Source organism: Patagioenas fasciata, chromosome 4, assembly GCF_037038585.1.
Source record: "Patagioenas fasciata isolate bPatFas1 chromosome 4, bPatFas1.hap1, whole genome shotgun sequence".
Classification (NCBI taxonomy): Eukaryota; Metazoa; Chordata; class Aves; order Columbiformes; family Columbidae; genus Patagioenas; species Patagioenas fasciata.
The window spans coordinates 33300203-33444381 of record NC_092523.1 but is presented as its reverse complement, the minus strand read 5'-3'; positions in this window follow the sequence as shown (position 1 = coordinate 33444381).

Sequence of the window (144179 nt, the reverse complement as noted above, 5' to 3'; positions counted from 1 at the left end):
GAAAGGCAACTACCAGGTATATGAATAACTGAGTTTAAGATACCAGGAAGCTTTAAGCATGTAGCGATGCAATCTGTTCGGAGCAAAAGAGAGAGCTCTTATGATACGTAGATAATCTCTAGGGAGTACTTGAGAAGATAATGATTATTTACACACAGTTACTAATAACAGAAGAAAGACCAGGTCAAGGGGGAAACATAATAAACCTTTTTCATAGGTGATGAGAAAGTTGAACCTTCATGGTGTTTTCTTCATGATTGATACTAATATTAAAGGGAAAGAAAATCCTTGCAAGGGACTAAGGGCTTAAACTTTTTGTATTAGACAGACACTTTTTGGAATAAATGCAGCCTGCACAGTGAGGGACAGCTGTAAGATGCAAATTGGAACTGGTGCTTAAACTTAGGATAGGGAACTGAGAAAAGCCTACTTCAAACTACTCATAACACAATTTTGAAGCCATTCTGGATGTCTTTACATAAATAGAGGCTAGGTTAGCAATAAAATGCCAGCAAAAGACAGCAAAGAACAACCAAACCAGAATGACATTTGAGAAGGACAAGTAAAATAAGGAGCACAATCAAGACCAAAAGAGTCTATGACCCTCTACAAATGAGAAGGGAAAGAAAAAGCTGGATAAACTGAATGACAATATCAATATAACTAGCATTCCATAAGATTGGTAGATTAAAAAGAATATGTGGGACACTGTGATGCCACTGGATTTAACATATCTATGTGAAGGGCCAGCAAAGATACGATGTTGAATCAGTTGATTACATTGTGATTTTTTCAATGACTGCAGAAGTGAAAGCTGTTAGTCCATTGCCTGTGTCTGTTACTTGTAGAATAAGATATCCAGTGTAATAATTTCCATTTCATGACAACATTGAACATTGATCATTAAACCGGGCAGAGTAGGTCCTCAGTGAGTAGAAAGGAATCTGGTGCCATGAAAATCAATGAAAAAGGTACTATATTTAGGCTGCACTCTAGGGTCTATGATCAAAATGAACTGGAACAATTTAGAACAAATGAATTTATTAGGTCATGATGGTCAGCTGCCAGTTTGCATCTAGAACTAATATGCTGATGCATAAACCTTAAATAACAGTACAGGAAACAAAAAAAATCTTATGTAAGTATTTCAAAACAATGCATTCTTAAAAGGATAGTAATTAAAATATGTGCCTGAGGGAATCTGGCATTTCTGCATTGTAAAAAAATCCATTATATATATAGTTTTATTCTGACCTGGCATAAAAATAAAACAATTCCTACTAACGAATTATTTGGAGAAAAAAGAAACAAACAACTTTTAAGTAACCAGATATTACATTTTTAATGTAAATGAAAATTTTATCACTGCTCTGTATATTTTACTTATATTATTAATATCTGCAATAAATTTTGAAACAGGATTTCAATAGAAATAGAACAATACCATTTTATGTTGTTTGTACCATCTGATTTTATACAGTTTTGATTTTCTTAACAAAAATATGTCAAAATTGACAGTCTACTACAAAGATGTAATTATGAGAACACGCAGCGTTCTATCTGGAATAAAAATAGTCTCTAATAAACCATAATCATGTATCTGCTTGTGATTTACTGTGAATAGGTGGAAACTTTCGAAATGTGTCATTGTGATTTTATACTTGATTTCCTTAACTGCTTTTTATTAGGTAGAAACCTGCTGTATTTTGGGAAAATAATCTTGACTGAAGAGTAAAAGTGAAGATACTACAAAATAAATCTGAGATCAAATTTAGTGTTTCCCCTGTCTTTGCCTAAAGAATTGAGAATGATCACTTGGAAAACTCATCTTGCTCTTTCTGACTCACACACACACACACACATACACACAGTGTAGACAAAGCAACTTTCTTGTTTTACAGCTGGTGAAGACAAACAACAGGACCAATACTTAGATGACCAAATAAGACAAATACTCAAAATTCAGTGAATACATATTTGACTTGCCTAAATGTTCAGAGTTAATCTGCTACTGATTTGTTTCAAGTGAACAGTAAATGTAACAATGAAACATTAGGTTATTTTTTCTTGTTATTTTATTGTTCATGCTGCAAAACCATTATGAACACATTGTGAAAACCTTAAAATGAAGACCAGCTTCACCATATTGGTCAAAGAGAGAAAGGTATTTCACTGAGGTTTACACAGAATAGTGCAATAACACATATGTATTCTTTGCCAGTTGGATTAGTAGTTGTACCAATGGATTTTTAAGGCTCTGCCTGCACTAGCAAGTGGAGTGACATGATGGGAGCTAGCCTGAGGATGGGAAAATCTGCTGCAGAGAACCTGTCATCTAGTTGCCTGTGTTTTGGTGGGTTTTGGACTGGCTGTCTCCTGGTCACAAGGACTGAACACCCACTTGCAGTTTGAACTCATTGTGCACACTCGTGGGGAGAACCTGTCAGGTCAGCTTTATCTGTTCCAGCACTCCTAGACTACTTCACAATGCACAGAAAAATGCCCTATGTGGAGGAAATTAAGGAACTTCACTTCAAAAGCACAGGCCTGATCCAGATTAAAATGTTAATGCTGTTCCTTCTGGGAGTGACAAGATTGCAGTGAGATTGTATGTTACTGAATGATCATGAAACCTTCCAACTGCTATCTTCCATCAAATCATCCTTTAGCTCAACTTTTGCTTTGAATTCTTTGTTAATATGCTTTGTTTGCACTAAGGTAATTTCAAGAAGTCCCCCAAAAAATTCATCCTTATAATTTTCTGACTGCCTAGCAGAAAAAATTATCACTGCTCTGAACTGCTAAAAATTATCAGTGATGTGGGTTGCAGACCATCTTGTTTAGTTTGCTTTATGCTTTCCTTATACAAAGGAGGTATGTGGGGTTTTTCATTTTGTTTTGGTTTTGCTTGGTTTGGTTTAGTTTGAGAGGAGTTTCTTATGCATTCTTACGCAACTTATGCTTCTTAAAATCACCTTTTCAGTTTGCAACAGGTCTTTCAAAAAAATGATTTCTTCAGTTTCTTAAAGGGACATTTATTTGTCCTGCGGATCAAAGTCAAATTATTTGAACAATGAAAAAGCTTAAAAAGTGTAATTTCCCTACTTTGGGTTTTGTTTTCCAAGAATGGTAACAAGCTAAAACCTGAAGAGGACTATCCAAATCTTGTAGTATATCTTCACTAGCTTTTGATCTCATATTGCCTAGAATTTAGGACTTTTATTGGCTATTCCAGTTAAGGTGTTTTATTTATAAACAACAACAAAAAAAATTATCATGCTAGGCACAGGTTCAAGGAAATCTCTCATCTGAATATTTTTTTAACAGTTTCACCATTTATGAAAAGACCACTATGACAAGACTGTAGTGTCTCCTTGTTCTTTGAGTTACAAGTATACTGATATTTAGGCTTCACCTAGTTCCACCCATTCTGAGCACTAAAGATCATGTTGGCATTCAGTGGCATCTTAAGAGCAACTTTGAATCTTATTTAATGCACTTCTCCTTTCTTTTTTCTGTATATATATGTGACTTCTATTCTCTCTTCCCAACATGATTCCAGCCCAGAGTTTCAGTTTCTTAGCAGATCTGCATTTCATTTTGTGTGGTGTTGGGACGATAAATGAGTCAGCATTCCAATTCAATGTGGATCATGCCAAGTCATTTATTACAGAAACAAGCCTCCTTATATATGTAACTATTCTCTGATCGTGTGTCCACGCTCCAAGCATGCATTCACTAATTGGATATCATCTATGTTCATGAGCTGTCCACGTGCTGGAGTCTCACTGCTGATAGGTCCGTTGATTTACATCATGTTGAGGCCCTGTGATTGTAGGACTGCCTCATTCCCACAACAGGTCCTGTTTTCAGCTTTCTAAGTTGGCCTTGAAATTTCTTTGGGCCTGGCTAGTTCAATAACAAATCTCTCTCTAACAGAAACCCATCAACAGTGTAGGGTACCCTGAAGTGATACATTAAATGACAGTTGCTGGTTAAATCTCCCAGGTTTGACAGCTTTACTTGCCTCATCACAATAATTTTGTTTGTATGCTATTTCATCTGTGTGTGTGTCCATGTCTGCATAAGCTAATTACAAGGCAAAGCTAATTAGAAGGCTGAGCTTTAGAAGAGCCATTAACATTTGTCCATGCTACTTTTTTTTTTTTTTGATTTATCATCTACTCTCAGGATTACCCATTTCAAGGGAAGAGAGCCAGAAGATTGCCTCTCCTTAGCTCCCTTCCACTGCACTGTTCTATTTCCTAACATCAGCTAATTTCCAGCTGAGTGCTTTTTCACAGTGACTATACAAGATTTATGACTCATCTTCTATAGTTTACTTCTATATTAATTGTATTTATTTCTTGTGGTGTTCCACTTCATCTTCTGATTTTTTTGTCCTTTCTGTTTTCCAAAAGTATGTGAAACCCTCTCTGATCCTGCATTTGAACTCCCTGTCTGGGACTCTGCACTTGGCTACCAGCATTTTATTAGAGCATGGTGATAAACCAGGTGTCATGCTCTCATTTTGTGTTCCTGGGGCTGAGCCACCTGCTTGGATTGCTGTCTCACGAGGAACTCCACAGTAAAATTACCTTTGCTTGTATTGTCTGTGACTTTGCCAACAATTCATGCCTAAGGTGTTTAGTGTGTCTGTAGAAAAATGATAACTGAATATCTAGGGATGAAAGGTAGAGTTATAAGCTGTTAAAATACAGCTTAGTAATATATACAGCTAAACTTTTGAAGAGTGCTATGCAGGGAAACTTTACTGTGCAAAGCTGAAACTTAACACATTCTGATCAATTAAAACCCAGAAACGTCTTACTTTCAGGTTAGAAAAAATATTTTCTTTCAATAATTTCAAAAAATCCATTGAATTACCTGTGTTTCTATAATTGAAGTTCAAAAATAGAGGAAACCAAAGCCAATATTATTACTTAGAAATTGTTGACAGGAATTATCCTGGCCATTTCAAAACCTTAAATAACATTCCTTACTGATAGCTACATTCCTCAAGGTCAGCCATTCCTTGCAAAATTTTCTGGTTTGGTTTATTTACTTTTGTTCAGATGAAAGAACCCTGTAAAACTTTCCGGACCAGCTCCATAGTGCAATTGGCTTGCTTTAATTTATTTTTAGTGTTATATTTAATACCAAAGTTTATAGTATTTCTTCAATGATATGGCTTCCCATACTCCTCTTTTTTTTTTTTTTTCTGTATTTTGTGAACAGTCCAATACACTGAAAAGTGAATATATTCTTTCTGATACAATGTTTCTAAAGTATGTGGTATTTACCATACAAATCCTTTAGAAATACTTGTGCAAAGAGTGAAGTCAATGATCCAAAAGCTCAATGAAATCAATGGGAGACTTTCCATTAAATTCAGTGCGCTTTGATCCAGGCTGTTTGTAATTATAGGCTGACATTTTGAAAGCCACCTAAGGGAGCTGGAAGCTTAAAGCTGATTAAAATTAACTGGACATCTAGCTTTACTAGGGTCTTTTGGAACTCACTACTACAGTTTATATAAATGAGTGATCTGTTTATGAATCTCAGTTAGTTTCATTAGCACTCCAAAGAATCTATAAGCATGTATCTTATCTTCTATATCAAAGAAATGTGCTTTAGATTGCATTACTTGATAATGGCCATTTTGCTGCAGAAAAAGATTATCCAATTTAAAAAGAGAGATCTATATATTAAAAATAGTCATAAAATTAACAGAAACTTTTTTACACAATGGCCTGTTTACCAGTTTAATGTTGTTTGTCTCAGGGTTTTTTTTTAATTATTCTTAAGGGGATTAGAAATATTCAAAGTCTTTGGAAGGCAGAGGTACAAAATTTTAAAACTATTTGGGAATAAAAGGACAACATTGTCATTTGTAGGGGTTCAGAATAATGAGATGTATCAAAATAAATAAAACAGATGTTTATATAAAATATTTATGTGTATGTGATATGCAGTTGAATAGTGAACTTGATTTTATTTAACTTAGTCATGAATCCTAACATTATTTTGCAAGATGATTTATTACAGATTAGTATTGTATAATGACAGTATTGCCATTAAATCATTACTCAGTCAACAGAATTGTATACAGAACCAACAAGAAAACATGAAGTGGTCAAACACAGATCAATTAGTTAAACTGATCTCATGTATAAATGAAAATGAAAGAGAAACAATTTAAAAATTATATTTGGGGTAAATATAAGGAGATTGAATAAATAGGTGGTCAGCTGGCTCCTGGAATGGTGAAGTTTCTTTAAGTGAAATCGTGTTCCTGTTTCATACAAACATCAGTCTCCTACTTCCCTCCTAGCAGGAGGCTCTGCATTCTGCCAGATGAACGGTGATAAAATCAGATTCTAAGAGGAAGAGTAGCTACTGCATTTCTTTATTAGCATCATGTTACATTTCTTACAGGTCACTTACTGTTTTCTGCTTTTGAGGCAGCTGTTGACCTGGTTGAAGAAAGGGTGTAATTATTTATTTACAAATTCAAATATATAAAAAAGAAAAGGAAGCTATTTCTTAAAGTACAAAAACCCCAAAGCAAGGCAAAAAATGTTGTACAATAAAAACAACAGTACAAAGAGGAGAAAACACCTCTTTAAACTGAATTGGACTGAAGTGCAGTTGCTAATGTCTTTTCTAAGCTATTTTATGACATCTGCCATCAAACAATACACCTCCACTACTGTGTAGTTAGTTGTCTATATTGTATTGATAACCTTGTACTTGAGACCATTTCTTCTTCAGGACTCATGAAGCTTCTCAGAATCATGCCATTAGCAAATTTCATCAATATTTTCTCATTTTTAAGCCAAGATCACAGCTGAAAAAACAAGTATCAACCTTGGGATTTATCATGCACTTCACTGTAGCTCCTTTGTGTCACAATGTTGCCGCTGATCCTTCAGTTTCTTATTTATCCATTTCTCAGTTCTTATCCTAATCTTCTATAGCTTAACTAATAATCTTCTATTAAGTGTCAAATGTTTTCCTGACTTCCAAGTAGGTTAAATCTATGTTAGACCTATTTCACTTGTCTAGAAAAGCAATTATCTCCTCAATAAAGGAAATCAGGTTAGTCTGGCACAATCTGTCTTTGTCAAACCCAGGTTGCATTTTATCACATTTTCTCTATACCTCTGTGCTTTCATTCTTTCCTGTTGTAAACCATAGCTCAGACCAGTCTGACAGAGTCACAGTTGTAAGGATCACTCTTTTTTACTTTCTGGAACAGGTGTAACATCTATTAATTTTTCTGTTGTGTGGCATTTCCTGAAACTTAATGAGTTTTGTGCCTCTGCTAGAGGAGGTGCAATAATGTGCCAGTACTCTCATGATTCTGGAATAATGACAATCCCTCTCAGTTTTTATACATAAAGCACTTAATGTTTTTTTCTCCATATCAAATAGTAATTTGTATCTCATATCTTCCCGGTGACCTCACTGAAAATTTACTTGAGCATAAGGCCACAGGCGGACTTTGCTTGATCTTTATCCAAACTTCACTGTACACTGTTTTCAGTTCATTCCAGTTCTCTTTTATTTATAGAGGTATAAAAATGTTTAATTTTGTATTTATTTTTTTAATCTAGCTCACTTTGACTTTTGAAAATTCTTCCTTATCCTAAAAGTAATGAACTTTAAATCATAATTTTCTAATCAGCTTCATTTTCAATTCATTTAGGCTTTTTTTTTTTCCATTTTTTTTTGTTATTCCCAGTTGGTTGGTTTTTGTTGTTGTTGTTTTTGTTTGTTGTTGTTTGCTTGTTTGTGTTTTGTGGGGTTTTGTTTGTTTCTTTGTTTGGGTTTTTTTTGGTACTTTCACTCCTCTAATTTAGTTCACATGGTTTCTGCACCTATGTATTTTAATTTGATTTGTTTTGCTTCTTAAAAATTAATGTTCTTCAGATAGTGAACTGTGAATGGAAAACAGGGTCTCTCATTCTGCTTGATTACACTAAATAGAAAATTATTTTATTGAAGTCTTAACTTCGAATCAAAAGCTTTAAAGACTAGTTTGTGGTTTTCCTTCTATTGAATTTAAAGTTAATTATCACATGTTAAATCCTTCCAAGATTATTTTCTACAGGTAGTTTTTATGCAATGTGCTTGCTACTTATTAAGGTCGAACAAACATAATCTGCAATAACTAAGTATGGTTCTATAAGGCAAATATAAATTTGTTGGTTACTGAGGCCAAGACCATTGAAACATTAATTTATTTTTAGCAGTTGTTCTCCAATACGTATCTGAGAAGTCACTCCTAGTGACAGAGTTTCCAGCAGTATTTCCAGATGTCTTTCTGTATGCAAATATGAGCTCACAATTCTGTAGTGGACCCCATTCACCGTTTTCCCCTTTCCCCTCTGATATGTGTAATTTTTTTTCTACCTTTTTAAAATATCAAAGTGACAATTCATCTATGTGATTCCTGTTTACATCTTTAAATTTATCACATTCTAAAAGGGCAGCATTACTCTCACAGTCACACTCTTTCTTTTTTGACAGTTTATGTCCCTCTTGTGTTTTCTTCTTCTCTGTATACTCAATATCATTTTTGCTATGCAGCTTGACACTCTGCATCAGTATGGTAAGTTTCCTCATGTTGTCTGAATTTCTTATGCCAGAACTTAAACATTTCACTTCTTTATAGAGATAACCAATAGCTTAGTTGCAGAAGATTTAATTTTAACTTTAAACTATTTGACAACTGCTTTCATTTCTAGTGATCACAATTAAATAATTGGTAACTTTGGGTGGCTTTTTTTTAGAGGTGGATAATATTTTTCTCTTCTTATTTTTCTTTACTCACCCGTGTCCCTTCATCTGTTGTTTGCATTCTCATTTACCTTAACATTTTTTTTTCACTTGTAGTTTTATTAAAACTCTACTTTATTAAACCAAATGATGGGTGTTAAAATTAGTTACTCTGAGATTCCAGTCTTATGATCCTGTTATCACCTGTGTTGACCGTAACTGAGGATATATCTATATCAACAGAAAAAACAATCCACCAAGAAAATATTTTTCAAATGACAAACTTCCATTCTAGCAGCAGCTTTCAAAGTTATCCGTTATTTTTTTTATTCCTGTAGATCACTCAAGATCACACAGTTCAGTATTTTCTCTGTCCTGGAGTTATCATGTTCTGTCTGTTCCAGAGGAACTGTAGTAATGCCATTATGTGACCTCGAAGTCTTAAGCATTGGGGACTTTCAGATTTACAGATCCTTGCAATTTCATGTCACCATCAAACTCAATCTCCTTCCCTCTCCAGTGGTCAAATTTGCATGGGGAAAAATATGCCCATATGGGCTATAAGACCTCTGGCAGTCTAGCCAGAAGAGAAAAGGAAGAAGGAAGATCAGGACTTCACAGATACCATTGTACATACTGTACCTATAAAATACACCATGAAGTTCTTGCTGAAGATGTGGACAAGACGTGAAATGTCTATGCTTCAAACTGATGCTATTCTTTGTAGAGAACAAAAACTTCTTTGGACTGTGGACAGATGTGCCAAATCACCCCTAGCTCCCCACTTTCTGTCTTTGATCTTGTCTCTTTAAAGCAAATAACCAAATATGTGAACACTCAGTCATATTTAAAAATTCAAAATAAAGCACCTCAGACATTTTCCTTGCTAGGAAGAAGATGAAAGAAGAAAACTAGATATATCGTAGCCACTGTACTTGATGCTCCTTGTGGCAATCATACTATGTAAAACCTACAGACTATAAAATTGACTTCTGAGTTCTTTACAGTTATAAATTATGTTACTCTAACAACCTGTCTGGGCCCAGCATAAACAGGAAAAGGACTGATGAACTGAGAGCATCCTTTGAAGTCAACCAAGGCACATTTTTTACAAAAAGTGGTATTGTGTGACTCCTGCTACATTCAAATATTTTCTGTTACCTTCACCTGCCACTGAGGCCACAGTCTCAGGTAGGGCAATGGGAAACTGGAAAAGACATAACTTGTGGCCACCTGCAAAATGCTAGCAGAGATTTACTCTGTTCTCCAAGGTAGCACTGAATTATTCATTAACATGTTATTTCCCCCACGCCCTACTATCTTTGCTTCCACCACTGTACATATCCCAATTTCTGCTGCCCCATAGGGTTTGCACAAATAAGATTGCTCAATCAATCTTTACTCAAGTATTACCAAATTTGGATTTATAGCATGACTAATTGCAGTATACCACCGGAAAAGTTTCACACACATTTATTGTTAATACTTACATCTATGGATGGAAAAACTGAATCATTTTACAGACTACCGATAACTTGAGCTAATATAGTAAAGGATCTGTTCGGAGTGCTGGAATCCTTTCCAATTTCAAGGACACAGTACATTTTTATTGTCACAGATTCTTCTGTCAATTCCTCAAAGACTTTACTTGCTGATCTTATTGTATCCCAAATGCTTGAGTTCTTATCTAAGCCTCATTTTCTCCATCATATCAATTACAATCTTTATTCCTTAAATTCCTCTGACACATTCTCCAACACAAATCCCACCTTTTCTCCCCTTTTTACCTTATAAAGTCCAAGTCTCCCAGTGCCTGATCCCTTTGATACATTTTCTCACTGCACCTATTCCCTGCAGCTCCATGCTTTGCCCCTACATGGCTGAAATAGCTGTTGTTGCTACCGGGCTCAACAGACTCTGCTTACTTTCTCTTATTGTACCCCTGGCTTTAAAATATCAGAGTTGGATATACAAGAAAAATGTTACATAGCCACTCCTCCACTCCTTTCTTGGCTAATATTCTGTGCTTAAGACATATGAAATCTCTACTGAGCCTGAATATTTTTTCTCCAGATCCTTATAATTTACAATGGCAACAAAAGCCAAATTTCAATTTTCATCCCACATTGTTATCCTCAGCTGCCAAATATCACTCTACAGCTTCAAATTACATTAACTTTTTAAATAACTTTTCCCCTTATCATCCTCTTCCCTCCTGCTCCTTTTTGATTTATTATCATGAGTGAAACATACTTCTTGCCTCATTCTCAGAAATGACTGGACTGTTTTGGCAAAAAAGTCATTCTAACACATTTTAACCACCTTTGAGCGGACACTGAGGAACATTTCAGTCCAAATGTCTACCAACTGGCAAATCAAAAAGTACTAAAATCAGCATTTTAAAATGGAAAGAGTCAGGAAACATTAACAAGCATAGCTACTGGCTCATTTCTTGCCTTGACTAGCTTATTCAGCATTAGCCAAGTAGCACAAAGTCCCTGGCTGAAGCAGCCAGCTCCATGGAGGCTTTAGCTTTCACAGGTGACATGCCACTGGCACAGCTGTCACCTCTGTGATTTGCAGTTTTGACTGCCTCTCATGTTACTTGTGGAATTCTGAAGAGGCTCATGCATCATATTCACACTTCAAGTTGGTTTGCAGTGAGGTAACATCAAACCAAGCCCCAACCAATAGGTCTACAATCAGAACCTTTGTAGAAATAATTTCTTTACACCTTTTTTAATTAGATCTCTATCTGGGTCGCAAAATACAATCTGTTTTTAACTTAGATATACACATAATAACACTCAGTACCTCTGTTAGTCAGATGTCCTCTTTGTATTTAAAACTTAAATCTTTCTCTTCACGAAATTTCTTTTGAAAGATAGGGAAAATGGCTTGTTTGTCTTTAAGAAAATATAATAAATCAGCAGATGATGTCACTAATGAACAAATGATGTCACTTAACACATCCATAGTAATTTTCTCTGTTAAAACAGATCTAGGATAATCTTTTGGTAAAGATTTGGTAGATAGCTTAGAAAACTGGCCGCAATCCTAACTGCTAGATATTTTCAGTTGAACTAATCAAATAGGTGAACTGTGTGAAAAATGTTGCTGGGACTAAGTGGACTTGAAACATGGTAAAGCCAAGGGTTTGTACAGTAAGAAGAATTTAAATAGGCATCAGAGCTGTAAACAAAACAAAACCTCCACATCTGTAAAAAAAACCCCACAAACATGAAACACCACACAGGGGTATACAGATATGTTTATCTTCTCACTAATGAGTTCAATGTTTAATACATAGCAAATAAAATTTGTTGTCAAAGGGTTTAGAAGTGAGATTAGGGAGTGCAAAGAATTACAGTCCCCTTAGTCCATGGATCCTAAAATACTGCTCATAGCAAGTATTATAGCACAGTATGAATATAGAAGACATAAGGATTTCCCCCTCTGGAAAAAGCTATTTTAATTCCCTGTGGTGTGCCACTCTATCATTTCTGTTTGATCTGTTTAGAACATCTTCCATTTTACTCTTGGAATACAACAAAAGTAACAGCTCTAAAGTACCTTTGGGGGTGGAAATCTAGATGGAAAAAGGAATAAATAGTTTTTCCCCTTACGTGACATTTTGTCTCATCCAAAATCATTACAGCTAAAAGAATTAAAAGACACTGTGAATTTATATTGCTTTTTAGAATTGGTATAATATATGCAGTAAAAGTTTTGCTAGCTGCACATTTTATAAAAGTTATATTCAATTGATTAAAATTGCATATGAGTGTATAACTTTAATTTCGTATTCTCATCGTGAATCTGCAAAAGAGTGTAGAAGAAAAAGGATTAATGAGAAGTTATATTACTTGAATATTGCACTAATTTAATCACATGTTATGAATGCATTGGTCCAGATATAGATGTGGTGTTTCCCTTCCTTGCTGGGGCACGATGGTGGTGGTCTGAGACAGGAGAAATGCAACAATGTCCAGTCCCTTCTTTCAGAATAAGTTGATTCTTAACAACAGAAACAAGGCACATTGCAAATAAGGGAACTGTGACTCACCGACTGTTCTGCATTGCAAAGAATAACAGGAGCTTTCCCACTCTCTTGTGTTTACCCTAAGCATGTAAATTCATGTCTTAGCTTGTATCCCTTGCTCATGCCAAGTTCCCATTTAAGTCAGTGGGAATGTTGAATATGTAAGGAACAGCTTACATCTTTCACTTCATCAAGCTTCCTGATTAAATGTTCCAAACCTCCCTTTCCCCTGTTCACAGATCTGAATAACAAAATTTCCCCAGTTCTCTTAAATTTCTTGTGATACGGAATTGCTACACTTTATATCACCTACACAGCAAATCTTCCTTTTCCCTGATCCCATCTGCCAGTTGAATGTTTTAACCAATATAGAACAGTCAGGGCAGTGCAGGGCTGTCAGTTCTCAGGGTTTTCCTGCTGCGTTATGCCACTTTTACCATTTTTCTTGGCCAACATAATGGATTTTTCATCTGTTCTTATTTAAATATGAGATGTTTTCACATCAATAGCATTTTTTTTCACATCCTCACTTCAGCAGAAAGGTAAAATATAGTAGACAAACTATCTCCTCCTCTTTTCCTTAAATAGTAAATTACTACCGCAAGGAAGTGTTTCATGTTATCTTAAATTAGACCAGAATAGGATTAAAACATGTTATCCTTTCTTTAAACAGTGACTCAAAGAGCAATTCAGAAAGCAGTGGCAGTGATAATAGTAGTGGTGGAAACTGCACTTAGCAACAGCTCACAAAGAATTCTAGTTAATTTCTGGAAGGAAATTATGAACTAAAATTACATTATCTTCATTAAGAACAAACAAACACTGGGAAGTGAAACAATTGCTTTGTTATTCACATGCCTTTTGGCAATTCCAGTCATGGGACACAATAGCCCTCATGAAACATTTTGTCTGAAGGCTGAAGATGACTCTTCTTTGTAGGTTTTAGAGATTATATAGTTGGTACCATGATATGATAATGTCTTTGATGTGCAGGTATAAAAAGGTATTCTGCACCTACTATTTTATGGAGTAACAAAGGAATCTGAGCAAGTGGCAGATTGAAGTATAATAAGTAGGCTAAAGTTCCAGAAGCACCTCCTCTACCACCTCTACAAGACTTCAGACCTTCGAATGTCTATTGCAACACTGCGTCCCTTGTATCTCCACCCAGAAAAGTGTTTCTGCATGATGAATGCTTGCTGCCTATCCTTCACTGGGTAGCAGCAAGGGGCAGAATGCTTCTGCCAAGCATTGTCTCAACTTTCCTACAGCTGCTCCATTTGCCCTGGGCAAAATCTTCCTTCCAGTTGGTGGAGAGGTGAGGCTTTGGACAGGGAAATAAGAAGAGGAAAGAGGTAGTTCCACCATGGTTGTGCATGACTTGTACTGTCTTAAAAGTAAATGGAATCATTTTGTGTGGAGTTGCTTGATGTGGGATGGATAGTTCACAGACAACTTAGATGTGCTTGTAAATGTGTTCATTTGTAGTTGAGAGGAGTTGAAAATTAAATGGGCTGCTAGTTTTGGCACAATGACAGAATATAAGTATTTGTAAAGCAATCTCATCACCAACAAGGCCTGAGAAGCAACTTTGCTCTATAATATTGAGGAAGCTTGATACAATGAAGAACTTGCTCAGACATCTTTTTTTTTTTTTTTTTTTTCATTCAAGGCATGTTTTGTATATGACACATCGTAAACAGTATGAGAACTGGAGCAATAATGGAAAGTAGTTCATGAAGACCAGGGGTTTACAGCCCGGGGAACTTGAACCAGATTACACATCAGACAAGCTACACAGTCACATGGGAAGAGTTTAATGTTTTGAACTCAAAATATTTGCTTATGCCTTTCTCTTCTAGATGCACATATTTTATATTGGTTGTACTGCAAAAATATATGCATGACTGAACTCAAACATTACACAGCCTTAGTTATTTTTTCAATAGAGTGAATTCTGCTGGTAGATGGTCTGTTCAGACTCATCTGCATTGCGTGTATTTGATTTGTTCTGGCCACCAGCAGATTTTTTTTGTAGTAATTTATAAGCGTCTCTAACAAAGTATTAGTAGTTTGTAAGTCCACGGTATCTGGACCTTGCTTCCTTTAGTATGTCCTTGCTTTCTCTGTTGTCTCTGAGAAGGTGATTGATTTGACCCCATGGCTGAATGCCACTGGAGGCTGCTTGTTTTGTTATAAATCCATGCTGGTGTCAGATACTGAGACTAACTGGCAGCTTTGCTTATTAATAGTGTACTTTTAAAGAAAAAACCCAAAGATATTTGGAATACTGAACAGGAATCTTCCTATCTTTGTATTCCATTTGACTTTTTTCAGTATACTTATAAATATATGAATGATATTACAGGGACTATTAGACTGCTGAAGTGAAGAGTCTTGATTTTCAGATTAGCAAATCTCAGTGTTGCACTATCTCTGGCATTTCACTGTAGAAGGGTGAAATGTGAAGTATTTGTCAACCATATCAAACAATCTGCAGGTGTGCAAGGCTTCCTGGAGCCCTTCTTTACAGCTGAAGCTGCTTGTCATGACAAGAAGTGAGTGTGGATAAAGAGAAACCTTGCTTCTGCACAATGGAGATGGAAATACATTACATAAGATGAAAATCAGATATGTTCTCACATGGAAAGAAAGACTCAAAATTACTCAGATCTTGACCAGAGTCAGTCAAAACTTTTGCTAGTCTCCTTTTTGAAGGTTTGTTTCTACTATAGCAAATCTTAGCATTTAAAATAGATTTTTTTTGGAAGTGTGCAACCAGATATGAAAAACAAAACAAAATACGGATTCTTTCATTCCTAAATCTCAGAGTATATCGCAAAGCAACTATGCAGAATATTATGTGAATAACTGGTAATACTTTCTTTTTAATATATCAGCTTGTTCTAGACTAGGAAAAGCTGAATTTTGTTAAAAGACCGATGTTTACTTAAAATTAAAGGAAAGAGGGAATGCCAGATACAACATTAATAAAGTCTAGGGAGAAATGGGAAAAAAAGAATAAGAAAAAAATCATGCTTAATTGATTGTTCATTTGTAATGCATGAAATGTATTCAGAGACAGTAATGAAATTTTCACTATCTCTGACAGACAGCACTAGCAGAAGAATTAATAAAATTACATACAGCTTCAGCAAAGTGCTAATAGTTATTCAGCAAAGTACTAATAGTTATAGCTCAGTATTTTGGTTGCCTAGTGACCTGATTGATTTTCAAAGTAAGAAATAAGAACACAAGCCCTGTATTGTGTGTTATGCTGTAGTGAAATGTGTACATAAAGTATTATCTTAGCTGCCTGGTATGTGCAGTTTAGCCAAATTCTTCATTAATTACCCTTGTAGTGAACAGGAAACCAACATCATTATTATAACAACTAGAGAGATTGTAGGATTTTTTCCACTAGGTCTTACAGTGATGAATACTGTCTACAGTGTTGTTTATAATGCTTAGACTGCCTGCATGATTCCAATGTAAGAATAGCATGTTAAACAGTTAAAAATGCAGACATTACAAAATTAAAAATAAATACGGTTAGTGTATTGCCAAATTATTAAATATTTATATATAAGTACTGAAAAGTGTTTCCACTTCTATAGTTAATCACAATATTTTTTCAAAGTTAGTATAATTTTGAATGAGGATTTAGAGAATTTTTAAGAGGCTTCCCTTAGAAATACATATAATAAACCAAAAGGTTAGCATTTGCTAGAGTGAATGAATTAAAGAAATAAAGATCCATAAAGTGAGTTTAACACTGACTCTCTAATCATCTCTGTTATCAAGGCTATGCAAATCTTAGTAATGAAATCAGAATCTGATTATTTTGCTGGGACTTGTGATCCTTCTGACTTTTCCTGGCTTTCCTTCAGTTATGATCTAGGATGAAAACGATATGGGCCTTTCAACACCACCTCCCAGCCCTCCTCGTTTTCCTTTCCTCCAGAGCCCTTCCTCCCTCCTCCAAGCCCTTTATCACACAGAAAAACAAACAAACAAACAAACATAAACAAAAACAAAACAAACAAACAAACATAAACAAAAACAAAACAAACAAAACAAAACAAAAAAACAAACCACAAACCAGTGGGAAGTGTTTTCTCATGGAGGTGTTGATGAGGTCATTAAGCCTGTTCCACTGGGCATTTTTTGGTCCTCATTAAGGACCATGCCATTGACATTCCCACCATGTCTGGTAGGGCTCAGACTGTGCTTAGGCCTTGCCCTCAGCACTCAAGTTGCAGCCCAATTTAACTCACAGATATCTACATTCTGCCCTCAGATTCCAGCACTTTTCTTACCTGAGCAGGTTTTAATCTGCACCATTCACCCATTCCTAGGAAAACAGAAGATCTATTAGGTGATTACAAGTCTGTGGAAGATAGAAATGTCAGCCAGAAAAAGACCAGCTGTTTTGTTGTCAGCTGTGTTTGTGCACAGCAATTATGTAAGCATAACTTAATTTCCTAATCCATTTTTTGTAATTCTGAATTCAGAAAAGTGCATTATTGTTAAAGTTCTCCTTCAGTCCAGTGCATAACTCTGTAAGAACTTGTAGGAACAGTTAAATCCATATTTAAATGATTTATCAGTTTTAAAAATGGATGACAGATGTAGAAATAAGAGATATGTTTATTGTGATTAATTCTTGTGTTGGAACTAAGGTAGCTTTCATCAGCTACTTTGTACTATTTTATTACACCATTGATGTGAAATTTGATTTTTTTATCTTGACATAAAATACAGCTTGAAATATGTTTTCCATACTACCTATCTATAAATTCCATCAGACTGGTTTTATTTTGATTGTGGTAGGACCCTGTTGGATTTGCAATTAATATAAAATCATTGACTGATTTCTTACTTTATTTCTATTTCCTCTAGCAATTCAGAGCAATGATGGATGGTCACTTCAGGAACTCTGTGTTCTGAACTATAAACAATGTTTTCCAATGACTCAGAGATTAACGTTTATTTTACAGTGTTTTATTTGGAACACTAGATTCTTATTATATTTTCCCTGAATAACTGAAACAACAAACAGAGTGGACTATTTCATGTTCATATTGAATAGGCAAAATCATCTCTTGTGTTCAAGATTATGTCCTTGATTTTTCATGGTGGTCTTAGACAAAAGAGAGATTAGTTTCCAGAACATATAATACATGTATTCAGAACACATATTCAGAACATTCAGAACGTGTATTCAAAAATATGAGCAAATAAGAAAATCCAAGAGAGTTTACCTACAGAACCTCAGAGAAATTTATATGTGTAGGGTTGACTCGAGTTACCTTTCGGTCAGACTGTAAGCTCTTATTAGCTGTATCTTGGCTCAGCTAGTTTAACACAATATGTTGTTTGCATACTAGTCCAATGTTTTGAACATAAAACTGTAGTTGACAGGCCACTTCTATAACATGTATCCTCTGGCTGAGATTCAGCTTTTGTGCCTCTGTTTCCTCTGACACAAAATGGAGATAGCGACTATTTATAAAACTTAGGGAGGTGTGTTAAGAAAAGTTTGTGTATTACTACCACTACTACTTAGGAGTATCAGCATCACTAATAATAGTAACAACAGGAGTCTATCAAAAGCTCCTTAAACTCATCATGCTTTGAAGTAGGCGTCCAAAGAGATGCAGATAGTCTTATATTTAGAAACAGCAAACTCATTTAAAATAAAGACTTATGGTCTGCCCCATGGTGAGTAAGGTCTAATATCATCGTATTAGACCACTGTCTTTGTTGAGCAAAGATATCACATCTCACAGGCTTTCAACTCACTTTCACAAAATCTTCCCTGGTAAGCTCTACTGCTCTGGTATTGACAAAGAAGAGGGCCCATCTCCACTGTGTAATGAATTCCTGTTTCACCCACATGACATCCCTACCCATTTTGAGTTACTTGTATTTTCATAAGTTTTCAATTTCACTGCCAAATGCTGTGTGACTTTCACTATTTTCTAAGTAGAGAAGACCTCAAGTTTCTCAGCAGTAAGCAAATTTGAATTCCATTATCCCAGGAGTCAAGACAAAATGAGGTGTCCATGGAATAGCAAAAACTAATTTTGTGAAACTAAGTGATCTGAGATGGAGAATGGAGCTGAGAGGGAGTGTGTCTCTAGACAGACATAGAGAAGTCAGGTAGTTTAGGGATATGGGGAGGGGGACTGGGAGAAGTCAATGAGACCTTGAAGTTTGATGAAGGGGGAAAGAAGTGTTGGGGTTTTGAACAGTGAAACAGGGACTGGGAGAGGTCTGTATTTTGAGGGAATAAAGGTACAATAACCTCCTTATATCCCCCTTGCTAAGCTGGTGTGAATAACTAGATGCAAGGTCCCTTTCCTGAATCGACATGCCTTCCCAACACTATGCAGACAATTACCCCGCTTTCTCTTATCCTTGAACCTGAATTTCCACCTTACAGACAGAGAAGCTTGTTGTCGAACTGGACATCAGGTGGGGAATCAGACCGTGACTCTGCTATGATTGGGGAAGATGAGGGCAATAACGGTGATTGCTGCTGCTAAGGGAAAGCAAAATTTCCTAGTCTGTATCTCCTTGTATCACAAAACTAAGTAGGTGGGGATGCATGATGCTTCCCTCATGTTCTGTTGTGTTAAGTAGACATCTATTTTTGCTAAGTCTAGAGGCAGCACCATTGCCAGGTGCTGAAGTTGCAGCTTTGTTCCTGACAATTTAGGAAGGTTGAAAAGCTTGCACAAGGAATCACAAATACAGTCAAGGACTGCAGCAATTACCATCTTCTAAATGTTTCCCCTATCTCACTGAACAGCTTGAGATTTTTAAGAGTTTATTCATTTTACAGTAAAGGGAAAAGGTCAGTCTGGTGGGTCCCCGTTGTTGTAATTTAAATCACTAAGTTTTCCCTCAGTAATTCAAAATAGAGATTAAGGATTGCAGGAAAAAATCTTAGAAACTGTAGCATTCTGTAGGAATGACAACAAAATTGTATATAACTGATTTTTAACTATAGTTTAATCTTAACCTATTTCATTGTAATGGTACTAAAATCTAGATAAAGATATCTTTGTTGATATTGTATTTCTGCACAAATACACTTATCTGTAATTTTTATTTAGGGGCTTCTGTGCCTTAGGTGCACCCTATCTTCAAGAATGCAAAGTTAGACCCATGAAAATTAAGGCTAGAGAAAAAACTTTGAACCAGTCTGATTTTACATTTCCTAGCATTTGATTAAAGTCGCAGAGGTACTTGATGAGCAACAGCTGATTCATGTCAGTAATTTCCATGAAGCCTAATTTCTCCATTGTTGGTGTTTTGCTTTCTTTGTCTCTGGTAAACTACCAATTCTTTTTTTTTTTTTTTCCTCCTGTGATTCACATATCCAAGCCACTTTTTCTCAACATCAGGGGAGGCAAATATATTCTGGAACAGCATGATGTTCCCTTGTTCTTTGGGATTCTGCTTTTTGTTTGCATGAGGAACCCCAATCAAGTGTTAGGTGGTGTTCCTCTATAGGTGGTTGGTATGAATAAATCACAGTAAATATCTCCCGTGTAAAGCAAGAAGTTGTTCCCTGACCTTACTGTATGAAGATAATATACCATCTTATACTAACATCGTAATACGTAGAAAATAGTTTTGCTTTCTTTTAATGTGTCAGGTAGGAGACTTGCCTCACCACTCCAGATACTGTAGTTACATTTTCCGCCAGCGCTTTCTTCCCTTTTAGGAAGAAAGGATAATTAATTTTCCTGACATTTTAGTGACTGCTTAATCTCTAAGGTAACTGGTGAATAGTCTGGAATTATTTATGTTTCTAGAAAGAACAACAACAGCATAGAAAGTTTTCTTTCTTGCTGTTCTTCATTGTTTGCATAACATGTACTACCCCAGGTAGACAAGCATGTTTTCTAATTCAAGGTCCCTGGGAAACAACCAAGGAATTATCCATGAAGGAAAAGATTCACTGAATTTCAAGTCATGTTCTGAATTCATAAAACCTTTTCCTAAATCTGTGACATTTGGAAAACATTGAACATTAAAGAGCTTTTGTTCCCAGACCTTTTGAAACTTTTATGCTCAGGTGACATCCCCCAAAATCATAGTGTTTTAAGATATTTTTTCATTGCTTAAAAAAAAGACTTGTGTTTGAATTAGTCAACCAGATCAGACTATCAAAATAAAAATTCCTGTCTTTAAAAAAAGATTTCTGAAAATTTGTTGATTCAGTCTCATAAATTCCACCTTATGATTTTCCATAAGGTTAGACTCTGATTTGTAGAATGATTCCTAAATTTGTCCACTGAAATCAATTTATACAGCTAAAACTGAAATAAAAACCTACTTCAGGGCCAAGTGTGTAAAATATGTTTGTTTTAAAAGGACTTGTTTCTTGTTTTTAGCTTCAAGATGAACTATGTTAGTCTCAATCCCACAAGATGCTATCATATGTTAACAACAGTAATGTCACTGAAATCTGTGGTGTATTTACAAATAAAGACTATAGTTATATATATAGGAGTGTAAGTATTTTGTTGGTTTGTTGTTTGTTGTTGTTGTTTTCAGTGTTGTACAATTGGGTATTTAGTACCATCAGTCTTATATTGACATTTGAAAGGGAAAGTCAGGTTGATACAAATTTCTGAATCTGTCTAGTCACCACTGCTACTGCTGAGCCATGTTTGCTACCTATTAGCCTCAGATGCTATTTTCGTTTTCCTCATTCAGAGAAGCTTGCACACTTTTTCCCCATTGAGAACAAGATGTGTGAAAACCCACAGGAAATTTACATTATATGCATGCCAGTTTCTTAATGAAAGGGAACTTGCCGTTCTGCCCCTTAAGCATTCATATTTTCTCTTGTGTATCAAAGCTGTTTTGTGCCTTAGGGGTAAAAGTCACAGCTTCTGTACCGTAAAATCAAGTTGCATTCTTCAGAGAGAGTGAGTGTTGGAGAGTTTTAGTTCTGCCCTGAAACAGTTTTCTTGTAACCGGGAAGCAAAAGTTGTGAAGCAAAAGTTGTGTTCTCATGATTGTCTTTACTTACTGTTTGTTTAGCTTATGTGGTTGTTTCCTGCCAATATTTACCATGGAAATATATTCGCCCCAGGTAACATACCTGCATCCATAATTTCTTCACATTTCTCAGAGCCCCTATTGAACGTCATAAATCTGTTTCCTTTAGAAAAAAAAAAAAAAGAAATCTAGTCAATAAAATTCCTTCTACTTGCTTCAGGACAGGATACATTGACAAAAGGCTAGTGGTTTTGTTTTATAATAGTGTTTAAAGAGAATAATATTCTAACTCAACTTTAAAACACTGCTAACTTTGAATTAATCTATCTGGACTAAATTTCACTAAACAGTGATAAATGATAAGAGGAGTAAGATGTGGGCAGAATGAGATGAAAGCGAGAAAAAGGAGACTTACTTTTTTGTGCTATAAGTGTTTTTTTTTTTTTTTTAATCAATTTACTACTCATGGTGAAAGGTACATCTTAGCCTTGACTCTGGACTTGATAATGAAATATAGTACAAAATCTCCTGCTTGAATACGAATGTGTCAAAACCAAATTAAATTAAACAATTTATTTTTCTCAAATAAAGTAATTTTATCTAGGAAAATAGTATTACAAATAATACCAGTTCCTGTCCTTATATCTCTTCATAAAACTAATTTGGTAAAAGTCTAGCTGTTTTTTTACTATTAAAAACAAGTTCTGAGAGGAACCTAGCTCTCTTATGTACTGTAGAAATCTATGTGCAGTAAATGTCCTGTATAGAGAAAGCATTTGCAGAGAAAAGCTATTTCTTCTATGACATTACAAAATATTATTATGAATTGTGTAAACAATATTTACATTAGAAAAATCACAGTGCCTTTAATAGTGACTAGCCATCTAAAAATAGCATTTGTAAGTAGAACCGTGATAGACATTCTGGAAGTGCTAATGGTGGCAAAAAGATAAATTGATGCCTTGCAACACATATGCACTTTCAGGATAAGGCAGACTGATTCCTTGATTTCATTCCAGAAAGTGATTTATTGAATAAAGGGAGAAATAGTGCCACTGTGCTAAACTAAGTTTTAATACCTGAATGAACATAAACTTTTGATAGCTGTAGCTGGTGATCTATGGCTGAAACAACATGCAACCTGCGTGCAAGAGAAATTTAGTAACATGAAATATTAATGATGATTTTAAGATGACTACACCTTTTCAAACAATGCTCAATTTACAGCTGTGATGTCAAACCCTTTCTATTTCCCACACAATTGTCTGCTTCTAAATTAAAATAAATATACTTTATTTAAAATGCATGAAACTCGAGGATAACAGTCTGCAAATTTACTCCAGATGCATACTAACTGCTAAAATAAACATTTCAGAATACAGTTTTACATAACGCACTTATCTGTTTCTTTTGGCTGTCCCCATAAACTCACTACATTCTAAGCATAAACAGATTGTTAAGTACATTTAAGGATTTTAGAATGAACACCATAGCTGTTGTTATCATTAAAATAAAGTGCTGGTATTGGAGTCAGGCCACATGGAAGTGTTTACCCAGTGCTGAACTAGAATTTCAATTTTTTCCTTCTCTTAGGCACTGGAGTATGGATGGCCCTGATACATCATCTTGAAACCCATAATTTTAAGATAAAGCCCTAGATGCATGGGCAACCATCTAAACATGCAACAGTCTGTTTCTACATAATGAGAAAACACTATAATGTCAAAGTGCTGTGATTTGAATTATCTGGTTTTCTGGTTTATTTTACTTGTGGCTTTACTTATAGTTTTCTGGTTTATTTTACTTGCTAGCTCCAGTGCAGGGTCACATGCATACTCCTGCCTTGTCAGTATTATTCTGTTTCCTGTATGCAAAACATCATGTACTTTCTTTGAATGTTCCAAATCACAATACTGAGACAACCTCTGAACCCTTTGATGGCACAAAGAGAATAGAAAGAGAGACGAGACAGTGCAAAGAACAAGAAATGGGAGATAGTGTGAGTTGATAGTTAGCATTGATAATATTTTTCCTTCAAAAATGAAGCAGAAATTATTTCTAAAGCTGTCATGCTAATTGATTCTTGATTATTCTACTTAAGGAATCTTAGTCAAATATTCTCAACAAATGATGTAAAGAAACACACAAGAGAATGACATAATACACTTTAAAAGATCATTTACTAGACTGAAAAATTTCACACACATAAATGTGAACATATGAAGTTCTGGGCAAATTATTTCCCTATTCCTTGATTATTTTAGTTTTCAGATAATGCAGAGTAACAAGTAGAAAAGTATTAGTACAGATGCAAACAATCACCATTTGTTTCCATACTCTGCTCTGTATTCTATGCCAGCCTTGGCATTACAGTCAGATACAACTGATCTTTAAGCCTAGTTTGCATAGTCACTCTTTTGCCCTGCCTCTGTTTTAATCTGGGAAATAAATGGATTTTTGATTGGTGGTGCTTTATCCTGTTTATTTCACTTTGTAAAAAGAGTACTTTGCAAATCGCAGATTTCTCAGGTCAGGTGAATCTTATTTTCAAGGGCCCTGTTGATGTACATGTATTCTATACATTATAATTATATTTATTATCTACAATAGAAAATAGAATGCTATTTACAAGAAAGACAAAACTGCAGATCATCATTCAATATCACCAGCCCTGCAAGAAAAGATGTTGTCTTTGCTGTGTCAGGGCTTGGGACTCACCTACATAGTATTCATCAGGGTGAAAAAAAATCTGACCATGTTTCAATACTTCATCATCATTATACAATGTATTTCGTGCTTCTGCTGTGCTGGGTCCACCAGAGTTAATTCTTTGATGGATGTTTTTTACTTTTCTACTTCTTACTTTTGCTTAAGGTCAAAATCTTTTTTTTTTTTTTTCTTTTTCAGAATAGATCAGAAAATTACATAAAACAACAAAATCGGTAGAGGAGCAGATACAACACTGTAGCTTTTCTACCAAAAAAAAAAAAAAAAAAAAAAGGAGAGAGAGAGAAATCAAAAAATCAAAACAAAGAAATACCACTAATAATGGACACAACGTAGCTGAAAGATTCAGGAGAAACCAGCAGGGGGTGTTAATTCTAGGAAAGTGTTGCAAGACACAGGAAGATGTTCTTTGTCAGAAACTAAATGAAAATGAAACCATGAATAAATACGAAAATTGGATTTATTTTCCTGCTTGCTTTGTCACACCAAATATGACAGCAAAACACGATAGAACTGCAATTTAAAGGTTAATTTCCTTAAGAGAGCCTCTGGACATATCATAACATCCAGAGATCTATTTCAGTTACTGAAAAATAGGCTTTGAAGTGGATGAATACAGATAGTATATTTGTTCTTTTTAAAACACGAGTGAAAAATTTCTCTCCATTGTCATTTTGATGAAAGTACAGCCCTCTCTGTCTGTTAAAATGTTTCCTGTTGGTATGCTACAGACTTGCTAAATGCTTCATCTAAAAATTGCGGAGTAAATAAAGAGATTTACCTGGGTATACAGCAAAGAATTAAAGAACTTCCTTGTGAATCTTAGCTGGCCTATAAATCTTAGAAAGTGATTAATCTTGACATTTTAAGAGAAGTACCAAAAAAGGAAGAAGACTGAGAGTAATAGCAAAGGCAGAACTGCTGACACTAACACAGAAAAAAAGAAACAAATGGGTAATCTTTGCATGTCTTGGGCATTTGGAAAATTTCTGAGAGCAGTACAAAAATTGTTACATGTATAGTAGTTTTCTATCCCATTCTTTAGTGTAACCAACTGCAGTGGGAACTATAATAGAATCAAGGGACATTTCCTGTACTTTCTGGTCAAAGTTAGGATGAATTACTAATATTTTTTTTAATTGAAATGTATCTTCTCATATCTTCTTCAAATGGAAAAACTTTAAAATCCCTGTTTAGGCAATCTTTAGACTGTATTACTTTTTAAGCTGAAGAATCTATTCTCCCATTCACAACAATAATCCTTATTTGCTCGTAAAGAATGAAATTGGAATAGTTAGAGTCAGTAAACACTTCAGAATATTACGTTTGTATCTAAAGTAAATGGTGTAAATAGTTTTAGTGGTTGGTAAATGGTAAATGATGGTATTTTTTAAATTTTCATAGTAAAAATCATTTTACACAGATTGAACTTTAGATTGCAGAAATTCTGCATGATAGCCACCTCTATCTTTGTGTGTTGTTCGAAATTACATAGGCTGTCAGAGGAAAGCAAATAAATACTTGTCACCATCTTCCACAGTTCTTGAAATCTGATTAAATGTAAAAGGGCTGGTGGTTCTTTTTAAGGTAATTTGTTAAGAGCAGAAAAGGGTCTCAAAATACTATTGGTAATCTTCAATGATTTCTAATAACATCCTGGTGAAATGGATGTATAAATTCCTTTCGGACAAGTATGCATAATTCTCAGACCTTTTAGTTCTTTACTAATATCACCAATGAGTATGTAAATTTCTCTCAATGTCAAATGCTACATTTTTCTGCAATGTGGACACCAGTCACAAGGAGCTCAGCTGAGACTAACAACTTATTTAAGCATAGATCACCGAACAGCTATCAAATGCTCAAAAATCCCGGTGACTACTGAGTGCAGAAGATTCAGAGCAGTGAGTTAGATTTGAAAGACTTCATAAACCATTTCATTCCACTAAGCCATCCAGTCTCCTCCTACACTCTTTTTCATTATATTTGACATTTTTTAGATTTAATCTTGGTTCCAGACTAGTAGCTTGTAGCTGTGGGCTGAGGGGATGTGACTTTTCTGAGCTGCAGAACATATTAAAAGGGAAAAGTATGAAAGGTATGTGGAAAATGCAGGCCATACTGAGTTTAACAGAGTTAGTTGCTAAGCGCAGACACTTTCAGGAAAGAGTTCAGTTTCTTATGTTTCTCCTGATAACCAAACCAACTTAGTGGCGAGGGAACTGCTTCTTCAATAATCATGATTCCTTTGTGAAACAGTACATGACCTTGGTTCCATGGAAGAGACAGAACTGTAACTGAGTTCTAGTCAAAATTGTGGAATTTTCTCCTATGTAGGGAAAGAGTGACTAGAGCTCTCATTTGCAGAATGGGCATAATTATTTCATCTGAGCTCTCTCTCATTCTTGTTCTGTACACATGCAAACTCTCAGTCTCAAGTGTACATGTACATGTACAAAATAAAAACAAGGATTGTAGAAATATATAAATAGGTAGTTAGTATGTATTGTATTTGTGTGTATATAAATATTCCAGGTATACTCATAATTGCGTATATTCCATGCTATATAACTGCGGATACAGATATTTTATAAGTATAGGAAAATATAGGATATATGTGTACATGTTGAACTTTTTGAATGACTGCAAGAACACGAATATTTGCAGATGGTTTTACATTACTCAAGTATGCCTGAATAATTCAAATTTACCCCATATTGCAGAATAGGCTCTAAAATACAACTACTCACGTATTGTGATTAAGATACTGAATTTTAGCTAACTACACTGAATTCGATTGGGATGAATGAAAACCACATTTGATCTATCATTGTCTGCCTGTTGTGGAAAATAATTGAATTTAAAATATTTTCTCTATATTACAATATACAACTACTTTCTGCCCTTAATAACAAAAACCTAACAAAAGAAAACAAGTAATACTGCCTTCAGCCTTGGCTGGTGACTGCATGATGGTTAAAGGTGCTAAACAGAGATAAAATGTCTACATTTGTACAAAAATACATCTGAACATATATACTTTTCAGCGCTGTGGGATCTTGCAGTGTGTCTTTTGTAAAGAGAAGAATATTTTAAAAAGTGTCTTGGTTAAGTTTTTCACCTGGTGACAACAGTGTAGCGTGTCATATTTCTATGTCAGAAAATAAGCATATAGGCATATGGACAAGGGCAGTCCATAACTCAGGTATACATAAACTCTGTTTTACCTTCTGTTTTTTCACAGGGACAGTTCCAGGGCTGTACTTAACCAAAAGCAGAATAAATTGCCCCCTTTGGGCTACCTTCCTGCAGATCTCATGTCTGACTTCACTAATGTGATTGTTAGTGTTAAACATCCCAACGCATTCCTCACCTTTCGGTGTGGGAAAGAGGGAGAAAATGCACTTAACCTGGACCTGGTCTCTCTGTGCTCATGGCCTTGAACTGTTAGAAAGCCACACAAACCATAGAACTGTCACTGCTTGGTACTAATCTTTAACCTGCCCAAACGTCGCGGCAGCCAATAGGTGGAAGGTTCTTTAATTCTCTACTTACGAGCAAATGCTGAAAGTAAAAATAAGATAAAATAAAATAAAATAAAATAAAATAAAATAAAATAAAATAAAATAAAATAAAATAAAATAAAATAAAATATAATATAATAGTGCCTGGTGTTTGTTTTGAAAATGTGGTATATTGTAACATTTTGTAGAGCTGACATTTCACCGTAGCTCAGATGGAGAATGTGAATGTTAAGATATGTCTATTTTCCGTGGATCACCAGGCCTATTTAAAAACAAAATCAATAAACTTGTCTGCAACAGAAATATTTTGTGTTAGATTTCTTTCCTGCATTCCTCTGGCACTGTTAGGAAAGGCAGAGTGTGTACCTAGTACTATGACCTAGCACACAAGCAATGCAATCTCAGATTTCCTCTAGGAAAAAATCTTTCAAAATCTGACTTCAAATTAGAAGAAAAATTCCTCACCATGACCACCAAATAAAATGGATATTACAGAATAAAATATTTTAATTCTCCATACCGCAATTAAAATGTTTCTGGATTATATTCCTAAAATTTCTAAAGTTCTCGGCTCCCCCTTGTTTCACTTAAATTTTATTTTGGAACCAGGAGGAAAAAAACACAGAAGAAAAGTATGAGTTAATACTTTAGAAAGATAAAAACTTAGAGAAAAAGTGTAAAAAAATCCCAATAATTAATCAAGCACTGCCTCAGTTGGTTAGTAAATTGTATGCAATGTCAATTTATAAATTGAGAAAGCTGCTGAGCTGTTCCAGCACTTGCAGCTTTTGCTTTCCATTTCACCCACTCCAAAATCAATCAACACTAAATATATTCCAGGATAATCAAAACAGTACTGTGTAAAGTTCACAATTTATTTTTTATTAGATTTTATGATTTAATTTAAGATTCATCTAATCTCTAAGCTTTGAATTTCACTGGTTACCTATTAGTAATGTGTATACAAATACAAACCGAGAGAATGATTTAGGAGCTGTTATTATAATTGGTCAAGGAAAAGAATTTTTTTATGCCAGTATCTGGGCAGTCTCTCTGCATGTAATATTTTCTTTACACAAATCTGAAACATAATTGGCTCTGTCAGTATACCTCATCATATATTGATGGATGATTAAGTCTTGTATTTTGAATAGTGAAAAGGTGATAAAAGACATGGTTTGTGTTCAAAACTATGATAATACATGCATTTTAACATGTATCCTACATGACGGTCAGCTTTATTTTAGAAATACATACTTTCTTACTCTAAAATGTATCTTATTGTGAGGCTTGGGGTGATTCACGTTGACTTTATAATTACTTAAAATAAATTATTTTGCTAGTCTTCAAATGTAATATACCTATAACACCAAAAATGGCTTAAGTCCTTCTGGTGAATAAACCATAGCAGTACCCCTGCTCCTTCTACTTCGTCTGGCTTTGTGTAAAGTCAAGATGGAACAATAATTGTTCAATTTTTTCAGCTTGGTGGGATATTATTGCTGATGACAAACAGACAAAATCTCAGGCCTGTATGAGAACACATTGTCCTTATTGTCCAGATGAATGTAAGTACCTTTCAATGGGACATGGGAAAGAGCATCACAGACATACTGAAAAAAAAACAAATGAAAATAAAACCCTTTAAAAGTATGGAAGAGCATCTTATTTTGATCAGAAAGCATTGCTAAGTATTTAGCATGAAAATAAGATTATGCCTATTTGTGAGGTGTGACTATTCCACAAAGGAGGGACAATAACAAGGGCCATTTCCTCTAACGTGAAATGCACAGCAGCTCCCTCTCAGGGGCTGTAACTGGAAGCAATAACATAGCATATTGGAAACAATGGATGTTACACAGTGAGACCACGAACACCTCTGTTTTCACCCATGCCAATGGGTGAATGCACCTTCCCTTCAGACAGCTCAGCATATGCCCGTGCTGAAACTTTTCTGGCCAAAGAAGAAAGGCTGAGTTTGCCTCCTTACTGCTGGGTTAGCTCATGGTCCACCTGGCCCAAAAGTCTGTGTGTTCAATTTATTTCTTTCTGAGGAACTAAACAGCTTACCAAAAACATAGTAACTGTTTCTATAAAGGTAGTTGATGCTGAGTAAAATTCAGGCCCCTTTGACACCAGTGGGAAAACTTCCACTGACATCAGCACAGCTAAAGTTCAGCAAATTTTACTGAATTAGGGTACAACAGCAGGAAGCAGAAGTGTTTTACTTTTTCCTCTGAGTATTTAATGGGTTGTAAACTTCAGTAGTTGCACAACTCCCATTAGTGTCAATAGGAGAAATGTGGCTAAAATTGAGTCAGTTCTTTCAGAGTGTTAAATGACAGTGAACTTAAATGTGCATAAACCAGAAAGTTTTATTTCGTTGAAAAACATACCTGTGGTACTTTGTTCCCTCAAGGTCTACACTAGAATTTAGATAAAAGTTTACTAGGTACTGTGGGAAAATGTATTTTGTGAAAATGGAGTTTGTAACACCAGGGCCAGTTTTACTACAAATCAGCACTAACATTGCTGTTCATAAATAACACTGCAAATAATTTTGTAAAATTCAGGAAAAAAAAAATGTATTTAGTACTAAAGCTTTTGAATGGAATTGTAAATGCATAGTGTTTATAGATACAAGAGTATAGACTGAGTGGGTAGGTGGAATATTGCAAAAAATACTTCAGAAAGTAGATGTCTGAAGTAGCATTTGATCTTCAGGGCAAGGACTCTAGCAGATCCTAGAAAATGAAAGTACAAAACCGTCTGGTTTCTCAGCAGCATACCAAAGAGAGTCTTCTCATAGCTAGTCAAATGGATTATTTACCTGAAAATTTTAGTCCTAAACTGATTTCTTTAGTAAAACAGTGAAAAGTAAGGGCATGAAAGGGAATCTGGCATGTGTACTAGCTTGTCAGGTTGTAATGGTTATTTGGTGATTCTAACCCACAGACATAATAATGTTTCTAAGAAAGAATCAGTGAATCATTGAGATTTTTGTTCTACAGACATTGTTTATTAGTTTATGACTCCATGAACCATCAGGTAGGTGAATACTAAGGCAAGTGGTAAAAATATATTCTGAAGATATATATATGTTAACCATGGAATCTGTTCAGATTATCCTGAATATCTTACCTTTTTAATAATTTCATTCATGTGACACTTGCAAATATGAACGGTGAACAGTTTTAAACAACAAGCTCCCCTTTATCCCATTAATCTCAGTGGTATCTGAGCTTAAAATTCCAAAGATAAAATTTCAGTATCAATGCTGATTATTAAAATTATGATCATTTTAACAGGCAGAATGAAGTAGAGTGCAAAAATATAGAGACATGGGAAATTAAAGCAGCAGGAGTAAAAACATGCAGAATGCAGAATATAGCCAGAAGAATAGTGGAGAAAATGAAAAAAAATATATATATATATAGCCTGCTCAGATTTGGCAGAGACATGTTGGTTTAACAACATTTCATTCTAGTGAAAAAAGAAGAGTCGCTCAGTACTCCTGCCCTGCTTATGTTCTTTTAAAGAAGCTGATTACTTCATATCTAGAATAACACCCAAACATGAAAGACGAATCAGGATTCCTCAGTTGTTCCGTGTCATTTACGTCACACACACACAAAAATGTAGTTCCATTAAACTGATCATCCTTTTTGTTTCACAAATGAAAATCAAGACTGTATAGAAGGTTAACGTATTTTGTTGAAATATTGCTAAAGTAACAATGATTAAATTGCTATACATAATACTATAAAATATAATAATATAGTAAATATAGTAAAGAAAAATATTTTTAAAAAAATATTTCTTGTCAGGACAGGTAATGATCTCTCTTTCTTCTTTCAGAGAATCTTTTTTACATTCACACTGAAATTGAATGCTTGAATTTCCATGATGCTGTGAAAGTGCTGAGATGCACTGAGGAATATTACATAAGGCACCATTTGTTGTAAGATGTTAGATCAGTTGAGAGCTGGTCCCTTGGAATATGTGCGGCAGGGAGTTGAAGAGATATTTTGTAAACCAGAATTTGTTGAGCCAGAGCCCAGTATATGCCTGTCCTTAGTCCTATAACAGAACCATAGACACAAAGAAGACTGACTGAAGACTCTAGTTTCCAATCGTGTCCGGGTATTTGATTTAGATTTGCAAAGGAGTCTGGGTCTCCTAAGTATCACTGGTAAATTTTGGTTCTGATTGTCATCCAAATGGTATGCATGAGCTATGAGATTGACTTGGGAAATATATATACCATGGATTTTTTTTTCATGTCTAGTCAAACTTTTCCCTGTTGCAACAGGTGACTGTTGCCTCTTATACCCTGGACCTAGCGCTCAGAGAGGTTGAGTCACACACCTCCTCGGAAATATTCAATACCAAATAGGCCCAGACTCTGAGGAACCAAGTCGATCTTTACAATTAGTCCTTGACGAGCAAGGTGTTAGACCAGATGACGCCCAGGGGTCCCTTCCAGCCTATTTTCTTCTATGATTCAAGTTTCTGAAGATTTTAATAAGAAAAGTCTATTGATATCCTTGTTCTTCTGTCTGACTCTTTTTTACTTTGTCCCTCATGAAAGTTACTTTCAAGTAAGACACTACCTTTTTGCTGCGACTTCTCCTTCAGAATAAAAAATTACTTTCTCCAAGACTATGTCATTAATCTACACACTGTAAAAGACTGGCTCAGTGAATGAATTACAACTGAACTGTGGCATTCTCCACTCCAGTTCCTGTCCAATTTTGTCACAATGTAAAATTTTGTATTATGGATACAGGTACTGTAATTTGCTTCATTTTGCAAGACAAAATTTGGATTAAAAAATCATAAATAATGAAAAGGAAATAAGAAAATATTCATTTTAATCGATCATAAGATCAATAAATTATTCCCATTATAAAAGAAAAAAAAAGTCTAGTTCTGTGCACGTGTAAACGTAAATGTTAGAAACCTGGATATTCTCCATTACACGTTGGCTTTTTTCTCAGAGACCAGCAGAAGCTCCCTTGTTAGACAACAGTGTTAAAATGAAATATCCTGCCTGGAGTTGAGAAGGCATGATGTGTTTGTTTGAAAGGAAAGGAGGGTGTCATTTGGTGAAACTACAGGAAGCTTCAGAGTAGCAACAGGGTTTCTTTATTTTTCAGTGCCTCCAATTGACTTCATGCACATTATAAAGAAGACATTGAGATTAATTAAATTCAAGATACAGTTACATATTCCAATACTTCACATTTTTGTTTAGGACTCAAAGAAAAGAGAATTTTATGATGGTAAGCATATATAACCCATTCATTGCTGGAGGTAATGTTTTGCTATTTGAACTGCATTTGTTACAGAAACTCAAAACTATGCTTCTGTGATTACATCAAAGCTCTTAATGTATATACAACCTGACTGTGCTTATAAAGTTTCAGTTATAGTCAGTTATAGTTTTACATATGGTACAAGAAAAGTTGTGAATAAAAAAACTTACAAATTTAAGATGATATCAAATAGTTTCAATATAATTCTACTGCTTAAAGATAGAAAACCTTTTTATGTGAATTATTTTTCTAATTATGATTTGAAATTCATACTTTTTATTAAAATGCATTTTTAAGGTAGAAATCAACTTTTATCCTCAAATCTCATTAACATCAATTATATCTATCTCCATATCTATCTCATTAAGCTGTTATTTCATTTTAATTTTTTTGCCAGTTATGTGACTGGATATTGAAGTTTCAAAATGAATGTCCAGTGAACCTCAGTGATCTGTGAATCACAGAATATTTTTCTTTGCTCCTACTTTTAGGTAGGAAAACGAGCATAGTGTCCAACTTTAATAGTAACATGTAATTGCAGTGAGAGGCTATACATTATACATATACAATAACTGAAAGAACATGTTTCAGGGGTGGAACAGTGGGCAGGGAGTTATAGACTCATCTGCATTTACATTTTTCTTGCAGTAGCACTATTACTCAGTACAATGTCCTGACTGATAAATATTCATGTATGCATATAAGTTCTTCTGCTGTTCTGTTTGCTTGTTTGCATTCAGCAGCACAAATTGGACTAACTAGTCATGGGTTTCCCTAAAACTCTTCTATTTGAAACCCTCATAGTGAACTTCTGAGAGTTTTGATTTTTTTCCCTATAAATCTTTTAGGTAAGTAAGTTTTCTTATTCACGCATACAAATACTATATCTACAAGTGTGCAACTTTTGTACCTTTTGCAACCTGGTGTCCTAAGAGAGGGACAGAACCTTCATAAAGAACCAGACCCTGTGAATTTACAAAAGCCAACCTGTTGCCTAGTCAGTCACTTGAGAAACAGGGAGCTTGGGGAAAGGGTTTCTGTTCACTGCAGAGTCTAACTCTATTCTCTCTCTCAGGCTGAGTCATTCACCTTTCGCAAGTTCTTCCAAAAGCACTAAAGAATCTGTGAACAGAAACCAGAGACAAGCAGAACCTGTGGACACTATTCTTATTATAATGTAAAGAACAGGCATAGGACAGGTTAAAGATGTCTCCCTTCTGCTCTCAGGTTTTTGAAGTGAATGCTAAGCAGATACTCTGAGAATAAGTAGAGGAATATGTCTTCAACCAAGTCCTATCCTTCAGATAGTATCCAATGGCAACTTTATCTTAATTTGATACGGTTTAATTTCCAAAATAGCCAGAGTCTACATGGTAGCTGCAGACACTGCAAAATACCACTGCAGCAGTGCTGCAAAGAAAATTTTATACAAATTTAACTCTTCCTGTGTTTATGCTACAATTTATTCATCAAATATAGGGACTATAGCTCTTTTCCATTCTCAAAGGTTTGGAGTTTTGACTATGTAACTTGTATTTCAAAGACATCCTTCACCTGTTTTTTGCTTTTTTTCGACATATTTCAGATCCACAGAGTATTAAAAAGTTCTTCTTATTTGTTAGTGGATTACACCAGTGTTCTACCTCCTCTACAGGAGTTGTTCACACTGTGTGGTCAAAAGAGTGTCTCTTCCATATCATGAGTTGTACCAGTTGCATCCCTGAGCATGTGTCAGGCCCTTTTCTGCCTAAAACGACATGGTAAGCTTCAAGAAATTCTGAAGTTGACTTCCTACAAGGAGTCAGAATTACTCTAGGAACTCTAGACAGACTTTTTGGGAAAACTATATGAAGAATAAACTCAGTCAATAAAATACCATTATATAAACTTGAAAAACGGGATAGATTTCATAATCTCATCTACAAAACACAGCAAGGTTTATGTTATTTTGACTGGAGAATTTCTGATTTGTTATCTTCAGCAGAGATAAATCTTAAATCCAGAGACCATATCTAGCTTTTCTAAATACTAGCAAGCATATGTAACAAAGGCAATACTCAACCTTGTTTAGAGCTTTAAACTATAGTTGCTCAAAACCATAAATCTAGAGGAACTTGCTGCTTCAGTTATACTCAACAAGAAGAGGTTCTGCCTTTCCTTGTCTTGCAGAGACAGTTAAATGCTTGGATCTTCTTACTTGCCTCAAGGCAGCTAATGTGGTTTTGCAATAGGAGTTGAGAGGCAAGACAGGGAAATTACATTTGCTCGTATTTCTCATTTCCACTTTGATAATTCTATGTTTCTCCAACTCAAGACCAGAGCTCTGAAAAAATGATCATCCTTCTTCATTCCTCAAATAAGGATATTCTTTAACCCTCTGACTGGCAGGCTGAAACAAACTTCAATCAGAATCCTGGGCATTCAATATTTATTTTCACTCTTTCTTCAGTATGTGCAGGCAAGAGGTGGATAAAACTAATAACAATGTTTGCTTTTTTTTTGCAGAAGGTAGATGAATTATTGCTAGTTCATAATGTATTCTTTAAAGAGTTTAAATAACAAACAGAAAAAAAATTAGAAATTATTTGAAAATTATTATGGAATTATTTACATGCTCATTTCACATAATCTTCATCATAAAAATGAGCTGTCAATTACAATTGAAATGTGTATTGTTTTATATCTGAAACTTCCTGGTTTTTGCTATTTTTGTTTGAACTACCTTAATTTCAAAATTGCCTTAGTCTGATTTATTAAGACGCAAGAGTACAAAGATCGAAATCACTACTTCCTTTTTATCACGAGTCCTCAAAAGTGTCAGCATTTAAAATTGATGCAAAGCAGCTGCATCCATTATCAGATTAACTGATAAACGGAAACTGAATTTTAAACAACTTCCATTGTTTGGTGAGTAACAAAATGATCTTTCCAGTTAGTTCTACTGTGAGTTCCATTCTGAAGGTGGCTATTGATATATTAGAGTGGCCTTGGAGTACATGAACTCAATTATTTTTTGATCAAATTAAGCTAGAAGGTGTGTTTGTAGTGTCTAACTGATGCACTCCAATTGCAAATGGACATTAAATCTATGAAACACCATCAGGATTCATCTGAAGTTAAGGGGGGAAAAAAGGATCAGATGGGTACTTTTCTAAACCACAACCTCACCACCATCTGAACTGTTCACTAAGGCAGATGTAGACAAATAACTCAATAACAGACCTTTTTATTTTCTTTTACAGTCGAGTAGCAAGTAAAGTATTCCCACTGCCAGTCATTTCATATGAGAGCATTAGAGCCCACACTTAAACTGATTGTGGCATAGTGATGTGCAGGAACCACAAGCTGAAATGAATATTTGCTCTTAAACAGGAGTATCATTTCACTTCTCCATTGGGAGTACAGTGCCATAAGTAGCTACCATGGAAGTACTTGATGAAGTTTTTTAATGCCTGAACCAAACCAGTGACTAAATTTTTAATGATCACTGTGGTTTTCCACTGAATACAGGCACAGATAAGTTGCTTCCTTTTACAGAAAGTTGAGCTCAATTAATAGGCTGGAAAAGATATAACCTTCTTCTCTCACTGTTAGCAGTTTCCAGTTTTAGACTTGACAACTTAGGAACTGAGACTGAAGAAAAAAAGAATGAGATTGTTAAGATTTGATAGTATATTCTGCCTTCAGGTTAGAGACAACCACCACGATTTTGAGATGTGACCACTACTAAAGTATTTGACTGGACATAAAAGATCTTTTTGAACCAATTCTAGGATTCTGTTCATATCATAAAAGATGATGCTTCTACCAGTTTTATAAATAGGCTTCATGTCACCATCTGCATGTGCTCAAATTTAGAAACAATGGCAGACAATTCTGTAATTTATTCTATTTTCTTGCTTGAAAATGGCTCTTCAGAATAAGACTCAGAGATTCCACTAATGATTAGCTGTAATAAAACCTACCTAAAAGTAGCTAGCCACACAAGCCAAACTCTTAGAATGTTTCATAACTTGTAATGAATATTTATCAAAGCACTGATTTTTTCCTGGGTTTTGGTTCCTCTTGCACCTGCCAGTTTTCATTTGATAATGACCATTATCAACTCTTTCACAATTCAAGGAGGAGCTCTGGATTGCAATTTTAACTTCGCAATTCAAAAGTATTTTGTTTTCATTAATGCTTTCTGTTCTTATTAGGAGAATTATCCTGAGGACTGATGAATTTTCTATCATTTTCTGTCCTTGTTACAATTCTTGCTCTGTGAATAAGATATTAAACTTTTCATGTACAATATATTATGCACTTGCTGTACTGCATTAACCTTTCAGATCTTCTATATTTTAGTAGGCTGGCAATTTTATTCCTTTTTTTAAGTTTTGTCAGGGCAGAGGAATGAAAAAGTAGCAAAGACAAGCAGTCCAATTCCAAAAAACTGACAAAGCCAATGTAAAACACTTCTACCATGCACAAATCTAGAAGAATATGAGCCTAAATTTTAATGAAAATATTATCAGGAAGACAGAAATATTATGATATTGGAGTGAAATAAATTTTTATAAACCACTTTTTTAGTCCTGCTTAAAAGGACAATCTCACACCTTGTGATGGTTTCCTAGACTTAACTGATGCCTTTGGTTCTCATTAGTAACAAAAATGTCTCCTTCTTTGGATCAGTTCCTTTTACATAAGCCCTTTTACTTAGTGCTACTATCTCTAAAATATACTTTTAATTATAATAACTTTAAGTGTAATAAATGGATTTATAATGCTGGTTTTAAAGCCATAAAGTTCGTCTGAATTACAAGTTTAGCTTGATCTTGATCTTCAAAAAGATCATCAAAATATTTATCTTTGTGCCTAAAGACCTCTAGTTAATTTAAAAGTAAAGTCCAGTTAAGCACGAGCACGCTGAGAGCACAATTCTCAGGAATATTTTGCTGAAACTCCACAAGATGCCATGAAATAATAAAAAGTGGTCAAGATTAGGCCTGATCAGGAATATTCCTTGAGCACCATTTAACTGCGCAAAAGTCAGGTAGGTATATTACTTCTGTAGTCACAACTCCCACCAGAAGGAAATTAAAAAAGCTGCAAATAATATTACTTTTGTCTCTTCCTCTCATCCTGACATCAGGCTTGAAACAGAAAGTTTGCAGAAACACTTTCAAATAATTTAAACATATGGTCTGGAATGCTAAAGTCTCTATATTTGACTTTTTTCCTTTAAATAATTTATTTATTTCACCTCTTTACATTTCAAGATGAAGTGAATAACTAAGTGAAGAAAAAGAGTGAATTGTTGAGTTTTAGACTATCACCTGCTGTCTGGATGCTCTTATTAACAAGCAAATGATAAGATGTAAAGTTTTGACACCAATTTGTGATGTTTGACTCAATATTTTGAAATGAATTGCTAAAAGTCATGTGCGTAGCAGAGTAGTTTTTATTACTAGATGATCTAATATTAGATAGTCCTTTGATCCCAAGCAAGTCTGAAAAAAAAAAAAAATTAAAAAGCCTCACTGTGACCCAACTTACTTTTAAGATATTATCTAATAAGAAAAAATACTTGAAAACAGACCCCTGCTCCCACATTTTAATATTTTCTCTCTTTAAACCAAAAACCATGACATATAGCTGAAAAACTAGCTGGAATATTTTTAATAGGATGTTTACAATGGCACAGAACATTGTAATTCAATAACATTAATTATTAAATTATTGATTCCTACTAATAAATTATTAGACAAACATAAACCCAGATTTCCTTATATTTCTTCAAATTTATAAAATCTATACACCAAACTAGCATTTTAATTTTTAAAAAAATCAAAGAAAAATTAGATACTACATTCTCATTTAACCAGTATTTTTAACCTGGAAAAGAAGTTTTTATTTCATTTTTCATTTTAATTGTTATCATTTAATATAGCTTTATTTCAGGATAACATTGCACAAGTGAGGACAAAAGGGTTTTTGACAATCTACATTTATAGTCCTTCTAACAATACAGCAGCTGATCCCTTTCCATGCAGATTAATTAACCAAGTCTTAAGAAATCCTAGTCTATATTTCTCCAAGCTAGTCTCAGGATTAAGTTAATAAGAGGAAGGAGAATGGATGAAGCAATTGCCAAATTTGACAAACACAGCTTGCAATCTGTGTTGTCTAGCTGTGATACTGTCATCTTAGAAATGTGCAGAAAGTCTAACAAAATAGTATCCAAAGCAATCAAATGGAAAGACAATTGTTTTTAATTCTGGGATCTGTGTAAATACCAGTCATGGAGTTTACATTCTTACAGTTTTTAACAATTTTCTCCTAAATTGAAATTTAATTAATAAGACATCTGGTTTACTAATAAAAGGCAACATCTTACAATAAGAGTTCTGTAATTTGTTTTGAATTATCCCTGTCACAGAAGGAGGATATGTGATGCGTCTTTAAATATTAGCTTGAAACTATGGTGGGACTGCTAGATTTTTTTCATCTTTTGAAAAGCTGACAGAAACTTTATTTATTAGTAACATTTATAAGTCAGATTTCTTTTGAGATAGGTACCTGAATTTACTGCTGTATTCCTGTCTTCCCCAAACTTGAATCCTCCTGATGATTCTGTCTGTCTCAAAGAATTAACATTTAGAAAGCTGAAAGTCTTAGCTTTCCTGGATCAAACAGCAAGCTTGTAGAATCATTTTGATCATACAGTGCACTAGCTGTTTAAAAGAAAACATACCAAAACCCTCCTTGAACTAGGTGTTTGGATGTATAACCTAATGTTCTGTCTAGGTTCAGTCATTTAAGATTTGTTACTATCACATTTTAATTATTCTATACATCAGTGCCTTTCATAAGATATTTGTTGAACGATCAAATATCCTGGGGCAATGGAACAAGACAGGTTTAAAAAAAAAATAATAATCAGGCATTATTTTTATGGTTAACCTACTTACAGAGCATGCAATTATAGTTTTGATCAAGATACAGGAATTCCAATATATATTAATAATCTAATATTCAATGTCATTCTAGAAAGTCTTCCAATAAAACCCTATCCATTTCACTACTTTTTATTTATTTATTTATTTATTTATTTATTTATTTATTTATTTATTTATTTATTTAATGGAGGCTCTCATAGATCTCCAGCCTGTCTATTGAATTTCTCTGTGGAATGGCCTTGCAATGAAGAACCCAATAAACTGTACAAAATATACTGTGAACTGGAAAAACCTATAGAAGGGTATTTAACAGCAGCAGAATGTACACTTAGCTAAAAGAGAAAAAAGAAATCTAATTTTCTCTCTATAGTGTATTTAAGGCAGATCAGCTGGTGTCTCTCTTATGTGCCTGTACCACAGAGTTTAACACACTATCAAGACGGTCATTCTGGATTAGCAGAATCCATTTGAAGAAAGCAGTTAGAATCACTGAATAATGGTACTATTTTAGTTAAGTTACTACCTATTAAAAAGGAGGGGAGGAAATCCTGTAGCCTCCATGTCTGTCTGATCTTGGCAATGTGATTTGCCATAATTCTCTCAGTTAGTGGGAACTGTCACACTTACTTTACATTTTTGGCTTTCACAATTATAGCCCAATTTTACAAGGGAAAATGAGTTTCCCTAAGGTAAGTATTCTCTTGTTACATGAGAGGTGAGATCCAGACACTGTGAATTCCTGGCAGAGACCAATGTTTTCCTCTGTTTTGTTCATTTGGTGGAAGCTTTTTCAATATTATTTTATATTTTGGACCAGAAAATATATAAATAAGTTTTAGAGGAGGAAATGTTTTTCCTTCCAATCAGAATTGTATTGTTCTACTAAACCTAAGATCCAGTCCCACAGGTACGTGCACCCTGTGTTTTATGATACAGTTCATAAATGTTTCAAGAGTAATTGGAAACTGACTATAATTTAGACAAAGCCTCATGTCTTAAAGTAAGTTGAGTTAGCTTAATTAGTCATTTCTCTAGACTTAAACATTGATTAACAACTTCAGTCTTTGGACATTTTTCTGTGAGTTACTTAAAGGCACTATAGTTCTTTGCTTTCTGTTTATTCAGTTTGCGTGTAAAGAGTATGCATTTATTTCACAACAATTCTGTCTATTTAGTCTTAAGTGTCTCGAACTGCTTGGAGAAATACCACCACAATATGTTTTACTTCAAAAAGTACTTAATTTCTTGTTCATGTTTGTTATTTTTTCATCCATGTTCTGTCTTTTGCTCCAGTTCCCTCAATAGCTTCATCTACCTTTTCATTTATTTCAATGTACAGTCTGCTGAGCATAAACACAGAAATAATTGTTTACATAAAAAGTGTGATTTTATATTGAATTAGTTAAGTGAAATATGTATCTGAATCCTGTATTGGTTTAAATTGGCATTATACGGATTAAGTTTAGCAAAAAGTTTACATGTTGACCTAAGTAGTGCATATACTTCAGACCCAAAGAATCTCTCTGTGTGAGGTACAATAATAAATAGGTGATTAAAGTTATGCTTTTGCTACCTTTATATGAAAGTCAAAGTCCTATTCTCACTTTCACTTAGGTTTTTTTTTTCCTTTTTAATTCTTTTATTCCTTTTTTATAGTTTATTTTTTGCTAGATTTCCCCACTTTCTGTGACTTTCTTATCTTCCTGGCAGTATTTTGTGCCTTGTTACTTCCTAAGCTTTCCTTATACTTATTCACCCATATCTACTTCAGTCTAACCTTCCCTTTCTGTTCTTCATTCACTTCCATCCATATTCCTACCTTCTGTCCCCTGATTCTATTCACCTCTACCCCCTAGCTGTTTTCAAGCTAACTGGCCATCGTTTAAACTTTAGTGGAACATCTACTGTGATGGTACATGGGGCAGAAAGAGCACACTTTGAAAAATGCCCCAGCGCCAAACACCACAGGGTAGAGTTTATAGGTCAGCCTGTTACCTTTGAACATCTTAGGTCTGAAAAAATCAAACCTGAGTTTGAATGATAGTGAATATCAATAAAAGCAGAACATAAAGTTTTAATCATTTCTATTGAATTGCATTAGATTTTAATCAGTTAAGGCTATTACATTACCTTTAGATCATAAAACACTAATGTTTCTTTAAATACAGGTGTGGAAGTACAATGTGTTTAATGGAGAGTAAGATTTTTTAAGTTAGTAAAAAGCTTTAGAGAGACCAGCACAGAGTTATGCCAACTCAAGGGGAGTTCAGTCTGCCGTATTTACAAGGTAAGTTTGAAAACCATCCTAAAACCTGAATAAAAATAGGCATGTGAAGCTATTTTTAAAATTACACACACTCTTCTTTTCAGTGTTAGTGAGGCTATTGAACTAGAAGAACAGTGATGGTTTCCCACATCAAAGTAATATCCAAGAAAAATTTTAAATAAGACTGAGGATCCTAAAAGGTAAGCTTAAAATAACATGTTAGGATTAATGTTTATAAATACGTAAAAAGTGAGGGTCAGGAGGATAGAGCCAGGCTCTTCTTGGTGACAAACAGTGATAAGACAAGGGGCATTGGGTGCAAACTGGAACACAGGAGGTTCCACTTAAATATGAGAAGAAACTTCTTCACAGTGAGGGTGACAGAACACTGGAACAGGCTGCCAAGGAAAGTTGTGGAGTCTCCTTCTCTGGAGACATTCAAAACACACCTGGACACATTCCTGTGTAGCCTCATCTAGGTGTTTCTGCTCCGGCAGGGGGATTGGACTAGATGATCTTTCAATGTCCCTTCCAATCCCTAATATTCTGTGATTCTGTGTGATTCTGTGATTAATATTGCTAGGTGATCACTAAGTCTATTTAGAGCATTCTGGTACATGAACACAGAAGAAGGCAGAGCTATGTCTGTGTTTTTGGGCAGTAAGCAGGAGTTCTGATACTCACCTGTTGCTTAAAGAATTCTAGCATATTTTGGTGATTCTCGCATACAGCTGGACAACAAGGAAAACAACAGTGGCAAAACTAATTAAGGGCAAATAATGAAGTAAGTGATTTCCTCTCTTAAAGCTTCTGGTTTTGCTTTGATGGTGAGATAAGGCATATGTCAACTCTTGTGCTAATTAAACTGTTAATATAACAACAATATAACAATGGCTTCCTTCACAAGACTCTTCGTTAAGCCTCAGTTCCCTTCCTCATTTCTTTTGACTCTGCAGTGAGTTGTGGTTTTCTTTCTCTCACCAGCTCCTATCCATTACTACAAAACCATGAATTCTGCATTAATGAAGGAAGTCTTATTACCAGTTCAGAACAACTTTTTTTACTCATGTATGACAATGGAAGAAACAGTGACAAAAAAGATAACCTTATGTCACTGCCAGAATGCATATTTGATAACATTTGTAACCTTGTGCTTGCTTTTCCTTCTGTGCTTATTTCATCTTTCATTCCTGTGTAGCCATCTGTGATCCTTACATAGAATATAAATACTTTCAGGATATTTGGGCAGCAAAGAATACAACAAGGTCACTAAAAATGCTAGCAGCCATTAGACACTACTTGAGTTCAAAAAATAATAACAGCAGTATATTGTGTTTATATGTGCCTTCCGATACTTTACAATTTTTACTGCAAAGCAGACTTTACTGTGCTACCCCAAATATCTGTGTTGAACTGAGGAGCAGATAGCACATGAGAAAAAATAAGATAACAAAAATGGTTATGATGTCATGCCAATGTTCACTAGTTCTATAAAACTACTCTATTCTGGTAAAACTAAAGAGGCTTTTCTATTACAGAAAATTTTTGACAAAGTTGCGTAACTGCAACTAGCATTTGAACCCTATGCACTCAGCCATGGATTTGTGGTTTAAATCCTTCACTTGCACACATCTTTCCTTTCTCACTCCTGTCTTCCCTTCTCATTTGAGTTCTTTCACACATCTGTCCTAAGAAAGAACAAAGCAGTATAGATCATACCTTTATGTCTTTAAGGATGCAGGGACATCTGAATTCAGGGTAAGACAGATATATCTAATTCAGTCAGTGTATTAAAAGTAAGTGTTATCACTCTGAAATACATATCTGCTCTTGGAACTGTTTCCACTTCCACAACTGAGGCTGACAACAAGATCAGGAGCTGGGCTGAGCAGAGAGGAATACTCTGGACTTGGAGAGAAAAACAAATCAACGGTAAGGAATCACAAAGGCTTACTGAAGAAACACTTCTTTTTTTTCTCCAGAACTGGGAAAGCTGCCTGATATAGTTAGCACTTATATTGCCTGGAAATTACATTAGTACATTTAGGAGAAGTTTTCTTAAAATATGGATGGTTTCAGGGCTAGATTTTTGGAACTGTACACATGCATGGTATATTTGAATATTGTGCAAATATTTACATGTGAGTAATATATCAGTTATTTTTGTCAGTCGTGCTGAAGTGTTTGCTGCATAGACATTTAGTTGCTCCAGAAATTTTGCTCTTAAAACAGTGATTAAATAGTTTTGCAGACCAGAATAGAGCACTTTGACTCTCAGTTCTAGGGAGAATAATGCTGAAAGTAACAACCTTGTGATGCAGATGGACAAATTCAGTTTTGTGTCACCATTGGGCACTGAAGAACTTTGATGAAAACATACAACTATCTGCTGGTGCAAAGATGTTCTTCAGGGTCTTTGGCTGAAGCACCACACTCACTCTTTCTAGATGTCTTCCATGAGGGGAAGAACTAAAGTAGGGCCCCAATCACACTGCTTTGCTGGGACATGTGTACAGCTCTGTGGAGGAGCAGGTCAAGTCCCTCTTTATGCTCCTTGTGAGCCAGCTCAACAGTCTTTGGGGCCAAGCCAGGCAAGACACATGAGGATTTTTAAGAAAAATGATGTGAAATGCTCAAAGGTTTTTATTTCCAGTCCTCAGAAATTAAACAATTTCAAGTGTACAAAGTTTCAGAATTTTGTTATAATATCCGTATGAACTTACTATAAAATGTGGTTTCTGTTTTTCCTAAGACATGGAGCTCTGTTTCCTAAAGGCAGAGGAGCCATCAGAGGCATTGATTCAGAAAGGTCAGTTCACTGACTCTGATATTATTTTCACCTTTTGTGTCTAAGCCTCTTCCTTGTTTATTCCTGGGTTCACATTGTTAAGGATTGTACTTTAATTTCAGTACTTTGAATGATAGCAAACTGCTTCTATGGACCTGTGTTAGAGATCTCCTTATATTAAATGCAGACAGAAAGGTCTAGTTAAACAGAAATGGAAAAAGATGTGATGGATGCACCCATTTTAAGTTTCTTTGTGACTGCTGGTTTCTTTATCTCCCTGCAGATGATTTTTCACATTGATCAAATAGAAACCTGAACCACTTCGCTTTTGCAGGAATCCAGTGGTAGAGGAGATCGATCCCTCTGTCTCCTCAAGGGCTATTTATTCTTCCCCCACCTTTATGCTGATGCTAGAATGCGCACAGCTGTATCACAACTTGGTGCTTCAGCAGAGGTTGTAAAAAGAAACGTGACACTCATGAGTTTGTGTGGATCACAGGAAGAAATGGTACCAGAAAATAAAAAAAGTGGTCCAAATATACCCTATTTGTCCTTCACACATTGCATGAAATTCAGTGGTTTGTTACCTGCAAATACAGTTTTAAACAGTCTATTTCTATAAGGATTAGTGGTCTTTCTAGCAGTTAAAATGCAGGTTGAAATAATATTTGTTTTTTCCTAACTATATCAGAGAGAGAAAAGTCTGCTTTTAAAATTCCTCATCCTACATCTTGAGTCAAAAGCAGTCTGTGACAGTGCTAAATTATCTAATTTCAGCTACAATATACTGCTAAAAGGAACAATCTAAACACTTGCACTAAATGTCAAAAACAGCCTTTGCTTTGGGAAAAAAAAAAAAGAAAAATCCCTTTCCCTTTATTTATAGAAATCACATTATAACTACAGGCTGTTCTGCCTGCTTTAAACAAAAATATATACTATAATGTGAGTGGCAAACAGTTTAGAGTGAGCCAATTAACTTACTCAGCCATAACTTCATAAAGACCATGATTTTACAATAAAATAGTAGTTCATTTCAAATTTCCATATAGCTTTCAGTTCATTTTTAAGGTGGAAGCTTTAAAGTTGAGGGTTTCATTTTTTTAAAAAAGTTATTATTCAAGGAAAGAATGTTATACTGGTGTGTGGAAAGTCCTTTTCTGAGCTATGTTCCTCAAATGAGTGTTTTCCAACTTGATGTGGATGAAAAAGCCCCCTGCGGGCAGTGCAGGATCACCCTTCTCTCAGGATGTGTCTCACTGCACAGTGATAGTATCAAATGTTACCCTCTAGCGATTTATAAACAGAGTTTGAGGCAACCTAGAAAACATGAATATGAAAATTCAACCAGATGATCTGTTATTGTGTGTTAACAACTGTCAAGGAGGTATTCCAGTTGGTCAGTACCTGATGCAGACCATCTTCTCTCATGATGGGCTTTGCTGCTGATGTCCTTCACCTGCCATCAGTGCTGTGGTCTGTGGGGTGACAATTCACTGGCATACGGCTTAGCATGATTGAATCCTGTGAGCATCAAAGCTCTCTTCCTGTAAAATAATCTTCTAGTAGCCAAGTAAAATAGGCTGCTTCTGGCTTTCCCAAGAGGTTTTGAAAACTAACTGCCAAGTGAGGTGGAGAGTACTGGGTGACCCTCCATCACTGAGATCGACACTTCTCAGGCCCCAGGTCTGAAGTGTTAAACATATAACTGATATTTTGGTCAGAAGGCTGTTCTGGCTGAAACGTTGATGATTTTTACTGTTCAAGGAAAATAAAGATGTCAATCAAAAACTGGAAGAGTCCTGACACATGTGCGATTGAACTATGCTGTGCTGGTGAGGTGCAGCAGGAAAACAATCATCGAATAGTAGCCTTTCTAAAGAATACAATGTATTTTCACAAGCTCAGACTTATGAAATATTGCAGCAGTGCAATATAGAAAATTTTATGTAGTGAAATCCAGAAATACCACACAAGTCAGAAACATAAAATATTTTTAAAAAGGAACTACATATTTTATTTATACAGCATGACACAATCTTGGCAGATTAGGTATAATTCTTGATAAAAAAGGATATATTTTAATATTGATATAACCCATTAATCAGGGAAGGAAAAAATATCTCCTTCAGCAATAAAGATTTGTGAATGGCTAATTACCAGAACATATTAATTTTTTACAGTTTCATTTTTTTACCATGCATTTCTAGTATTTGGCATTCATCCTTTCATCCATGGACATTTCTAGATGCCTGCAACATCTAGAAAGTGAATTAATCAAAGTAATTACTCATTTTCAAAGAAGTAATTTGCAGGAATGAATTATATATCCCTTACAATTCTGACAAACAATGTAAGCACAAAGACTTTGTATCTTTCTTCCCAGCTTACAGAATGATTTTTAACCCATCCTTTCCACAGTACAGGTAAAAGAGCCCCGCCTGCCAAACTATTTGATTTTGAGAGCGACTGCTTGTCAATTATTGTTTTTCTTGGAAAAACTCAAAGGTTCGAACTTGATCTCAATGCAGACAATTGAGGTGTTGTAGAGTTTTCTTTCACAGGCATCTTGGAAATTATGATTTAATGATTTTTCTGAAACACACCTTCTTTCTCAAATGCAAATGTATTTAAAAGCTATTTTTGGTCAGCATTATGCAACAGATTCATTCGGTGAGAACAGTGGTGTCTTTTGGTTCTGTAACCTAGTAACCTCAATCATAGAAAAGTGTCTCTTTTACTGAAATTTGATTTTTGCTTCCCAGATAGCCCTACTCAATGTGTCTGCATGTTACAGCCAAGCATACACTATGGAAAGGATTGAGTTTGCCTACAGTACCCATACCTGTAGTATTAGTGATGTCTATCCTTCTGGCCTTTGCTCTGAGCAATTTGCGGTGTGGTTCTTTGCAATTCCCTGCTTTTCTGTCAGACTGTGGCAGCCTTCTGTAGGTTTCCATGGAAAATCCTCTTCATGGAAGTCCTCACAGAGGGAGATGCAAGGGCAGACAAGGATGTTAAATGGAAAAGAGGCCGCTTGATAATTCTCATAGGCAGACCATGATATATAAACTGGACATGAACCAGTATTTAATATAGTTACTCATTTTTTAAGTCTCTTCACCTCAGTGGTTAGTGTAGCCCCAGTTCCTTGTCTGTGCACAAAGAGGATTGAATTAGATAATCCAGGAAGCCCTTCAGCTTTTCTGAAATGTTTCTTGACTATATGCTTTAGACGTTCTAACTGCAAAATATTTTAAAATACTTGCATTTGCCTACCCTGATCCTATTGACTGAAGTACCTTGAACAGTCCTATGTCTCTGTTCCCCTACAAGAACTGCATTTTTCTAAAGGTTGTCCTGTGTGTCTGTGCTTAGATGCAAAGGTCAGGTGTGACAACCTTGAAGCGCTTCTCCCCCCATCCATAGCAGAACAAAGGACCTGGTTATGTCTTAAACGTCCATTTTTTGTTACTTTGGGAGGATAAGATAGATGGTTGTGTAGGTGAGCATCTCCCTTATCTTTCCCAAGGTGTTGTGTTTGGTAGAAGAGATAGACGGTTATGGTGCCAGGCATCTTGTCAATTGCATTGAAGGCCTCATGGCCTAATTGGAATGAGATTAACCATCTGTTGGACAACTAATTATCAGAAGAAACCATGAACCAACAGCTACCCCTGACAGGCAAGACAACTCACTTCTGGTCAGTACTGTGAAATTTCCCCTAGTTTGAAGACCCCAGACCCATTTCCAGAAGAGTCTTCCTAATTAGCATGAAGAGCGAGAAGAGGGAGGAGATGAACATGTAAATGAACTGGGTTATAAAATGACCCCATGAGTGGCATCAGGTTTGACGTGTATATGCTGCACAGCGTGACCAAAGTCTTCAACGCGTCCACCCTCCCTTCACCGGACATTGCTGGATCAATAACCTGTGGAGTGGTGATATCTTACGCTCTTTCTCTCTCTCTCATATCTTAGTTTTCCTTCTCTCTCTCTTTACCGTTTTCTTGAACATACAAATGTAACATCATTTTGGCTTCTGCTGTTAAAGTCTTATTAAGTTTTGTATTATTCCTGTGTAGCCTCATCTAAGTGTTCCTGCTCCGGCAGGGAGATTGAACTAGATGATCTTTTGAGGTCCCTTCCAATCCCTAACATTCTGTGATTCTGTGATTCTATAATTGTTGCCAATCCACCATTTGTAGAAGGAATTTTGCTGTCAATGTATTGATAAGTTTTGTGATATTATAACATACTTTTGTCTAGTCACTAATCGCTGTAATTTCTATTCCACCACGTGCTTTTAGTAAACTCATAATTGAATTGGACCCCTGGAGTGATTGTCTGTCATTCACTTTGCATAACCACACAGAAATACCCAGAATTAACTCACACCTGATCTCATCTGTCGAGTCATGGTGCATGTCGCGTTCAGAGTTAACTCGTCCCTCATCCTGTCTGCTGGGACGGGGCATCAGGTGACAGAAGTTATGAGATAGAAACAGAAAAAAGCTCTTTGTAAGAGTCATTCCAAAGATTTCTTTGAGGTCACCTCATTCAAAGATCATAATGGGCATGAAAAAAGACAAAGGTATGCTCACCTGCCACTGTGAACTGTTAAGGTAAGACTCTCTTACAAAATCACTGAAATGCACATACTGTACACTGTTATTTGGTCCCTTACAAGGTTACATTGATTTAGTAAAGAATGCACACAAACTCATACTCTAATATGCTGATACAAAAGTTTTAACTCATGTTCTCTTTTGCTGGTTTGTTTGTTTGTTTGTTTGTTTGTTTTAAATCTCTAAGAACTAGGTAGCACTTACCTTAATGGATGCTATGCTATTGTATGAACACATTTCTCGTATAAAGTGATTAAAGTCATCTGGGTACTCAAATCATGTTACTTGTGTAAGTACAGATTATTCTTGCAGCAAAATATTTTTGCAACCTGAATAAAGCTTAGTTTGCTGTAAGATGTCTTTTAGGATTTCAAATACTGGATGTTCGAAAAAAAATTATCTGATAAATAAATGCTCTGGGCAGATTATAATCATATAGGTAGTATTAAACAGCATAATTTTGTGAGATATGACATGGTTCAAAATTCGAGTTTTTAAAAAAAATGAGAAGCATTATCTTAATTGTTCTATACCTTAATAATAAACTTCACACATTCGCAAATATGTGCAATTTAGACAAAGTAACACTGAGCTAGCATGCAGGAAAATGTAGAATAAACTCACTATAAACACTGTTTATAAGAGCAGAACAATATCTTTCCCTTTACAAGATGTAAAGGCCAGAAAACATCAAGAAGTATGAACAACCAAGATTTCTTTTTGTGTAGTTCAATTTAGTTCAATTACTTATAACAAAGCCACACAAGATTTAGGCATATAAATGTGACTCTAAAAAAATGCAACATTTAGTAATAGTTATATCATTGTAATAAACTCTTCCCTGTTCTTTCCAGTTGCTGTTCAGCAGCTGGATTTGCCAACAAAATAAACACAAGATAGGAAAACCTCTGTCCTATGTTATCTTTACATGTACAGCAATTGTTAAATTGTTCAAAGCTGGTTTAATTGTGTTTTCACTTCTTGAGACATCTTCAGTTTTGTACCAGTTAAAACACATTACTATAGGTAACATACTGCAAGATCACAAGACTTGAAATGAGGTTTTGTATTTCAAATATTACTTTCTGAAGTTCTGGTCATAAGGGACATGTTAAAGTTATTTTCTCTTTATTAGAGTATGCATCCAAATGTTTGGGCTTTACTAAAACCTGTAAGTAATCACTCATATATGTTTGAGTATAGCCACGTCAAAACTAAATAATGATGAAAGGTTAATGTCTGGACTTAACAGTTTAAATACAGTGGTATAAACAAAAAATAAATGTTAAAATGAATACTACTTAAAGAAAAGAGAAAAGGTTGCCATGATCAAACTCAATTTGATGACACACTATATAATCTCTGCTTAGGTATTCTGAAATCTCAGCCCCTTTGTTAGATAGAACTCGTCCATCTTAAGCTCTGTGCAGGTATGGGCCATTACTTTAAACCCATTATTTTAAAGACATCAGAGAGATACAAGGAAAGGACAAGGCAGGTCCTCCTGCAGATGCAACAGCATGTAACACAGAGCTTAATGCAAAGTTCTTACTGCGGAAGCAAGGATGAAGACACACTTCCCCACATACACAGAAGTTACATATTTGGAGGTATCCAGCATTCAGGTGCCCTTTCAACACCTACAACAGTTGTTTTATCCACATTTTAATTTCTCCAATCCAGATGACAGCAGTCTTTCATGTCACCCATCAAAATATCTTTATTTCTCAGTTCCAGTAATTGCTCATGTATTCAAATTCAAGTGCTGCTTAGATCTTTAAAATTCTGCATAATTTTACTTTTCCCTGTGTAAGGACACTCCTCTTATTGTCATGAAATTCATTATTTTCTGATGCCATGTTCATGAGTTGATAAACACCTCAGAGATGCTTCTCTAAGTTTTTCCACATAACCTGAGGCTGTCACTATTCCTTCAGTGTTTTACTAAGCATGGTTATCCAAGTCATGGCCCTTTTGCATCCAGCTCCCATGTTGATTCCTTCATGAATTCATTCCACTGTATCTGAAGGAACCACTGTCCATCTCATGTTTTCTCTGAGACTGAAGACTCTACAGAGCTGATACAACACTATTTCATACTGCCTGCTTTCCATTCCCCAAATCCTGCTTTTTCACTGCTTGAAAACTTCACCCATGTCACTCAGTAGTCACATGCTTCCTCAATCCTTGTATTGTCTGCTCTACTGCGTTATAAATAATAAGAAGGTTATTGTTAATGTAATCTTAGCAGTTATTTGGCAACAGTCTGCAAAGATTAATGGAATTCATCAAATACAGGAAGGAGTACAAACTTTCTAGCCAGGTATGTGACACTGTTGGACCAGGCTTATATAATTTTTCATTTTCCACAAAAATGGAGGTAAAAAACCCCTGTGACTGTTGAATGTCTTAAGGCATACAAAATACATATAAACATAAATATGAAAGAGCAGCTTTGCCTTGCAAAGCAATCAGTCTCTTGCAGGATAAAGCTGGCTTTCAAAATTCCATCCAGGGAGTTAAGGAAATTCAGTGTAAATGTGAAACTCCACCAGTTATTTTTGGATACATACACATAACACATTCAGCTAGTACTGGCACATACAAAACACACCAGTCTAACAGCTAGGTGATCTGAATTTTGAATGATGGCAAGTTTTTTTATTCAAAACACCAATCAGAGAAGGATAATTTGCTGCTAATTGTGGGAGAAAATTTATAGGTGTCTAGGGATTATTTGCTGAACTTATCTCTAAATGCAAAAGGAGTTTGGAAACTTATAGAAAAAGTGAACATTACTCTCCCCCATTGTCTCCTACCCAGCTCTATCTCAAACCACCACAATATCCTTACCCTTTGTGGAGAAGTCAAGACTCTTGCTTATGGCATAAATATAATATTTGGAATTTGCTGCAGAAAATTATTTAAGACTATGGTTAAAATTCTGAGTGCAGTTCAGTAGCTTTCAACTTGTAAACTCATGGTGGTGTTTGATTCCTATTTGAAGAGAAAGGAAAAGTTCATCAGTCTCCTGATCATTCTCTGTTAGAACACTAGGAGAATTTGTCTTCTAACAACACAACATCCTTCACTGCTTCTTCACAGTTGTCCTCAATCTAAATAATATTAGGAAATAGCTAGTGGCAACGCTGTTATCAGTCTTTCTGTTAGTGTGCTACTGCTATTTACCTATTGAATAATTTTATCCTCTGTACTAAAAATGAGATTAGTGTGGCAAAGTTTGTAAATCTAAATAAAAGATATCTTTCCTTGACAATAACTATACCATTAAGTAAATACTTCAGAGTTTTTAACAGTAAAAGTTCTCTAACACATACTTGTGTTTCACCCAGTGAAAATATCTGAAAGCTGTTTTTATCCTACCGTTATCTTTACCTAATGCTTTCTCATCATCCAAATGGAAAAATGTATTAAGGTGTCGCCCTTATCTGACTGAGTGTCATAGTTAATACCCATAACACCCACCTCCGAATATCAGCTCAATTTGTCCCACTGATAATGTCTGATCTTTATCCACCAGTACATTAATTACTTTACTTACTTGATGTGTTTAAGCCTACTACTATGTTAGCACCAAAATTTTAAAAGGAAGACAGATCGTATTTGGCATAAAAGAAAACTACTCCAGTTCTGTGGGATCACTTTGAGGTGGCCAAGGCCTTGATCTTCAGCTCAGCATTATTGTTAGTGGTTTAGTTTTGATTCTTCTTTTTTTCTTTATTTTTTTCTTTTTTTTTTCTTGTCCTTTTTTTTTTTTTTTTTTTTTTTTTTTAAGAGGTGGAGGTTAATAAAAGAGAGATGACAGAACACCAAGCAATCTGGATTTTCGTTTTTATTTGTGCACATAACAATCTAACTTGTTCATAAAGCAGGCATTTTCTTCCTGTTCATTGAATGTTAATCTCTAGTTTCCTCAGAACTGTATTAGACCTCGTGAGGCTCAAAGAACAAGTTGAAAGTCTTAACCACATCTGCACTGGCAACTTACTTAAAGGTAATTAAACCTAAATGTCAAACTTGGCTTTGAGTTGGCAAAATTTCCCTTTAGGGCAGTTTCCATTCATTTACCACCATCAAATCAATTCAAAACTACTTCTATTGCTCTGAAGATGTTCAAACTCAGGGCAATCTTTTGAATATCATGAGAAAACAAAACATTTTAAATGACTATTGATTCTTCTCATGTTCATAAACAGGAAACACACTTTTAAAAAAATGCAAGCCAGAAAATGTGAACTCCAAAAAGAAAATTTGAGAAAATACAGAAATAAAACACATAAAATGACTGTTTCCTATGAAAGCATTTACACAGCTGAAAAAATATTGTCCAAGGAAAGGTTAAAATCTTACTAAAAATGACAAAGAAGTCTGATTGCCATAAACATTCAAAATCTGCTTCAATTATTTCAGTAATCAAAAGAAGTAGATTTTGTTGGTATTGTTGTTGTTTAATAGAATGAAAAAAGAATGAGCATTTTATTTTCCTTTCATTTAATAAAAAAATATCTATTAGTTTCTAATCCAAACCTAAATTTGGGATTTAGATTTAGACTCTGATGCTAGTCTAACTCAAGGGCAGCATAGAACCACACATCTTGTGAAAGCTGCGTAAGAAATAAGTAAATAATTTTATTCTCCAGGACTTTGAAAGAAAGAAAGAAACGTATCTTGATCTAAATCTAGATATATTTGCAGATATGCACAAGTGCAAGTACACACACTGTGTGTGTAATGTGTCTATAAAATATACGTACAGTTGAAAACACAACACAGTAATCATGACTCACTAAATACAGTGAAATCAATGTTGTCATCCACAATTCTTTGTGTAGTGCAATTGCCCCATATAGAATAAAGCTGCAGTTGTTGCATTGAGAATGATCGTTGTACTACTTCACTATACCAACATAGATACTGCTTGGTGACAGTATTTAGTAGAAATTATTCCTCATTCACCTTCCCACCTGTGCATGCTACACATTTTACCCTTAATGGCACAACAATTAAAATAATGGTGTTCCAGATGTACTGCCTTAATTGTATCCTACATTGCTGTTATTACACAAATTACAACAATGTTTCCCAAAACTGGCAGTGGGAGGATTATAGGCGATGTTACTCATTTAAGCAAGTCTTCTGTGTTGTTTTATCTAACCATTTTTTAGCTCAGCTTTATTAGGTGGCAATTAATGTATACTACCTCTCTATTATGGCTCAGCTCGACAGACTACGGAGCTATATGGGATACTGTCCTTTCTGCACTGCTGCACAGTGCAGCCAGGCAACCTGGAGCTGAGCCTTTATACAGAATTAGAGGTGGGATCAGGACATTGATCTGCCTTGCCCCAGAGCTCCAAAGCTGCAAGGCGGCATCACTGAGCCAACTGAGATTGCAAATTCCATCCATCAATAAATTTGCTTCAGACCTATGCCAAGTATTTCTTTGACCTCTAATATACAAACACTTTTTTTTTTTTTCCCTACCTGTCCATCATGAATCCTCATAAAAAACAGCCTATAATTTCACTGGACATTACTGACAGCTCTGATTCTGTGTTTATGCGCTTCATTTCCCAGAATGCTTTTTGTCATCTTAGAAATGTGACAATATGCATTGCTGTGTAAAGAAGGACCCATCATTTTAACTGTTCTATGTATTGGTTTAAGTCCAAGAGATTAATGGAAAACTGAAAAATAAAAATTACAAATAGATGGTGTCCTACGATACTGGTGGATGTTTGACAGGATGGTAGCAGAAAGTTCAATGTTTGGAGATATTAACCTGTACTGTCTGGTGTGTATTTTGGAAATCATTATTTTCTTAGCAGATTATTGATGTGCCAAATAATTGAAATTAATTACCCAATTTTTAAAGATAATTACTTTTTTTACTATCTGTTAATCTTAAGAGGAAAATAACTTCTTGAGATGACTGTCAAAGAAAACATACATTTTAATTTATACTTGTCATTCTTTGTAATTATAATCATCCTTAAAGGCAATAAGAAAACTCGAAATATATGTTTTTCAAATACTACTTACATCTGAATATCTGTATTGAAAATCAGATTTATGGTGCTATTTTTTTGTTTCATTTCTGCTATTTTGAACCAGATTTTCAAAAGAGCAAGTCCTCGCTTACTAGTCATAATTTATATAAGGAAAAATATTTTAATTATAATGAACTGTAAAGGAAATTAACACCTACATTTGAACTAGAGACAAAAGTCACAATAAGCAATGAGGTTAACATAGCAATCAGGAAGACAGAAAGGAGACTAATATTAGTTAAAGGCCTGATTTTTTTTTTAACCACAAAATATAGAGTTCACAATGAATTACTCTTATGAAATTTCAATAGTTGATATGTTATTGATAATATCTCAAATGGCAGAGATCACTTCCATTTGAATTAGTCTTTAAAATGTAGTAATAGGACACAGCTTGTCTGCTGATTTTTAAAAGGTGTTTACTGGATTAAGAGAGATCCTGATCCAATTATGAAATATTACAGTTCTACAGCATTGAAGACAAAATATCTTGTGTTTGATTCAGGAGTGAGGGACATTTTGAAGAAGCTGATCTGTGTAAAAAATCAATTCAAGTAGCAGCCTGGGAAAAACTGCAATTAGATGCAAACCTTTAAGGAGAGTTTTGGGAATACTAAAGAGTGCTGTACTTAAGCTGAGCAGTGTGGCCCTTGATAAGCTGTTCTTTGTAACCTTAATTTTATGCTTTAATGATCATATAAATTAATACATTTTTACAAGTCATGTATGCACTATCTTCTGTTTTCCATGGAGAAAAAATTAACTATACTTTACAGGAGGAAAATAAAACCAAGAAAATTAAAAGAAAAAAAATATACTCAAATAGATATTTATTCCTTTGGGGAAAAAAATGAAGTTGAAAACTCCCAAACCCTACGTGTAAACATTAATACTGAATTTTCCATGGCTTTTGGATATGTAATTAGGGTATTTTTGACCCCATAAAACAAACCATACAAAAACTTCTAGCAGGACTTCTACTTACCTCAACGAACTACTTACCTGCCAAATCATCATCCTACATATTATATTACGTCTAGAGAAAAGAATCACTTAATGTAATTGAAAATAAAATACATTGGAACAAAGAAAGCAAGCAGATAAAACTGAAATATGCTCTTGAATGAGCCATAGATGGAGGTACAATAGGCAGATAAGTAAGCAAATCACTGGCTCTAACTGCAGCAGCTGCAGCAGCAGCAACAGCAAATGGTAATTACACCAATCACATACTTTTGTTGGAAGTGGAATTACACACATATATACAGACACACACGCATATTTCATTAATAATGACTTGATATGCACTTTCATAAATTATATATTAATAACCAGTATAAATAATGTGGTTAGAGTATATTTTAAATAATATATGGGTAGCATTTCATTTATTAAACTGTACAGAGGTCTCAGAGCATTTGAAGTCTTGTATCCTAGCATATCATACTTTGTCCTCAATTTCTTAAAGATGAAGCTGTCATCTTAAGTTTTATAATGTCATTTTGTCATCTTCTTTCAGGGATCTCAAACTGATAGAGTGCAAACAAGAAACCAATAGCCAGATGAACACAGAACATCTGGTTGATTCTGATCATTTTTCCAGTTTTCACATTTGTAGAGTTTCTACAGCAGTAACTACAGAAAGATGCCTGGGAGATGTGTTTTCACAAAAACCTTCAGATTTGTCTTCAGCCCTTTCCCCACTTCAGAGACAGAGATATACAAATCACAGACTTCATATTCCACAATGGAATTATTTGAGGATGTGGATGGATAGCCTTCTGGGGTTGACTGAATATAGCACAGTTGTCTCTTAAATGCAGTGACTATCACCATAATAATCAGGAAGCATGTCATTCATTTAAACTAAGATTACAATTGCTGTATGAAAACTAAAGCTCAAGATGGGTTGAAAATGATCATGACTGAGAACAAGTAGGAAAACAATTTTCTTCCAGTTTCATGCCTTTATTTCATTTTTACTGAGTAGTTTTGGAGATATAAGTGTCAGATTAAAAAACAGAAGCATTCCTTGCTCTTTTCCCCTGGAAAGCCCTAGGAAATATGCACAGCTACAGATGAGGTTGAAAACAAGATGTTCTGGACTAAAAAATAGACAAAAAATATTCCACTACCACCAAAAAACCCAAAACAAAACAAAAAAAGCCCAAACAAACAAAACACTTCATATTTTATTGTTGCTTAGCTTGTTCTTGGAGTTCTTAGATCCCTTCACAGTGGATATTCAGTTCTCCCCTACATACAAGAAGCAAACAATGTACCATCCCATGGGTGGTCCATCCAGTCTTGATGGGTGCTCCTGTGGTCCCTGCAGAGTCCTGGGATCCCTACCTTGTCACCCTGCTGAAGTCAGCATCGACTGATGGCACCTCACAGTAGTTCAGCAGGTAGTAGTGCCTTTAACTCATCATCTCAGTAAAATTCAGCAAGTGTGGCAGAGAACGCACTCTCGTTGCCAATACCTACATATTCCTTGCACTCTACAATTTGATTTCCTAACAGTGAATTGTTTAGACACTGGAAAAAATATGTAATTTTTAACTTAGAGCAAAGAATTTTGCTTCTATGCATGTAGAAGCAATACTTTGTAGCTGGTGATTTAAAACAAATCTTAAGACTGACCAAGCTATTTACTGTGAACTGATAAAGCTGAAAACAGGTTTACTGAAGAAATAAACCCAATTTCATGTTGTTTGCTGTGCTGGTTTCATTTGGAACTTACTATAGACAATTGAAATATTTTCCTTATAAAATTATTTCTCAACCTTAATATGCAGTCTGCTTGTTAAAGCATGAGATTTGATTATTCTTACTTGTTTAGATGCACATGTGACTAGCCAGCATGATATAAGAAGTCCTTCACAGCATTTAACTCAGCATTTGACCTTCCAAAGAAATTGTGCACAGATGTTCTGTCCATTCTTTTGTTTAAAATTTGCTGCTTAATTCTTGCATGTTACTGTATTTTATAAGAAATTTTGTGCATATGTGTCACAACAGCTGAGAAAAGGCTGATTAGTTATCATCATCTATCATCCTAAAAAAGCAGATTTTGTGTCTAAGGAAGAAGAGGAATTGTTCAATTAGGTGATTTTTTTTTTTCTCCCACAGGATGCTCATTGAAAAAGCAGTAGGATTCATAGAAGCAGAAGCAGCTAGGCTTACTGCCATTGTTCAAAAAGGTTAGAAATTATGTTTCAGAAGCTGAAATGGAATCAAATCCCCAACTCCGGATCAAAGTCAAGACACAAATTATCTCTGGTTTAATTTTTAGGGATTCAAAATTTTGATTTATTGCTGTGTCTGCATATATTTCTGTGAATATCTTGTTCAAAATGGGAAATTATGCTCTTTTATTCTTGAGTTTGCACTGCTGTGTCTGGTAGATACTACTGGCTGAGTAGCTCTGACTGTATGAAAGCCTACTTTCTCCAGTGGGTTTTCACAGAATGAATGAATTTTTCAAAGCACAGAGAAAAGGAAAGGATGTTATGAGCTTTATGCAGAAAAGCAGACAAGCAGACCACAGGGCTGTTTTCAGCAGAGAAATCTGATACAGAGTGCTGTATTTGCTCCTTTGATCTCTTTCCAAAAGAAAGTAAAATATTATATTATTTTTATAGGTCAAAACATTGTACCTTATCTATATATAACTACCCTAATACAACAAGGAACAACTCCTTCTGTGGACTTCCTGAGCTGACATGAGATACAAGGAAACCAGAAATCCTGACTTGAGAAGCACATAACCAGGGCCCTCCATAGGATGCTGTTAGACAGCTTACCCCCTTTTTCATAGTTATATTAAAGGCATAACAGGTATTTTCACTGACATGATCAAGCTCACCCATTTGTTTTACTGTTATCTGTCCCTTTAAACCTTCTATCCATTTTTCTTGTTCCCTTCTCTGGTCTCTACCAAGGGTTTTGTGCAGTTTGGCAATTCAGCAATTCAGGTTTGGTTTGTTTTTTTTTTTTTTGTTTTGTTTTTTGTTTTTCGTTTTTTTTGTTGTTTTTTTTGTTGTTTTTGTTTGTTTGTTTGTTTTGTTTTTTGTTTTTTCTTTTTTTCTTGGTTGTTTTTTTTTTTTTTTTTTCTGGGGAGCTCCGTGTGCTTTCTCAGCCTGGTGGTTCTCTCTGTGGAGTTGTAGAGAAAATAACCTGTGATTGCAACGATGCAGAGAGTTCCTCTACGGAAGTATCACTCCGCAAACCTTACCAGTATAAAATGGTTTTTAATTAGTCTTTATTTTACATACAGATTGCATTATTCCACATGTCAAAATGGCTCAGTTATGGACAATTATTTTAACGTAGTAACAATGGGTTCATACAGGGCCTATAGAGGAAATAGTACTGAAAAAATGTCAGCCATTATGAAACAAGTAGAAACATTACAGTCACTCTGAGCTTCTGCTCACCAGCTAAAGTTATTTTGTTTGTCAACATTTGTAATACAACATTAGTGGCATACTAACGCTGTGTTCCCCACTGGAATTATTTTTGTACTGCATATGAGCTAACCAAGGCAGGCTGCAGCACTTCATATTCACAGTATAACGCATTGAAATGAATGGATGTTTTACAGTCAGCTTCAATATGGCAACAATTTTATCTGAGATGTCTTTTCCAAGGTCACACAAGAAATGCATCTTTGTGCTAAAACAGAATCCAGATGTCAGCTGAACACAATCAGCATAAGCATTTCAGTAGACACTGCTCCTATCGGCATAGTGCTAGCTAAGTGTTTGGTATCCTTCGCTCACATTTTCAGCCCAAGCTTTCCTTTCACCTCCGTGACCTTGTAACGTCTTTATGGCACCGGTCAAGTGATCTGAGCTTCCAGAACTTGTTAAAGTCTCTTCCTCATGTGTCATCAGATAAGAGGTGCACTGAACAGTCCTGTATGTCTGACTCAGTTGAGCAAGCTCTGGGAGCAGGGCTGCCATTCATCACAAAGCTCTGATGAAATTAAGCAGGTTCACCATTTGAAGAGTGTGTTCACTGTCTGTATATCAATGTCAGATCCCAAACCGCACTCATCTGAAAATAAACAGAGTGAATGGATATTAAATGTGAGTAGTAGTCACTGGAAATCACTAAAGAGTATTTGTAACAAAATGCAGGGGACTTACCATTCACATTAGAGTTGATATCAGTTCTGTGGCTAAAAATTCAGGTATTAGTGCTACTAAACCACTCTCCTAGATTCAATACCATTCTAATAAAAAACAAACAAGGGGATTTAAATGGAAGACATCCACAGTGTCAATGACATACTGCTGTTGGTTATCCCAGGATGTGCAATATCAACAACTGGGCAGCAGCTTGGAGTGCATGAACAAAATCCAGAAAACTTTTTTCAGTGCATAACCACAGAGGAAATACAGCCTTCTCCCTTATGCAATACATACTGAACCGTAAGATTGCCAAAACAGCTTGTTATGTGGAAGCCCTGTGTTACCAGAAGATAAAAACACTGAACCAATTGTTTGTATTGGGGCCTCTAAGCCCGATGGCATTTTATATGCAAATACGCTTGTGCTTACACGTGCATTAAGTCAAATCGATGAAATTGTAACCATAAAATGAACTGAAATGATAGAACATTCCCTTTAATTTGAAAAGGATTTGCAATTCAGCAGTTCCATAGAAAGCTAATTGAAATGCACTTATGCTGCTGAAAAGTAGTGACAAATTTATGAAAAGCACACAAGTGTTTTAGCTGTCAAAATACTTAAAATCATAAGCTGTAGACAGATAATTAACCAGCTAGTATGATTGAAGACACATGATATAATTTAAAAGATAAGTCCAAAGGAATGACTAACTGAAATACAAAAAAGATGAGGCTGCAGAAATAAAGATATAACTATTAAAATTTGTCTCTTGGGCAAAGTATGAAAGCATATACCTAATTTGAAACATATGACTATTCCAGTAACTTCACCATACTAATCACTTACAAAATTATTAAGGTCTTTAGCAAGGTTTAAGAAAGTGCTGGATAACTTACATTGACAAAACTCTCACTGAATTATTTAGCAAAATTCCAATTACAGCTTTCTCTCTGTGAACATAGATTGGATATTTAATGGATGACTTGTATGGCAAGGAAGAAGGTAAAGAACAGCAGGAGAAAATGAAGAAAAAAACTTTAAAATGCAGTGAAATTTTCACCTGATATAAAATCCGTGTAAAATCAGAATGCACAGTGCTAAATAGTTTATTTGTCATAACAAAACCCACTTATTTTTCCTTAAAAATTCTATTCACCGTCATCCACATAATATTTTACAACAACAATTCTTTCAGATCAAAGGATGTATACTGAAGTGTGACAAGTAATTTCAATTGTCTAGATTAGCAAAAACAGACCAGTGTTAGACTGATGCTATTAACTTAAAAAATTGAAATAATAAAAGTATTAATGGTACATTCTTCCATTTCACAGCAACATTCTTCTTTTGGTTTTGTTTCTGTTGACATATTTGCTCATACCTCTATATTAAGGAAAGGAAAAAGGAGAAAACCAGAATTCAACTCATTGCACCACTTGCTGTATTTCTCCTTCGCTGTCTGACAACAGAAAACTAAGTGGAAAAGTAGTATGTGATAAGGTTTTACGCTGAAATGGTTGATGTACTGGGAAATATCAGATTGTTCAAAGAAATAGTTGCAGAAGAGAGAAGGAAGCATTTGGGGAGCTTTGGGAAAGCCTGAAGCAAATATTTGAAAGTGTTTTTAAAATTAGGTGGAGACATTACTTCCTCCCCCAACATATAATTTGCATAACAGGTGCACAAATATGGTACTTAGTATGCAAATTAAAGAATCCAGTGTTCTGAATTTTCATAATATTTCTGTGTTTATTTCTTCTCCCTGCATTATTTGAAATCTATGCCCATATATAGGGCATTTGAATGGCTTTTTTTACTGAATGGAGTGAAGTCAATACAAACAACATTAGCCATCAAGATGATCTGCCAATATATATAACAGCATCAAGTCCTTAGGTCACATATTCAAGGATGGAGTCTAACAAGATAGAATTTTGTTGTTGTGGGGTTTTTTGCTTGTTTGGTTTGGTTTTGGCTTGGGGTTTGGTTTTTTCGGTTTGTTTTTTGTTTTTGTTTGTTTGTTTGTTTACTTGTTTGTTTGCTTTTTTGATTGTTTCCATCACAATTGTTTTGTGACTGAAGTGTACAAGACTGCTGATATGAAAAATTCAAAGAACAAGTGTTCAGAAAACATTTTTTTTCAGCATAAAAAATTGAGTGTAAAGAGTAGCATATTAAAAAGAAATTAACCAATACTTAAACACATTTCTTATATCTAGGAAAAAAAAAAAAAAAGGAACATTAAAAGTAACAATTCTGGAGATTTATGCCTGAACATCCTTTTTTTCCGCTTAATTAAAAGTTCTTCTAGCCTTTGTGTGAACGTAGGGCTCGAAAAGAATGCCTTGACCAAGTCTAATCATGATAATCACAAGTGATGGTGTTTATTTCACCTGAAGAATGTGCATTGCCACCTTCTCAACAAGTCTCAGAAAATCTTTTCATGCCTTGTGACAAGCTTTAAGACACTTAGCTGGGAGGCCACTGAAGAACTGAAGTGTATAAAATGGCGGTAAAAATTAGAAGAAAACAGAAAAGACCAAAGATACTACAAATCAGTGGCTAGACCATAGCTCATCTGAAACAATCTTGTTTAATGTAAGCGCCTATGATTTGGGGATTTTAGATATATATAAGGAGCTGAGAGGAAGTGAAAGCTCCTGCACATGTAATTCAAAATTGTTTTCCATGCTAAGAGGAGTTTTTATTCCCTAATCTCAAAAGGCTACTTATTCTGTGTTGTCCCACTTAGTATTTCAGTCTTTTATGTTGCAACATAAATATCTTTCTAATTTTCAGGTTTAGTAGCAACATTCTGCCTTAGATTTGCCTCATCATATAGAAAATGCTCAACTTCTCTCTCGTGGTAAGAAATTTTTTCCCCAGCCATGACAGGAGAAGATGAACTTCCATTTAACTTTTCCTAAATATATTCTGAAATGTAAATTTTCTACATTTTCAGAATGATTACATTTGTTTTTCTGTTATTTTTCATTTTCATAGACATTCACTACTAAACTTCAGAAGCAGTATTGTAAACATGGCCGTGAAATCCCAAAGTACCTAGAACATTGGATTAACGTAGCTAAATTTCAGGCAATTTTAAGAAAGTATAACTACTTCTCCATGCATTGGAAATGCCAAAGTCCCCATGTGACTTTTATTTTGCAGTCCAATGTGATGAAAAAAGGTATGAAGATAAAGATTACTCAAGGACAGCAGTGAGACACATTTAACATACTTTATTTATAGTTTTGCTCAAAAGAAGCGAAGTGTCAAGAGAAGGAAGATGAAAAGAGCATTAAGTTTTGCTTTCCTTGAGTTTACTGAAAGCAGTCAGCATGTTTAAAGTAAGTGATGTATAGTTATATTCCTTTCAAGACCTCCAGGGCTATTTTGCTGTCCTGTGATCACATGAAGGAAAAGGCAGACCTATATCAACTCTGACTTCCAGTATCCATGGAAGAACACTCCTAAGTCTTGGGTAGATAACTCATCTCCCAGATATTGAATGTCATGTCCAGCTGTCCATCCTTAATTACCAACCAAATTAAAAAATTTGTCAACATCAAAATTTATGTTTGAAATCCAGATCAACAAATTGTGGTTTAGAGCTATTTCTACCTTGTTGTTAATTTGAAAAATAAATACTTTTCTATATAAACTGACATTCTGATTATGCCTCCAGGCATCTGAGCTATATTGGTACATAAAGCAAATAACATGAAGGGAAACCAGAAGATCAGGGTGTTGAAAACACAAATGAAGAATCATACAAGTGAACCTCAACCTAATATTATTTTCATTTAATTTTGTTTCATTTGTCTGACTGTACTGACATAAATGGAATTATCTCCAATATTTACAGTCAAATTACGCTGAAAGCAATGAATTTATGATACTGCTACACTGAGTTTTGCCACCTGATACAGAATATATATATATAAAATACACAATTTTTTTAAAAAAGGGAAATATTTATATTTTAGAAAGTCTAAATATCTAGTGTATCAGGTACATTTAATAATGCATTGTCATGTGGAGTAACCTGTAGAATAATTACAGTGCTTTTCTCCAATAATTTAACAGTATTCAAAATATTCAGTAAAGCTTAATAATTATTAATCTAAAATAACTATAGTCAAACAGGAGAACATATATCTGGAGCATCTGTGAAATGATAGAGCAGTGATTCAGAAAAAGCATTAGGAGGTCATCCTGAATAATTATCTCTGCATGCAATGTTCCAGTAAAAGGGCTTGGTGCATTTCTTGGCTAAACAGAATGGGGAATGTCCATGAGAAACAAGAAAACTATCTTATCTCTACAGGTAGCATTGAGACCACTGCTACGAAAATATTGTTCCAGGCTTGGGGAATCACATTTCACGAAAGTTATGTGTACACTGGAAAGCTCTCAAATGGATGACCCAAAGTAGTTAAAAGGAAGGAAAACTAAGCAGTTATACATTTTAAGTTATTTGGTTTATCACATTGGAGTTGGAAAAGTTATAATTCTGTAACTTACCGTATGGATATTTACAAAGCTATTCAATAAGGCAATGAGTTTTAAATTTACAAAGACAATGTAAAATGCAATAATTTGTCGCTATGCTGTTTAGTGCAACCTAGAAATAAGATATTTAAAAAAAACTGTTAAAAAACATGAACTGTTGTGGTACACACTCCCTCTTGCCACAACACTTCATAATATGTAGTGGCACAAAAAGTGACCGTTATTACTGCAAGAGAATAGGCTAGGACTATATGTTCCCTGATAAACTGTGAACTGTGAATTCCAGGTCACATCCAAAAAAAAGCCCAGCTTTTTTTTTTTTCTTTTTTTTTTCAGATGGCCAGATAATGTAGAAATGGCTTACATTTAAGGACATGGTTTAGTGTTAGAGTTAGGTTATGATTGGACTTGATGATCTGGAGGGTCTTCTCCAATGGAAATGATTCTATGATTCTATTATTTATTTCAGCATGGAGAAAGTATTACACTAGCTTTTGCTGAATTTAGTATGTGAGCATTATGCACATTTCCTAAAGTATTCAAGATTTTATTTATTTATTTGTTTATTTTAACCTCTGGAACAAAAGTGGCTGATTTTTTTATTTCTTATTTTCTGTTCTCCACACTGACTTTCCCCAAACTTTTGTGGATAAGCAGAGAATACTGTGTTGGACAGAGCAAGCTTTGACGCAAAATGTAGAGTCATCTTTAATCTTTCTTAGATACTTTTCTTATAGCAAGACCTACATTGTGACAAGATGTTCAGATTTTTTCCTTCTTTACACTAGCAGGGACTCCACGGAATTTTTTCTTCACTTTGGAGATTATGATAAGGATTGCCAAAATAAAACCACTGAAGTTTATCTCAGAGATCTTTGGAAATAGAAGTTTACCAAAAGCTTTGGCTTTTGACTCGTCCTAAAGAGAAGAAGATCAGAAAGGCTGATGCTCACTGTTTGCAAATGTACACAAGAACAATCTGTGATTCAATGAGGCTATTTCTTGCCCCCTAAAATTCTGGATGCTCATAGAAAGACCAGGAGTGAATCTTTAGTTTTTTCATTTCTAGTTCATTAATTTATTAGAGATATACAACATTTGAAGCTTGTATTACTAGAAATGCCTTACGCAATTAACCTATAATTTTATAGCAGAGGTAAATAATCCCAAAGTAGATTTGAATTTGTTGCCTATTTCTGAGTTGAAAGAAATTATATTAGATCTTTTCAGTTAGTCACTAGATATCATATGCTATATAAATTCCAGTGTAAACGGTTGACATACTGATGGAATAATGTATTAAATTGCTTACCATTTAGCTATAATTTTAATAGATGTATCTGACCCTCAGTTGCAAAGCTATTTGTGATACTTTTAATCCACTAATATAATGCCATGTTATTTTTTTAAACACATCAGTTTAGTTAACTTCCTTCTAGCTTCAGCAAACAGTCCCTTGAGCATTTGCAAAGAATACTTTTTAAAAGTCTTACTTGTATTCTGTTTTTAGCTATAGGTCTATGCACGTACACATGTATATATATACATATTTGAAAACAGAAGAGAGAGGTTTTTTAGAAAACTATATTAATATTATTTTAATAAAAATAACTTGTAAATATTTAATTTCCTATGTCTTCCTAGCAACTTAAAAAGGGATTTTGAAGCTAGACAGAATAACTGAGACTTTATTTTTAGGAATTCAATTGCTAGACTTTTACAGATATTTTTATTGTTATGAACTCTTTTCCATTTTACAAATTTAACACAAGTAAATCAGATATTGCACTCTATTTTTAAGCTAGCTAATTATTAATATTGGTACATTATTTAATATTTCTTAAGATATTTTCTATAGAAATGCACTAGAATTTTCATTTATTTCATCCCGGAAATATGGAACTCAGTAAACCAGTATACAATCCCCATTTCCTGCAAGCTGAAATGTAATTATAGTTATAGAACTGAGACCTCTATTTAAATGCATAGTCTATATTTGTCCAATCATTTAATCTTGTTTGTTAATATGAAAATAATTGCAATATCAAGCCTTATAGTTCTTTTCATTTGAGGCACAATTGCTCTTTGTTTTTTTTTAATAAAAGAGAGATTTAATAATGAATACCACTTTTAAACATTTTTGTAAACACATTTTATTGTTGTTTTTTTCCTACAAGATCTGTGTTATGCCACGAATTTTAATATGTCAAGTGAGAGTTGACACTTTATGCATAGAGCCAGGAATTAACAGTTATCCTGAGTAATGTTTTAGTGATCTAATCAGAATACAACAAACAGTTACCAGTGTTAAAGTTGATATCAAAACTTGTAGTTCACATTAGCCAATTTTTGTTAATTATCTTTAAGAATATAGTTATAATTGTTACACACAGACTTTCTTTCTCTTCCATGTAGTCAGTCTCATGTACCCAAAAAAGGTAGAGTCTGAAGCTGAGAGCCCTTCTTCCTCCGGTGGGTGTTGGGAGAGCCATCCTCACCAGGAGGAGCACACTGCTGATGCAGTGCATTTGTGTGCAGGGGTGCTCTTTGGTTCACTTAGCAGTGCTTTCAAGCATTTTCAATAAGACTGGTGCTAACCCCGATCTATCATAAGTCATGCAATGATTACCTGTCTTTACTGAACATAGTATAGTTCTGTAGGGTAATAACTGCACAATAGCACAAAGCTAAGCTGAAACTAAGAACAAGTCAGAGATCAGTCATTTAAGCATTAGACAGCTTTGCTGTTACATGCAGGAAAAGCTAGACAAAAAGTACTGAGCAATATGCTATTGCAGCTAAAACCAAACTAAAATAAGCTGAGGCCAAGCCAAGTGAAGACAAGGCCTGACATGTCCTTATGTTGCTATGCTAGCATATGGCTTTTGCCAAGCAGTGGCAACTCCATGTACCTTTCTCCTGGGCTATTGGTTGTGCCTGAAAAAAAAGTTATTTTGTTCTGAATACACATTTTTGGGTCACACTCCATTCATGCAAGTATTAAAACTCAACATGGATAAAAGGTGCTGTTGCTCAGAATGACTTTTGCTCACATCTACAGGAGCAATCACTGGTCATCAGATCGAGTACATCTCTAGACTGCTCATGGACATCAATGATATCAAGTCAGATCTGGCAATAGGGTTGTATATTCAGCTGTAGGGCTGAATTCGGAAAGAGAATTTTCTTTACTCTAGGATAAATCAGTAAATGGTTTGGAAATTAATAGGTCTCCCTCAGGGTATAGCAAATGGATGCGTTACTATAATGTGAGTCATATCTCCAGGATCCATGTGACGCTCCCTGTGAGGTAATCGATGTCTCTACTGAGGGAACAATGACTTCTGAACTAAATTTAGAAGCTGGATCACCAATAATGAATACTCAGTGTATTTCTATTATTACAAATATCAGGTTCTAAGTTCTCTAAGTATTTATTAGATAGGAAGAAATTATTGCAAGATCTAAATAATAGATTATATAAAACTACAATGAAAGAATCACAGACCTGTGGCTAAATTTGGGTGACAATGAACATTTTTGCATTTTATACTGTGCAAGTAAGATTTTCACTCATCATTTTGCTTCAGAAAACCAGTGAAATAAAACATTTGGTCAGTAAATCAATTAGGTTTGTTTGGCTTTTTTTTAATTTTGTTTGTTTTGTTTATTAACTTTTATGTAGTGAAAAGGATGAAATGGTAGTGTGTTTATGTTTTATTTATGACTACTTCAATGACACATATTTTATAACCATCACCTGTTATTGCATGGACAACTTTCTGTGAAAGAGAGATTTTCCTATTGTTAAAACAATTTTCTGCTTCCGGAACTATTTTTCAGGTTTTTAATAACGAATAACTGTCTGAGATACAGATTTGAAATTATTGAGTAATTTAGTCTTTAAAAAAATCTAATAAAAAACTGAAAAACAAAATCACTCATAGGTCAAGAGACTCTCAGGATTTATGTGCATCAGTGTTTTAATTTGGATAAGGAGTGCACTTTTGAAATGGATCCTGCTTATTCCCACCACAATGTATTTGCATTGTGGAACTGTCTCATGAGCTGGGATAGTATTAGTGAAACTAAACAAGGAGGAGTGCTTCATATTTTCCAAATAATATGCTCCAATTACTAATGAGTTCTCACACTATAGGATCAGCTGTTACTGGTTCAAGATCTTGCATCACAAATTTTTTCCTCCTGTGCCAGGTCAATTGCTCTTGAGAACCTGACTTGAGGCATCAATGAAACTAAATGGGAGGGAAGGACTCGATGGCTGCATAACTGAACAAATGGATAACTTCCACACTGCAATTGTGCAGTCACTTCCTGGCCAGAGCTTGAAAGTGAATGGTTGGATTTTTTTGGATACCAAACTTACTGTTCTGTCCCACTGTGTCTCCATTTTGACAAAAGTTTATGCTCCCATGTAAACAAACATTTGTATTACCAGAACTGAGAAATCACACTACGATTTATATTTTGAAAAGAGGTAATAATAAAATTCTAAATAAAAAGTGTGTATAGAACTAAACGTTTAAAAGTTCCCTGAGGTTATCTCTGAATCTATGGATCCAATCCTATTGCTTTTATGACTGAAGTGCATCAATTCTTGTCACTTCACCTGAAGCACAAGAATGTCCTAGAAGAGACCTGACATTCAAAAAGAAAAAACTCTATTGTTCAGTAGCTCTAGCATCTCCCCAGTATCACCATCCTCCCTGTTCTCATTGTGATGGGCCTTACAGTACAATCTCTTCTCATTTTATCTGTTTCTCTTTCATGGTGATAAGTCAGTACAAAGCTTCCTCCTTCCACAGGAACCACAGTAATGTTTCTTTTCAGAAGAGTTTTGGCATTTTTTATTACAAGTCGGTTATACTATGGAGGTAAGGTTAATAAAGAGACTGAATGCCATTTACTCAATTTCTAGAGCATTATTTGTTGGGCAAATATTTAAAATTATGTTTTGAAATGTTTTAAACCATACAGTTTACTAAAGAAGCTGAAGAATTAGTTGGGAAGAAAACATTCCATGAAACAAGATACTCTGAAAATGAGAAACATCCAATGAAACGATGTATGTACTATTTAATACTTCTCATGCAAAAAGCAAATACCGCTTGAACTGGAAACTTAGTATACAGACATCCACAGGTATGACTTTGCTTAAAGCTGGTCTTGACCATAGGAGCCAATGATATTAGAAATTGTGCTGTTCACTCATGCCTTTGCAGATCTGTACAGACAACACCAGCTTGTGCAAAGACTGGAACAGTGCTTAAGCTCTCCAAGTGGGAATTACATAAATTTGAACAAGTAGATAGCTGTTCTGTGAGTATTCACAGAATAAGGTATCTATCTCAGATTGCTTTCAGGAGTAAGGCAATTGTTCATACAAATCTGGATTTATATCTGGAATGCTTATCTTATACATGCCATGAATGTGATGAAGTTCAAAGATGGAAAGTTTAAAATAAAATTTCTTACCTACCTCATGGAAAACATTTGAATGGCACTATGTTGTTTTTTTTTTTTTCCCCCAATGTTTAGATGAAAAAATGGGTTACACACATTCGTTCATATGTTCCCTGCTATGAAAGAAATTAACACATCAGATTGAACTGCATTTGGCTTTCATGCTGAACCTAATTGAGTATAGAAGACTAATACAACCACAAAGGCACTGCAACTACAGCCATTTGTCAGTTTTGAAGCTCTATTTACAGTCAGATTGGAAGGACTTTACAAACCCTGCTCACTTCTGTTTTTCTCTTACTCTAGTTTTGTGCCTAACACTTATAACTCTTCTTTAAAATTTTGCTTAATTATAAAATCATACATTATTTAATCTTATATTCCATTGAGCTAAAGCAAAATATGAAAGTTGCACACTTAAATAATTAATTGCCAAAATGAAACATAGTTAACATTATCACTTTCATCCTGTGGATAATACCTGTAGTCTTGCAACTCTGTTGACTTTCACCACATAGGTCATTAGAAACCTATATTATTACATTGTCTCTTCCCCCAAAAAATTGAGAACAGTTTTATCTTCCCACAAAAACTATGCAGATATTAGAGATTATCCCCTGTTTTAATCAAAAGTCACAATCTTTTGTGGATTTTCAAGTTATGAAAAAATTATTTGCTAGATATATTTCTAGCTTGGACAGAAAGAAAGGAGGAAAAAAATCATCAAAATAAATCAGGCTGCAGTGTTTAGTTTTGTAATATCTGCTTTGAATATTCCAGCAGACTAACGGCTCTCTCCTGTTTTTTCTATCTTTGGTTTTAGGAATATTTCCCAATAAAAAAGGCAGACTTTATTGTATGACTATGGGAAAACTTGATTAAAACCCAAACCCACAACATTTTCTCACACAAAGCATACACCATCCTAAATTTTAAAGGGGTTTAATCTATTTTTTCACCTTTCTGAGAAAAAAAAAAATAAAGAATATATTTATAATTATAATATAGTTTTAAATACCTAATATTTTAATGGAGAATAATTTGAAGTGCAGTCAGAGATGAACTGTTTATGTGCTAAATTTTGTCGTTAGTCTTATAACATCCTAGAGAGGACTAATCTCATTTACATCTAATTTTGGTCAGAGAATATCTGTTTATTATTTCATGTTCTTTCTAATATTATTGCTAAGGAAAAATCAGAAATATTTTTCTTTTTCTTACTTGCACTGACTGTCTTCCCATTTTTTCCTTACTTTGATAATTCCCTTTAATTTACGTATGTTCATTGGCAGGCTACAAATTAAATCAAGTGGAAAATAAATACATACATGACTGCCGTTAGGGAGAGCTCAGTGAAAAGCTATGCTTAAAATGCAGTGATAGTCAAAGCAAACAGAATGATAGCATGAATAAAGAATGTTTTCATGATAATAACAAAAGAATTAACATGCCTTTTTATAAATAGATTGTGAACTTTCACACACAGCACTGTTTTCAGCCTGGACCCAGTGAAAACATTGCAAACATACCTTCTGGTTCCAACAAGGGAAAGATTTCATTTGGGGAGGGCTCTGAACAGGAGAGTCAGCCAGGAAAAACCCCTTCCTACCTGCCCTGTCAAGGGTGCATCAGTCTTGAGGTAGAATACTGGTCAGAGCTGAGGAAGGTCAATTAAAACACGGAGGGACATGACAGGTATTTTTCTACATTATTATGCTACCTTTTCATGATCTTAATATTCAATAAAGTTATGTAAAATAATAAACAAACAAACAAACAAAGTGACAGCGTATGTTCTCACAGAATGGTTTTCCTCTGCTTGACCGATACGCATCTCTTTTCTGAAACTATGTTCCTCTATTTTCAATCTACTCATTGTAACACTAGTTGTAATTCTGCATCTAAAGCTATAGAATAGTTGTATAGCCCTCTACACTCCATTTGGTTTGACTTTCCTTTTCGGGGGGAAGCTAAGGAAATCAAAATAAAAAACATTGACCCTTTTGCTTTCTGTATTGCAGTATGATGAATATTTTGAAGCATATGTTATGGAACAGATGCTAAAAAGTAGCTTAAATAAATTGTGCTGGCATCCATTGTAGTATAATCATCTGAAACTGTCACATTAATGGTTCCAGCTTATCCTGCAAAAGCAAAATATGATAAAAATAGCTTGAACAAGCAAATAGTTACTGGAACAGTAATACAGGATATCGAAATGATTGTTCAAATACTTAACTTACACAGCCCATCAGTTAGTATTGGCACTAAAATAGATAGTAAAATACTGAAGCTTGACTAAGAATGATTCCATAATTCCTTCAAAATAATGCCTGTTCCTTAGAGGCTACAATCTTTTCTGTAATCAGTACCAGCACAGATTGACTGCCAGACTCAGTTAACCATTAAAGTCCCAAAACTTCCCCAAATGAATATATATTACAATATATATCAACAGATTTACAACTGATTGCTATCACATTCTCATATTCTATTTCTGAGGATTTTTTTTCATCTTATGATTGTTTGGCTTGGATTACATAGAGTGAAATGAAACAAATTTGGTCTTACTTTTAATAAAGTTAATTTAAAGTGGATCAGCTCTATCATGAGTAAGGGAAGCAAAAGAAATAAGGCAGTCCTGGTCTATATTTCTTCCTTGCCTCTAGAATTATTACTGATCTCTAGCTTTTAAATAGATTGAGGAATGTTATAAAGATAATTTACTTTAGAGCATGACAATAAATGAAAAGAATAATTTACTGCTCATCACACACCTCCAATTTTGGAAAGCTAAAATGAAGGGGATAAAAAGTCTTACTGGTCATGTTACTAATTATTTATATGTCTCATTAACAGCTCAGCAATTTACTCACTGCAACTACATGATTCACCACTCCCGTCTTCAACTACCACCCACTGCTCTGGTTTTACTTAACTTTAGGTGTTGCAAAAGGTGATTTTGTAATGATAGCTGGATGTGTATGTACTTCTTCTATACTAAGTAGTCAAGAAATAAATATGTTCATACCTGCAGTGCATGTTGTTATCATCACAAACATTTGCTATGTTTTTCTACTTCTTTTCCTCTTTTTCATGCTACAGAAAATGCATGGGTAAGATTCCTCACCTGTTTGTTTTCTCCACGGCTGACTAATAGCTGTGAGTACTCAGCATGGTGGGGGGAAGGAAACAATGCTTAAACTGCTCGTATTGAAGTAAATTAAATTGTGATCTTTTTATTTTATACAGGAAACAAGTTCCTAGTTAAACAAAATGCAGTTAGCCTAAAGGAAAAATACAAATACTAGAAACGTTGATCTAATAATATGTTTAATGCCATTATCTTGTCAGAAACTTAAACATGCAACAAGAGATATTTGAATCAGGAAAATAGAGAGAACACTGCACCTTTTCCAAAAGAAATGTCATCGAGTAGGTATTTATAAATCCTTATACAGCTGATGTGTTATAGGGAATTCAAGTAACAATAGTTGCAAAGACTACATTATCGCATTACCCACTTCTACCTGTTTAAACATTATGAGGGAAAAGTAATTCCTGCTACTATTTACAAAGTAGCAAATGAAAGGGCAGAATGTTCCCATTTCCTGTGGAACTGACTGACCCTTGTTCTCCAAGAGAACAGTTTGCTGCTAATAGGAAAAAATAAACAACAGATGGCCTGGAGGGAATTTTTTTTTTTTTTTAATGGGTTTTAACTCAACAGAAATCTGTAGCTTAAAGTGGGTCATTGTTAACAGGGGACAACAGTTCTTAGCAGTTTAGATTAATTGGTGAGAAAGACCACCAACCTGCCAGGATTGCTTGCTTGCCTGTGGAAAAAATAATTTTTTATTAGGGTTTAGGTTCTTTCTTTCAGCAAAAAAAAAAACCACCCTTTCTATTCTGCATGTTTTGATTTGTCATAAGTAGAACATAAATTCAAGAGATTTGTGTGTTTCATTTTGGATTGGTTTGTTTGCTTTTTCTCTGTGCTTTAGGATAGAAGCGTAGCAATTATCTAACACCAAAATGCAGAAAATCAGCGCAACCTGCTATCATAACTGTTTTCCATCCCTTGTCTGGCTACTTTAATACATTTCTTGCCTGTATTTTAGGAGTTACATTTTTGAAAGAAAATGTTTTTTCTTTTAAGGGATAAAATGAAGACATAAAGATGTGGGGCAAGGCTGGAAGACATGAAATGACAACTGCGGTGAAATATTGTAAATATAACTCGTATAGGACGCCACAACACTCAAGATAGTTTCAAATCTTTTTCTTTGTGTGGATGAACCAGGAATCAACCAAAACCTGCAGAATACTTTCCAGTACATAATTTCATATTTCAAACCCACTAAGTGTTGCTGATGCAGAGAGAGGACAGCAAGTAAATGAAGCTTTTTTGCAACCAGTAATCTCATCCCTGAACTTCTAAGAATGTTCTTTTTTGTGGCACTGAAAGCTAAAAGAAGCACACTTTCTGTCTGTAGTCAGAAAATATAAATTCCTACAACCTCTGTGTTTAACTTCTGAACTGGCTCTTGTGTCACGACTGGACCTTAATGTAGATATTTCTCTTGAACTTGGAAGCTCCAACATTCAAAAGATAAGAGAAATGGAAATAGAGTAATAATAAATATGGAAAAGAAAGAAGGAACTCTTGCTTTCTTTCTGTTGAGAAGTCTTCTGATAAATTGCAATACAGAAAATCAGGGATCCAATAGCACTCAAAATAAGAAAAGTCCAGCAGTGAACTGGAAACTGAAAATGGTGTAATAGGTGACTTTGGGTACAAAACTGCTTTACTCAGGAAAAATTATAGAGGGGAAAAAAAAAAAAAAAGACAAGAAGAAAGAAAGGGAAGAGTCAAAAAGCAGTTGGTCTGCATCACATGTACTTTTCCAGCTGATGGGTAAAATAACAATGTCCTGTCAACAGACACAGAGACTGACCTCCGAAAAAAAGTGAAGGACACAGGGAAAGATGAAGGACAACAAAATGTATGGGACAAAATCTTACAACTATCCAAGTCTCTCCAGCCAATGTAAATGATTCCCAGGGAGAAGACTTTAATTTGAAACCACATCTTCACCACAGAGATAGATAATTGAGAGGTACATGGATCCCTGCAGACAGATCAGAAGAAAAACAGGGAGAGACAGTCTAAGCTTAGTCTAAAACTGGGATGTCAAATTCATAGTCCTAAAATGACCTTCAGTCCTTTGAAGTCAATCTCGAGGCTGATGGGGCCCCTGGGTGAAAATGCATTTGACACCCCTGGTCTAAAAGGACCTGCGCACCTCAAAAAAGATGAGAACAAGCCAAAGATAGATCAGAAGCAAGGAATATGTAGTTATTAAAAACATAAAGCAAAATTCCATCCATTTAAATAATAATTTACAGAACTTTCATAGTTCTAGAAGCAGACATACAAACAGCACAATTTAAAATTTTTGAACAGCTGTTTTCCTACAAAGAGTTATTTCAACAATTACCACTATAATATGTAAAGCTTGCTGATCAAAGCTATATAATGAACTTCTTAAAGTAAAGCCAAGCTGAAATGTGCATGGTGAGAAAAGGAATGTTTAGCTGAGAAAAGAGATGTGATTCAAAGACTTGTGGGCTGCGTATATGTTTTAATTATCTACCTACATATGAAGTCGATGCCTTGATAGAAACAGAATGAAAGGAAAATGTTGAAAGGATTTTTATTTTCTTAACATGCAACAGTTAGAGTGAAGCAAGAACAGATAAAGCATTGACTTGTAGATTCTAATTTTCTAGTGTAATTCAAAACAAGATTAAAAATTTAAAAATAACTTCAACATAAAAGTACAGTGACTATACCTGTGTAGTATATGCTTCATGTCAGAAAACAACCAAATGCAGAACCTTTTCTTGCTAACCATGGATGAAGGATTAGCAACTAAACAAAACAATGACTAGTTCTTTCTCTTATGGAAATAACTTTGATCCCCTTCAGCTTCAGTATTGAATATTTTTTAAAATTATTATTATTTTAAAAGAGTTTCTAAAGAGCTTTATTTTAAAAAAATATAATTAGAGGCATTATGTTTTGAGATGCTGGTCTGAAATTACATACAAATTGAGTATCTAGATAGTTTTGAAGAACTGTGCTCTGAAGTCATTAAAAAGTTAATGTAATCAAACTTTCAATGACAGGAGGGAGCATTTGGACTGGTGTGGCAATACCTAGATCACGTTATCCAAAAGTACATCAAGATAGCAATTCGACTTAAGAACACACCCCGTATAAAACATACCTCTCTACATGCACTGATTTCTGTGGGAAGGAAAGAGTACAAGCAGACTAAAAGGGAAGATACACTCATTTTGGAAATTGAAGACCTCTGGAGGCATTTGACAGTGGAAAGGCAGTGTAAGTGCAGCGTATGTTTATCAACTGGTTTCATATTTCAAAAGTGCATATAATTACACTACTTATGCTGAAATAACTTCAGTTTGTGGTTTCCACTAGAACACATTCAGTGACGGTCCCATTAAAATATTTGCAATTTGGTGAAATAAATTTTAGAGGACTTTGCAGAGATATATGGACACTTAAAGAGTTAAGCTTAAAGGGATTTTGATGCAACACTTTACCATCTTGTTCCATTGCAATGGAAACTTGACGCACAGGGAGTGGTACAGTGCCCTTAAAATGGAGCATAAAATGGAGTACAGTAATAAATTAAATATTTAACTTCTAGAACAAAGACAGAAATCTTATGTGGCAAGAGTTATCTAGCAGTGAAGATGGCTATGTTCACTCAGTACTTATTTTAGGTTGTAGAGCTCTTTAAATGATAGTTTTGGCTCTCAAAAAGTTGAGATAAATTCCTACTTAATTTCCTTTGCTGCCCAAAGACATGCTGGGAGAGCTATATGAACTCCATCCAAATCACTAATCATCATTATTTAGTAGAAGATTTGAACTCAACAATTTGCGTTTTGTTGTTGTTACCACTTACATAAAATTCACCCAAAATCTTTGCCACTTTAAGAAACACATTGTACTCAATCAGATTTCAAATATGGATATTTTTAATCAGAGCATCTATACAGACTTCAGCTTAAAACTATTTTAAGAAATTTCATTGCATTCGATTTTTCTCTAATAAAACTAAATTAGATTGTTAACATTTATTGCTATTTCCCCCCATTACTTGAAATGACCTAAAAAGAACATATAAAACATTAAATGGAGACCAGAGGCATTATAACAAATTATTTTATTACCTATATTTTTTCCTAAATCTTCAAATCTTCTGGGTTACTGGGTTTTGCTTGAGTGTATTCTGCATATCCTTTGAGTCTATGCATTGTAGAACAACCAAATACAACTTGACACTATATACGAAGGGTGTAAGATCTCACTGTTATGTTTTGGCTGTACAAGTAGCTACCTGACCATGTTAAAACATGAACAAATTTAGCCTGTGGTCCAAAGAAATTCTGCTAGTGTTGTTTCTATGTTACTATCCATTCAAATGCTAATGTGCTTAGCTCAGCACTTTCCAGGCACACTACATCAGACAGTACACAAATCATTGTGAGCTGCTTAACAAAGAATGATAAATTGCTTTCTAACTGAAATCCATGGAAGCTGGAAATCAGCTTCACAGAAACTAAGATACAATCCTCAACCATATTTTATGCAATAGGGCCATTGGAAAACCTGTAGCAACTTTTGTAAATGTATGAAGTTTGTAGTTAATTACAGCCTTGGATCATGTGCTGCATACTAGTTAGTTGCTATTTCAGCTCACAAAGCAAAGAAGGGAAGGTAATAGCCACCAGGAAAAACAGGTGAAAAACAAGTGAGCAGAGGAAAGAAACCTGAGCACAAGAAAAACTAAACGGGAAAAGGGAAAAGAGAGCATCAAGACCTGAGACTTAAACCTTTACTAGAAAGTGGAAAGAGAACGGTATGTCCTTTCTATGAAAATCAGTCATTAAACTCCACATTTCACAGGAAAGACAGACCTGTTGCTTTATCCTGAAAATACCCAGGGTCAAATTAGTCAGCTCAGTATAGCTTAAAAACACTATGCCTCACAATGATGGGTTCACTAGGGTTCGCTTATACAAAAAAAGGATTTCCATTTAGGCCAGTAAAATAGTTCTATGATCATTGTTCAGCTGTCAAAAAGACAAAAAAGTAAGCAATACCTAGAAAAGGAATTGAGTGTAAAAGTCTGTGTCAATGATAGGATTGTTTTTAATAATCCTTAATTAAATTATGAACTTACTGTCACAGAGTGTTCTGAAGATGAAAAAGGATATATTGACTCAAAAAGAAATTAATTCATTGAGAAAAAAATCCACCCAATTATGTTTTAAAAGTATTATTTTTATAATGTCTTCATTTTATGAAGTTCCTACCCCTGATTGCTGGGTCTGAATGATACAGCAGGAAACAGATCATTTAAAGTATTTCAGTGTCTAATCTAAGCATGTATTACTGGCAATTTTCATAGAAAAGTTACAGGAGATGCCTAAAAGATACCAGGAAAGAGAAAAGATTAAAAAAAAAAAAAGAGGGAATGGGGGCAAACTTTTTTCAAGTACCTGATCTATTCCTGTTATGGATCAACTTAAAATTTCCATTTTTCAAAGTTACCACACCACTGTTGTTTGTTTGTTTTTTAACATTTCGTGTTGTTGGTCCTTTTTATTTGTATTATTAGGTATTATTTATGGTTGTATGTAGTACTTTTTCTTAAGGACCTTCTTGTTTTGAATATCTGAAATAGTTTGACAACAGATTTGACAGTAGAGGAATCAGTGTATGCAGGGAATAATGCTTATGTTTTTTTAATATGAACCATTCTCTAGATCTTATCCTAGAAAGGGATCAACTTCTGTTGTGCAACCTTAACAAAGGTATAAGTACTTTCAGAAAGCTGTTTTCCATACCTTCCACCACTTCTGGACAACATTCCCTGGGGGTAATCTGTAACATTTCACCCTCTTCTGGAAAGCGGACATCAACAAATCAAGATATTAATTGCCATTTTAGTACCTTTGTGTCTGACACTTCTATACATACTCTCCACATATTCTAGGTGATTTTAACCCTTCCCCCAGAAAATATTAAATAGGGGAAATCATTTAAACTCTGCATTCTACCCTTAGTGTATGTGTCTAATCCCAGAAAATAATAGCCAGGAATATTATTTTCTAAAACATGTCAAGATTATCCACAGTTAAAGATTAGTTTCTGAATGGTTTTACTGTGAATATAAAGTGTGCTATGTTGTTTTTTTATTTTATTCTCCCAAGGTCTAATTATGGTATTAAATCGTGGACTCCAAAGGAATTGATAAATACTTTCTGATTCTACACCATTTACCTTGCTTGTTTCAAAAATAAAAAAAAAACTCTAATCATAGTAAATAGGTAAGTAGGTAAAATTGTATTTGTTTCTAATGCATCTAATTTCTTCTACACATATGTCTGTAGCATTTTCCTTGACCCCTAGAAAACTGCTCATGAATAAATACAAGCTTCTTACTATATAGATGTGTGAACAAACAGGCAAAAGTTAGATATATCAAGACAATGTCAACATGAAAGAACAAGACTGTACTAGTACCAGTGACCACAGGTAATTACTTTTTTTTTTTCCAGTATTGTTTTTAAGTGCTTTCAAAATGTTTTTAATAAATTCTAAACACATGAATTGAATTCTTGAAATCATTAACCCTATTAAAGTGTGGCAAGCTGAAACAGAGGCCAAGTCAAAGTGGAGAATTACTTTATTTCTACTTAAATATATTTTTATAAGTAAATAGTTAAAAAAAATATTCTTTTTATGCATATAGTTTCTTAATATATGTAATTTCTTGGGCCTGCCTGCTGTCAGTGATGTAATGCCTAAACTGCATTTTCAACATTCAAGGCTGCCTTCCCTTTTGTATCCCAACCTTTACAACAACAGTGTGTCATAAATGCAGTTGCTGAGAGAGAGCCAAGGGACTAATTTGATGAATAATAGGTCATAAACTTTTACTGTATACTATGCAGCTCTGGTCCATCTATGACTTTTAGAATGTATTTGATATTCAAATATTAATTTTGAATATGGTATAAATAGGTCAATGTCTGTGCATGTATATACATGTAAATAAAACATATACTTGTGTATTCCTAGCTTTTTTACCAGTATATGTTTTGTATAGAATTTACTCTGCTGAATTCTACTTCAAAGTCTCCAATACCCATTTCTGTGATAACTCTTCTTTGTTGGAGTACCTTTAAACAATAGCAGAACAAAGTGATCAAGCCAATTAATGAGCAACTAAATTCACCATAAGATTATTTTTTTTCAGCTCCAGAATACCTTCTAGTGCTGACTGTGGTTTAAGCTGCCAGTATAATAAGCATAAAATGTTGATCTTTCAATTTTTTTATTTTTTTTCTGCAACAATTCTACTCTTTGCAACAGTTGCCAAAAGGCCTAAACTGGACAAAAGAATAAAGAAGACCAGAGCTGACACCAGCTGATCCAGAAAAGTCAGACCACAACACAGCTCCATGTCTTGGAAACTGAAAGCAAAGGACAAATTGTGGTCTGGGAAAACATGAAACTCAATGAACTCGTAACAAGACTTTGATTGTGGAGTTCCAGATGTGGTTATTTGTGCAATGTACAGGAATCTGTCGGTGTCGATGACACTTGAAAGTGATCCTCTTAAACACCACGGATCTAGCCCCTTCTTCTTCTTAGCAAAATATATGCTCCTTCAGTCTATGTAGATGTCTCCTGGAATTTTTGCATTCAAGACATTACATCATATTATGATATCATTTCCAGATATCAATTTCCTTTTGCCAAATAAAACAAAGAGATTGAACTTCTCCAAAGAAAAAAGAAAAGCCACCCATTTGAAAAACCGTGTAACTCCAGAGCTGGGTGTGGTTTTAACCAAAACTGTTCTTTCTGCTGGAAAATGGAGCTCTATGGAGAACTATGCTGTGACCCGACAATGAGTTGAAGCACTGCTTTTGTTACTAAATCAGAAACCATATTGTCTTTTTAGCTTTAATTCAAAACTCCATTGGTTAAACTGCTGTGTAAACATAAAAAACTGCCTATTTAACTTCTAAAATTAATTTTACTCTGTCTTGTCTTTACAACTGTCCACTAATATGCCATAGTTATAGGAGGTGCTTAATGCATTTGTTCAAATAGTGATAACAGGAATAAATGCAGCTGCACTATTTGCAGGACTGTGCAACTTGGAGGTGTTTGGCATCACATGTTATGGCACCAAGATCCGCACAACTAAGCTTATTGGTGTACACTAAGGAAATTTTGGCTCTGTGTACCTCTTAGCCATTGTTAATAGTTTCTGCTTAATACTATGTGTCAGGTGGAAATGACTGAATGGAACAAACACTCTTATTTTACCTCTTCTGACTTCATAGTATTCTTTTTATCCTTTTACAAGGTGGAGAAGGTTTTGTCTTTTCTCACACAGAATGGATGTACCTGTTTGTTACAATAATTTCCCCAAATCATCTGCAATTTAATGTAGTATTTATTTATATCTTGCTCAGCCCTAAAATGCATATGAATAAGATCATTTCCAAGCACATCATCTTACTGACTTTCACCTCAGACTACGGACAGGTTCAAAGGACAGATTTTAAAACATGCAGATCAGAAGGCTCCAGGCGTCAGTCGACCAAGATATGAGAAAGCACCTAAGGTTAGCTGGATTTTAGTTCTCATCTTGGAAAAATATCTGTATTACACTACATGTGTAACAAACATGTGCCCTGTAGCCATAGCAGCAAACTGAAGTGTCCCATGGAGATGCCAAAGCTGGGCCCCACTCAGCCAAGCTCTGCTACAAGAAACAGTTCAAGCACAGCAGCAGAGAAATTACTTATCCTGCAAGTTACATATATGACTTTAGCACAGATAAATCCTTCCTCTAATTTTGGTTTCAAAGGATGCCTTGTTAGTATCTTTGTTGTTCAGGTAAGGTTAACCTCAGGAATTCTATTATTATTCTGAAGAAATTGTAAGGACAAAAACCGCAACAGATTGCTCTACCTTTCTGTGAATTTTCTTATTGCTGGCAATTGCTAGTCCTTTCATTTATAGAAGAAAACTTGCAATGTACAAGATTTTTATCATTTTTTACCTAATCCCTATTGGATCTTTTTTTTCCAATTATAATTCTTCTAAAGAGCTGGAACTTTCTATTTTTCTTTCCTTAATTACTTAGGAAAATATTCTGGCAGCCTGATCATTATAAAAGGCTGATTTCTAGAAAACAAGCACTGCAGGAAGGCAGAACAGGTACTATTTTATCTAACATTTATATCTATGGGTCTTGTAGAAATGCACATTTGAAAAAAACACATTCTGAAAGGCATTTGCATACAGAATTAGCTGGACTGCATATGTTAAAGAGATACTATCAAAAAGCAAACACAGGAACTTATTCAAAAATTAACCCACCAATATAATGCTACACAAAGAATTCTCTTGCTTTGGCTTTCTATCAAATTCATTTAAATTGTTAATGTAAGACAGTTTATGGACAGTGTTTGACTCGTACTTAGAGTTGTTTCTGATTCATTTCTAGTTGAGATATCACAGAAAAACGAAACAAAACAAAACAAAACAGCTCCATGAAACTGCAAAATTTCATTAAGCTCTTTGTATCATCTGTAGATTTACTGAGGTTCACTCTGAACTGGGAGGGGGCATACTGGAAATTCTTATTCATAGGAGGAAGTTAGGTGAATTAGAGTCTCTCTCACTAAGACAGATTGAACAAAATGACTCTTATGTTTTTGTGTTATGGCATTTCGGCTAAGGAAATCTACCCTGAAAAAAAATGGTACTCTCTGGAATATGAGCAGAGTGTTAGCACTCTTTGATTCTTCAGTGAAAGCACTAACCAAAAATAAATTCTGTGTATTTGCTTCTTGACTACTTAAATTATGGTTGTTTTCAAAGTTAAAAATTCAATCAAAAAAATAATGAGACAGAGACATCCTCCACTCTGCTTATCTTGAGTTTAGATATTTTAGTTTTACCATCACATTTTTCAACTGAGTAACTAATCATCTGTACATCTATTTGAAAATAAATGCAATTTAAACATTCTCAAACTTGTGAGTAAGCACCTACTATTTTGTTGGGCACTCAACTTGTTTTTCTGGTTCTAAAATTCTCTTAATCTCCCTTTTCTCTGTGCTCTGTTGTTCAACACTGCGTACTTTTCCTTCTCATTTATTCTCTCTTCCATTTACTTCAGGAAAGATTAAATCTTACTACAAATTATTCCTGTCTTATCACATTGAGCCGTATTTTATGGACAGGGCAAGATCTGGCCTATAATGTCAACTGGGACATAAAGCAAATGGGATGTCATTTGTAGGTTTATCTCAAAGATTTGTAGGGATATTGCAAAATGCTTGCAGCAGCACGGATTTCTAATTTGCCTTCTATTAAGGAAACTGCTCGCCATTTCTTAAATAAATGGTTAAGACTTCCTGATTGTCAAAACCTTGGTGAATATCAAGTATTTTACCTTGAAAATCATTATAATGGTAAAAAGGCAACAGGGAATTATGATATGTCCGTGTCTAAATAGCCTTAGCAGGTTGTTTTTTTCCATAACACTGCACAAAGTTAGTATGGGTTTAAGCTTCATAGACGAATTTAAATCAATAGGAGATACTAAAATCCCTTGACAACGTAGTTTTCTTTTCTGATATAACTAAGTATTGCTATTATTACATTTGTAGTGAAAGACTGTCTAGAAGTCACAGTCATGATTGAAGCCATATTCTCATAGGGATTATACAAACACACAGGTTGATATGACCCTCAAAAGCTTATGACCATGCAATTAGAAATAAATTACAGTCAGTTTTACTGTATATAACTTAATACCATCTCAAAAATAAATCAGTTTCATTAAGCTACGGTTTCTCTAATCATAGAGTTAACCCTGATTGCACATCATTTTTACTGGAGTCAAGATACCGACTTTACCAGAACAAAATTTCGTTGCTCTGCCAGGTTTATCACAATTCATCAATAGTCCTTATTGTATGAAGAAATCATAATTCTTCCTGCCCAATATAAACACATGATGTGTGAGAACCACAGATTTTGAAAAACTGTTAAATTTAGTAACACACTGATAATTTTTTTATAATTTCTAGTGTAGGCATATCATATGATATTAAATTCAGCTTCCCTTTTGCTAGCACATTTAATTTTGACAAAGAGCCAAACATGTTTTCAGTACATTAGACTTTCATCTCTGTATCTTAATTTGTTAAGTAACTAATCTTATTTTACAAAAATACTTCAAACATGCCCATGAAATGAGGGAGTTTTCCAGCAAATTCATAACAAATTTCCTTGGTGGAGGGTTTATTATTTGTAGCCAGGTATTAGCTACTCGCCAAATCCCATCTAATACATTCTTGGTTTGCGTGTTATTTTCTTTTTCATTTTTATCATAGCAAACACACTGATTTTTTTGAAGTTTCACTTTTACAGTTAAAATGCAGAAAAAAAATATTTTTTAAAAGATATCATGGGGTAATCAGAAATACGTCTGCATAAAATTATTGAAATGTTCATATTCAGCAAAGAGGCCACAATTTTCACACGAACTCTGTGGAGTAGGCTAAGATAACTGCTCTCCTTACGCCTTGTAATAGAAATCATAACTCTGGGTTATTGTAAACACCAGAGTAATCAATTCAGCTCATGTGCCAGTGAACAACAGATTGGAGAGGGTGAGGGTGTAGCTAGTGCTTTTAGTACATTAACACAGCCCAACACAATAACAGGGGGTTTTGCAGAAAAGGTTGAACACAAAGAAAATACTGCATTTCTGCTTCTGAGAAAAGGCTTCCTGCTCTTGCATGTAGAAGGATTTAATTAATGAGTCATTCCATAAACATCAGATGGTATGAAGAGTGTAAACACGTGAAGATACACATGAAACTAAGACAGAAGGTCAGGTATCCCAGTGGAGTAGCACAAAGGCTAATAGAGCTAAAAGGGAGCTAACCATCGCCTCAACTGGCATAAACCAGAGTAACTGTTGATAACAGTGAAGATATCTTGATTTACATACCCCGGGGATCATGCCTAACTTCTTCTCCCTCAGTGCCAGTCATGTCTCTGCATCCTGTTTTCAGGTATTCTGGGTATTATCAGTTATGTTTTAGTAATATAGCAGCAGAAGGTGAGCATTATGATCCATAGATAAATGCTCTGTGAAACTGGAACATTTCCCCAAGGCTTGTTATGCAAGAGTAAAATAAAAGAGTTATGGACATGGAAAATGCGGGTTTCATAATGGTCAGGAAAAAATAAAAGGGACAGGTCTTACATTTCCCACTGAGAATAATGCGGATGTGACTACATCTCAGTGACTGCACAGTAAATTTAAGATACCTAATCTAGCTGTAAATTACTCTGTTTTGTACAGGTGACGGTTCAGCCATGAAGTTCACTGCAAGCTAATTTACCCTGCAGAGATTATCCTGTAGAGTTGCTAGTAAATTATTTTTTGCAGAAGCAGTAAACTTCAAGCAGAAAGGTAGCAAACACACTGCTCACATCAGTCCACACATCAGGACTATTGCGGAGGATGTTTATGAAGACAAAACAACAACAACAACCACCACCAGATGAAGACTGATGAAGACTGAATTAAGCAGCTGAGCAGAGAGCTGAAGTAGTGAAGCAATACTGTTATGTTAGTGTGTTTGAACACTTTAAACAATTTTTCATCTCCCTTTGTATTTGGTCAATAACATTTCCCTCTATATTTGATTAGCTGTATTCAGTTCAGTCTTATGGTAATGTCTTCTGGATAGTCAAATATATTATTTGCCACTCTATGCACTCAACTCTGGAGAGGAAAGTAGAATATAAGTGATGGAGAAAATATGCATTCAGAGTTGTACAGAGCATAAAATTGTACTAAACCATGGACAAGTCCCATGAGCTTTATGGTGTTGTGGAAAGTTAGAGCCAGCCAGCAAAAATATTTGAACAGGGGAAAAAAGTGGTTAAATGACCACAAAAGGAAAACATTGAAGGTAACACGGTAAAGTCTAGCAGTAGATTATAGTAACGAGACCCATGTTGTTACTGTAAAATGTGATTTTAATGTCTAATGTAATTACTTTTTACCACAAAGAAACCCAACTCACTTGAGTTTCCTGGTTGCGATCCTATCCCTTTTGCTTATTCCTTCCTCATAGTCAGCTTATCTCCAATTAACCAATGTCCATCTCACGTTTTCTGCAGTATGATTTGCTCTGCAGTGGTGGAACATGCTCTTCTGTTACAGCTGCTTATAACCTGAGTAGTGCAGTCAATCTGACAACCCCAGCAGATAAAAAGGACAGAACATATACAAGGCTAAAATTCAGCCTCATTTGCAATTTGAGGTTGAACTAAAATTTTAATTTGGGACAGTGTTTTACATTTATGGGTAGGTGGAATGTTGCTGTGCTGAAGGAAAATACAGCAACAGTGGTCCAGAAATGTCCCTCCCCAAGGACCCTTCTTGCAGTTCAGGAATGAAATAAATGGGGCAGTGACATGACTGTGTGAAATAATTCATCCTCAAGATTTCTTAACTTCTTGTACTGATAGTACAACAGGGTGAGTCAACAATGAGCTGTTCGGTAAAAAAAAAAAAAAAAAAAAAGGTAAAATTTAAGTCATCTACTGCAATTTAGCAGACTACACTAAATCTGGACAGTGCTGTTTCATACCATGCATACAGAAAGGGTATTTGAAAGGCCAGTCTTCACTGGTTTTTGGTTTTAAAAATCAGAGATGAAACAAATATAAGGGCACTTTAATTGAACCATCTAATTATGAGTTTGATTTGACATTTTTAATGTTCATGAAACACCATTGACTGAATGGTGTTGTGGGCTTTTTTTAAGTGTCTGAAAGTATGTAATTATATAAGTTCCAAGAAAGACATGACAGCTGAAAACAACCTCTCTTCAACAAATGCTGTTGAAATACAGAGTAGGAAAGAAAGAGCATGATTTTGTTTCTGGCCAGTGCCTTCCCTGCACAATATTTCACAGAGAAGTCCTCCTCAGGTAATTCTGTAATTCTTACGGCATTTCTGTAAAACCAATGCCGGTTTTAGCATTTGAAAGAATGCACATTAGGAGCTTCCTACTAGTATTTACAATCCTTGAATGGCTGAGGACGTTGCGAGTGAAAAGATGTTCAAAAGGAGTATAAAAGCATTGCTTTCACAATGACAGAATTGTTATAGGCCTGCCTTGGGTTAAGGACATGTTTAAATGCTAATTTGTAGAGTACTGCATAAATGTCCTTCTTTATTTCCAACTTCACAGTTCATTCAGTGGAGGTGCTTGAGGTAAAGATCTTCAGATTTGCACATGTGAAAAGCAAGAGCAAAGTGTTATCATTGAGAGACTGTGAGTCTGAATTTCCCCTTCAGGATATAGGACAAGACTCCTCTGTTTAAAGCTTTTATTGATGTGACTGTGTATCATTTAACTGTGGATTTAGTCATACTAAAATATATATGTATAAAAGTATATGTATATAAATATATTCTCTATGAACTTTGAGGTATGTACATTAACACAAATGTTTTTTGAAAGAGCTTTCCCTTTTTTTCCCCTGCAGAGTGTATGTATTCATGTGCCAAAGAGAGATGGAGAAGAAAATTTCTGCTGGAATTTCCCAGGCATACCCTGTTCTCCCCATAACTCCAGTTCTAAATAACTACAGTTTGCTAGCAGAAACCTGATGGAAGAAACAGAAATGGTAAAATGTCAAGCTTGTCAATAAACTCAGTTAATAGACCTCAGAATTTATCCCGAAGACCTAAATGTACAAGCAACTACATTGTACAGAGGAACTGAAAAGATTTTAAGTGCCCTAAAAAAGTATGTATATATTGTATGTATATATTTATAGTCACTCATCTTACATAACTCCCCTCTAAGTGTTCTGTTTTTCTCCCTGAAGGATTTGGTAATCTTTTTTCTTCACATGCATTTCTTCTTCATTGTAAAGATTCGATGGATTGGTCAGGGAAGAGAACACTGCAAGGTGACTTAGGCAGCCATTCATACAGCTTGAGTTTTGCCTATTCAGTGGATGTTCACACTGCCAGTAATTTGCATAAGAAACCTGCAGATATGAATACGTCTATAAAATTGTTCATTCAGCCAACATGAATAATGGTTTGCAACAATGTACAAATGGAGGAAAATCAGTTCTGCATAAAGCCTAAGATTTAGAAAAAGACTTACAGTCAGAGTCAAAGAGTGCATAAGCCTCATATATAATAGATATCATGCAGATAAAAATATCCCAGTTGAATCTGACTAATAACATTGTCAAGCTCAGTAGACTATTATATTTGTTTTAGTCCTTCACTTGGACTAAGATGAGAGTTGTGTTTGATGATTTACTGTTTCATAGAATCTAGGGAGAACAGGAGGGTCAAGGGGTAGTTCCTTTCTGTCTTATAGACGTCATAGTCTCCAGTCAGACCACACTTAACTTTAACGAATAATGATCTGGCAATCATGGTTAAAAAAACCTGTCCTTGTGTCCAGAAGAAGGGAGTTGTTAATAATGTACATGTATAATACAATATATACCTTCAATAGAGAAAGATTTCTCTGAGGTCTACCTGTAAGTGGAGCTGGAGATTGAAAAGCTATTTGTGCATGTTATTTACTTCATAGTAAACAATTAATTAACCAAAATGCCTTTTAAGCCCCATGGCTCATGAATACAGGAGACAGATGGCTTTTGAACACCTGTCTCAAAAATTCTGTTGTACCACAGCCATATATAACAAAAATGATAAAATTTGTGATATCAGCTCTTCTAAGTTACGGTGGTACAATGGTATTATGAATCATAAACCCAAGGAACTTTGTAGAGCAAGCTTTCAGAAATACTAATTTTTTTTTTTTAAACCATTTATTCGTTTTGTTCTTGGCAGTATTAAAAGAAAAAAAAAAAAAAACGCACACACACAAAAAGACAACAACAACAACAACAAAAAAAAAAAAAACAACAAAAAAAAAACCAACAAACCCAAAAAAAACCCCACCAGCTTATGAGTAAGAGCTGTAAATGCTGAAATCAATCCAAAACTGGAAACAGACTTAACATGGCACTGAATTGTGATCACAGTGTAGTGATATTTTAAAAGGGCAAAATAAAACCTTTTGAATAAATAATAGTTTGTGGTTGCTGAAAATAAATATGTCCAAGCAGATAGTTAGAAGATTTCTCTGTTGGATCAGTGTTTCCTCTCTTGTCCCAGTGGGATGTATGACTAATATTTTACAGCCTAGAACATGCAAGTACAAGTTATTCCCTGATCAACGGTCTCTCATCATGACATCATTTATCACTAATCATGATTTTTGTTACATGTATTTCATTTTAAACTTTTCCATCATTCTACTGAAACAATAGAAATATGTTTGTGGGCCAAGACTGTAAAAAGGCATACTTTAACTGAGATCTAAAATTTTTCATTTGAAATAATTGGGTTTTTACCAATCACATACAAAAACCAGGATTACACTCCAGAGAAGCAATTTGAGTAACAAGAGCTGCAAAATCTATGACATACCCTATCAATCTTTACGAGAAGTTGTAACAAAGTATTTACTTCAACAATTTCAGTTCAGTTAAGAATTTAGCTGAGCTTTTTATTTTTAAAGGGCATTTTCGAAGGATGTGTATATTTTTGAAAGATGCATAAATTTAAATACAGTCACTGACTGAAATGTGAACTTTACTCTTTTACCTTTTAAAACTTAGTACAGTGATGGTCATATCTTGCTTCTTTCAAAGAACTCACAAGTTTAAAAAAAGTACCAGGTAAATATGAATAATTCTGTAGTACCATATAATTCTGAGTCAAGTACTGAGATGCTAAACAACCACACCAAGTAATTTGATATTCTTCGTCAATGGTAGTATGTATGCATGCAGTTGCACTGTACTATAATTATGAAACACATTTTTAAGCAGACTAAGCGTGAAGTGACTCTGTATTTCAGCCCCAGTCTTTCATTTCAAATGCTGATTCTCCTGGTGAGTTTTGTGATGTTTCTTCCTGGACTCTGAGGTAAAAATTGCCCAGACCAAGAATTCTTCAGTCGAACAATGTGATGTTGAACTCTTACCCTAACTCTCCCACCTGAATTCTAATTTTTCACCTAATAATTTTGCTTAGCCCATGCATTTTTATATGGAAAGAATATGATACCACATGATGAAGAGAAGTGCAATTACATCACACTACTGTTGCAACCTTGATGTTGCTCCATCACCATTTCAGTGTGTTCAGTCTGGCAGAGGCAATATCTAATCAATCTGAATCATAATTATAGTATTTTGGTTGCTGTTCATTCAAAGACCACTCCTAATAATATATGCCTACTTGCAGGTCTTCAACTAATATTTCTAGTCTGAATAGTTATATTATAGGATCATCAAACTTTGCCTTTCTAACTTCCTTTGTGGAATACAAACTGGCCTTATTTTAGATGTCTTATTAAACTTTCTTGTTCACATATCAGGGAAACAAAAGGTAGTATATATGATTTTCCAAGATGATTGGATTATTTTTTTAAAAAACTGGGAAGTTGCTTTATCTAGTTATATACAGGGTATTTCTCTGGATGTAATTCACAAAATGCCACCTGCCCGTGGGCAGCTTCACACCCACCCATTATTCTTCAGTGGTTTACCTGTCACAGGGGAGTTGATAAGTTTGCAAAGAGAAGGTGAGAAGTAAAAGCTGTAAACTCTAAATGACAACTTTGCAAGGCATAAAAAAGATCCTTTTTCAATCACTGATCCTGTCTCATGATGGATGAACGTGGATCAGTACACTTTACCTTAGTATACCCATGTCAGAGTACCTCATACAGAGCAGTTTTCTTGATTAGTCCATCTTATGGAGACAGATGTCTCCCCTTCTGGTTAGCAGCCTATATTTTGGTGCCAAACTGCAAATTCTAATCCCAATATCTGAGGTAAGCATTTGCCTGGTGACTGAACTGTGAAATAAAGTGCCATAAACATCTCTTCCTGGTAAATATTTTTTCTTTATCTGATGTTCTCTTGTTTATTTATTGAATTTGGAGTTGGGGAAAAAAATTGAGATCAATCATTTTCAGTGATGGAAATTTCTGAAAAAAAACCCCACTGTGCTGTGATCCAGCATTCATAAAACAATATTTTCCTTTTTCAGTAGAAAAAACTGGAAATTCATGAGTGAAAGCATTGATAAGAATTTGGATTGTGAAAATGGGAATGGTCCTGTATATCTCAATCCCTTTAATCTGTTCATTGTCTAGTCTTTTGTCATGAGGTGGAATGAATTGCTGTTGCATCTGTGCTGCGTGGTCTTTAAAGGAATTTCACTTTGTGGCTCTGGAACGTACTCAATTTATTAAAATTATTTGGTAATTTTAACAGTCAAATTCTGACAAGTTATAACAACTACAGGGGAAAAAGAATGGAATATGAAGACAGAGACTTTACTGAACTCAGAGGTGTTATAATCACCATACTGAATATTTTGTTTTAAAGCCTAGAGGCACCAATCCTCCCAGCTAGATCTGAATTATGGAATCCACCTGCAGCCAAATGAAAACTTACCTTTAAGTCTGCAGATGCTGTGTGGCCACATATTTTACAGCAGGGAAAGGGAAAGGGAAAGGGAAAGGGAAAGGGAAAGGGAAAGGGAAAGGGAAAGGGAAAGGGAAAGGGAAAGGGAAAGGGAAAGGGAAAGGGAAAGGGAAAGGAGGGGAGGGGAGGGGAGGGGAGGGGAGGGGAGGGGAGGGGAGGGGAGGGGAGGGGAGGGGAGGGGAGGAGAGGAGAGGAGAGGAGAGGAGAGGAGAGGAGAGGAGAGGAGAGGAGAGGAGAGGAGAGGAGAGGAGAGGAGAGGAGAGGAGAGGAGAGGAGAGGAGAGGAGAGGAGAGGAGAGGAGAGGAGAGGAGAGGAGAGGAGAGGAGAGGAGAGGAGAGGAGAGGAGAGGAGAGGAAAGGAGAGGAGAGGAGAGGAAAGGAAAGGAAAGGAAAGGAAAGGAAAGGAAAGGAAAGGAAAGGAAAGGAAAGGAAAGGAAAGGAAAGGAAAGGAAAGGAAAGGAAAGGAAAGGAAAGGAAAGGAAAGGAAAGGAAAGGAAAGGAAAGGAAAGGAAAGGAAAGGAAAGGAAAGGAAAGGAAAGGAAAGGGAAAAGAAAGGAGAAGTATTAACCCACAACATGCACACAAAAAACCTCCTGTTGGAGTGAAGCTGAGTTACTGTGGATTATTCTCCTCTCTATCACTATAACAAAACTTCAATTTACTTGAAAAAACATAGTTGCAACCTTTTTTCCCTAAAAAATTATCCTTCTGAATATGTGCAGCATTTAAACAAATGAAGAATATAGATATGTTAAAAAGAAAAAAAAGCTTTTCTTTCTATTGGTAATATGCTTTCTGCTCTAACCTCTCTGAGAGCTTTTTTGGACTGTTGAACTGGATTAGGTGGCAACTTGGAAATTTCAGTTAGGTAATGAATCCGGCACAACATATTACTGAGGGTCATGTTAAAACATTTATCGGTTTTTAAAATGGTTGGTTTAATCTCAAATATTCTTAAGGAGGATTCTGTTAGAAACATCACTAATTGCTAAACTATATTTCTACTTGATAACATCCCTAAAACTATTCCAAGAGAAAGTCAAATGTGTAATAACTACAGATCACTGCAATTTTTGTGAGACCAGTGTACAAAGAGATATACTTAAGGAAAGAAAGGAAAAAGAAGAAAATATGGAGATGAGCAGGAAATATTTGTAACTATTCTAGAGTTATTGTTGAAATTTCCAATGGTTTTTCTTGTCATACATTGGAGTAAAAAGTCAGTAGCTCAGGTGGGTTTTTTTTTTAATCCTAGAATCAGATAAATTGATGACGGTGAAATACTCTCTACATGTTATATCTATATTTTCGTATGAGTGTCTGTGTTTGCACACATGTATGTACTAGGTTATTTTCCTCTGATTGCAACAAGACCATGCCACCACTGTAGGCTCCTGAACACAGAACTGTGCAGCAAATGCAAGAAAGAAAGGGGCAGCCGGAAGAGGCAGAGCTGCTGGAAGAAGAAACAGCATGCTTTAGGGTGATTTCAGGTACTGTCTATAACCAACCTGACCTGATTTGGGGTATATGACCCCAAAAAATATCACTTCCGATCCCTTCTTGGGGATCAGAGGGACATTTGTCTTTCAATACTACATTAGACAAGAATTGTTTGGTGACATAAAATCTTGAATTCTTCAGCTCTCTTCAGTACTATAGTAAAGTTAAAATTATACCCTGTCAAAATCAGTTAAGTGTATGTGGCTGAATTACTGAAATTATATGATTTGATACAAAACAGCATGAAAAATATTTCAAGATAAAATGTGCATTATTTTGTATGAGCTCACTATTGCTAATTTATCTGTGATAGTTTATTACAAGTACATTGATGATTTTTTACATTGAGGGTGGTATAACACTGCAACATGTTGACCACAGAGGCAGTAAATACCTCATCCCTGAAGACATTCAAGGTCAGGCTGGACTGGGCTTTGAGCAACCTGATCTAGTTGAAAACGTGCCTGCTCATTGCAGGGCGGTTGCACTAGATGACCTTTAAAGGTCCCTTCCAACCCAAACTATTCTATGATTCTATGATTACCCACCGAGGAAGAATCCAGGTATGTTACACAAGATAAGCAAGACAGAAGAAGTGGCATAGGTGAGAAAAACTGAGGTATGGAGTGAAATAGTAAATTAACAACAATAAGTCAACAGGAATATGTGTTACAGAATGAAGTCAAAGATTTCCAGAGATCCACCCTTAAAGAAGTTCTGAAAATGGAGTATTGAATTTTTTAGAATTACCCAGTATGCAATGTTTATTATTATTGGAAGTATTAAGCAAAAAACTCACTAATATGATACAATTAAAGAACCAATACAGGATAATGTTTTCTAGGAGCAAAACTGGTTGACAAAATGCAAGACTGTATTAGACAAAAGCAGCAACAGCCACAGTGAAATTCCAAAAGTTCAGTTGGCTGGTCTTGTGAAAGTAAATGTTCTTGCTTCAAGCCTAGGGGAAGAAAAGATCTATCATCTTGATAACGATGCCTATGCCTTGTGGCATTTCCAGGAAATGGCACAGCTTGAAGAGATACTACTTCAGCACTTACCCATCATTTTGTTAAAAGCCAAAATTTCCATATGTTTTCCTCTTCTGTGTTTCCTCTGTATTTTGTTTCTTCTGTGCTGTGTGTTTATGTTTTGTTCTTTTGAGAAAAAGTTCTTGCTCATCAATAGAATAAGACAAGCCAAATACTGTTTAAACTCCCAGGAGATGAGATTTGTGCCAAGTCTCCTAGTTATCTAGACATTCTTGCAGCCACGAATGTGGTTCTTACGCCAAACAAAAGTCTAGAATCAAAATATCATGAGAACTGTACAGTCTCTTTAAGTATTGGTTGATGCTCTTTTCAAGTTTCATGTTTTGTGAAGATTAGGAACATACACCTGACACACAGGCCAATTTTTAACAGCCTGTTTTGCAGGTAGCAAGAGTTGTCATTTAACCATTCTGTTTCTCACATCACTAAAGGAAGTTAGGAGTTTCTTATAAAAAAAATAAAATCTATGTCTGTCAGTCTGGTTATCAAGTTATTCAACATGCCTTAGTTTTAGCTAGCTTTTTCATAATAAAACTCAGAGTTATTGAACGAGGAAGAATCACAAGGAAGAAGAGGGTGTTTTCTTCTTACTTGCAATGATTTTAATATCTGATCAACAGAAGATAGACCTTAAAATTTTCTAACGTCATTACCTCCAACAATGTTCATTTTAATTTTAATCAAATCTCTAAAACTTCAACAATTCTTGAAATTTATTGTGATTAATTTGTATATGCATGCTTGCATGTGGAAGAAGAGGGTTGCAGGTAAAGGTAAGAGACTCAATAAAATGTTGTCTTAATATTCTAGGACTTGCTTTTTTGTTGTCTAAAATATACAGCTAAAATTCAACAGCAACAAAATTAGGTGTATTTACAATAATAGATTCATTTCTTCAAACCTTGTAATCTAAATTAGGACGGTTCTCTGTAAGATTCTCCCTTTTTTTCTCTTTACTGGGCAGCTAACACAACTATCTTAAACTTGGCAGCTAACTTTTAGTTCAACATGTCTAGTAATATCAGACAAAAAGTTCTCATGGAAATCAGTAAGGGTATTTCTCCTGAATGGAATGTGGTAATTGCTGTATAAGAAGAGAGGAAAATTAAGTATTTCTCTTTCTTTAACATTGCCAAGAGTTTAGATGAGAGGATTTGTCCCTTGAGAAACTGCTTGAATTTGTAAGTACTCCACTGTGATCTGGGAGTATCTCACCACTTTGTATAACAAGACAGGAGCCTCTGATGGCATAAAATACTGAAAAACACCCCTCACCTTCCATGAAGAATCACAACACATTTAAAATAAATTAAGTGTGGGTTGAGCACTCTGCCAAGAGACAACATCCCTAATTAGCAGCTGCTGTTACAGCAAAGAAGGTTGATTAGAGATGAGAGAGTAGTAATTCTCCACAGAAAGGAACTGTCTAATATTATTAAAAATTACCTGCTTGTCACAGATGTTCACTCTGCTTATTTTTACCATAAGTTTGAGTTTGAAAGACTGGAATCGAAATTTATCATTACTCAACACACAAAGAATGTTTTTTGCAGACATTTGTACACTATCAGCAGAAAATGAACTGAAATGCTTGACAAAGTTGAAAATATTCAGGGTAATATAGAAAAGTGTTTGTAAGAGCAGCTTTTCTCCCAGTATTTTCTAGTGGAGATGGCACTGGCATGCTGTAATACTGGAGGAAAAAGGGTGGAAAGCCTCAGACAAGAATAAGGAGAAAAGGGATAAGGTGTAAAAGCAGAAACAGATGTAGTGAAACAAACGAAAAAAACCTATCTTTGATAGCAAAAAAACACTTGAAATAATTTTGCAAAAAGCATTTAGAACTAGATATACAAACTCTTTAGTTGTATTTCAGGGAAAGTCAATATTACTTTTTAAGTAAGGTAATGTTCGTCCCTGATGACAGCAGAGACTGTTTCCTTCCCATTCCCATGCTTATTCTTACTACAAGTTGATCATTTTTTTACTTGACTTGGAAGGCAACACCTCAATGATGTCAGTATTTAAAAAATAATGCAAAGAAATCTTAATGGTCGTCAACCATATATCTAAGACTTCTGTGATTTTGGGTATCTTTTGATTATAATGAAGGAACTGGAAAATGTGCAAGTGTTCTCTTTTGCTGAATGACATCAGAAACTAAAGAGAAATAGAGTGGTATTTAGAAAGTCTAAGAATAAACAAAAAGCAATAAAATGGAAACTAAAGGAAATCAAAGGATAACAATTGAGTTTTAAAGGCTGTGACACAGCTTTGCTGCAAAAATAAGAGTAAATAAGAAATACTATAAAATACTTTCGTATGAAACTTATCTTGCTTGTGAAAATTATTATCTGATGAGCTGCCAAAATGCTAGAATATAGACACTTTTTTTACTCTTTGGTGCTGGTTTAAAAGCTTCAAACATTTTGAATGGAGGCCACTCTCAGTGCTTCAGACTCCTGATGCTAAACGGTGTTGAAGCCTCTTTTTCTTCTTCGTGTACCAACTGCACCTGCTACTTCATCTGCACTCCTCTCAACTTGCAGTCAAAAGAGAGGGAGGTTGCAAACAGTAAAGCAAAAGCATTTCTTTAAGTGGTTTAGCTTTTTCTGTACTCCATGAAAAGCACATATGCCTATGAGTGACAGTAAATCCCTCACAAAAACCAGAGGGTGGTACTTAACTTCAGATATATTTTTTTTTTTAAACTGTCATAGACTATTTAGACCCATGTAAGAAATATTTAGCTTTTATCACAGCAATAAGTAAACCCACTGCTATAAAATTGAAAATTATTATATAAAGGTTTAATTTCTTTCATATAACTTCACAATCAAGAATAAACAACATGATTAGAATGTCTAATGGTTTGCATAACAGTGTGTCATGAGGGACAGATATGAAGAACAGCAAGGACAACAAATTTAAAGGAAGGAGTAAGGGATAAATCAGAATACTATTACTCTCAAATCAGAATACTATTACTCTATTGTTTGCATTCTGAGACATTTGGGTTGGATACCCAAGAGAGGACTCATGAAAAATTGTGCATATTTGGAGAAAGAGCTTTTGTATATTCTTTTTTAGTTTATTTAAGCATTTAAACTACCTACTTTCTGCTTTCCATGCAAAATCATGCTCTTGTATCCCTGTCTCACTGAAGGCACTTGGTGAAAAAAATACACTTCACCTATGTAGTCTTCAGTAAGGGAACAAATTCAAAAGTCTTTATTATGAAATAGTGGTGAAAACACAGTAAATTATGGCCATGAAAAGATCACTAGAAACACCTTGCCAGTGATGAGATTCCAGATTTATTGGTAATCCTATGATCTGTAGCCAGACAGAGAGCAGCCACAGCACGTTATAGAAATCTGAAAGTTACTTTGTGCTCTAACTTTCCTCCAGACAATTCCTTTTTTTCCACTTAATCTCAGGGCAGAAAAAGAGGATAGAAAATTGGTGTGATCAGATAAATCTTTTTCGAACATATAACAGCTTTCCCTAGCAAAACCAAGTTCCAACACTGACATTACAGGAGTTTCAATCAAAGAAAAAGGTGAAGCAACAGTTGCTGAGGACACTATCACAGCTAAATTTCATGCAATTGAGGTATATCCTGCCTGCTGTAGTATAAAATTGTGTAATGTCTATGTTTAGTTTGTGAGCCTGATCAGAAACTATAAACTTAAATGGCTTCTTCTTTTTTTAAAGGATGAGACTGTTAACATATTATATCCGTTATTCTAAGTGTAGCTATATATATATATCTTAAAATACGTAAGTAAAAGCCACATATATATCATATGTCATATATATTCTATGCTATATGTGTATATACTACGTATTATATACTGTAAATTCATACTTCTTCATAATCTATATTAATACTTTACGAGTTATTATAAATTACATTTTTTTATACATTATATCTGTAAGGTTTCCTACATTCCTGACTTAATGTAGTAAAGCACAAAATTATTGAGAATGAGAAACAGTGATCCTATTCAGAACACCATGAGAGGCAGAGCTGATTTATTGGAGCGTTCAGGATCCAAGATTTTAATTCTGGACTCTGTGTTTCCTTTGGACACACACTTTCTTTCCTCTATTTTTTTTCTGCATCTTGAGCACATAACACAAAGCAGTCATCCAATTATCATGAACATTGACAATAAGTGGTATTCGCATTCATATTTAAAATGATGAGTTATCAGAAATCCTGAATAATTGTTTAAGGATGATTCTAATCTAAATAAAAATGTTATTGGAAAATGCAATGGCCTTTTTTTTTTTTTTTAGTGTCTGAAAGTATTTTTACTAGATTGCTAATAAATGCAGTATTCAATTATTTTGGTTAAAATTGTTTAATATTGCAGAAGAGACAAGTGTTAAAATATACAAAGTGTGTACAAGATTTGGGAATCTAAGTTCTAGTTTTAAAATTGATTTTAAAATGTAAAAGCCTGAATCCTTTTTACTTCAACAAGATTTAGACTCTTAAACTTCACAGTTACTTTTAAACATTTTACCCAATTTCTCAGAATTGAATAATACAAAACATACAAGTAATAAAAACCCTACTATACCAGTCAAAATATTCTTCAAGGAATTCAAGGGAAAAAAAAAAAAAAAGGAGTAAAGAAAAACCTAGCAATATTTGATGGGAGGAGTGTGATATTCTCCATCCAGTTTCATTAGCTGCTGTTTTTCCATTCTGGAAAAGGGGAAAAAACAAAATTTATACAGTGAAACACAGATGTTCAGCTCATCTCCACTAGTAAATCCATAATCTACTGTACCAAGACTACAATTGCTTAATAAAAGCACAGATCTTAATATAACTAAAGGATTCTCTGTCCATCTTTTGCAATTACAAATCATTATTTTATGTGCATGTAATATATCTAAAGTACCTCTTAATATGTTGAAACCAGACAGTTAGGCTTGAGGACGTCATTCTGCTTTATGAAGACTAGGTGCAACTTGTTCAGATTATTTTAATTAATATATATATATATGTGAAGGATGTGTGAGACTCCAGCCATATTAAAATAATATATTTCTTTAGTTAATTTGATTTGCTCAATGTTTTAACTAGCCTATGATTCAAAACTTGCCAGTGTATCAAACTTTTCAGAGCTCTTGCAAGTGTGATGAGCTTGCTTCTCTAACAGAAAGAGCTCAGTGATTGTGCTTAAATTTGAAAGATATTTATTCTGCATACTGGTTCTCTTCTGGAGATATGATCTTGTGTCACAGATGTGCAATTTTCATTAGCTTTAATAGAATTCATTTCTGCCCACCCAGGGAACAATTTACTGCAATGTACCAGTAAATTTTAGAGATAATATTTTAGGCTACATCATGAGGTAGTTACACAGAACTACCATTAAAATAGGATCAAACTTTTTCCTTTAAACGTAATGTTCTAAATGTAGCATTTTAAATGTACATTTGCACTACATAGATGAAGCCCAGAGCCCAGAATGGGAAATTTCAGCAGACAAGTATATGTAGAATACAGCAAAATAGAAATGAAAAAATGTGTGTAAATTATTATGAATACACAATTTAAAACAGGTAGCAACATCACTTTGTTAACTGAGAGCACACAGCAGTAAGCATTTATGTATGAGTTATGTACTTGATTCATCTACAGAAGTCCTGCAATGTTCAGGAGGTGTATTTTCACAAAGTGATTTTTGCATCTGACTCTTGAAACCATTTTTCAGATTAGTCCTTTCTCATGTCCATGAAGATAAATCTGGCTACCTCCACAAGGATTCGGAGACACAATCAGTCCAAAGCTGAAAAGAGTTTTGCATTCCACCACACCGCTATTTTCCAAAACTCTGATGAGTTCTTTCTCCAACTGCAACAAGTCCTTGAAAGAATCTGTAATCAAAGGCTAATTATTATTTTTGAAAGAAATTCTAGAGTTATTCTGGCTCCTTGTATCATCCTTTCCTCCAGCAGGTAGAAACTCCTGACTGAAGTAACATTACAGTAGAAAGGGGTGTGGGTAGTAGTAGTCAGAACAGAGAATTGAATGTGGCATTTGTTTTTTCAAACCCCTGTTGTATTTCTATGATACTTTTGTGAAAATGTCATTCTATTAGCCTGTGCTCCCTATAAGTACCTAGTATCTAATGTACATGCTGGTAAGAAACTAGGTAATTTAAATGCATGCAAAGGCAGCTACAGTGGGCACAGAACTGAAAACTTATTTTGGAAGGCAAGTTTCACTGAAATAATTGCATATAGTCCACGGAAAGCCGGAACTCCTTGGCTGCTCTTCTATATCAACCTCCAGTAGTTCGATTGCTGCAATATTATTAGGCTCTACAAGATGGGAGAACAGAACTTTCTTAACATATTTAGAAACAAAAAAGAATCACTCTCTTGTTCCAGTGAAACCTTCCATTACATTATTTTGATAGAGAGACATTTTTATATCATGCTTCAGGATTTTACTGCAGAAAGCCTAGGTGAAGCTGATGTACTTCTTTCTTACAATAAAGGGAATAAAACAGAGATTGCCTCTAAAACTACATAAACTTACAGTACTCCTGAATAGAATTCTATTTAGTCATTTGCTATCATGATTATTAACAGGCTCCAACTACATGTTTTGCACTGAAATGAAAAATAAATATTAAAAGTGCTACCATATTAATACCTATCACTTTTATGCTACAGGTAAAAAACAGGGCAAGAATATTTACGTGGATGAAACAACTTAAAATGCTGCTCACATGCACAATGGCAGCTCATTATGTAGTGCAGCCTGAAGACTGAAACAAAACTCAAATGTGCACAAAAATACCTTTTCAAAACCCAAATGGATTATAATACCTTTGTTTCTAAAAGGCAATAAGGGCCATATACACCATTATTTTGCATAAGCTTTAGTTAGAACCATTAATATGCTCAAGCTTCTTTTAACATGTGGAAACAGTCATTTTCTGGTATCGGTGCTTTAATCTGTTCATACAAATAGACTTATTTCTTAAAAAAATTCAGGAACTAACAAGAGCAAAACATTGAAGACAGTATTGTCAGTGTAAAACCATAAGATAACTACAAAACCATACTTGTTTCATTTACACTTAAAGAATACCATTTGAAGTGAGGCTTAAATCAGGACTCAATGCCATATAATATTTAGCCATTATTTTGGCACTCCACAAAGAGAAAATAATAACTTTTGTGAACTCATTAAAGTTTCAACCACCATGACTTGATCTCGTTGATTTCACTGAAAGTGGCTAGCTGGTTGGAAAACTGAATCCCCTTTCCCTAATTTAACATGTGTTTCTGCTGAAAACTTTGAAACATCTGCCTTCTTATCTGTAGACCACTACAGATATTCTTCTGGAGTCACATCTTTTCCAATTTGTGTACTGGCATAGCAAATAATTCTCTGTGCCTTTCCATGTTTGTCCTTATTTTTCTAATTCCCTAGAGAATGAGGAAACTCGCACCATTGAGCTTCTTTTTCACTAGTAATTCTGTAGCTCGGCTCAATACAAGGTAGTTTACTGGCTTCCGTCAAAGAAAAATTAAAGCTTTCTAGCCACTTCCATTTAAATATGGAGTTATTTTCATGCAGAAGTTTTACTCAGTAAGAGGAATCACAGATGTAGTGGCTTGTAGCTGTCATTACTGCGTCATAGATATATGATTAGATTGTGCTTCTCGGAAGGCAAATGTAAACTTTCCTACCTTTTTTTTTATTATTATTATTTTGAAAACCATAAAGAAACCCTATCATTATATAAAAAAAATTCAACAGAAGTTTATTTTCTTTTGTGTCTCCTAACCACAATAACATTACATTTCCTTATTTCAGGTTGCTGCTGTGAGACTTTCATATTTAACTACTTTAGAACCCTTCATATGTCTTTGGAATGGTACTCAGTGGCATGCTGAATTTACAACAAATCATTCTTATTCTCTAATGGATATGTATATATTGGGCTTTTAGTCTTTTGTTAAGGACTCTTTTCTGGTCAGTATCACCAAAATATTTGGTTGGGCAACACAAGAAGCATAAAGCATGTTTAGTTTTCACATCCATAGCAATGTATTAATATTACCGAGCAACAGAAGAAAATGAAAGGAGATTTACAATCTTGTGTTTTTATTGCATGACAGAACAGATGAGAGACTGGAAAATGTAGGCCTGTTTTCTGCATCTGATGGAAACATATATAGTGAGATTTCCCTGGGCTGCCAATGGAATGATACACAGAATACGGACTTCTCCACACATACCAAAATAAACATTGTTTGTCAAATAGTAAGTAAGAATCTACATAATTTTATACATTTATTATGTATTTGATAGTTATGAAGCAAGGGCATTGCAAAACCTCAATAAACCTTAATCAGTTTTATTGTAATAATTTTTTGTAGATGTATTTAAAATTGCAAGAAATACCAATCAAACATGAAGGAGATCATGGAAAGCTCTTCTGTATGAACCAGAAGTAATTTGGTGCTGAGATAAAGTGAAAAAAATGCTGTTCATCTTGTTAATAAATTATGGGGTGAGTAAGTATTCCTGCATTTGCACTTTTTCTTTCTTATATATGCAAAAATATACTACCTTTTCTATTCTACACATCTTCTGGACTTCCATGAGCAGAAACAAAGTTGGAAGCATCTCAGAAAATACTGATCCATATTTTTATCTCAAGCTGTTTCATTTTGCTGTCTCAGCTCAGCTGAGTTTCTTGCTAACATTTTCAAGAACTTTATTGAGAAATTGTGCCCCACATAGCATGCAGCAAGCATAAACAGAATCATTGTAACAACACAAATGTAGTTAGAAAATGTTAAACATGTACAATGTATTCAGTCTTCCTGTTTCCTAGTGTTACCACAGTTGATAGGACGGTGCAAACAGAGTTGTTTGAATGCCATGAAGTCTGGGGATTGGGATAAATCAAAAGACTAAAACTTTTGGGTTGCAACTGCTATCTCAATCTAATTTCTGACCTCATTTTAAATTCTAACAAAGAAAAAAAAGAAAAAAAAAAAAAAAGAAAAATTTGCATATGTGAGAGTCTATCCCAATACCCAAAAACCATAGGAACAAATTACATGTTCTCAAGAAGCAGAGCAACTGGTAAGTTCACTGCTATTTAGGTCCCAGGTGCTACTTAACTAATCAAAGCCTTTCAAGCAGATCAAGCCAATCAAGGCAGGATCTCAATAAGAGACTTCCAGATACAGTTATAATGCCAGAAGCAGAGTTCAAACCTCTTTATCAAGTAAGGAGAAGCTGATGGGGTTAGCACATAGTTTAGTGTAGGTTTCCTAATGTTTGTGAGGACTGATGGTGGTTTCTTTGTCTTGTATTCATAGATAATGCTAAAGCAAGAGGCTGATCTGATCCATGTATACAGAAACCAGTACCAGGAGTTTCCTTTAATGTCAGAACTAAGATATGAAGGTAGAATTATAAAAGGAAGACAAGAGTTACTGAGATCACTTCAGTTGCCATATGCATAATTACCTTCCTTCTAGGTAAGTATTAGCGATAAGTATGTCTATAGTTCAATTAAACTTGGAGTTTTGATAAAGATTTTTAGTTGTCTAGGTTGACTGGGTGTTCTAAGAGACCTGAGAGGAAATAATTTATTTCTCTTACTAGAAAACACTTCTGCATCTTTGAGGATATTATTTGAAAGCAGAAATCTCTAAATATTTAGAGTATACCTCTGACAGAGGAAGCTATAGAATCAGGTACTGTCACAGAGGCACCCCGAGGTTAGTTTAAGGGACAGCAGATTGACTGGTGGAAGACGGGGTTTTAGCTCCCCAAAGTGACTTGAATACAGGTTTGGATATCAGTTGAGGAAATTATTAAGAGAGGAAAACACACTTGCGATTATGTGAGTAAATAATTTATACACGTGCTCGTATTGAGTACAGAAAGTATGCATGCAAATGTGCACGAAAAGTATAAATACACGTGCAAATGTGCACGGAAAGCAGACACACTCACAATCCTGCGAGGGTTAATTTTACTCACACACGTGGCAGCAAGGCAAGCCTGTAGGCATTCCAGAAGCTTCTCTGCACCCCCACACTGGCTGTGGGGTGGCCCTGAAGCTTTCAAACATCCCCTATGCTGGCCCTGGGCACCCAGCGGCTCCCTGGCGCCTCTATGCTCCCTTCTCCTCTCTCTTAACAACCCTGGCCAGCGGGGTCTGGGGTCAAACAAAAGAAGCTGTTAGCCTCAAGCAGCAGAGAGAGAGGGAGATGTGTCTATGCCTTCCATATTGAAGGAAGGGAGGGGGAGAGAGGGGGGTTTGCATTCTGCCACAGGTACATAAATGGTTGATCTTTTGGCCTTAGTGAATGTAACGAACCACTTCGAAGTGTGTAAGTACTGAATCAACTTCTACAAAGATCAAAGTAGAAGTTTTCAACAGGTTATTATGTAGACAACCACAATGCAGAGAAAGGTAGGAGCAGAATTCCAGAATGAAAATTATGATCCCTAGGAGAAAAGCTGAGAACAAGTGCTTTATTTGAAATTATTCCTTTACCCACCCAGTCCACAAACTTACTTCACATACATTTTATTACAGCAATATTTTTACTGGCTTTTTTCTCTTTTAATAAGCTTAGATTTTGACATGTCTCCAGTTATGTCTCTGCTGATCAGTACATTGCTCTCACTTTACAGCAGTTATTCTTCACAATTCAATTTATGACCTGCAAGTAATTTGGGAACATCATATTTTCACCTGTGTCCTGATTATAGATCAAGAATTCGGTTTTTTTTTAGAACCCTGGTGTTCAGATAAGTTTCTGTGAAGCTCATTGAAACTCACAGGCTTTGTGGCAGAGCTGGATTATGATTATGGTCCCTTAACCTGGAATGGGTGGTACTGGGGTGTGTTCTCGTTGATCTGAAGGTCTCAATGTATGGATGACATAATACAATATAGGACTCTTCAGGTTTCGTAATTCTTCTTACTGTTTAAGTCCAGAACAAAAATATTTAACCTGCTGGTATGTTTCTGCTTTAGAAGCATTTTCCTTTACAGAGTTGCAGCGTAGTTTCAGGAAGTGTCTCACACTTTCACAATCAGAGCTGCACTGCTGAGGGGCATTCCTGGATTGTACTGTAATGTTTCTGTAGATGTAAGTGATAAATGGCCAATGGATTTTGTACAGATAAACACAAACAGATCCACCATAGCATGAATGGTTACTGGGAACTGTAAGGATTGGAAGAGCTAGAAACCATTGTAAAGAAGCTATAGGATCAGTTGACAAGGCACTAAGCACCAGATAATCAGTTTCAGTTTGAACAGGAATCCATATTGTTAGAACTTATAATTTGAGGATTTTCTGATATTCAAATTAAATTACAATAGCTGCTGGCAGTGTGCAGGCTTGTTAAATCTACTCAGTTGCAAAGCCAGGAGATTTGATGATGTATATAGTTTTTCCCTTGAGGCTAAAAATGTAATTATGAAAAAGTTCTGAACTGAAATATAGGCTTGTCATCTGTTTTCATGAGAGATGAAAGATCATTTTAAGGTGAAGAGGTTACAAATAAGAAAGAAAATTAAGTTTAAAAACCCAACATGACCAGCAGTACAGCTGCTGAAGAATAGGAAAAACAAAGTAAATTATTATAATTAGGAGGGGACATCATTCTACATTTACTAGGCATATGCTATTTTAATATTTAATTCATCTCCTGATTAATTCACTAGATGATGTGAAGATTATTATAGAGGTGATAAAACAGTTTTCAGTATTCAGTAGGGACACAGGATGTAGGACTGAATCAAACTCCCTAGTTCAATAGGAGACTAGCTAGCCCCTTTTCACTATATTTGGTCTAGAGCAATGTATCTTCTTTTTACATCTGGTTCTAAATTATCACATTGTCTTAATAACTTCAGATCAGGGGAATAAAAGGATTGTAAACAGGCTTCTGATGCAAAGCAGATTTAGCTATTATTCTAAATATTTCTTCCTGAGTTTTCTGAATAAATTTTTAGATATATTTTGGTAAATTAATTCTTCTTTATTCTCTAATTAAAGGTGATAATGTCCCTAACTTGTACTCAGCAGAGCACATACGCTTATATCCAGAGAAAAATATATCCTTCAGACTTGTCACATATCTGTCTTATTCCACCTATTCCACTCAGCTGTATTAAATGACCTCAAACTTTGGAGTTATAGTTAATTTCAAAGTTTTATATGACAAGTCTCTCTTAAAGGAATCTAGGAAAACAATTCAATAGTCACATATCTCTAGCACTCTTCACCAACTGTATGAGGAAGTTTCACAAATAGGAAATTTTAGGATGAATGATGTTATGTGGAAGAGCTGGGAAACATTAAAACAACAACAACAACACAACACAAAAAGAAAAACAAAACAACAACATAAACCAGAAACAAACAAACAAAAACAAAACCACCACACCCACACATTCAGAGGCAAAGTACTTTTTTTTTCTTTTTTTTTCTTTTTTTTTTTTTTTTAATTCTTCTCAGAAAAAAATTTCCACGGCTAACAAATAACCAGTTAGTGAAGAAATGTAGAATATAAATAGGATAGTCAAATTTAAGGCCTATTTGAGCAGTAACATTTTTCTTATGCTTAGAAATTTTAACTTATACTAGTATATTTTGATGGGATCATGTTTTAAAGCAGAACAGAGAAACTGTTACTTTCCATGCCTCTACTTGCTTCCTTAAGTAACAGAAGAATCTCTGTCATGTGACCAGAATCAGGCACACAGACTTGATGTTCCCTACACTGAAATTAAAAGTTGGCTGTTAAGTCTGGTAAATTACAAAGCAGTACTACCTCAACTGAAGGATAAGAAAAATTGTTTCTCAAGTAGGCACAGACTCTCCTTAGGTACAAAACAAATTGCAAAGGTCTTGCAAACCTCTAATTGCTTTGGCAGGAACTCGAGACTATCTGGACCTATAACTAAGCTATTTTACTCACTGTTGAACTATAATCTGAGTTAACATAAGAAAAGTGCTTTAAATTAAGGTAGCATAATAATGCATTATAACTGGCCACACCTCGAAGTATGTGTGCAATTACAGTGAATCAGAGAAGGGTTAAAATCTAGTGGATTTTTGTTGCTGAAGCTGTCAGTTTTGCTTGAGTCTACACTGGTGAGTAATCTGAGTCAATGCAGCATTTCTAAAATGCCACTTGTGATCTATTCTATGGATTGCAATTGCAGTACTGAGTGTAAGTAAGGAGAGAAATTAAGTATTCCAAGTTTGCTATCTGGAAATGGGGCAAAGGAACGATACCCAGTAAACCTGGTAAAGGGAACATGAGAATAAGAGAATATTGGAAGTCAATGTCTAGGAATGGATGAAAGTAAACAGTCTAAAAACCACTATTTCCCAGTATAAATCCCTGTTAATGTTCTTTCAGTTTATCAAACGATTTCTTTTGGCTTAAATGAGGAGAGGAGAAGGAGGAATGGGTTGGAGACTGATGACAGAGGAACACCAAACTCCTTAACAAACTGGCAGTAAAATCATGGTTCCACTAGCAATTGTTTTAAATACTACTATTCAAACAATAATGGTATCATGCAACAAGTGCTGAGTTTATTTTGACGATATGCAAGATAATGAATGAAAATGTGTTTAATGGGGATAATTCATAGCAGACTAGTATCCTGATGATTTCTTCTTCTAGAAAAATCTATTTTTTTACATTTTATTTATCTAAAACTATATTTTATCTGAATCTCAAGCATAATAGCTATTGAGATGGTATCTATATTATATCTAATGCTGAGGATTTAGGTAATGAGATTCAGCTCAGACCTTGAAGAGAGGAGACAGAAGTCAGCTGGTTGTATTTAAAGCTGAGTAATGTATAAAGAGAAATTAACAGACCTTTTCCTTAATGATCTAGTATAGGATGATTGCTATTGAACAGATTTGTTAGCAAAGCTGGTGAAAGTAGGAAAAGTGTGTTAGTTAATTTTATCAGTGACACAAAGTTGGAAGATATCATTAGTACTTAAGAGTTAGAATATTTTACAGGAAGATGAGGATGACTAAGGAATAAAGAAATAGGAATAGGCTTAAAATACTCAAATGAAAGTTAAAGTCTGATCTGACAGTAACAGATGAGCCCCTTTTTATTATTGGCTCCGAACTTATATTGGCTTTGAGTCCACTGACTAGGATAGAAGGAGGAATTTGCTGCCTATTAGCCACTGGATATTTATGAGTCAGCAATGTGACAAGATTCTGAAAATTGCAGGTCCCTCTCAAAACACTTCATTTGAGTCCTTTTCAGTTGAGATAGGGGAATATCAACAGTCTTACAGACAGCTGTAGGCTTTCTAGTGTACCATCAACAGTTCTGCAGAGGAAAAACAAAAGTATATATTCTTAGCCTCCCTTGCAAAAGGAGTCAAAAACTTGACTTTTTAAGCAAAGCAAACAAAAACCTGAAAGGACAGAAAAATAATTTCTGCACTGTAAATCACAATTATTCACTGAATATCAAAGACAGAATATTCTGATATTTCAAACCAGTGACATTGACTGTAGCAAGAAGAGAAAATGGCATGACATTATGCCATGCATAATTTTGTGTTTTCATCAAGTACATGTGCCACTTCTCTTTGCTCGCAGCTCTACAAACATTTCTCATACATCAGGGAAAAGAGGACCACAGAAGAAGAACTAAACTATATTCTGGCATGAGAATAAGTAGGTTTAAACTCACCATAAATGAAGCTATTATTGAAAATTTGAAGGAGATTTCAATCAACAAAGGGCTGATTCTGTAACAGTGTTTAAATGGCCACACTGAAGAAGAAGAAAACCTCTTTCACTGAAAGGTAGAACTTTAAAAAGATTAAACAGCTTATTTGCTTGTGATATCAGGGACAAAGCTAGATAAACATCCTAGTTTTGTATGGTCATGAATAGTAAGGTACAGCTGGAATTACTTAAACAATTTCCTGTTTACCTGAACACAGACACTGAGCTGAGATCTTAAGGATTTGAAGAACGTATATAATCACATATAGTTTGGTGCCTTTTGGGATATGGTACCACAAAAGCCATGTCACATTGATTATTTGCTGTTTCCAGGGCTGATTTGATGCTCTTCTCCTTTCTGCTGAAATCGGACACTGGAATTGTAGGCATATGACATGCATACTTGATCAAATCCCAAATACTCAAGAGGTCAGAAATGCACATTGTTACCTGCAATTTACCCAATATCTGAAACACTGATGTTTTTCATTTTCATGACACCATCTGTAAAAGGAATAGAAAATGTCATGAATGGTTGAAAGAGAGTTTTATTAAATAAATAAATAAAGATGGTCTGATTATATTTTTTATTAGAGATTTGCTAGAAATTAAGAGGTCATCAGTATTGCATTTGTCGCTTAATTGTGATGTCATTGTACTAGCTACAGTTCTTTTGCTGATCTCACTAAAACCAATTCTGAAAATTAAGAAGTTAGGCTGGGTACAGGTCTTTCCTGCTCAGATCTCTGACAGCACAGTCATGATGACTTTCATATTCTTGACAGACTATCCCTAAGAGTTTTCCCAAGTCTAGGATTATAGGTTCGTGAGAAATAAAGAAACAGAAAAACTTTTTATTGTATGATATCTGGATGTTTCTTTAACACATACACACACACAAACTATACATATAATAGTAAAGTTGTATTTAGTCTGAATCATGGAATCCTTAGAATATATCCAAAGGTGGTGGTGGTGGTGATATTGTTTTACACAGTTCAGAGGGATTTGTCATCTTTCTTCTGTAGGAATGACATTAAGTCCCAGAAATGGTATATACACAGATCCACCTAAGTTGTGGAGAAGTTCCAAAACTCAGAATGACTGAGTCAGTTGTCATATGGTACTTCAGTTTTCCACAATGTTCTCCTCTATTTACTTCTCATTTTTTCAACATGCTCTAGAATGCGAGGAGAGGAATTTTTAATTCCATAACACAGAGCATGAAGCAATTTACATAACTAATATTTTCACATATATTACTTATAGACTCACTTATAAATCTCACTCCTTGTTGTGGAAGGATAATTTTAGTCCAGAGTTCCTATCTCCTCCTAAGCCCTACTCTTACAGTTTGATTCTTCTTTCCAGGAGTTTTCTGAAGATAAAAGTAACGTTAAAAGAGTATGTTGCATCAAAATGTAGTAATACTATTGGTAGTGGTACTTTCAAAGCTAGAGAAGGTTACATCATCTTTCTCCACAAATTGTGATGATCCAAAACTATGTGGAAGATTGTGGAAAGCAAAAGGAAGCGAGCAGATGAAAGGAGGCGGGAGTTTTTGTCCTTTCTGTGACTCCTGGATAATGGTCTATTTTCTGCTTCTTTATGCAAACATGTAATACATCCCATAGGAACATGTGAGTTTTATGAATCAGGAGGAGGTGTTTTATAAAGATGATTTTATATGCATGATTTCATGTACAGGCTTTTCAGGAAAAAAAAAAAAAAACAAAAAAACAAAAAACAAACCTGAATGCCAGTAGCTTTTGTAATTTAAAATATACCAACAAGGAAAAGCAGACTGATAATGTAACCCAATTGTGTATTAACTAGCACACAATTGTGTGCAACAGTATAGATTTTCAAATAACCCTGAACATATAATGGTACTCTTCAAAAACCACTCCTCTGTTTGGGGATAGAAGAGATGCTGGATTAAGCACTCATTGATTCCTGCAACTGATCTTGACATTGTTTTATATACAGAGCTTTCCATGACTTTGTAATAGTTCTTATCCACAGTTGCTGCACTGCCAAACTTGGCACTGAGCCCCATATCTGCAGATTCCAGAACATTAAATATTTAGCTTAAAGCAAGTAAAGTAAAGAAAAGCTAGTCAAACAAATCTTACATTCACTCGGATTAATACACTGACCATTTGTCAACATAGTAAACACATTGTGTTCAGCAGCATCGTAGAGTCATAGTAGCATTTTACTGATCCTTTTAACTCATCTTTGCTCAATGACAGACACCTGAACAAACATTTTTGCCTGCTGTAGTATTTAGTGAAAGATAAGGCAAAGTAAGATAGCTATTCATTTATAGATAAGGGATTTTTTAAAAGATACAAGATTATACTGCAGGTGTTATTTGGTAGAAAAGGTAGTGAAGTATTCTGTGTTTGGGGAAAAGCTATAAAAGCATGGAGGTAAACTGTACTTAGGACAACTAAGGGTCCAAGTTTCAGAAGAAGGCACAGTGCTGCATAAGAGCTATGTGATCTCTCTAACCTATGCTTACGACAGTTGGTGCCATAAGGTAGAACTCTTAGAGTCCCATAAATACCATTTCCCAGAAGGATCCTGACAAAAATAGGAGGCTGCCTAGTTGAACAGTCAGATGTAAAAGATGTTAATAAGTAATTAGCAATTTTTTTCAGCATTCTGCTTGAGTGCCAGAATCTCTAAGGATAAATCATCTAGGCATTACAAATCCAGCAAAATTGAGAAGGGACATGAAAAATTTCTTGTTGTGATTCTTTAAGAAGACTTGAAGCTGGTGATGAGTTAACATGTAAGTGGTAATAATACATTACACTGCTTTTTGTACCACGTTTTCATGGGATGCAAAGTTAAATGACTTCTGTTATGTAATAAAATAGGGATATCTTAAATCATTTGGAGAAGAGGTGCTCAAGTTTGCAAGGGTATCAAGTTATTATCAAGAAAGTAGACACAAACAACTTGAATTGCAGTATTGCAATATCACATGCTGTGAGATTAGTTATGGTGGGCTCATTAAGGAGAGTTTTAGTGCCTCCTTCTTAAAATTTGTGAATTCAAAGATCCATTTTCTTTCCATCTAAAATCTCCCCAAATGTAAGAACAATAGTAAAAACAAGTATCAGGTTACAATTAAGTTGTTTCTATTTTCTTGTGCTGCAGAAAATGCTGCATTGTAAAATGTACTTTTTGACCCATAAAATACTCATGGGACTGATTACTTTTAAAAAGTAACAAAAACGCACTGAGAACCAGATGAAAAGCATATGTGTGGAGAGTGGGAAGGAAATCTAATGTATATCGAAGTACAAAAGAAATCCTGATTCACCACTTTCGAGCATCATGATGAAATACCCTATACAGAGTCCTTGCAATTAGCCAGGATCAGGCTGGCTGTAGGAGCAAAGCAATATATCTATGTATGTGTGGTCCTGAGTCTAAGTAAATTAACTTCACTGAAAGCATGTGTATTAGTCCGGTTTTACAGTCTAACTAACCTGACAACAGCATTCCCAATTCAAACCAGTACCTCAGCATAGCACTGCACATAATGATGGGAAGACAGTAGATCTGTGGATGGTGGGCTGAATGGCTCTGTACCGCTTGTACTGTACAAAACACCTGTGTAGCCAGTGTTACTGTTTATGTCAGTGGCACTTCTTTGATTTTTTTTTTTTTTTAATGCAGATAAATTGCAGAGAGATGTAACAGGATGAAATCATACATTTCTAGAAAGAGATATTTTTGTAGACAACAAAATTATGGAACTGGGGGCAAGGCAATAAAATGCGACTAAAAAGTAGAGTGTAATTTGAAAGATTTCACTGGAAAAAAAAAGTTTGACAACAGGAAAATGTTCACAGACTAATTCTGATTTCATTGAATTGTTTTTCTTACGCCAAAAATCACAACATGAAGAAGAAGGAATTGCAAGTGAAATATTCTAGAAATGTACTTGGAATCACTTTTATGAAATTTCCATTCATACAGAAAAATCTCAAAATTCAGCAATTTAAGAATTAGATTAACTGAAAATATAGCAAAAAAATCACTTTTTGTGTCACCTAAGTATGGTTTCTGATAACATCAGCAAAGACACCATTTTTTGAGCTCTACTTAGGATTCATTTCTGTGAGCTAAAGGCCAATCATGAAATCTTTTTCGTTTGCTACTGTACATCAGATATGTTACTTCTAAATCCCACAACATTGTTCAGAATGTGGACATCAGTGAATGCCTGGCAATAGTAGCAAGGTATGAGGAATTGTGAATCAGCTGGGAGTTACCATGTTTAACAATGGCATTCTATCTGATAATTTAAAGAAGCTAATTAAGTTTTCAACATTCATAAATGTAATTATATTCATCTTTTATGTCCTGTTTAGATTGGCAGTTATTTGAGAGTTTTCGTTCCTCTAAATATTGCAAATCATGATAAAATGCTTCTTATGGGAAACAAAATAATCCTTTGAAAGAAAGTATTAAGCAGCCCAATCAGCAACATAACATGTAGCAAACTGCTACTGGATTATATATCGGCAATGATGCAAAATGAACTCATGGGATAAGACCCCAGGTACTTCTGGAACCGCTGTGATTTAACATTTGACAGGCACACACTATGTTGTTTGCTGACTTTGGCAATGATTTTACAACGTGTCATGCCAATAAAGCTACATAGCTAATGAACTTGTCTGAACATGAGAACCCATATCACTTTGTTCACTATTATGCTAATTTAAGATGACCATTTTTTATTTTCTGTGGAGCAGAGAGAGAACACCACCTTCAGCCACTAACCCTAGCTGACTGTCTAAAACAGCTCATGAGTGTTTACCAGAGAAATTTACGACTATCAGACAAGTGGTAACCTACCAGCTGAGATAAAAATGTTCATTTTGTATGAAATATTAATTTTGTCTTTGCTATTCTTATCTTTATCTGCCCTTTTCTTTATTTTAGTTATCTATAGAGCAAGTAACAATTCCGATCTGTTACCATGCCTTATCTATTTTCTAGACAGGAAATACAGATTTCATAGGCCCAATACTGCTTTTATGAGTGTAGAGATAGCCTACCAAACTTCATGAGGGTTACAGTAAGTCAATAAATAGAATAGGTCAATAAATATACTTATGACCTGCATTGACATATTTTTGTTGCTTCCTAAAATTTCATACTGAAACCACAGACACTGTTCGGGCTCATAAAATATGTACTCACATCTGAGCACTTGCTAACAGTCTTTAACAATGCTATATAGCCTTAATTAAATCCTAATATTTTTAAAGTTCCCAGTGGCACAATTTAACTTTTCTATTGCTGCTTCTGCTTAGTTTAGAGATAGTTTCTGTCCTTAAATGGGTTTCAGAATGATGAAATAGTGAAAAAAAGCTTGTACTCAGAAAGCAAATAAACTTCCCAATAAACTGTAGCTTTGTGCTCATTTATTCTAACCTGAAGCTTTCCTGTTATGAGCAAAATGACAGAAGAGAACACATGAATGTGTAAAAATATGGATTATATCATAGTATGTTAGTCTCCTTTTAATGTTCTTATAATGTGTGAAAAAGCTCCATTTATTAAACTTGAGCTTGTTCTTGCTGTAGGCAATCTTAGTTTACTCATTTCCTGTTTGTATACATTGAAAAACTGTTTGTAAGTGTGTGAGAAAAAATTGCAATACTTTAAAGTAAAACAAGAAAACTACTTTTGCCAAAGGATCCATAGGCATGAGTCACGTAAACAGCTCAAAAGCTTTGTTGCCTGCAAGGGTAAGAATCTCTGAACCATCCTGATTGGAATGGTGCTTACATAAGTTCAATGGCACACAGATTTTTGCCTTCTAATCAATGAGACTTACTGGCCATGAAACATAATTATGCTAATAATCATTAATGATACAAATTTTGAGTATAGCTAGTGAGAAGAGACTGATATTCAGACATTTGGAAGAACCTAAGTCAGTGTAAATGTACCTTTTTCCCAAGACGTAGCACAATTCAGCTGCAGTGGTGAGTTCATGGGAACTTTCAGGAGCGCTGAAGCGATCAAGTCCAGCAATCACAGGGACAGTTACTCCAGAATGATTTGCCTATCTGTGTTAGCTATCCCTACAAAAACAAACAAAAACCCAAACAAACAAACCCAAACCAAAACCCTAACAAACAAAACCAACAAGAACACATCACAAATCTGTATCTCAGTAATGTGCTATAACTCAAATAGGAAAAGAAATTCACACCAGAAATAATAATATGCCATAGGAAAAAAACCTCCAATATATTCCCCCTGCTACTGATCTCTTCATCTAATAAAACCAGGAAAAGGGTAAAGGTTTATTTATAACCCAAAAGAAAACTAATGCTATTATAGTTATGAACCTTAGTTAGTCATATGATATTTGGATGATGTTTCTGACTTTAAATAGATGTGCTTGAGTGTCCACACTGATTCTTTTCCCACAAAACAGAATCAGAATACACTCTCAGGATGTATTGACAATATTAGAGACTAGCAAGATCATTGATTGAAGAATAACAAACAAAATTCCAGAGAGGGCTCCGAAGGACATAGATATATACAGCTGTAACATTAAACCTGTCTCATTCACTGCTACCACATGCCACAGGTGTGGAATAGGCAAAATTATGTAGTGAGGGAGTGATGACAGGTCTGTATCCATACATCATTCCTATTGAATTGCATATGTGCACCTTTTATTTATTTAGGTATTTTTATTATTACTCTTGGACATGTTTCAGCAAGTTAGAATTTCTAATTGACTTGATGGAAACATTCTGGAAAAAAGATCTGTTCTGAGAACATTTTGCTTATGCACTGGACATTTGGCTGTTTTTCTTCTTATTAGGAGTATTTGCATGAAAAAGAGAGAATACAGAAGTTCATTTGCTTCCAAGATCTATTTCCCACCCGAAGTCAGAATCAATTCCTTATTAACTAATTGACCTTCAATGGATTTTAAGTAGATTTTATAAATACACAAATATTTTTTTTAATGCAGGATAGAAGAAGGTGAAACTGGCTTAAAGCCAGTTTAGCACTCTCCTGCTTGTAGGCTAAATCCCAGTACACATTAAAATAGCCTCAGGCTTTCTGTAACTTACACCAGATGGTAGAACCCCTTCGGGGCAATTACATTGGCAGGGATGATTGGAGCATGGTATGCTCCAAGTGTAGTCCTTCCTGCCTCAGTACCTTTTCAATAAGCTTTTCCTTAGCCAGGTTGCTGCAATAGCTCTATATTGCTCAGAGATTTCTCCCATGTGGGATAAATCCCCAGTTAGTCAGAACAGGTTTAATTCTACTTAGAAATGCTAAAGAAACATACAGCCAACTTGGCTTAGACTAACAATTGGCCTCCCAGCTATAGCTAATGAATAAGCAATAGTCCAGTTCTGTATGGCATCAGTTTTGTGGGTTCTTAAAAATTATTCTGTTTTTTCTCCATCCTTGTAACAGTTCATACCTACAGTTTATCCGTAAGGAAAATTATTTCTGGTGCCTATTGTAAATCACTTTTAGTTTGATTACCATTCACCCCTACTTGTCCAATTAGTACAGCTATGCTGGGAAAAAAAAAAAAAACCTCTCCGAAAACTTCAGGTTAGCATTCAATACAGCATTTCAACAGCCTGCATTTTCAGGCCTTATGGATCTGAGCTCTCAGCCTGTCCTCATAGCTCATAACCTTTAATCCCGACATCAATCTCTGTGCTCAGTTCAATTACTATAATGCTGTGTTCTGAAAACTGGCAGAAGCTCAAGGGAAGTTTGTGAAAAATTGCAAGTTTCTCATTCATTTTCATTAGAAAACTGGTGAGACACAAATTTCCTTCAGATGTTCTTCAGAATTCCTCCTACTCATCAGTGAGGTATTGAATAGCATCTTTAGTCAGTTTGCTTGAAAACTCACAGAAAACTGCTCTGATTGTGTTACTGCTTTCTACAGGTCAGGACAAGCCCTGCACACATTTTTAAATTCCTTTCAGGAGTGCCTGGTGCTTTGTTTGTTTGTTTGTTTGTTGTGTTTGTTTGTTTGTTTGTTTGTTTTTACGTTAATCTAGTGTCTGGTGTGAATGTATGGCTCCAACACAAAAAGTCTTAGAAGGGTGCTCCTGGAGTCTCTATTCTGTACATTGCAGGTTCACAGTCTGTTTCTCGATCAGAAGATGGTACCACAATAGTTACTTCTACGTAACAGCCCTTTCACAAAACAAAACCTGCAAGCTGAAGAGATATAGCATCTGGTGTTTGAGAACAACATCTATTTTAAAATGGTGATTATAACTGAGATGAAAAAACTGAGGAAAGTTTTGCAATATCTCTTTAAGATCTCATTTCTTCTGAGAATTGCTCCATAGCCATTGATGAAATATACCTTCTACCTGACTTCCAAATATTCGGTCAGAGTTTTATGGCTTAGAAGAGAAAAAAAAAACCAGGGAGAATCACAAGTGAAAATCTCATCTGAATTGATAGGGATGGATTTAAAACACACTTTTATTTGATAAAGTAGTCCCCCTGCTACCTGTAGTTTACCAGCAGCAGCACTGAGACCTGAAGATAGGTCATCTACATGGTTTGAGTCCTGGAGAAAGGAAGGTGTCACAGTTTCTGAAACAGAGCCTATGCATAGTCTTCAAAATAAGTTTTCGAAGAAATTAATTGCTTGTCCCGCCTGAAGGTATCAAACTGCTTTTTCTGTCTGAGGTGTCTAAGGATCTGACAGAGAAAACATGCATTCTGGAAAGTGGGGCTTTTTTCTCTGAGATCAGCAAGGTACCTAGCTTTGGTCTCTGAAGACTTTTGTTTTGGTCCACTAAGTGATACAACTTGGCATTGATCTGAGGCTTTATTTCCTATACATGTTCATAGTCTTGAAGTATAATCCTACAGTATTTCAAGAAAACGCATCAGAGTGCTTGCTTGTATTCCACTGTTCCTTGGCCTCCCTGACACATTCTATAAAGCACAAAAATAATATCTTCACCTTTGTTAATATCATGGGTCTCTACCTCACCATGAAACACTGATTTCCTCATTTCTTTATATTTACTGTATTAGACACTCAGCAGTGACATACACCAGTGAAGCCAGCTTTGTCTCAGTTTTATGTTTGGACAACACCAGTAGAGTTCTGGTTTTCTGTCATTTGTAGATCAAGTAAAGAATACTGAAAATATATAATTTGCCAAATACAAAAGATAAATACTTTACTTCCAAAATCTATTTTTTTAAAAACATAATGCCAGTAGTTATTCTAAACACATACATCACATACTGTTGTCTTTTACATGTTTCATGATGAAAACCTATAAAAAAACCCAACTCCGAAGACAAGTAAACAATTTCAACTAGGACTCTCTAACTGTAAAGAGAAACTAAAAAAAACCCAGGTTACTATTAGTGTAATGTTTTCTGAATGGTGACAAGTAAGTAAAGTAACTCATACCATTTTTGGAAAAGCGCACCGCAGGAAGGATATATACATGTCACAACAACCTTTCCTTTTCTTTCCTTTTTTTTTTTTTTCCCTCTGAAAGCTAAGATCTATGTGTTCTTATCTATCCTTCTCAGTTTATTAGTCTATAACTTTATGATATTTTAGCAGCTTGGCAAACTGGAATACAATAATGTTGTAAATTGTATTGACAGCCTTTTCACTCCTAAGCCTTGTTTTTATGTATCTGTATCTTGTACAAATTGGCACACAAGATCCTATTAGATTAGACAGACAGATTTTTGACATACAAAAAATATTAAATGTCACTGTATTTTGATGAAGGTCAATCAATACCAGTTTACTAGAAAATTCCTAGCATGTTCTTCTCAGACTTCAGACCTTTAAGTTCTTTTCTTGAAGAAAATAAAAAAAATAAAAACCTGAGGACCAGATTTGAAAATAACTTGAAAGTAGAGGTCTTGTTACAATTTTGATACCCATTAGAAGTATGTAGAGTGATTAATTCATCCTGGAGAGTATTATATAAAACTCCCTGTCATTAAATACCACCAACATTCTTGTCATCAAATCTTTAAATCATAACACTATAAGGGAGACATGGTTTTGTGGCATAACTGTTGGTCACTGGTACCGGGCTGATGATCAGTGTTTGGGAACCACCATTCTATGTTATGGTGGTTGTATGTTATTTTATTATTTACAACTACCAAATTTCATAGTCCATGTAACTAAGACAAATCTAAGCTCATCAAATATTTTAAATCAAAATATTGCATTAGCAAGCATAAATAAAAGACTTGCAGGTTTTATTTATTACATTACCTTGATCCCTCTTTCCTATTACTGCAACCCTTTTCTGTTAAGGTGAAATCGTTAAAAACAGTGAACACCTAAATGTAGAGTTCTTTCTGTGCAATGGCTGATAGGTTTTCATATTGAGGGTTGGCAGGGGTCTTGCATTTGATTTTTTTTCTTTTGAAAAGCAATATTGTATGATAGATGCATCAATTACAAGGTATTTCAATGTCATGGAGAACGGATATAGTAATGTAACATCAGTGGACTTGATACAGGGCATCTCATACAAGGTAACTGTGAATTTTCATTTCTGCAACTGACGATTGTCTATTTTCAGGCTTGATATGCAATCAATAAGCATTTGCAAGTGTAGCAGCACTTGTAAATATCCCTTTTAGACACTTTGTTCTGTCTACTAGAGAACCCATTTTTAAGATAAACTATTGGTTTTCCTTGATACTAGGCTTTAGAAACACAGGTTTTAAGACAAAATGAGCTTGCCCTGTACAAGTTAAAGGAATCTTAGACATGAAGAATAATAATTTCTCAGTCTGCTGGAGCACTTTCTTTTTTTCTGATTTTTCATTTAAGTGAAGAAAGTTTTTTTCTCTGAGAAAGAAACTACTTAGACGGGGCGAACATATACACTCTGACTGAAGTAGAGGAAACTTGAATCATCTCTTACCTCTCTCAATTCAGCATAGGACGGACATTTTTCTGGGATACTGAATTACATTCATTTACCTTCCCACTAATTTATCCTGAGAAGGGGAGACATTTCTAGCGTGAAGTCATCAAGGTAGTCAGGCTTCCTTCCACTTCTCATAGAAAGCCAAAAGTGGGAGGGGATGGAAGGAGTGTAGGGATCTGCTGAACAACTGTCCTAGAACACAAAGTGCCAGAAGACTTGATTTCTTGAATTTATATTCTTGTTTTCTCTTTGTGGAGAAGCTTTTCTTTTTAGTCTATCTTATTCTTCTACTTAGCTCCTCCACAGTAAATATCTCCTTCTGGCTTCCTGCGATCACCTTAATCTTTCTCTTCCTCCTCATATTAATATTGCAGTATTTTATCCTTCAGCCGACTTTTCTTTCAGCCCCAAACCTTTATCTTTATAAGATATACCCAGAACATCCACAGAGAATATTAGTCCCAGTTTAGTTTATGAGTCATCCTGACTTTCTGACTTCCTTTTATCTTCTTTAAAGATCACTTTATTTTTTTCCCAGCTGTACAATTTCTACAAAACTTATTTGTGTGTGAAATTCTCAAAAATACTTTTTTCCAGCTCTGTCTTCCTGCTGAAAGGGCCTAAGATGAAATGGATCAATGCAGAGTTGTGATAGTATCTCAGCATCCATAGATATGCATCTTGTTTCTCAGCCATAAGATATAACTATGCAAACATTTTTTTTCTTTTGTTTGGTTTTTTGCATTAACCATTTAAATAAAAATTTATTATATAAGCCACACAGCAAATTGTACTCGGATGCATTTATCACATCTGCATTTGGAGACAACATGGTACAGTCAACCACAAAACAGACCTCAAGTTTTAAATAAAGCCTAATTCCACCTAAAAGCATATTTTTACACTGTGTTTTTCAAAGAGAAAGGTACTTTCTGTTCTGATTCTCAAGTGATAAGCTGTTTGGGATCAATATTTGTCTCATCAGTGACAAGTTTACAAATCATGGGAACCTGACCTTCTTGCAGACCTAGCAAACTGTTTCACAAACCATGTATATCGTCCCCTACTCCAAAGCCATATTTCAAAAGGAGAATGAAGTCTAAAATGAAGAGAGCAAGTGAGCAAGTAAGCAGAAAGTGTTACAATGTTACAAATGAAAGATGGCATGATGGTTGGAATGCAACAGTATACACAAAACTTTACATTAATTTTCTTCAAATCTGACAAAGTGCATGTACGATTGTTTCTATATTTAACTGGTTGACTGCATTTACAAGTTTTATCCCCCACCAGTTACATGAAATGCCCATTTTGATTGTGTAAAGCAGCATGTGTAGATGAAAAAGAGGAAGTTTGCACCTATGTGCAGAGATCTTGGATAAGGATCAGCAGTTCCTATGCATAACAGTTTATGCTGCATGGTGAGGCAGTAGTGTTGTCAGTTATGAAGGATTTTCGAGATTAGGTCTCTCTGTAACCCTTTGCCCAAAAGGCAGAATGTTGTCTAAAAACAACAGCTAAATATATATATATATATTTAGAAATCATAACCATTTTGGCAGTAAAAATATTCAAACTACAACACATTAAGTTTGTTAATCTATGAGAAAAACAAACAAACAAACAAACAAACAAAAAACCCCCACAACAACAGTTCAGGAAAACTGGTTTACAACAACCACCTCTTGGGCCCCTCAGTTCAAGAAGGACAGGGTACTGCTGGAGAGAGTCCAGCAGAGAGCTACAAAGATGATTAATGGAGTGGAGCATCTTCCTTATGAGGAAAGGCTGAGGAAGCTGGGTCTCTTTAGCTTGGAGAAGAGAAGACGGAGGGGTGTCCTCACTAATGCTTATAAATATATAAAGGGTGAGTGTTACGAGGATGGAGCCAGGCTCTTCTTGGTGACAACCAATGGTAGGACAAGGGGTAATAGGTTCAAACTGGAACACAAGAGGTTCCACTTAAATTTGAGAAGAAACTTCTTCACAGTGATGATATCAGAACACTGGAACAGGCTGCCCCAGGAGGGTTGTGGAGTCTCCTACTCTGGAGACATTCAAAATCCACCTGGACACCTTCCTGTGTAGCCTCATCTAAGTGTTCCTGCTCCAGCAGGGGGACTGGATTAGATGATCTTTTGAGGTCCCTTCCAATCCCTAACATTCTGTGATTCTGTAACTTCCAAATATACTGACTTTTCAATATAACTTCCACAGTTCTGTATCCAAGGTTGGATTTAGTACTGTAATTATTCAATCAGAACCAACATATTTTGTAACTAAGACTCACACCTGCAAAATCTCTGCATTACAGTATTAATAAGTCTTTTTTACGCCTACAGGAAAAGGAATTTTAGAGAAGATGCAACCTCAAAAAACAGCTACATTGTGTAAAGTATAGTATAGATGTGCCAGACCACTAGCCTCCATTAATTTGGTATTCTATTAAAGGCTGGGAGAAAAATCTGTGTTTTTTTCTCCATGTGGTGTTCTATTATCAGAGATAAAACTAGAACTAGAGGTTGAAATTAAACTTATGGAAAATTAGTGTACATTCATTATTTAAATATACAGAACACTGACATTAGAAATGGATGAGGCTGAAGAACGCATTATAAAACTATGAAATTAAGCAAAGCAGCAAATGTCACTTTTGTTGCTGATTATTAAATGAGTAACTCTAATATGCACATTCTAAAACCAAGATTTTTGCATAATTAATGGGATTGTTTGATGCTGACACATTTTATAGCAACAAAATGGAAGGAGTTTGTGGATATTGAGAGATCTGAGGGTGAAAAATGCCTCAAAATATGAAGTGTTAGCTGCCAAACAATGCAGTTTGGAGATCATAAAGAACCTCACGCTACCTCAACATGGTAGCAACTTGTGCAACATCATGGTTTATACATTGAAAGGTAAGATGATGACAAAACAATAAGTGATGTGGTAAAGATTTTGTGTCTACTTTTCCCACTAGCCAGCAGTGCCAAGTCATACAATTTTTTACCTTAAATTCTACTCAAAAGGTTTATTAAAATTGAGTACATAACTCAGTATTTCTCAAACCTACATATAAAAGAATGGGGTTGATAGGGAACATGAAGGGTTTTCTAGTTCATTCCCATACTTCAGGTCATTTGACAGACATTTCTCTTTAACTGCTCTGGCATTTCTGCAATGACAGAAAATCTGCGACTTCCCTGAGCAATTTATTCTTATTTTGATACATTATGCTTACAATCATGACTTTTCTCCCAAATATTTATGTTGAATCTTGCTTGTGTTTAGGTCTGTAACTTCTTGTTAGGTTGATTTTGGGCAAAGAAAACAGACTATTCATTTTTTTTTTTTTTTAAAAAAAAAGGTGTTTGTCTGAAGATTGTAATGATATCATTCCTTTCCTCCAGTTGAGTCCTGGTTATGTAACTAATTATAGTCACTGAAGTCTACAGAGCTACTCAGCCAGCAAAGGCTAAATTCATTTTTCTGAACTCACTGCATTGGTTGTATAGTGTCACTTTGAGAAGCTTAATATCTTTAGGATATCTACAGGATGTATGCGAGCCCTTATAGACTGGCAGACAGAGACCAAGATATGCCCAAGCACCTCAGATAACCATAAGCACATAAGAGATGCCCTACACAAGCAAAGTAAAAGTTTGTCTAGCTCTGTATACTCTCTGACTTTGGCAATGGATGTTATTTAGCAAAAGCTTATGAACCAGGTTACTTTCTGTGATCCAGTGTCTGCAGTGTCCCTGTAGGTCTCACCCATGAACCTCTATTTCTCTTTGCTGTTTTCTTAGTTTAGGCACTCTCACCTCTTTTTTACAGTGCCAGGAGCTCCCTGAACAATATGCAGCCATGCAAAACCTGTTCCCTGGGCAAACAGTCTTGTGGTGCATGCAGGATTGCATGTAGTTGTCTGTGTGACAAACTGAGCGTCCTCTATTGTTGCTACATTCTAACATTGCCTACAACCCAAGCTTAAAAGGCATTAGGTTTTGAAAGTTAAAAATACTATAGATTTTCCTCATATTAGGTGTTCCTTGGGACAGGAAGTATCTCCCTTTTGTCCTACTGCACCTTTAGCAAGCAAGTTAGCAATAGGTGAGATGTAATAGATGAGCAACCTGACCTGAGGTTCAATGTATTTCCATCAATGTAAACTCCCTGCATCTCCTGATGTAGACAGTCCTCGCTGATGCTAGGATAACAGTAGATGCATGTCAAAAGAGAAGTGTCCTGCACTGTAGAAGTAGAAATGCGTTTAAAGGTGAGTTCAATCACTCTTCAAGCTCCACTGATGTGCTGAATAGTTCTAGGATGACTTTATACTGAATAATTCTGAGATGACTATTAGCAGAGTTCAGAGAAAACACAGCCAGCTATGTGTAGACACTGAACTCCATGTTTCTTAATTAGAAGCACTCACACCCACACCTACATCCTTATTTGTGGGCCAGAAAAAGACAAATGCAAAAAGCAAAGATCAATTTATAAGAGACTCATTCTACAGAGAGTTCTATAGATCTTTTACCTGTGACTGACAGGGTAAATTTACTTGGCATGTGAACCTTCTTGTCTCCTGAAGCCTTGTAGAAAAGATGATGTGACAACAAAAGAATGTATTAGCTAAATAAGTAAGTCAGTTGATATACCTATTTCAATAGGAAGGAAGAAATATTCAAACATACAGAAATCAACAGGATTTTGAATTTTTGTGATTGTTCAATCAAGAAAATTCTGACAGAGTGAGATGGAAAGACTGAGGGAACTGAAGAAGTTCCCCAACAGGCTGCCACTATTCATAGAATAATAGAATGTTAGGGATTGGAAGGGACCTCAAAATATCATCTAGTCCAATCAACTCACTGGAGCATAAAAGCCTAGATGATGTAACACAGGAAGGCGTCCAGGTGGGTTTTAAATGTTTCCAGAGAAGGAGACTCCACAACCTCACTGGACAGACTGTTCCAGTGCTCTGTTACCCTCACTGTGAAGAAGTTTCTTATCAAATTTAAGTGGAATCTCTTGTGTTCCAGTTTGAACGCATTGCCCCTTGTCCTATCATCGGTTGTCACCGAGAAGAGCCTGGCTCCATCCTTGTGTCACTCACCCTTTATACATTTATAAGCATTAGTGAGGTCACCCCTCCGTCTCCTCTTCTCCAAGCTAAAGAGACCCAGCTCCCTCAGCCTTTCCCCATAAGGGACATACTCCACTCCCTAAATCATCTTCATTGCCCAACACTGGACTCTCTCCAGCAGTTCCCTCTCCTTCTTGAACTGAGGCACCCAGAACTGGACGCAATATTCCGGGTGTGGTCTCACCAGGGCACAGGAGAGGAGAAGGAGAACCTCTCTTGACCTACTAACCATCCCCCTTCTAATACACCCCAGGATACCATTGGCCTTCCTGGTCACAAGGGCACAGTGCTGGCTCATGGTCATCCTGCTGTCCAGCAGGACCCCCAGCTCCCCTTCCACTATGCTGCTCTCTAATAGGTCATTCCCCAACTTCTGCTGGAACCTGGGGTTGTTCCTACCCAGATGCAAGACTCTACACTTGCCCTTGTTATATTTCATCAGGTTATTCCCCTCCCAGCTCTCCAGCCTGTCCAGGTCTCGCTGGATGGCAGCACAGCCTTCTGACGTGTCAGCCACTGCTCCCAGTTTGGTGTCATCAGCAAACTTGCTGATAGTCCACGCTATTCCCTCATCCAAATCATTGATGAATATATTGAATAGTTCTGGCCCCAGTACTGACCCCTGAGGCACTCCACTAGATACAGGCCTCCAGCTAGACTCTGCCCCATTGACCACAACTCTCTGCATTCCCTTCAGCCAGTTCACAGTCCACCTCACTACCCCATCATCCAAACCACACTCCTTCAGTTTGGCTATAAAGGTGCTGTGGGAGACTGTGTCAAATGCCTTACTGAAGTCAAGGTAGACCACATCCACCAATCTGCCATCATCCATCCACCTTGTTATGTCCTCATAAAAGTCTATGAGGCTGATCAAGCATGACTTCCCCTTGGTGAAGGGGACTGTCCCTAATGTCCTTCTTATCTTTGATATGCCTTGAGATGGCACCAAGGATAAGTCGTTCCATTAGTTTCCCAGGGATGGAGGTGACGCTGACCGGTCTATAGTTACCCAGGTCCTCCTCCTTGCCCTTTTTGAAGCATGGAGTGACATTTGCTTTCCTCAGGCACCTCTCCTGCTTCACAAGACTTGACAAAGATGATGCAGAGTGGTCCAGCAATGACCTCAGCCAGCTCCCTCAGCACCTGCGGGTGCATCCCATCTGGATCCATGGATTTATGGATGTCCAGATTGCTCAATTGCTCCCAAACCCAGTCCTCATCAACCGAGGCAAACTCCTCCATTGTTCTGACTTCCTTTGGGGCCTCGGTGGTACGGGGATCCTCAGGACAGCCTCCGGCAGTTTAGACAGAGACAAAGAAGGCATTTAGTAACTCTGCCTTCTCTGTCTCTTCTGTCACCAGAGCACCAACTTCGTTCATCTGTGGGCCTACATTGCCTCTGGTGTTGGTTTTATCTGCCATGTATTTGAAAAAGCTCTTTCTTTCTTCCTTGACCCCTCTTGCCAGGTTTAATTCTAAGGAGGCCTTAGCTTTCCTAGTTGCCTCCCTACATCCTCTGAAAACAGCCTTATATTCTTCCCAAGTGGCAAAATTGGAGCAAGACACTATAGTTAAAAGGTAGTTTGATGAAATTAGCTTTGGGATTACAAGACTTAAAGCAGAATTTAGTAAGTGAATATTAACATGTACATTTTATTGTAACCGTCTAATCTCTTTTTTTCTTTTCTTAGTTACTTTAGTTGTCAATGTAATTAGACACATAAAAGACTCCCACACCAGTTTGCATCATTGCCCTTTGGCTCAGCTCAAGCTCGTAAAATTGTTCTCCTGTGTCTCAGACATTGCAGCCATCATGTGGGCTACAATGAACTTTTTGTTCTTCTAACTTGTTTTCATCAATGATATTTTGTTTCCTACAGCTGTGTGTCACAGAAAATATGCAGCTGTCTTGTACAGAGTTCCAAGTATTACTAGACTAAGTGGTTAACACTGTCTTCATGGCATCATAAGAACAACCAGTGAAGTCCAGGGAATTCTATCTTTTATGAAAAAAGTGTTTAATACTTCAAGACTCTTGAATGAGACTGTGCAAAGCTATGAATAATTGCACCTGAGGGCTTATACAATTTTAAAGACTGATAAATGTTTACTATATAACAATATCTGCTACCTTCAGGTACCTCTCAGCTCTATGGCTGCTTTTCATGAATATTCTACAGTGAAAGTCTTGTTTTCTATTGCTGTGTGTGAAATCTTTTGTTTTGATTCTCTGTACTTCATTTTGTACTGGTAAAGTGTTATGAGTACACAAAATACTTCCCAAGTGGAGAGAAGCCAGAGAGTGGTAGTCAATGGTGTGGAGTCTAGTTGGAGGCAGGTATCTAGTGGAGTGCCTCAGGGGTCAGCACTGGGGCCAGTATTATTCAATATATTCAATATATTCAATCCATGGGTCCAGATTTGGACAAGGGAATTGAGTGTACTATCAGCAAGTTTACTGACGACACTAAGCTGGGGGGAGTGGCTGACATGCCAGAAGGCTGTGCTGCCATCCAGCGGGACCTGGACAGGCTGGAGAGCTGGGAGGGGAATAACCTGATGAAATTTAACAAGGGAAAGTGTAGAGTCCTGCATCTGGGCAGGAACAAACCCAGATTCCAGCAGAAGTTGGGGAATGACCTATTAGAAAGCAGCATAGCGGAAGGTGAGCTGGGGGTCCTGCTGGACAGCAGGATGATCATGAGCCAGCACGGTGCTCTTGTGACCAGGAAGGCCAATGGCATCTTGGGGTGTATTAGAAGGGGGATGGTTAGTAGGTCAAGAGAGGTTCTCCTGCCCTTCTACTCCGGTGAGACCCCATCTGGAATATTGTGTCCAGTTCTGGGCCCCTGAGTTCAAGAAGGACAGGGAACTGCTGGAGAGAGCCCAGTGTAAGGCAATGAAGATGATTAAGGGAGTGGAGCATCTCCCTTATGAGGAAAGGCTGAGGAAGCTGAGTCTCTTTAGTTTGGAGAAGAGGAGACTGAGGGGTGACCTTATTAATGTTTATAAATATATAAAGGGTGAGTACCACGAGGATGGAGCCAGGCTCTTCTCAGTGGCAAGCAATGATAGGACAAGGGGTGATGGGATCAAGCTGGGACACAAGAGGTTCCACTTAAATTTGAGAAAAAACTTCTCAGTGAGGGTGACAGAGCACTGGAACAGGCTGCCCAGGGAGGTTGTGGAGTCTCCTTCTCTGGAGACATTCAAAACCCGCCTGGACATGTTCCTGTGCAACCTCACCTAGGCATTCCTGCTCCAGCAGGGGAATTGGACTAGATGATCTTCTGAGGTCCATTCCAATCCCAAACATACTGTGATTCTGTGATAATGTGCCCAATGACAGTCAAGCTCTGAGCAAGCATATCCCTTTCACTGAAAGCAGAAAGGGAGATATCAGTAACAGCATTATAAACTACATTTTTAATAAAACCAATATAATAACAATGCATCAACATAGCAGGATTTGCAAAGAAATAATTGAACTTAGGAATTCAGAGCCATGCATAGAAGATTAAATTTATTCATACAGTTCTATTCTTGTATTTTTCATTCATTATGTTTCACCAAAATGACACACAATGTCTCTGTTCTATTTCTGGTATAGGTCTACCATTTTTTTTAGTCAAATCCTTCAGTCTTTACTTAGATAAGAACTTCCATTGAAGTAAATGTGAGCACTGACCTGAGTAAGACCTTCTGCACTTGCTCTTACTATACACATTACAGCTGTCCTTAGAGACATAGTTAATTACCTGACAGATCACTTGAAGTGATTCTGCAGATGTGTGAGCAGACTCAGAAAATATCATCCAATGTACATATGAGCCCTCTGTAGATACTGGCACCAGCAGCCACTGGGACATATCATGTCAGTTCCTCACATAGTTTATTTATGATATCTTCCATTAACAGTACTGGATGAGATTTGTTCAAATACCATCTAGTTTGTATGCATGCAATGTTTGTTGAGTGGACTTCTCTAAATGCATATGTTCTCTCAAAAACTGAGCCCATTCACTCTTGCCATGAAACTTGATTTATCATGCACATAAATGCTTTTCTACACATATATGTGAGTTTCATGTTTCTACGCATGAAAGGCCTAGGCAAATCTTATCTAAGGAATTCTTCACACACTGCTGGTATAGAGCATAGTATGATTACATATTATAATGTATCTTGAATGATGTTTAAGACCAAGTTCTAACAGCTAATGAAAGCCAATGCTACTATAATTACTAAAATGGAGGTATTCTGATTTACAGATCTAGTTATTATCGATTTGTGGGCTGTACTCAACATGTGGAAGTCCTTTTAAAATAATTTTAGCATAAGTAAGAATATGTATGTACCCTGGATTGCTCCTTCTCTAATTCACAAAGGTTCAAGAAGGGGTAAGAACTCTAGCTGAGAAAAGGTAATTAACTAAAAGCTGAATCATTACCAGTATCTTCATATGGAAAACTAAAACTTAGGTTCCTCTAGTTGCCTGTTTTTCTTTGAATTAGATACTGCTGCTCACACATTCAGTTAGGATGTAATCAGAAGAGGTCATGCTGTGTAGTGAAGGTTTCTATTGCATGGAATGAACTACAAAGTTAATTAATTGATTAGTTTCATGATTTATCTATTTTTGAACACTTACGATTTTCAACAAAAAATGTGGCATTCAGATAACCAAAAGAATAACATCCCTTCCAAAAGGGCTGTATTCAAAAGATATGCAGTCTCTGAATTCTGAGAGATTCTCCAGTGACTTGCTCATCTCCACCTTTGTAGAAAGTCACTTCAGGATGGTTGTGACCTATGGGAGATGAATCAACGCATTCAGACAAGTGATCCCTCCCCACCTCCAAAAAAATAAAAAAAATCAGGTCTTACTGAGTGGTGAAGAGCTCAATAATTTTAATCATTGAATGGACATTCTTTAACTTCAATCCCTGCTCACGTGCAAAAAAAAAAAAAAAAATCATGTCTCTGAAGCACTACTTTTCTGCCAGATCACAGGGATGAAATATCAAACTGGAAAAATCAACGTTCTTTCCTCACTTCATAGATGCTCCAGTACCTGCATTTACTTCTTTCTGCCAGGAGGGAGTCAGTCTGTGGTACTCTTTTCTTCAGTCTCAGTTGTATTATTAAGGTACACTTGGGTGGAAATAGAGTGTAAATGTTCACTGACTTAGGTCTGTGTTATTTTGGTAATGTGTAAAGCTCAATCCCCACCTAAGAATCAACAACACTCAACGGGATATTGAAATTCATAACAGAATAACAAAATAACTGAGCAATGTTGATCTCAGCCTGTGCCTTGGTAGTTTACTGTTTTATTACTATTTATAGCTTTCATTGCAGTCTTGCTCAAAGGCTCTTTTACAGAATCAAACCCCATTTGTCTGGGTCTGTGAGAAGAACACTATATATATATATATATAAAAACCCACAGAACTACCAAACTGATGGCCATCACTCATTCATCAGTTCCATAGTGCTTGGTTATAAAATTGTCCCCAGCTTCCCCTTTTCCTAACCTTTCTTACTCTCCTTCAGCACAATACCTCCCAGAGTACCTTTAACAATCACTCTGCTCCCAGATCACTTACTACTGCCAGCTTGGATGAATTCATCACTATGTCCCTCTGGTTTTATTTATTTGAAACTATATATATATATATTTATATATATACACAGACACAGAGAGACAACATTTTAGAGTTCAACAGCAAGATAGAATTTTTTTTTTTATTTTCCATACATATTTTCTATACTATATGGAATTATAGATACTAAAACAACTTTTATATGAAACCATAATTCATGCTGGTAGAAAGGCAAAATTGAAGCTCAGGGTAGAATGACTGGTAGTATAAACATTACATTTTTACTTGTTAACATTAACATCTAACATTTTGGATTCCTAATGTCTTAAATAACAAGTGGGTCAAACACAGCCATAATAATCTTACACTTGACAGTAAGACAATTTTATTCAAAACAAGTCCTTTAAGGGACATGTCCTTTAAGGGGTATTTCCAACCAAAGGGGTTCTGGTCTTAAATCTATGTTTAACAGAAATATGTTTGTTTGTTTGTTTTTTCCTCTACACTAAAGGAACACAAACTGATACAGAAGGTAAACCTACTAAATTATGTCAACTATGTAAGACCAGCATCATAGCCCATGTAAAGTGGTAGAACAGAATCAGACTTTTTGAAGAAGAAACAGAACCAAACAATGCTAAACGAAATGTCAAAATGAAACAGTTTGAAGAGAAATACTGGACTTTGAAAGACATAGACAGACATAAAATTAGAGAAGAAAAAATGCATTATTTTTGTTGTAAATAGTTACTTTTGTTCCTGTCTTTTAATTCTTCTGCTTGGAATATGTCAAATACTAGAAAATTAACAAATCAGAAAAATGTCAGAAGTTTTCCACAAGCTGTAATTTGTAATTTCATTGTCTATTACAGTTTACGATGTAATAAAAAATATCAAACACAAAATAATTATTTCAAATAACTGAGCATTGTCACTCAGTATATGTAGGATTTAGGTATATTTTTGTTGATCATAGCATCTTGTAAGAAGACTACTGTGTGAATATAGGTGTTAGATACCTGTGCTGCACTGAAGCTGTTCCTCCTTTCTTTTAGCTCTAATGAAAAACTGGTATCACACAGAACAAAAGTTCTCCAAATTTCTTGGATTATTTTAGATAATTTGAGATTATCTAAAAAAAAAAAAAGCTTCAGATCAGAGAAAGCTCTTTCTAAATAACAACTGCTTATTTCCCAAACAAAGGTAATTTTATTGTATCTGTCCCCTTCATTTCAGAATTCATTTCTGTGCAATTCAATAACTTCTTCCCCTGCCACAGCTGTCATCCAGTGTATATTTGTCTGGTTTAAAACAAAGTAAAACTCCAACTAATACTAACTCTATCTATGGGTTATATAGAATCTTTTAGAGTGGATTCTCAATAAAACAACAGCAACAATAATAATTAAAACAATTGAAAAACAAGGATCACCTGACTGTGTATGACATTCTAAAAGCAGCTTATGAAAACCTACTGAGTGAACTCAATTGGTTAAAAGGGACCAAGTTCGGGGATACTTAAAATCAGCTCACTTTTCTCTGATCACAGGACTGAATTCTATGCATTTAATAATCTATGCATGCATGCAGTTTATATTTTCAGAATTTTTTGGAAAAAAGAGCAGACATTACAGACAATTATGTGCAACATGTGAATAATTTCTATTTTCTTTTCAGACTAAATCTGCCAGACAGATGGCCCTGGAAATAACATCATTGACTGAAAATCAGATACTTGAGTGATACAGAAAGAGAAGCAAACAAATGACCATTGTCAAAAGGGGCTCAGGAACATTTCATGCACCAACAAACACAAGGTTAAGAAAGAAACGGTAAGTGCAGGTAAGAAATACTGATGTAAGAGAGGATTCCAGTTTTCATGTGGATTTTTTTGTTTGTTTATTTGTTTTTTTTAATGATTTCCAGCAAGAAGACTGAAAACTAGAAGTCATTCCAGTTCATATTTGGGTACTATTCTCTGAAATGCTTAGACGTTGCAATCAGCAAGAGTTCTACCACTGCCTTCCAAAGCAAAGGATTACAAATACTGTAACCCTTAGCTCTTTCAGGGAGAAAAACAAAAAAAAACAACCCCAAGCAACACCCTACTATTGCCAAAAAAAACAGAATAGTGGTGAGAAACCATAAAATTAGGGAAAATAAATCCATGACACTCAGTCAAAATTTGGTTTTGTAAGTGACTTGAAGTCTCATTGCATTTCTTGAAGGGAGGGATGGTCATGGAACGATTAGGCTCTAGGAAGATGCTCTCCAGAGCTGCTGCAGGTATGCAACGTGAGGCTACACATTCTGAGCCTGCCTTTTTATCCCTTCCACAGACAGTGAGGTGTGGTGAAGATAGAGGTCCTGGAATTTTTAGGTCAGTGTGTTGGCCCAAACAGTTTGTGGGGTCTTCTGGTTCATGAGAAAGAGGAGGTGCTGTAAGCAGTGCACTGTATGCAGAAGCTAGTCACAGCCTGCACTTCCCTTTAGGAAGCCAAACCCCTAGTAGAAAGACAAAGTAAATGGAAAGGTTGAAGAAAAGAAAGCAAACATATTTCAGAAAGTATCAAGCAGATGACACATCTGCCTTTGAAGGACCTGTGTAAGCTCTCCCTGTGCCTACACAGAGAGCTCTTTGGCAATTTCTGACCCAGAGAGCTGTTAGGCAGCATGCATTCAGCCAGTTTTGGTATTTCCAAGCCACATCAGGACTTCCTGCTTGAATGTAATAAGTTAAAAAGAAGTTTGAGAGGTCTAAAAATATTGAAGTTGTTATTAATCAAATGGGTCCTTCAGACCAATGCTATTCATGCCAGCTGTTGAATATTAGATGAGGCAAGACATAGACATGACTGAACCTGAAGCCTTGAGCTTCTAAACAGCACCTAGAGAAAGAGTTTCCAGCCACTGAAGAAGTCAACCAGTACCTGACAAGTCATTCATTAAAACAGAACAGTATATTAATGTCTCTCCTTGTTTCAAGGTTACCATATAAATCAAATTACAAAAGCTGAGACCTTTAGGGAGATGAGAAGAGCAATTTGATCCTGAAAAATGGCAATATATAAGAACTGTTTGCAAAAAAAAAATCAACCAACCAACCAACCAACCAAAAAACCCAAACCAACAACAACAACAACCACAAACAAACCCTGAAATATAACAATAATCCTCACATAATTGTCACAGCTGAAGTCCAGGAAGGTTCAAAACCAAAGTTTTAATAAATTGATACTAAATGTCTCTAAAAACAAGGACTATTCTTAGATGGTACCACCTATTTCACAGAATCACACAGAATCACAGAATGTTAGGGATTGGAAGGGACCTCAAAAAATCATCTAGTCCAATCCCCCTGCTGGAGCAGGAACACCTAAATGAGGTTACACAGCAAGGTGTCCAGGCAGGTCTTGAATGCGTCCAGAGAAGGAGACTCTACAGCCTCCCTAGGCAGCCTGTTCCAATGTTCTGTCACCCTCACTGTGAAGAAGTTTTTTCTCAAATTTAAGCGGAATCTCTTGTATTCCGGTTTATACCCATTACCCCTTGTCCTAACATTGGTTGTCACTGAGAAGAGCCTGGCTCCATCCTCATGACACTCACCCTTTATATATCTGTAAACATTAATGAGGTCACCCCTCTGTCTCCTCTTCTCCAAGCTAAAGAGACTCAACTCCCTCAGCCTTTCCTCATAAGGGAGATGCTCCACTCCCTTAATCATCTTCATTGCCTTACACTGGGCTCTCTCCAGCAGTTCCCTGTCCTTCTTGAACTCAGGGGCCTAGAACTGGACACAATATTCCAGGTGTGGTCTCACCAGGGCAGAGTAGAGGGGCAGGAGAACCTCTCTCGACCTACTTCTAATACACCCCAGTATGCCATTGGCCTTCCTGGTCACAAGAGCACAGTGCTGGCTCATGGTCATCCTGCTGTCCACCAGGACCCCCAGGTCCCTTTGCCCTACGCTGCTCTCTCACTTCTCTTAAAGGAAATATCTTCTTGAGAATTCTATAACAGGAAAGTTCTAATAAGTGAAAACAAAAATAAATCTACCATGAACTTTGAGTAGAATCTGTGTTCCACAGAACAAACCAGTCTTCACAGCTACTGTGTAGAACTTTGTTGTTCTTTTCACAACAACTGAATTTGTTTTCTTCAATGGGTTCTAGTAGCTGAAGTGTGTTACAGTCCTGTAGTGCCAAAGTGAAAGGCATTTATGCCAAAATTTGTGGCCAAAAGCTACATTAAATATGGTCAATTGCTTTCATTCAACATGAAAAAGTATGGCAAGCCAGTTTTCTACAGAACAATGAAGGTCTTGTGCCTACAGACTACATGGAGCATGAATTGCAGCACGGTGAGAAAACTGGACTTTAAAAAGTACATTTATTTTCTCAAAACACCTGACAATTACCTGTAATTGAACTACTTTGTTAAAAATCCACTTGATGACAGCCTTAAAATGGTTTTTATTTTTCAGTACCATAGATACACCTGGTTACAACTATTATTAAGAAGCCCACTAATGTGTTTATAGCTTAAATAGCAACGGTTGTTGCTGGGGGTGGTATTTTACACAGCTGGACAAAAACTTGTAGTAAACCTCAAGGACTTCAGAATGTATAAACAATATTCAATAGATGTTCCGTAAGCCCCTCTCTTTTTCAATTATTTTTGTCTGACTTTGTGAAATACGACTTCTAGGCAGTTGTCTTAGCTTTGAGCTTCTAGACAGATACTAAACTTCTGTTCTCCTCACTAGGGCTATATGACCTCACTTGAGGTTATGTCACCAGCATCTTTCATCACAGATCAAAGATGAAACAATATATGTTCTATCTCAACACTGAAATTATGAAAGTTGGCTGAATATCAAAACAATCATTTACTTGCATTAGTATGTTTAAACATCAATGTTTGTGGGTTATATTTTTCAGAGTTTGTTTGGGCTATACATTGGAAATTAAAAATTGTTCTGGAAATCAGGCAACAAATGTCTTATTCATTAGAATACAGGGGTTTTTTTCTTTGTTTGTTTGTTTTTTTGTTTTCCCTTTCCTTGCTGGTAGGCCAATTATATCCCAAAAGTTTTGAAATGCATATAAAGTAACAAGGACAAAGTTTAGACAGACTCGAAACTTTAACACAGCAGGTTAAGATTAGGTGAAGGTGAAAAGGGTTGTTTGAAGATTATCCGAGACAAGCTGTCAGGAGTGGGGACTGAAAGAAAGACTGCACAGCACTGAAAGGAAGAAGGAAGTTTTCTAATTTTGGGACTACTGAGGGTTATATACCATTAATGTCTATGGTGAACATAAGTAGGTAGAGTAGCAGCCTGTTAGATAAATGTATGCAATAAATGATACTATAAGGTCATAAAAGAGTCATCTAGGTCTAGCACATTCTGCGGATATAGCAAAGAAGCTCTAATCAAGATCAAGCCAAACTGTATTAACTGTGTCCTAGCCAACAAATAAAATTACTTTCTCACAATCTTTCTTCTAAACATGTTTAACACTGATGTAAATAAGTCATAGGCTATAAAATAAATGATTTTTCAGAAGGGCTAGGATGTGATCTAAACATTTATCCAAAATGCAGACATGAAAGTGTACTGCATATTGCTAAGTATACATATAATATATATCTTTTGCATATGAGCTAAATATTTTTGCCTTTTCTTAAAACTACAAAAAGACAAATAATGTTAGCTGATTTTGACTTGTATAAGAAAACTGTTTACTCTAGACTCTAGTCAACTTAGCCAAGCCAAAAATCTGAATCCAATTTGAAAAGCAAATACCAGACCAAACATCATTAGCTGAGGGAGCATTCTAGCTGCTCAACCAAGTAAAAAATAACCTCCTAAAACATGAAACAAAACCATATTATTATAGAAGCATTATACAGAAAACATCCATTACACAGATCATACCAAATAAACCATTCTACAGTCCTCAGAGGTCCCAGTCTGCATAGCTAAATTAAAGCAGGAATTTGAAAATGCTGAAAGCCTGTCCTGACTAGTCAGACTCCGACAGATTAAATCAGATACAAACAGCTTTTCCTATCATTTTCAAGGAAAACTTACGGTGTCAATTATATTTCAAAGTGCTATAAACATGTATGATAAGACTGAAATATCAACATTTCCAGACAATTACCTTACTGCTCTTATAAATGCTTTCTAAGCAACCTCACAAAAACTCAGACATCAAAAGTACAATTAATTATTCTATATTTTAAATAAAAATAAACAAAATCTTCCTCTCAATTTGTAAACACATGAACCCCCCTATTGTCACATCGTACCTTAAAAAAGTTGTGTTTTTTTCAAATCAAGTGGACTTTTTGTTGTTTTGTTTGTTTGTTTGTTTTTTGTTTTTGAGTAACTCATAGACTAAATGTAGCATAGATTTGAAGTACCATCTCTTTCTGAGATCATTTGTGCTGAGAAACTTCCCAATGAAAACTTCCCCCAAAATACTGTATTTCAGACAAGTAACTACTTACTGGTATTCCAACTAGCTCTATTAATGATGGCATACTAGTGAAAAACAGACCTACATCAAAATCAAGTATGAAATAATTTATTACAGCCCACTTGATTTTATTACAAGATATTCTATACTTAAAAAAAAAAAAAAGGTAAAAAAAAGAAAAATATCCACCAAAAACCATTTTGATTCCACCTTTGTCAGGCATACAACTATTGAATATCACAGTCAATTAAAATTAACCCTGTTATTTCAATATTCAATTAGCAGGCTGGTTGTGTCCTTTACAGAATCACAGAATGTTAGGGATTGGAAGGGACCTCAAAAGATCATCTAGGTCATTTCCCAACTTCTACTGGAACCTGCGGTTGTTCCTGCCGAGATGCAAGACTCTACACTTTCCCTCGTTATTTTTCATTAATTTTTTCCCTGCCCAGCTCTCCAACCTGTCCAGGTCACACTGGATGGCAGCACAGCCTTCTGGCTTGTCAGCCACTCCTCCCTCATCAGCAAAGTTGCTGACAGTGCACTCTATTCCCTCATCCAAGTCATTTATTAATATATTGAATAGTACTGACCCTTGAGGTACTCCACTAGATACAGGCCTCCAGCTAGACTCTGCGCCATTGACCACGACTCTCTGCCCTCTTCCCTTCAACCAGTTCACAGTCCACCTCTACTACCCGATCGTCCATATCGCACTTCCTCAGTTTAGCAGCGAGCATGCTGTGGGAGACTGTGTCAGATGCTTTACTGGAGTCAGGGTAGACCACATCCACCAATCTACCATCATCTATCCACCTCGTTACGTACTCATAAAAGTCAATGTGGTTGCTCAAGCATGACTTCCCCTTGGTGAAGCCATGCTGACTGTCCCTAATGTCCTTCTTATCCTTGATATGTCTTGAGATGGCACCAAGGATAAGTTGTTCCATCAGTTTCCCAGGGATGGAGGTGAGGCTGACTCGTCTATAGTTACCCAGGTCCTCCTTCCTTCCCTTTTTGAAGACTGGAGTGACATTTGCTTTCCTCCAGTCCTCAGGCACCTCTCCCATTTCCCACGACTTGGCAAAGATAATGGCCTAGCAATGACCTCAGCCAGCTCCCTCAGCACCCGTGGGTGCATCCCATCTGGACCCATGGATTTATGGATGTCCAGATCGCTTAATTGCTCCATAACCCAGTCCTCAGCAACTCTGCCTTCTCTCTATCTTCTGCCACCAGGGCACTCACCTCATTCATCAGTGGGCCTACGTTGCTTCTGGTGTTAGTTTTATCTGCCATGTATTTAAAAAAAGCTCTTTGTGTTGTCCTTGAGCCCTCTTGCCAGGTTTAATTCTAAGGAGGCCTTAGCTTTCCCAGTTTCCTCCCTACATCCTCTGCCAACAGCCTTATATTCTTCCCAAGCGGCCAGCCTTCCATGATCTATAAACTCTCCTGTTCCACTTGAGCTTACCCATCAGTTCCCTGCTTAACCACGCATTTCTCCTGGCTCCCTTCCTTGTCTTCCTATGTGTCAGGATTCTCTGACCTTGAGCCTGGTAGAAGAAGTCCCTCAACACTAACCAACTATCTTGTGCCCCTTTACCTTCAAGCAGTCTTCCCCACGGGATTTCCCCTAGCAATTGTTTGAAAAGGCCAAAGTTTGCCCTGCTGAAGTCCAGGGTTGCAATTCTACTTGCTGTTCTGTTCCTGCCACACGAGATCCTGAACTCCACCATTTCATGCTTGCTGCAACCAAGGCAGACCTCAAACTTTACTGTTTCAACCAGACCCTCCTTGTTAGTGAGGATGAGGTCCAGCAGTGCACCTCTCCTAGTTTGCTCCTCCATCTTTTGCATCAGAGTTATTATCAATGCACTGGAGGAACCTCCAAGACTGTGGCTGGATGGCCAAGTAGTCCTTCCAGCGAACATCAGGGAAGTTAAAATCCCCCACAACAGCCATGGCCTGTGACTGTGAGGCTGCCCTCAGCTGTCTGTAGAAGGCCTCATCAACTTCCTCACCCTGAATTGGTGGCCTATAATAGACACCCACAACAGTATCAACCCTGCCAGCCTGCCCCATAATTCTCACCCATAGACTCTCAACTCGACCCTCATCCGTGCCTGGACAATACTCAATACATTGTAGTTGCTCTCTCACGTAAAGAGCAACTCTACCACCGTGCCTGAAACTGTCCTGAGTGGTCCTTACCCAACATTCATCATTCATTCACAAACACTGCATTTTGGTTTTCAGCTACCTGCATTCCTATGTGTCACATTACCAAATGGTCAAAATATTTCCCTCTTGAGAGGAATTTGTGGAATTCATGCCTGAGACACTTCTTTAGAATACCAAGAGTGAAAAAATTTCCTTAACACCTCTGAAGTAGCTTTCAAAGAGAATATGAGGTAGCTATTATTATAGCTATGTCACAGGTACAAAAAGAAAACAAAACAGAAAACAGAAGTGCTACTTCCATGAAAGCTATTATTTTTCATAGGAATAATGATCACACGCTAATATGCATATATATAAGGTCAAATACTTTGGGTTTTGCACATTATTAATGTCCTGAAATAAGACACGCCAATGCTTCAAGTTTATACTTATAGTTATGGTAAATCAAAATTTCACCTATGTTGGTCTTCCTTTTCCCTCAAATTATACAGTCTCCAAATCAGCTTCCTCTTAGCACAAATAGTAGTGAATCAAAATTACACTTTCACTTTAGTTGATATTGAAGAGAATCAAAAGTGTTTTTAAATTCCAGCAGAAATTAAATACAGAGAACAGAATCATTCTTTGGGATGGAAATATGACAGTTGGTAAAAGATCCAAGATTTTTTTGAAAAACTCTTCATTTCAGTGAACTATCACATATCAGATTTGCCATTTAGTGTGATAATACAACAATTATATAAGATTTTCAGAGAGATGGCTAAAGAAAAGATATTTGAAGTAGATACCAGTTTCAAAACTGAAACTTCTAAAAAGCTAATCCTGATAAACATCAACACTGAATATTACACTAAATATGTAAACAATTTTGGAACTTTGATGGAACAGAGCTTTTTGGTTTATTTTTAATTCCTGGTCTTCATTTGAATGAAGCTGGCCACAGTTTTCAAACCATTTCAGTTCCAGTGAAGCAACAAATCCTAACAGAAAGGCATCTGCAAAAATGTACTTTCAGAGAGGCAATGGTAACTCCACTATTATTACATATTCCTAAGAGCAGTTTCAGCAAAGCACGCATTAGAGTGTACAAAGATTTCTGAGTTCTTAGATGGGTCATACAACCTTTGGTTTGTATTGCATTTGAGATCCTGGTTTAGGATTGAAAACTAATATTGTGTAAATCATCAGGCATAGGATATAGGGTGGAAGGTGCTTTGTATGCCTGTAAAAGTGCTAATCACAGTAGCGTTTTTAGCATGGTCCCTTCACTTTTTGGAGGCAAGAAAATCATGCAATTCATGCCTGTTTTAGAAATGTTGCTTTCCTCCTGCCTTCACCCCTTCAGAATGTGACAGAATGCCAGAGTTTTCTCCTGAAGGTACTTGGTCTGCACTTACAGCAGAATCACTTCTGCAATGTGTCACTATTTCTCTTTGAGTAAAAGTAAATAATGAGCTTGGTAATAAAGCTATTGGAAGGGCTAAATTACAACTGGGCTCAGTGGGTGTCAAATAACAGAAGCTCTCCAACTAGACACATATGGAGCTGGGTTTTGGATGAGGAGATCTCACAGCCATCAGCATGTAATCTCTTATTTTTAACATACCTTGCAGCATGACAGCTGTGATACATGAATATTGAGAATGAAAAAGGCCCTTTCAGCCCACTGAGGTTCATCCTTTCCTTGTACATTATTTTCCCAAGACATATACAATCACTACAAGAATGACCCCAGCGTTTTCTGTGTTCACAACTGTGCCCTGAGGGGACTTCTCACATTTATTATTCGGCAACTGAAAAAAGTGTTTCTCATCACCTTGCCTGAATTTATTTTTCTTTCACTTCCTATTATGCTAGCAACTCACTCATCTGTAGCAAGCTGAACACAGTAACTTCAGGCTTAGTCTTCAGCATGGCATCGCATTTTCATTCTTATTAATACTGGGATTTTAGATAATGTTCTAACTTGGTGCTTTAATTTGTTCTTGAAGGAGCTGTCAATCAGCCAATTTACCTTTGTACTGTCTGGATCCAGCTAGCAGGTGCAGAAAATAAACAAAGAAAAAAGACAAAAGAAAACCCCTTTGGAAAAACGAGACCTTAAAAGCATGGAATCATCCTCCCAAATCTTAAAGTAAAGATGCGCAGAACTACAGTATATTTCATATGGAGTTACATATAGAGAGACAGATTTGTCCTTAGATTTCTAAGCAGTTTCAATATAAGACTCTCATTCATATATCTAAGCTCAAGATATGGGTCATAAGCTTTGGTTCAATATTTTCAGCTTTCTAAATGTTGTCTTGTTAAAATTCCAAGAGTCCTAAGAGAAAATTGTTTGCCCTTATGATAACCAGCACTGAGTTCCTATTCATTGACCAAGAAATAAAATGCTTTGTATTCAGAATCAAATTATCATATTTTTTGCCCAGTTTGATAGGACAATCTTTAGATGTAACAAAAGTTAATAACTAAGGTGCTTTCTTACTTGAGTCCTGGCAGCATTTTCAATTCATCAGAGGATTTCAGATCTGTTAGAAATACTATGAGTAATCTTCAATATTCCTTTTTACCTCTTTAATTTATAATAGTACTGATTTATTTGGATTTTTATACAAGAAAAAAAAAATTGTCTTTAGGAATTAAAATGCATGGAAAAAACCCACATAGCTTTATCTACTAAGACTCGAAGTGTTACCCTACTTGTCTTACTAGGTTTCTTAGCTAAATGTGACATTACTTTAGAAGGTGATGTAACTATATTATTATTACATATCCTTTGTTTTGTCACTGTTGATTACATTGCATTAGTGTTTTTGGTCTATTACTCAAGACTTAGAATGTAAAAAAAAATCAGCCAAACAAGCAAAAAACCCACCACTTCAAAGTCTTTATGAAATCCATCATTTTAAACAAAAATTAGTGCAAACAAAAGTACAAAATATTCTCAACAACAGATTGAAGAAGATATTGGTATAGTAGACTTTCTTTATCAGTATTCAGTAGTATAATTTTTGCTAACAAAATAGTAGTCTTAGAGATGTAATTAACTAAAAAAAAAAAAAAAGAGCTATCAGCTTATAATGTTAAACAATAATACAAGGAGAGATTATTATAATATTTGAATATATATTGAACATATTGGAATATTTACTATTTTAATTTCTGTGTCCTTTTTTATTGTTTTACTTCATTTAGCAAGAGATATAAGCAGTTCTCAAGTTCAAGTGTTACACAGAACCATATAATCACACAGAATCACAGAATGTTAGGGATTGGAAGGCACCCCAAAGATCATCTAGTTCAATCTCCCTAGTGGAGCAGGAACACCTAAATGAGGTTACACAAGTAAGCGTCCAGGTGGGTTTTGAATGTCTCCA